The following is a 143,835-nucleotide window of genomic DNA, read 5'->3' on the forward strand; positions in this document are numbered from 1 at the left end:
ATACTGTATATATCATTTATACAGTATGCTGTTTGTATTTTGGCTCCTCTCATGAAACGTCGTTTTCTGCCCTTTCAAAATAGATGAGGCTTTCAAAGTAACCGTTAAGTAGTGATTACGATCCGGCCGGGTGGCTCAGCGGGAGAGCCAAGCGGCTCGCAATTGGAAGGTCGTGACCTCAAATCCTGGTTGGTGGGGGGGGTTGACTCGGCCTTTCATCCCTCGGGTCGATACAAATGACCCCCCTCCCCCCCACGGTGTTGGGAGGTCAACAACCAACAACGGTGGTTGTCCGACAGAGACACTGGCCCGCACCTCCCATTAGCACGGTTGACTATGTACGACGCGAAAGAAGTTCAACATCCATACGACCACCATCATAAGAACATGGAATCGCCAGCACTGACTCAGGGCTATAACCGAGAGATGAACACCGATGCCTTAATGCTCATTTGGGCAGAAAACCACTTTACCTTTTGGCTGTTGCATAGTTCTGCTCGTAAAGGACAGTAGAGAACAACTTTTAGAAATGAGCATGATATAAGTTAACCTGAAATGATAACATTTACGTTGTTCAATGTTTACTATCCCAAGTTAACAACAATTGGCATTAACAGCTGACTTGAAAGCAATAGTTCGTAAGACGTACTGTGTTTTAAATTAATTGCGTGAGTATTGGATTCATTTTAACTCATTGACTTCTGGATTTATAGGCAGATTTTTGCAAAATCAAATGAGCAATGTGAATGTGCCTTAAGTTATTTCTATTATCAAAGACAAAATAATTTTGTTTGCAATGAGTTGGGTTGCCGTGATATAATGTTTCACAACACGATACGATAGAATTAGAATGTTCACGACATGACAATTATCGCGATATCAGCTTCCCATAATTTTGCGATTGTTTAACATCTTTTTCGCCTTTAAGTAGGATTCAAGATTTACCGAAAAAGTTTTTTAACTGCAATTCACTCAACCAAGCTGTCATCGGTCTTGTAATCTCTGTGCATCAGCTCAACCTCCTGTAAGTCACCATGCAGCTTCGAGTCCCTCTTCCTCCCCATGCTCATCTCCCCTGACCTTTTGCTCACATTTTTTCCATTCCCTTTCCATCCTTGTCATCTCATGTCCCAGTATGTATCTTCTCTCATTCCCTCTCCCGGGATCCGTTGTCTCTTCCCATTCGTCATATCCGTGACTCTCTTCCCGTGGAGTGCCGCCATGGGTGCAACGGTTGCTCGCCTCTGCAACTTTATAATCTACGATGCGGACAACGCGCCCACCGTCGGTTACAAAATATAAACGAATAATAACTACGAAAGCAATGTCAACTTCCACCGATATTCAAAGCGCTGATTTGATGAGGTTATCATCGCCTTCAATTATTGTTACTCGATAAACATTGTCCTGGACATTAAGTGCGTGAGAAGAACGATAATCGCGATAACACGATAGTTTTGCGAAACGTACGGCGAGTTTTTTCCCCACGGACATCGCCAATATCGCGGCAATCCTGGCGACGAGACCGATTTGCGTTTCCGAGTTACGCGACATTGGGGCATTGTGTGCGTCCTCTGTTCCGTGTTGACATTTATCAAAGGCAAGAACATACCGGATTTATGTTATATGCTGCTGATATAATTGTTTACAATTGAAACGTGTATCAATTCTGTCTATTGGCACATTTGTGTTGGATAACTATAAGCTGATCCTTATTAAAACCGTTGAACCTGTGTGTTTGGTGTAACGTACTCATGCATCGATACATTTATCTAAAAAAAAGGTCATTAAACAATTGTGGACATTAGCACGGTTATTGTTTTACGGCAGATTTGCATTGTTATTTTTGTACAACTTTTATTCTGAATGAGCATAACCGTGTCGTTGTGAATACTCATGGATACATTGTGGATGTTGTTTTGTAGCACAGTATTGTATCGTTTCATCTTGTTTGACCGAAAAAGGAAACGGTTAATAAAACTTGAACGGCGCATACCACTGGCAGAATACTTGGGTCGAGAATGCTTATTTTTCAAACTGGAATTAAAATACCAAACTCACGTAAAATGTTTGTTAAAAAATAAATATAAACTATTCAAACTGCAAGACTGGAGATCTGCTCAATGTGTGTGTGCGCGTGTGTGAAGCGGTGGTGCAACGGGTCGGGTGCTGCTGTACGAACCCTGGGTCCCCACTTCAATTCCTGCTCATGGCCACCAGCAGCAGTGAGGGATTTTCTGAACCAGTCCTGGGCCTCCACTAAGTCAACTCAGCCTGAAATCGGTACCTAGTGCGGTGTGTAAACATCGACGCTGGGGAAGCTCAGGCAGTTTGGCGTGGTGCTGGATACCCGCCACCTCGTGTGCCGTGCCGGCCTTCAGGGGTGCTCGCTAACAGCACTTGCCCCCAAACAAGTGTGTTGAGGCTATACGGGGAGCCTTTGTTTTGTGTATGGTAACCTGGGTTTCATGCCTGCCCATGAACTGGTGGCAAATGGTATTCGATCGGAGCTTGGGCCTCCTGCACCTCCGGTTGGCTATGTATGGTGCGGACGAAATTTCTACAAACAAATAAAACAGGTAAAAGTGCAGCCCTGCAATTACATGCTGACGTCCACTGCTGGCAGAATGACCTCCCCACGATTGAAGTCGAGAGAGCCCCCTCTCGAGTATATTTTGGCCTACTCTTCCATGCTGGCCTGACGTCTCGGAGGAGGTGGGCATACCCACGTGTTACCCCACCACACGCGACCTGCCGATCGACCGAACTGCGGCGTGTCCATTCGTGCAGCTGGGGAAGAGGTCAGGGGTCAGAGGTTTTAAGAAAACGTGCATCGTTGTTTCAGCTGCCGCGCCGGGAGGTCGAACCGCCGACCTCTGGGTTGCCTTCTAACTTCGGTAGCAACCCTGGGTAGACTTGGCCGACAACGAGTACCCAGTCTGACGTCGTCAACATTCAGAGCTGGTGAGACAAAGGTGGACGAGCATTGGTGGTTCTGCCCCACCGCCACTCGATGCTCGCGAAACATTTCACCCCGGCAGACTGCCAGGCACCTTCTTTGTCTTTTGTATATTAAATGTCATTACCATACGTGAATGCGAGTGACAGCTTGTCGAAATACAATACTCTACTGTCTTGTGTACAGGTTCCCCGGGTATAATGAAACAACCGGTTATTTTTTTCCAGTATAATTGGAGCTGTGTTAGGTGCTGAGTTCTAGAGGACTATTTGATGTTATGATTTACCTACTACATGCATGATAGAACATGTAGGTTAGAATGAGAAAAATCCCAACTGTAAGGGAATGTAAGCGGAGTTTGGGCAGTGAACGTCGCTTAGAAGGGGATTGTGGGCAGATAGTCAGGAATAGCAGCAGAGCTGTCAACCCACAGGGTTTACCCGTATTCTTGTACAGGGGAATTGAGTTTTCAGGTCCATACGCCATACAGCCATTTTAATACGGGCAAAAAGTTTTTTTTTATTGTCAATTTGTTTGTGTTTGTCCCTTGTGATGGGACTTGGTAGGATGAACGTTGAGATGTACAAGGGGCACTGGGTGACCAATAAAGTCTAAATTGGTCTGTAAGAAGGTAGGGGCACTACCGATAAGGGGGTGACAGCTATGGAATAGTAACCGAGTGGCAGAGCCACGGAACCGATCGCGTCCCAAGGTGACGTCCACGCAGGAGACGGAGCGTTGAAATCGGCTCGTGCGTGGGCGCTGGGTGGATTGTCACATCGCACGAGCGTTTTGGGGGAGGCCGGCAGGCCGTCATCCAGCAGTGGATTGAATCATGTGCGGCACATTCGGAATGGACCACTCTTTTAATTATGTCCTCGTGCAGCCGCAAGGGAGTCAAGTGTGGTTTTGTGAAAGTCCTTCTGTGCTGCGCAGTGCATCGATGCACGTGTGGGGGCGTCAATGGGCTGTGGGGTGTCCTGGGATCCCCCGGACCCCGCCCCTCGGTTGGGAGGTGTATAAAAGGCGTACCTCTCTACAGGCTCGGGGCCAGTTGAAGACAGAAGCAGAAGAGCAGCTAGATAGGACCCTGAGACCCCCAGCCCCGCTATGCTTATCAGGGACTCTGTGCGGCTCAGTGGTGAGACCCTGGGAAGCCCCGGCCCGACGTCCTTGTAAGGGCCGGGTCCAGCGGGTCCGTGGTCGGAACTCGCACCCTGGCGAGGGCGAGCTAGAATAGCCTCCCCCTAGGCACCCGTAGCCGGAGGAGCCTGAGTGTCGTCCTGTGTCAGGGGGAGTCAGCCTGAGGCAGTGCCTCCCCAGACAGCGGTGTAGGAGGACCGTAGCCCTGAGTGTTCGGGGGCTGCACCGCCGAGCGTCGTGTTCATAAAGAGTGTTGCCTCCAAGAACCGTCTCCGACGCCTCCCGCATCCACCCCACTACACACGTGTGTACACGCACACGCAGCGTGCGATACTGAGTCGGGCCTGTAGGTGGCTGGCAGGGTTATTGAGTCACCTGACCTGTACACCAGTCACGTGGTTAATGGCCACTCGGTTGAGGATTGCTGTGTGTGACACACGTGCTGTCGAATTTTACAGATTACCACGATAAATGTGTTTGCCCTCCATTTGGATCACCTGCCCACGTCCTTCATTTGGAGTATACAACACATGGCGACATGGCTGACGACGTTTTGAGAAGAACAGCTCCCATGAGGCTGAGTCACAAAAGGTAGTTCAAGGTGACTTAAATAAATGCAAGGGGTAGGGATGTGGCCTTGAATGTATATGCCCTTCATGCCTCCCAAGACATCTGCCGAGTATTGTTTTACGGGAACATAATCTGTAAACACAGCGAGGCGCTATAGATTATTCAAGAGCAGAGTGTCTATTGGAGGCGGTGTGTGTGTGTGTGTGCGTGCACCTTGGCACATTTCTTATGAATGGGACAAATGTGTGGGTGTTTTAGTTGGCTCCCTGCAGCCAGCTTGCCGAGGCTCGTCTGTGCGGCCGCGTTGTCCGGCGTCTCTGTTCTTCCAGTTTCGTGTTTGCGGCGGTAGACGACTCGGCAGCGCTCCCCTGCCGCTGACACGTCGTCACCTCGTGCGCAGGAACCGGTCGACGGCTATTTATACACCCCGTGCCCTCTCTCGCTGTGCGACACTTAGCATTACGACACCTTTCATAGAACACACAAATGTTGTTTTTTCCATTACAGTATTGCCTATCACCAGCATCATGGGCAGGTGAATTCGCCACCTGTCCCTTTTTTCCCAGGACGAAATCTGTCGGTGCTGCTCGGACCGTGAAACATGACTTTTGTTTTCAGTTGCGTACTAAAGTAAATAAAATACACCATTGAGGACAATGTGTTAACAAGCAGCTCTCCCCTTCTCCAGTATTGTGCGATATAATTGTTCCCACTGTAGTCCAGTTTTGTTTTAACCCAATCGGAAAGTGAACCTATGGAGCATCACTGACCATTTGTTTCCCAAATGAAGCGAGGATGGCATCAGGGCAATGTCTGTGATGGAAGGATCTGGACATTTGACGACACTGAGCATTACACACGAGGGGAATTGTTCACAAGGGACCTTGTGCGTCACTAGACACCGAGGCAGATGTAAGCACAACAGCGATTACAGTGGCAGACATGGTGCTGGTGGTGGTCGTATTGATGGTGGAAATGATGGTGGTGCTGTTGATAATGGCAATAATTGTGCTGGTGTTATGGCAGTGATGGTGGTGGTGGTTATTGATGATGGCAATAATGATGGTGGTGTTGATGGTGGTGCTGAGGGTGAAGGTGTTGGGAATATTGGTAGTAATGTTGGCGGGTTGGTTGATGTTTTTTGATGACGATAATTATGCTTGCAAGTGGTGTTGCTGATAATGTTTGATGGTGGTGGTGATGGTGGTGGTGCTGATAATGGTAGGTCGTGTTAGGTCGTGATAGCACTTGATAATGGTGATGTTTGTGGTGATTATATACATTAAAGATTATGTTAGTGATTGTTGCAGTAATTATGGATTGATGATTATACATTATTGATGATTGATGGATGATGTTCAATGATGACGATTATTTATTATGATTAATAATGATGGTAATACAATGTTGACTTAAAGCTTTCGTGACTGCAGGGACTCATATGCTTTGGTTCTTTCGGTAATTATTTTATTATGTTTTATTTTTATTGTTTTATTATTTCCCTTCTACGTGACTTTACCGAAAGAACCAAGAAGATTAATCGCTGCAGTCACGCAAGCTTTAAATCGAAATTATTTCGGTAAAGTCACGTAGATAGAAGAAAAGATAATAACAATAAAATAATAAAAGTACTAAATGAAAATCTACGTCACTTTTACCGAAAGACCCAAAGACTACTCCGGTAACACGATAATGCTTAACACTGACTGACGATGACGACGATGCTGTCAGTGGAAAACACTCCACGTGGAGCACAGGGCGACGATTGGCTCGAGAGCGGTGGCACTGCATTGCGCTCGTGCTGAATCAGCAGACGTCGCATCACTGCGCCTGTCACCCCCCCCACCCCCCACGTGGCCGCCGCGCAGAGCGAGCACGTGGCTCTGCAGAGCCGGGAGGAGGCAGAAGGGGGCAGCACGCGTGCGCTGTGTCAACCTCTCCTCACATCCCCGGCATTCGCACACAGCCGTCGTTGTTCAGACCAAGGTTGCCACTTGTCCAGGTTTGGCCAGGATAATTAGTGATAGTGCATAGGTGTGATGGACATCGGCTGACTGAGAGGAATACGTCTAGGGTTTGGTCTGTGGAAGAAGGATGTCTGAGGCCAAGCTCTGGATCTGAGGCCCCAACAGCCAAAGAAAGGGTTGCTGCATCACACGGAGATTGACCCTGCTTTAGACTCCCACTTTGAGAGGAAATCTGTAATGTTATTCCCTCCTATGTCTGAATTTTCTCCCATTTCCACTCACGTGCCAAAATCGCAAAGCATGACCCTTCTGCAAATGAGTGTTGAGGCCTTCATGTGTGAATGAAATGCTGCCTTGTTGTGTGTGTGACAGGTAAAGTGGCCAAGTTGACGGATAAATTGGCCCAGAAATCGCTGTGGTTTGAGGCATTCGTCCGCCAAAGAGCTTTTTTGAGAACAAAAAATCGTAAATATAATTGTTTTCATCATTTGTCAATATTCCACTGCTCGAATTAAAGCCTCCCCCCACGTCGCGTTGGTCACGCTGTGAGTTATTCGACCAGACTTCACTGCGCTGGGTAGTGCCATTGAGTGAAAGCTGGCAGACCCAGACCAGGCCCGGTTTGGCGCAGGAGCTTTAGGTGCTGCAGCCCAACAGCCTTGGCATGTAAGTGTTCTCCCCCCTCCCCCCAGCACCGCTTAGTGGCTTAAATGCAATACTGAAGCACTGTGATGAATCCCATCGTGTACTAATGTGGTAATTATTGCCATTTCATCACAATGTGTATTACGATCAAGCAGTGTCCGGCATTAAAATCGCTCGCTCGTTTTTAACGCTGGTTTATCGCTACGAGTGGTATACATCACGTGTTCAAGCCGGCACTGGCATGGCCGTGCTAAATAACCATGGGGTGTTTGGCATTGGGCACGGCTGGTGGTGATGAAACAGTTAGAGCAAGGAATTGATTATACACAGAGGGGCTCCCCCCCCCTCAACAAAACCAACAACATTGGGGCCCCATCCAACTTAATCGGCCCTGCTGATACCGCCTGCCACTAACGCGAGCAATGGCCTGGACTCGAACTCGCGCTCTTTCAGATGCGCTTCTGCGGCCGTTTTGTTCGATGGCTTCGCCAAAAGTCGCTGCGAAGATCGAAGTTCGCGTGGTGGTTTTTGCTCCTTGGCGAGACCAGCGACGTGTTTGTGGTTCATTCGTGGCGAGCACTTTGCGTGTGCAATGAGTGCTGCCTTCAAATGCATTCGTCGCACTTTCTTACAGCGGACTACGCGAATTGCAGTCTCGTGCCAACAGCACCGCTCATTCACGAGCACCGTTCTCTGGACTGAAACGAGAATGTGAATTGTCTGCAGCGTCTTCTTGATGACGTCTCAAGAAAAGAGACACGTGGGAAATATGTGGAGGGGAATTGATACGGACACGTGCCCTGAGTCGTGTCACCACCACGGGATCTTTGTTTGCCAGTTCCCAACTACAGTGTGTAGTTGATGCAGTGCTTGGTTCCTTGAGAAAGGTTTCTATTTGGTGTGGGAACATGTTAACACCTGCTGTTTTATTGCCAGGAAGGCGACAACCTATTCCTATTTTTCACGTGTGCCACGAGTCGTGCGTTATCGCAAGCGATGACGTGACAGCGACTAATACACATTTGAAAAACTTTTCCGTAACGTCTCATTCCGGTACGTATGCAACAAAAATAATACGTTCAAGAAAATAACTTAACTTCATAGCATTGCTACGTTATGGCAAAAACCGCGTTTTAATCGTCGGATGTATGAACACCATTATATTTTTCTCTATTTGCTCACCGATTTTGATTTTAATTCAGACCCCTCTAGAAAACAAATCTCAACCCCCTCTTGCGAGCGGACGGGACCCGCTCTTGACCAGCTGCTGCGGGAGTCGAGGGTGCACCTGCCGCCCACCATCAACTCGAGGCCCCTTCGCACCCCGCATGCAATCAGGATGTCGCGAGTCAAGCGTCGACCTGTGGGCACTTCTCGTGAAACCCCAGCGAAGTGTCAAGTGGACGCGTCCATCACAAGCAGAGGACGCCTTCCAGTCCACACACGCGTCAGTCAGCTACGCTGAAAATGCCCACGAGATTCGGGATTCAATCACCAAAGGACATTTTATTTAAAAGGGTTTATAATCGCCACGTTGTTACCTACTTAAAGCAAGTCTAGCTTTAAGATGCGTGTTGTGTGCATGCTTTATTAATACAATGGTTAATTGATATTGCTCCAGTGAAATAAACTCATCTACAATTACAAGCGAAAATCCAGTTTTATTACTCTATTACTTATCGTAAATATATCTTATCAAAGATTTAAAAGACCACTGCAAAAAATCCGAAGCTATTATTCATCCAATCACATAGCTACCAATAGTAATTTATTTAAAACAATTCCCGTGTCTGTATCCATGACCAAGAGTAAAAATTTAATAGGACAATATCGAACGCGTTCAGTCAAAGGCAATTAGCTCATGAAATCCGTGCACTTCTCTGGCGATAGCCGCGGATGGCTTCTTTCATTCGCTGTCATTTCACGGTGACTTTTTATTCGCACAAGGACGATGTGATAGAGATGCTTCCACGGTAAAACGTTTCGGTGTTTTTTTCTGTGAAGAAATGTGAAACGCCTAACTTTGCCATTACAGTCATTGCAAAAAAAAATCCTCTTTGTGAAAATAAATCCGCTTACAGCAATGGGAATAACTCTCCTGCGTGTAATAACATCAACATTTCCCACTCTAAAAATGTTAAATATTGGTTTGACTGTTCTTGACTGTCATTCTGTGTCGAGCAAATGTAAATTAAAGTTATTTCAGAGGTAGCTCTCTGGTGTCTGCTTCCTTAGGCTGCTCTCGAATACGGAGGCTTTGCACGGCTCTGCAAAAGATCCCATTATGCAGATAATTGGAGAGGTGGGTAATGGGGCCACGGATCAGAGGACTTCCATTGTATGTTACACAGCGACAGTGATCCCCTGGTGTCGCCCTACTTCCACTGTTGGAGTAAGTCCTGTTAGCGAACACTAATGAAGGCCGGCACAGCACACGAGAGGGTGGTGTGGCAAACACCACGCCCGGCTGCCTTTGTCTCCCCACTGCTGATGTGTACACACCCGCACTCGGTACTAATACATTGCGGAGTCGACCGAGCAGAGGGGCAGTCCAAAATCGGATGCTTACCACCAATGCTAGCAATGACCGGGGAATCAAATTGAGGTGGTCAGATTAGTAGCGTAGTGCGGCACTCACTCTTGAGGGTGAGTTGTTACACACAGTGACACACAGTGACACACAGTGACAACAACTCACTCATGAATGGCTCGCCCCCCCCACTGGCCCAGTAGTTGGAGAGCCCTCTCCAAGCCATTAGGCCTAATGGCTTCAAGGGCCCTCGCCTGGGTGAGTGGGCTTCCTGATGGGCCCCGGGTTCCGGGGAGCCCCCCGCTACTGGGCATTCAGCCATTGGCCCAAATGGAGCAAGAGAAGGGGGGGCCCTGCCCAGTACCCAGTGCCAACTGGGCACTCGCCTATTGGACAACTCCGTCACCCCCCCCCCCCCGCTCCCCCCGATCGGGCCACCAACTCATCCCAACGGAGACCTAACGAAGGGGCGCTATATATTGAAGCCGGTACATCGTTCAAGCTCCCTCGGATCAACAAAGCACACACGGCGCTGAAACGTGCAACCACGCGTACATCGCAACACGCAGACCACACGCCACACGTGTACACACACGCACACGCACTCGGGCTTTGAAGTTTTTTCCCAGGCAGACATGAAGGTCCAGGTTCTGTGCGCGGTGCTCACGCTCGCCGTGGTGGCGACAGCTCAAGAAGCCAAGAAAGTCCAAGTGACGAAGACGCTGAGCAGCGGCTGGGGCGACTCCATCAACTGGGTGCAGACGTACGAGGAAGGGCTCAAGAAGTCCATGACGGACAGGAAGCCCCTCATGGTCATCTTCTGGCTGGAGGAGTGTCCCTACTCCACAGGTGAACGCGGCGACGAGCTGGGCGACAGCTCAGGAGCCCCAAGCAGTTGAAGGGGCCCCCGAATTGACGGACGAAATTGAGTTTTTATTGATTGAAATATGTCGGCTCATATTGAGCGCCGAATCAACGTGGCAAGCTGAATGACGTAGAAACCGCCCCTTGATCTCGTGCGTCTGTCTCCTGTCTGCATCTTCTCACGCTGCGGCATGCGTCTCTACGTCTACACTTCTCTCTTATCTCTCACCACGTCTGTACCTCGCCTCGATCTCTTCTCACGTCTCACTCGGATCGTATAAAGAGAACGAAGGGGTTCCGCCCAAATGTGATTTTTGCTCGGGGCCACCCGATGGGTTGGCACCGCCACTGTGACCGTGCACCAGCAATGGGCAGCTGCCACACCTGGAGATCCGTTTGACTTCTTTCACACCGTACGTAGCCAACCATGCTAATCGGATTTGCGGGGAGAGGACAACAAACTGAAAGACATCCCAGGTTGTCCTTGCAAAAGAGACGCGTGGTGTCAATGCGCTCTCTCCCCTGCTCGTGCATTAAGTAAAACAACATCTATGGATGTGTCGTGGGGCGTCTGTGATTGTGGTGGTGAGCTCACGTTGACCGCGCTGCCAGCCTCGGCGTGGGATGCACGGGGAAGCTCGCGCCGAGCGTTGCTAGCGGGTGCCGTGTGACTGTCACCAGCTCTGAGAGACACATTCACTAATGGTAGCCGTGTGACTGTTACCAGCTCTGAGAGCCACATTCGCTCAGGACAAAGACCTCCAGCAGCTGGCGCAGAACGACTTTGTCATGCTGAACCTGCAGGTACGCTCACAACCACCACCACCACACTCACCACCACCCTCACCACCACGCTGACCACACTCGCCACCACCACGCTCACCACCACCACGCTCACAATCACGCTGAACACCAGAGTCACCACCACCACGCTGACCACCACACTCACCACCACACTCGCCACCACCACGCTCACAACCACCACCACGCTCACAATCACGCTGACCACCACACTCACCACCACACTCACCACCACACTCACCACCACCACGCTCACAACCACGCTGACCACCACCACCACCACGCTCACCATCACCCTCACTACTATGTTCATCATCACCACCACGCTCACCATCCTCACGACGCTCACCACCACAGTCACCACCACACTCTCCACCATTCTGCTCACCGTCAAAGTGCTCGGCACCACTCTCACCACCACCACCACGCTCACCATCACGCTCACCACACACCACCACCGCACTCACTACCACCACCGCACTCACCACCACCACCGCACTCACCACCACACTCACTACCACCACCGCACTCACCACCACCACCATGCTTAGCACCACGTGTGGTCCTGGCCCCTAAGGGAGCGAGCCCAGAGCGAACAATATTTGTGCACCCCCCTCCCCCCTCCGTGTGCCGTGTCGCCCTTCACAGGTGCTGGCTGACAGCACTTCCCCCAACAGCCTGCTGAAGGCTATACGGGGGATCTTTGTCGTTGTGCGATGCAGGCACATTAAGACAGCATGATGATAATTCGCTGTCACTTGGGGTACATGTGTATAACATGTGTATAACATGTGTATACCATGTGTATAACATGTGTATAACATGTGTATAACATGTGTATCTGTGTGTGTGTGCTCGATCCCAACAGACTGAGACAACAGACAAGAACATGGCTCCAGACGGCTACTACTACCCCAGGATCATGTTCGTCGGTAAGTGCACACGATGCACTCATATCGCATTCCACGTTGCCGCACTAGCATCATTGGGGAATGCCGTCCGTGAGAATTGTCCTTGAGAATGTCCCGGGGCTTGTCATGCGCCGCCCACCATTCAACGCCGCAGGCAATCATCTGACCGATAGGTGGCAGCCATCTCAAGCCAGAGGACGAGAGGACTCTAGCCGCCCGTTTCAAAGACCAATGTGGGCTGGGTTGTGGCCCATTGAACACGCATATAAAGGATTTATAGTGAATAACTTTGTTTTTACGGGTTAAATTTTTCATCTTCCACGTGTGTGTGCAAATGGGGATTCATGCGTGAGGAGTCATTTTAGTTTTCGTTGTTTACAACTAAACGAATATGGCTATGAGGTGGCTCAGTTGGTTGGGGTTCTTCGAGTGAGTTTGTGGTTCGAGCCCAGCAGCAGCCCTGGTTAATACTACGGACGCATTTGCCGTAAAAAAATACTGCTGCAGTCGATCCAAGTGAATGACACTACCACTGCTACTGACACTGCCACTGCTGCTGGCGCTTTTGCCAATGAGACGACACTGACACCGCTTCGAGTGTTATGTACGTACGCTTGACTTCTTTGGCACCGTACGTAGCCAACCGTGCTGATCGGAGGTGCGGGGGAAGGACAAGAAACTAAACACAAAAGGCAGTTCTAAATAAATTAGTTTGTAATCTAGATTATTTAAAAGTGCATAGCTCCAGTGGCTTCCTAATATCGGATGGAAGAGCGTTCCAGACGGCCGCAGAAGCGCATCTGAAGGCGCCGCGTGATGATGCAGTGACCGTCTTCGTTCGATGGCTTTGCCATTACGAATGTGACTGGCACCAACACCGCTGCTAAGCACTGTCGCTAATGCCGCCGGCACTGCTGCTGCTTCTGCTGCTTCTGCTGCTTCTGCTGCTGCTGCTTCTGCTGCTGCTGCTGCTTCTGCTGCTGCTTCTGCTGCTGCTGCTATCGCCACGCAGACCCGGGCCGCAAGGTGCGAGCGGACGTGACGGGGCGCTACTCCAACCACCTGTACGCGTACCAGGCCGGGGACGAGGCCGTGCTGCTCGACTCCATGAAGCGCGTACTGAAGCTCGCCAAGGACGAGCTGTGAGCCGCAGGCCCGCGAGCGAGAACACCCGAAACCCTCTCTCCTGCGGCGTCACACGCGGCGTGGCGCACACACACACACGCGCACGCACGCGCACACACACGCACACACACGTACACACACACACGCATGCACAAACACATGCACACACGCGCACGCCAGAGACCAACACACACACTTTTATACAGCCTGGCTTGGGCAGCTGGCGTTGAGTGATATTCGCGAGCACGAGACCCCCCACAGGAGAGCGCATGGGGAGACGCGCCACAAGTTCCACCAACCTCGTGGTGCCACGTGACACCTACACCAGGTGTCACGTGGCACCTGCACCAGGTGCCCGGCAGCAGATTGTGAATCAACAGCGAGGGAGTGAATGGGCGAGCGTGCGCAGTGCATCTGCCCACCCACCGCCTCTTGCGGATCACACGCGCGCACACGAAAAAGAACACACTCAACGCGTTCGTCACTAGCACCGTGGCCCTTATAATGGAGGTATATTATAGGTGACGTTTCGGGCGATGGCCCTTCTTCGGTGCCCGTGTTGAGTTTTTGTTGTTGTTCTGCGATTTGTGCTTTTGCACCGCTGCCAATGCGGAGGGCGTCACCAGATGATCAGCTTCATCACGTGGGTCACGATCAGCGTCGGGTTCAGATGTGGTGGAACTAACGACTCGCCGCTGTCTAAGACCCGATGGGTCAGTGCCACGTGGCGATGACCGCGCTGGTAGCCACTGTGTCGTCACACAAAGATTTCGAAAGCCCCAATTTACATATTGGACAAATTGAGTAGACAACACTTGCGTGTGGACAATGCGATGATGGCCGTGCCGTCCTGTACAGCATTGCCCACCCCCCTACACCCCCCCGACCTGCCGACTCATACAGCCGTCCTGTACCTGCTCACCTACCAACTCACCCCCCTACCTCTTCCCCACCTGCCCATCAACATACCCACCGGCCAAGTTTGTATATTATACACTCCTACATATATACGTAATGTACATATGAACAATTATACCAACAGATATCTACATACATGCATCCCATACTAACATACAGTACATACAAGAATTATACATGCACAATTATTTTCTACGTCACCTTTTTGGGCCATGAATTAAATACCTTTCGCCAGTATTAAAATGTGGCATCGACATAAATTATAATAAAATCGCACATAACGCGTGTACGTTTCGGAGCTGGGTGGGCGATGGAGAGAGGCAGGGAAGGAGTTGGTGAGTGGGGAGACAGATTGCGTGGCTCTGGGAGATTTCAAATTCATTCTGACACCTCGCCTCTCCAACCCCGTCTCACCCATCGCGACCACCGCAGCTTTCTTCCTTCTTCCGTCTCGAACTCAGAGAGCACCCCCATTCAGCCCGCTTCTTTGCGCAATGACAGTCGCTTACATCATCGATGGTAACGAGACCTGACGGTGCTTTGGATGCGCACATCAAGCTGACACTGACTTTAACATCTCCCACTTCTCGCTCGTGTTGTCGTTCTGTTGGCGCAGATCTCATTCGCCGCATCTGGGCACGCAATCTGTGTTGTCGTTTGAATAATAAATTGTGCTGAGCTGCCTGATGAATTTGCCTGCTCATGCGTACACGCATAACATGTGTGTGTGTGTGTCTGTCTCAGCGTGGTGGGGAGCGGTAGTGTAGTGGTTAGTGCGGTGCGCGACGAACCTGGCGTCCCGGGTTCGATTCCCACTCACGGCTAACACCAGTGACGATTATCTGAACCGGTCCTGGGTCTCCCCTAGGTCGACTCAGCCTCAAATGAGTACCTGGTGCGGTGTAGTAAACATCGCCGCTGGGAAGACGAAGGCGACCGAGCGTGGTTGTTGGCCACCCACCCCCCCCCCCCCCCCCCTCGTGTGCTGTGCCGGTCTTCATAGGTGCTCGCACTTGCCCCAACAGTCTGTTGCAGGCTATAGGGGGATCGTTGTCTTTGTCTCAGCGTGGGCATTTAATGCAGCAGTTGGAATCTGGCTGTGAGAAAAGCTCGTGGGATCAGAGGCAGCTGCGTGCCGATGTGTAAAGCGGTGTGTGTGCATCACTTACCCATGAGAGTTTGGATTTTAATCTGAAAGTTATTTTTCACGAAGGTCACGCTTGGAATCCATATTTGCTGCATGAAAGAGAAACAGAATTTACCCAAATAAACCGAAGCACACGTTCATTAGTTTGCATCTGACCACCATGGTATGAATAAAACCGCACTAAATACTGCGAAGAATTTCAAAAAATGTATTTTAGCATGTAAGGCCCACCGAGCTGTATCGCGCTCTTTTTCAGGAGCTAAATGAAGTGGGCTATCACGTGGACATTTATAGCTGCCAAATACTCTAAACGCGTGTTTCTAAATGTGGAGCGGAAACCCCGGATGATCCAGAGACAAATCCACGCGGCCACAGAGAGAGAGACACGCAAACTCCAAATATACAGCAGCAGGCGTCAGGGTCGGGATCGAACCCACGACCTCCTGCACACCAGGTGAGGTAGTTAACATCTCCTAGCCACCGTGGCGCTTCCACACTGGTGAGATGTCTGGGAGTACCCACACTTTACCCCACCACACGTCAGAGGTCGAGAGTGGGGGGAGGGGGGGATTAATAATTCCTGCCCGATTATTTCAGCTGCCGCACCGGGAGGTCAAATCGAACCGACGACCTCGTAGAACCAGTCCAGTTGCTGACCACTGCACAGTGTCAGCAGCCCGGTGACTCAGTGCTATCAATGGCACGTCTCAAACCCGGAATGCAATGACATTGACGAACAAAAACCGTGGCTAATGTTTATTCCTCAAATGGCACAAGGGAAGTAAAACGAGGAAAGATTAAAATCAAGATATATGCATCGAATATTTATATATATGCGTGTGTGCGTGTGTCGGGTTCACATCTGACTTTGCATCTTGAACTCAGCCTGGTCTGTGCGTTGTCTGTAGCGTCAGCGCAGCACGGGGCTGACCACGTGGGCCCTGCTGGGCTGGAGCGCCCTTCGGTACCACCCGAGGTGACGACCCGATGGGAGCCAATTAAAGTGACACGATGCTACGAGAGACTCAGTTGAGAAGCTTATTGCGTCCATCCTGACAGTGTCAATAATTGCAGTCTCTGGCCAAATCAGGGCGCATTGTGAGGCTAAGTGGGGCTTGTGCACCGGGCATTGTTGGATGGGTGACCGCTGTGCATAGCAGGTGTTATAGGCTGCGCGGCTCCGTGGCAGTCAGTCGAGGGGAGAGTGACGCTAAACCTGTGTGGGTCTGCACTGCTGCGTGTCCACGTCGAATGCCCTCCTCTGGCACCACCCCGCACCGAGCAGCGTGGTGAAGTACGGCTCGATAACCCCCCACCTCGCGGACGGTGTCGTGAGAGCCCCACCCAGCAGTGGGTCGACACGAGCGCTGTGCACTCACAAAGCAAAGGGCACCGCTCAAGCATTGACGACTCGAGTGGTAGCGGACCGGCGGGATATCTGGCGCTGTGTGTGTCCACGTGCGAGTCACGGACTCCACGTGCGAGTCATGGACTCCACGTGCGAGTCACGGACTCCACGTGCGAACATTCCACTTGAAGCGATATCATCGAAAGGGAACCCCGCGTCACCAGCTGATGACGCTGCGTGTGTGATTGTCTTACAGCTAACAGAGAAGGAGCGTAAACACGACGGCGATGCCTGCTTCTAGGCAGAGGAATACAACGAGGTGAACAGAAGTGACAACGTGGCTGTCACACGGAAGTAAAACGCACCCTAAGAGAGTCGTAGCGAGGGTTCAGTCGGGCACCCTCCAGCTACCACGGATTGCGAGGATGGAGCGCCGCGCGTCATCGCTGCACATGAGCTGCACCACGTGGCGACGTGCGCGCTCCACGTCGACGGCGAAGCGACACCCGCACGCGACTTTCCAAGAGGGTGCTGGTTGTACAGCTGAGCAGCATTCCCAGTAAGGTGCAGATGGAAATGCTGCATTGACGCCAGGGTGCATGCGTATGGCTGAACATACAATCATACAACGCAGTGCAAATTAAATTGTATGATTGTTTGGGGGAGGGGGGTTATTTCTCGTCTAATTGCAACGGTGTCTCTCGACGCATTGCGTCTCCCAGCGGATGAGAACACAGAGAACGCGCAGTTGATTTAAATTAAACAGAGGCACCGCTGTGTTCGACTAATTTACCAAAAGGCATGGGGGCTGTGAGCGATCGGAAGGTTTCCTTGGCAAACGCGTTTTTTGTGTGGAAGTTTTCATTGCAAAAGGGACACAAACTGTGGGCCACGTGGTCTCTGCTGAATGTCAACGTCGAGGTCGAGGCTCGCTCTCGCCAGGCCAGAACGTAGACTGGGACAGAACAATGTCCCTGCTGCAAACAGCAGCCAGGCAAGTGGTTAGGAGGTCAAACGCAGAGAATAAAAAGAGTGGCTGACGGAGATAATTCCCAGAGGTGATCAAGGCGAGAAAGAGCGATACGCATTCAGCAGAGAGGGGCCACACTTCATAGCCTAGCTAGAGCTCACGCCACCATAGCAGGGACCTTTATCTAGCAGTGGATCGAGAATGGCGGGCCACAATGATCACAACAATGACGTTCCTAGTGTGGCGCAGCAGCGTCAGCATGGAATGGTTCTTCAGCAGTACACAAAGTCGGCTCATGGGAGCTGGGTTGCCACCTCTCTGGATTTACCCAGGAACATTCATTATCTTGTCGAGAAATCCTTCCCGGGTGTGTAACAGTGCCCCACTCAAGACAACGCAGTAAGGTACCCGGAGTTCTCCCCTCGTCCAGTATTGTCAACTATTCATCACTCTTCTCGCGATGGGCCTCCGGTTATTTTGTTGTTGAACCGTAGAGGTGGCAACCCCAGCTTTGCGGTCATGGCGGTAGTTCCACCGCAGCGAGAGTGGAAGATTGTTCCGAGCGCATGCCACTGTTGTAGAGCAACTGCAGGCGGCGGTCACCGCTCTCAGACAAAACCACTCTCGCGTTCTTCCGCATCAATGTTTAATGCCACAGCAAAGCGCTCAGGTAATATATAGGTAGCGTACATTCAGGTTTTTTTTTCTTTAAAATATAACTATCGATTCTATAAATAATTGCTTATGTGTTTTTTCTTCTTTTATTTATCTCTTTCCGGCAATAGTGATAGTATATATATGCATTGATTAAGGAATGCGCAAGCTGCGTTTCAGCAGCGTCAAGAAGCGTGTGGCCCAGAGGACGCCCGTGACCTCGCGTGGCCTCGCGTGGCCCCACGTGACCTCATGTGGCCTCACGTGACCTCAAGTGGCCTCACGTGGCCTCACGTGACCTCACGTGGCCTCACGTGACCTCGCGTGACCTCACGTGGCCCCACGTGACCTCGCGTGACCTCGCGTGACCTCACGTGGCCTCACGTGGCCTCACGTGATCTCACGTGGCCTCACGTGACCTCACGTGACCTCACGTGGCCCCACGTGGCCTCACGTGGCTAAGAGTTGCCGCGGCACCGCCACGCTGCGATGGACGCTACGTACCACACAAGATCCACCGTAGTTGCACCCCGCACACTTTGTTTTTGCTAAATATCGTTATATCGCGATTATCAGCGCTCCCGATTTTTGTGTGTGGTTACATTTGTCGATTTCCTGAACAATTGTGAAATATAATAAAATTACCCTCAATTATCAAACTTTTTAAATAGAAATATAACTATCCATTACATTTTCCATTAAATAATAGCTTTGCAACATATTTTTTTTTAGGAATTGGCAGATTGGCGATCGTATAACATCGCTGTCGATTTGTTTTCCTTAGTTCCTCGAATTGTTTAAGTAATTTTGTGTAACCGCCTGCTAGATTATAGGACTAATTCGGGCAGGCTAATATTGAGTTAACTACCGTTAACGAACCCTACAGTGATCTTGAGTTGTACCTTAACTACAACACACTACAAAAGCAGAGCAGCGATAGTAATGGTGAAACACAACCACAAGCTTATGGGAAGCTGATATCGCAATGATGATGATCGCCGCATCGCCAATTTGACGTCGCATCGGACCTCGCGGCAACGCCCGCGTCTGGTGTTGGGTGCCGAGCCCCTCCCCCCTCCCCCCGGGCCCCTCCCCCCTCCCCCCGGGCCCCCGGCGCGCGCCTCTCTCGGGCGCCGCTCAGAGTCAGCGGCCGCACCCGGGGGGGGGGGGGGGGTCACTTCAGCCGCAGCGTTACGGGGCGGAGGTCCAGAACATAGATTTGCCCCCCCCCCCCCCCCCCCCCATTACCACAGCTCCCATCACTTCCCCATTGACAGCCGGTCGTGAAAACGGCTGTCAAGGGGGCAGAAGAGAAACTGGCACTATTTGTTAAAGTATTCTACCAGGTAAGGCCCACTGAGATATGCGGCTCTTTTTCAGAAGTGACCCGGCTAACACAAATGACAGCTCAACGAAGTGGCTTGCCATGACGTGGGAATTTATAGCAGCCAAATACTCTGAACGCGCCATGTTCATTCTAAATGTGGAGGGGGGGAACCGGAGGGAAATCCACGCGACCACGGGAAGAGAGACAAGCAAACTCCAAATACACGGGCGTCAGGGTTGGGATAGAACCCACGACCTCCTGTATACCAGGCGAGGGAGTTAACATCTCATCGCGACCGTGGCGGAGGGCGGATGGGCGGGCGGCGGTGCTCAGAAGGGCCCTGGACAATATTGGGCGAGAGATGAATCCCTGCGGCGACCGGTGCTTGTGCAGAGACCAACACCGCCCTGCCGAGCGAGCTCCGTGCCGGCGGCGCCGTCATCCGCGCCGCTTCAGCTGCAGGAGCTTGTGCGCGATCGTTTCCAGCTCCATCTGCATGCCCTCCAGCTCGTCCCTCTGCGCACAGGGAGGCGACGCATTTTGACTTGGACGGCCACAACAACGACCGCAACGCCATGGCGACGCCTCCGCATTGAACTTCACCCGTGTTGAGGGCTTTGTCTGCCAGACACAGCTCTGTGTCGTCTCATCCACCACGACACTGTGATTCACCACCACCACCACACAGTGATTCACCACCACCACCACACTGTGATCCACCACCACCACCACACTGTGATTCACCACCACACAGTGATCCACCACCACCACCACACTGTGATTCACCACCACACTGTGATCCACCACCACCACCACCACACTGTGATTCACCACCACCACCACACTGTGATCCACCACCACCACCACACAGTGATTCACCACCACCACACAGTGATTCACCACCACCACACTCACTGTGATTCACCACCACCACACAGTGATTCACCACCACCACACTGTGATTCACCACCACCACACAGTGATTCACCACCACCACCACACTGTGATTCACCACCACCACCACACTGCAGGGCACGACACTTCTCGTTTCGCTTCTAATCTCGCACTGCTCGGCTTTGGAATTCCCTCCCGAGTTCTTGCAACAATAACCTTGCTCAATTCAACATACACTGTAGTCATCATTAACTACTGCGCCTCCAGTGGTGCTGTTTGTTGCGGGAAGTCTAGTCCCTGGGGCCTTTTCGCCTGTGCTCAGAAACTGAGACAAAGAAACAAACTCAATGGACAAAACAAAGATGCCTCGCAGCCTTGCACAAGCTGGTGGTGCTATTCGCGTGCACCTCTGAACGGCGGCACGACGCAAGGGGGGGAGGGGGGGATGCTGTGACCAGATCTACGCGCAGTCCCCCATGTGAAGTTTATGATGATGATGATGATGATAAAAGCCATTTCAATGAGCTGTCACGTGTGGCCAGGTCAGCTATGAAAAATAGCTTCGAGCTCAGTGGGCTTAACCTGATAAATAAAAGAGGTTGTGAGTATAGTATAGTTTTAATGTGTTCATCATTTCTGGATTAATCCTAAAAAATACGCCTAGATACGACATTTCGGATGGTAAATAAGTTTTGTTTCGTATTAATCTGAGAGTTTTGCATCACCACAAATCACAAATGGGCATTTCCCCACCAAATTGTGGCATCGGGTGACGTCACTTTTGTTTCCACGAAAATCCCCTCAAAATATGAAATTGTCCTTAAAAATACGAAATCGGAGGCTTTTTTCACACGAAACTCCTCTATGTAGGAAGAGTCGTGGGCAAGCGTCACATTTGAGATGTGGCTACAACACCGACCCTTGCTAATGCCCGCTGAGGACATTGAATTCCCAATTTGCACCAGTACACTCTATTACATCTCCAAAGAGATGTACGAATTCCTATACTAATCCAATAAAGTTAAGCCCAAATATGCTATTTTGGCAAGAGAACATGAAATGTAAATCACGTGCCACCTCGATACGAACTCAGATGGCGCAAATTTGCACAGTGCGGCACGTGCAAGCGTCAATTAAGTTAACTGACCTCTGCAATTCCTTCCCGGCTGACATCGTCCTCATGCCGAGAGCTTCTTCCACTCATCTTCTCTCCATCATCTCCATCGTCATCTGCATCGGAGCCTTGCTTCGCCTCGCCCTCCTCCTCCTCCTCATCATCATCGTCGCCGTCGTTGTCTGCATGGTCGTCATGGCGATGCTGTTCCTCGGGGGAGCGACGGGAAGGCTCCGAGGAGGCGTGCGGCTGAGTCGAGGAGACGCGGAGCCCCGAGTGGAATCTGGCCACGGCCCTCGCGATCATCTTCCCGGCTCGCTGCCTCCGCTCCGCCGAGTCGAACTGCGTGGTCCTCTCGTCGCTCGGACTCTCGGCCATTCGCTTGTCCAGCGCCTGGCCTCCGGCATCGTCGTCGTCGTCGTCGTCATCGCCGCCTTCAGCTTCGCTGTCGAGGTCGAGCTTGCGACGGATGTCGTCCGCCGCGTCGTCATCGTCCTCGTCGTGCGGCTTCATCTTCATCAGCTGGCGCTCCACGTCCTCCGTGGCCTGCCGCACGGCGTCGCTCGCCTCCCGGTGCCGGGGCCGGGACTGCCCCGCGGACGTCGCCGCCCTCGGTGGCTCGACGCCTTCAGACGCGTTGGCTTCTCTGTCTTCATCATCATCATCGTTATCATCATCATCATCGTTCTCATCGTCGTCGTCGTCATCGTCTGCTTTGCCGTGGTTGTGTTCTTCGTCGCCGTGGCTCGAGTCCACGTGCCCTGTGCTGTGTTTGCTGGACTTGCCGTCCATTGCGCTCTCCCCCACGCCCCTGCCAGCCTCGTGCGAGGCCGAGCCCTTGCCGCTCGGTGCCGAGTGGACGGTGTCGCGCTTGGGTGCCGACTCCTGCTTTGTGTCGTCATCTTCATCGTCATCGGCATCAGGAGCATCGTCAACATCATCGTCGTCATCATCGTCGTCGTCATCATCGTCGTCATGTTTACCCTCGCCATGGGCTGCAGCTTCATCGCCTTGCTTCCCGTTCATTGACGAATCGTCTTCCTCGACGCTCACCTTGTCTGTCTTCGTGCTGCTATCTTCGTCGTCGCCAACCTTGCTGCGATGGTGTCCTTCTGAGACCAACTTCAGGCGCTGCTCCATCGCCGCTTTCTCCTCGTGTGCGTGCTCGCTGCGTTTGGTTTGGTCATCTTCTTGCGGCTTGGAATCTTCCTCTGAAGACGCCTTCCTCTTCTCCACCTCTTCACCATCCTGGCGAGTGCCCTCGTGATGCAGCAAGCCAGCTATCCTCTTATCTGCAACCAAGTCATCACCAGGTTACACGTCATCACTGAGCAGATCCAGGTGAGGTCAATGCCAAGAGCACGATGCCATCTATGGGGCACAGCATGTCAAGTAAACTGCTTGGCCCAACCAATGCCCCGAGCTCTATTTAATATTGTTAGGTTCCCAAAATTCTCACATTCAATGTCCAATGTCCAGTATCTCGCATCTCAATCCTTGCATCTCTTCCCGTCTGTTACATTGTCACGATGAAATGGCCCCTGGCCTCTGCCTAATTCACGGTGTCCACATCCCATGTCATCGGCCCTGACGTTTCGTGACCTGTCAAGTTTCACAATTCCCATACCTTGCTTGCTATCCAATGATCTGTGCAATGATAACAATGCCCTGGATTTGCCTACGAAAGCCTTGCTGAATCTTAAAACCCTTCTGTTCAAGGGGGTCCTGCATTGGCACATTTTGCCCAGTTCTATCAACCAGTATTTGGCACATGGGAGGAACCCAGAGCAAATCGGTTAATCAATTGCCGTACTCCCATCTCTTGGCCATTTCACAACCCAACCCTACAGCACTTGGCGTTTCCAGGCAGTCCACCATCATAGCACTTAGCAGGCACAAATTGCTTAGCTTCCAAGATATGATGAGAGATTGAGTGCATGTGTATGGTTATTCTATACACAATACTGCAGCAACATCCATTGTGCTACGTATTCCGATGCTCCCAAGTATATTGTCCATACCCTTAGGTTTTCCCTTGCATACACGAAAGCTTCAAATCTATATTGTCCATGCTTTTAACCCACATTGAGCAGCGTGGTGAATTCTGGTCAAATCACCTAAACACAATATTCAGGGTATGGGAAGACCCTTACCAGGCAGCGGGGTCACAAAGGCCCTTACATGTAAACGTCTCACTCATCATTGCCCACGTGCCGTGATTAGTGATCCTTTCCCAGTGCCACGTGCCCCATTGTCAACTTCCCATAGCCCCCATCAGGTGTCCCGTGCCCCACGCCCCGTGGTCCATGCCTTCTCTCAGCAGCCGAAGACAGCGGTCGCTGGGAGCTCGAGGCGTGGCTTCTGAGAGAGCACCTGACAGAGCCTCAACCATGCAGGTCATCACCTGGGCACGAAGAGAAAGACGAAGGTTCCCCCTATACAGCGCCGTAGACTGTTGAGGACATGCGCATGCAGAGCGAACAACGATGATGAGGGAGTCGAGGTGAATGTGGCGTCGTGACTTATATGCTCTGGGTGGCTCAGGCGGCAAACAAGAAGCGAGTGAACTGCGCTTGCACCACGAAGAGCCTCGGTTGGAATCCAGGTTTCAGCCACCTCTGATTAGAATGAGCACTTAAGGGTGCTGAGTTTATAGTTTCAGTCCAGTCACCAAATAACCCAGAATTATGTTAAATGTGACTGATTTCAATTAAAATGTTTAATGATAAAGCATCTAAATATAGCATTCTCTTTTTAAACTCTGACACTTTTTTTTTATAAAAATAGCACAACGTCAATGTTATTTGGAAAATATCAGTGGGGTTTACACTGTTTAGCGAAGGCAAAAAGAGACCGAGTGTTACACTGTAGTTTATTATTCCAGTGTCTCAGTAAATCGTGGGGGGCCCTACCTTGTCGCTGATGGTGTCGATGTTGCTTGGTGCAGGGAAGGCGAACGCTGGTGGGGAACAATGCGCAGCCTTGCGTCATGAATGAGCAGCGACACCGCAGGCAACACTGAGGCATTGCTACCACGACATTGAAAAGGTCACTCTTTCATCCTCACAATAATACTGATTAATAGCCCCTTCTCAATCCACGCCGTGCTGGTCACGTGGGCGGTATTTGACCGCTACTTCATCAACACGCTGGTCAACGCAGATTGTATGTTGAACCTCTTTCGCACCGTACACAGCCAACCGTGATAATCGGAGATGGGAGGGGGGGTAAAGGGAAGGTGGGAGAGGGGGTTGGAGAGGTGGGGAGGGGAGAGGCGGGAGGGCTGGAGGGGCGGCCTGCGGGGTGCAGAATGGCTCAGGAATGGTTCAGATCTCACTGCGCCGATCCGATCGTGTGCGAGCTTGACCAGGAATGGAACTCATGCGGCCGAGTTCATAGGGCAGACTGCCCCACCCCCGTGCCCCCCTCCCCTGTGCCCCCCACCCTCGTGTCCCCCACCCCCGTGCCCCACCCCCGTGTCCCCCACCCCCGTGTCCCCCACCCCCGTGCCCCCCCCCCCGTGTCCCCCACCCCCGTAACGCCGCGGGAGACAATCGCTGCTCTGCACGCGCACGGCGAGTTCGGGAATCGAGAGGTTCACATAACGCCGAGCTTTCTACATCTGTTCAAGTCTAATGTTTCACAACTCGTGATCAAACGTAAATAAACTGAATGGAAGCCGGAGGACGTGGAGCCGGAATGACAAACGCGATGGAGCTCTCGCCGAGGCGAGGGCGGGCGAGGTGCGCACGCCGCAAGGTCGCCGCGTTGGCACGAGCCGCGAGTTATCAAACGAGGATCGGGCCCCAGGCGCTAGCGGCAGTCGCTCTGCAACGAGGACGAAGCACACAAGGGCTTAAGCACTTACTCTTGTCAACATCGCATATAGAATGCCTGTGTGTGTGTGTGCGCGCGTGTGTGTGCGCGCGTTTGTGCGTGTGTGTGTGCGTGTGTGTATGTGTGTGTGTGCGCGTGTGTGTGTGCGTGTGTGTATGCGTGTGTGCGCGTGTATGTGCGTGTGTGCGTGCGTGTGTGTGTGTGCATGTGTGTGCGTGTGTGCGTGTGTGTGCGCGTGTGTGCGCGTGTATGTGCGCGTGTGCGCGTGTGTGCGCGTGTGTGCGCGCGTGTGTGTGCATGTGTGTGCGTGTGTGCGTGTGTGTGCGCGTGTGTGCGCGTGTATGTGCGCGTGTGTGTGTGTGCATGTGTGTGAGTGTGTGCGTGTGTGTGCGCGTGTGTGTGTGTGTGGTCTGGTGGTGGCGCTGAGCGTCACTTGCACCAGCAGTCTGCTAAGGCTATACGGGGGATCTTTGTTTGGTGGCATAGCGGTTAGCGCACGGCGCTACAAACCCGGCGACCCACGTTTGATTCCCGATCTCGGCCAACACTGGTAGAGCGTGCCAGCAGAACCTGTACTGGGTCTCTACGCGGTCGACTCAGTCTTACGCGAGTACCCTGGTGTGAGCCGTAGACATCGGTACTGGACCCACACCAACCCCCCTTGTGCGCCGTGCCGGCTTTCATAGGTGCTCGCAAACACAACTTTCCCCAGACAGTCTACACAGGCGACACGGGCGATCGTCGTCGACTGTTCGCGTGCAGTCTCATTGGCGATCACGGAGGGGCACGCGCTGTCCGTGGTGCTGAAACCTGCGAGCGTTTAACATTGGAGGCACGCGCTTGGGTGCGGATTAAATTACAGCGGCACCGTGAGATACACCTCTCTTGAACCTCTTTGCTTATGCTAAATATAACGCCAGGTATCAGATAGACAAGAGATAAAGCATTAGCATTTACGCAATGTAACATAATAGCACACACACACACATTTGCACGTACGTACGTATGACAAGTCCATACATAACCAAATTCACCCAAGTTTAAGTTGCACAGATTGCCAGACCGAGTGCTGTTAGCGAGCACCAATTAAGCTCAGAACGGCACAAGAGTTGGGTGGCGATCTAGCGAGGTGTGTGTCACACGAAGGCTCGTGCTACCACCAGGGCTTCTTCATGTCAACCTGGTTCTATCGGGGCCTGGTAACAAGGAGCATTTACTCAGCGACCGGCACACCACATCGAGTGTACCTATATGGCTGTGGCTATTGGTCAACGCGCTCCCTCCGAGTCTACCAGCGACCCGTGGGGGTGGTTACACATTCAACGAGAAATCAAGCTTTGGATACGGACGGTTACATAACACATGCGGATTCTTGAAATCATTTAATACTCGCGCATTGCATGCATGCATGTGCTGGTTGACCAAAAAAATGAATCTGCCTTGCCGACGATGCTCCAATTTCACCCCGGCCCACCGTCGTGAATGAGAGCGCTCGTATCTTACCCGGCGAGGCACAAGCGAACAGAGCCAGCCAGAGCCACACACGCAGTCGGTCGTGACACGGCCGTCTGCTCCCGAAGCGAGCCATGCCTCCTCCTCCTCCTCCGACTCCTCCGTCCCCAGGCACGCCGGGGTGCATCACGCACGGGCGTCAGAGTAGCAACAACGACACGACGAGCCGACCCACGGCTGCCGCTGTGCAGTGAGTGAGTGTGTGAGTGCGTGTGTGTGAGAGTGTGTGTGTGTGCGTGTGTGTGTGCGCGTAGCTACGACTTGCGCTTGGGTGGAGGTTACATGGAGACGGGGTGAAGGCGGCGGGATGACGGCGATGCGGTGATGGCGTGCCTGCTGATGGTGGTGGCGATGAGTGGAGCGCAGCAAACCTCCGCGATCCAGCTTCGCGCTTATATGAGCGAGCACGCGGTCACGTGGCCGCACAGGAGGCGCGTGGCGGGCTGCGAGGGGGTGCTGGGTATGGGGGAGACGTGGAGGGTGGTGGTTGTGGTGAGGGCTGGGAGGAGGAGAGGGGGGGGGGCGCCAATGACAGGACAGCAGCGGGGAATCTACGAGCTGCAACGCGGCCCCCGACTTCGTTTCATACGACCCGAGGTCACACGAGGCCTACCACTTACATACCGCTCGTAAATGAGATAAATCTAAAACTAAACTATTTTTTATTCTACCAGATAAGGCCCACTGAGCTATACAGATCTTTTTCAGAAGTGACCTGGCCACAATGATCGCTCAACGAAGTGGCTTATCATCTGGAAATGCTTTACGACCAAATACCTTTAACGCGTGTTTCTAAATGTGGACGTAAAAACCGGAGGACCCGGAGAAAAATCCACGCAACCAAAGGCAGAGTATGCAAACTTCAAATATACAGCAGCAGGCGTCAGGGTCAGGATCGAACCCACAACCTCCTGTATACCAGGTGAGGTAGTTAACATCTCCTAGCCACCGTGGCTACAATCAGTCACTGCAAGCAACCTATCCGCACTACTCGGATACTAGCGGGACAAATTCTTCGAGCTGGCTACACTTTCGAAGTTTGGCACGCTCAAGTTACTAATGTCGCTGCGAAGGCCCCTTGCAATGACAGGAGGTGGCTCAGCGCGTGCATCAATGTGTGGCCCGCACGAGGGTGTTTTCGAATCGGCCCTCCATAATAGAAGGGTGCCCACCCCGGTGATAAGGTCATGGTTGTGGGAACACGAGGAAGAGCAAGGTGGGGGAAAGCTGCACCCTCCAACTTTTAAACAGGAGCTAAGCATGTTCATCCAACTCGATATATCTTATAATAAAGGTTTTTTGGTGAGATCGCGTAAGTATAAATGTGTCGTAACCCTCCTCCATCCGACACAGCCAGTAAGGTTTGTCACGTGACCAACCTTACTGGCTGTGTCGGGTGGTGGAGGGTTCGGACACATTTATACTTACACGATCTAACCCACAAACCTTTATGAATAATATTGATCGAGAAAGCCTACTACGTGTTAAACTCAACATATTTTAGTACCCCCCTCCCCGCCCTTCCTGGGCTACTAGACATGAAAGTGCCGCATGTTGAACTTCTTTCGAACCGCACGTGGCCAAACGCGCTCAGCGGTTGGCGACATGGCGCCCCCCATAACAGCCCCCAAATGACACTGCGCACTGGATTAGAGGCAATAAATGAATAAATATGCACGGTGTCTATGCATGCATCAATTTATTAATTTCCAAACATATGTGTAGCCAACAAGACATCGACACTGCGCATGTTTAGCCCTGCATGTATATTACAGCGCACATGCGTTTATTGTAGTCTGGGCTAATCGAAGCTATTTCATTACAAAGCAGTGGAAAATACATTACATCAATTCATTACGAGCAAAAGGACGCTTCCTGCAAATTCACATCATTGTAACAACCGTAAAATTAATATAATCGTAAAATTATCATCATTATCGGCCACGACTGAGATATGCAGAGCTTGCTTCACTTGGAACACGTTATCTAAAATTGTCGCATTTATGCAATAAAAGAGCTTGCAGCGGTATTATCTTCTGCCGGCACAAAACCGAACAACGCTGGAGAGTGTGTGGGCGGTGCACGACAGCATTTCAATCACGCTCCACTTGTTCACCCGATGAAGCAATTAGACATCCATCAGGGTCACCCGGCCTCTTCCACCAGTGCCCGGCTCTCACGGTAAATCGAGGTGCGTGTTTTGTATCGGTCACGAAATGAGGCCGTGACCCGCCTGCCCCGTGGCATTATCGGCTTCCCGTGGTCGGCGACCTGGGTCAGCACCGAGCTCGGAGCATCCGAGGAATCCCAGCGCAGGTGACGTCCGCCGAGGTGGGGGCCGCAATGTGGAGGTATGCACGAAGATTTAAATTCACACTCGCGTTGAAATCTAACTACATAGGGCACCTAAAACAACCTTCTACACACTTTATGGAAATACATTTTCATCGTCATCATTATCAATTTTGTACAAATGTAATGTGTAAATAAGTTCATTAACTATTTAAAAATACATCAAAACTATTAAAATACACTATGATGATTAAAAATGGTCGTTTCACCACAGTATTCTTTGTTCAAAGGATTCTACCATTTGACTCGGCATTACTGACTCTGCCATGTGCACTGGGCAATGTGCAGCAGTGGCGCAGTGTTTGTCGAACTTGCGACCTGATTTCCGGGCAAACAACTCCCCATGACTCACATGGGCGAGTCCATCCAGCAGCTACTATACAAAGCTGCTGTAAATATTAAAATACAATAACTTTATTTCATTAGTGCTGTATATTTAGTACGTTTCCATTGTATTATCTCGGTCTCTGATGAATTGCACTGCTCGTCTCAATGGTTCTCACCTGGTTGTAAAGAAACACTGCCGACAGCTGTGTACCTATCTCCCACGTCTCTTCAGCCCTGCTAGGTAAAAGCCATACATACGAACAGGACTACCCATAGGCTGACTCAGCTGCTGCCAACCTCACTCAATTGTGATACTCCAACGTCATCACATCATCTGCGCTTGCAGCCACCCCCTTTGTGTGCATTTCCTTTTCCACCTCGGCTGCTTAGTCTCATCTATGGGGAACTTGACAGTTACAAGCAGGCCACGGTGGCTAGGAGATGTTAACTACCTCGCCAGGTATACAGGAGGTCGTGGGTTCTATCGCAACCCTGACGCCTGCTGTATATTTGGAGTTTGCTTGTCTCTCTACCCGTGGTCGAGTGGATTTCCCTCCAGGTCCTCTGTTTTTTTCCCCTCCACATTTAGAAACATGCGTTTAGAGTATATGGCTGCTATACATTTCCACGTCATAAGCCACTTCGTTGAGTTATCACTTGTGGCCAGGTCGCATCTGAAAAAGAAGCTATATAGCTCAGTGGGCCTCGCCTGGTGAAATAAAAATACTTCAGTTTTTACATTTTCTGCTCACCCGGTCCTTAATCCCGTGTGCCATGGGACGCGTCGCTCTACTCCCCATCCCCGCTCCCCCGCGAGGCCAAGACCCCCAGCACCCAGTCTACGACGGGGCCTGCCAGGCCGGGCACGGCGCGGTCGCGCGACCCCGGTGTCGTGAAGGCGCCACAGCCGTGCGCTCGCAGGACGAGGCTCGCCATGGCGACGGAGCGCAGCGCGTACGGACGATCTCCTGTCGAGGCGAGGGCGGCCGCAGCTCCCAGCAACGCCGAGCGCACCCGCGCGGCCTCCGCCGGTGCCGTCTCGGCCCAGGGGCAGGCGTGGATGGGGTACGGCCCTTCCTCCATGGCGGGCCACGGCAGCTGCTCTCCCAGCTGCCGCGGGGTCCGACGCTGCCGCTGTGGGCGCTGGGGTGCCTGCGGATCGTCTTGCTGGCGTCGACACTCTTGCACCTCTTCCCTGCCGTTCTCAGCGACGGACCGGTAGAATCGTTCCATCTTCGCTCTCAAGGTGGCTTCGGCCTGGGCATCGTCGTCAGCTCTGCCGGCAGTGGCTCTGCCATCGTCGTCGAAGCCGAGGACCCCGCCGTTGTCGCTCGGGGTGGGCGGACTCGCTACGACGACGCTGTCTTTCCACGAGCACGCGACGCTGGGCTGAGATCGCTCGGATTCATCTGCATCGCGGACACATTGCACAAAACACGGTAAAGGCGCAGCCCTTCAATTGCTCGCTCACGCCACCGCTGGCGGAAGGGCCTCCACTCGAGGCAGCTCTAGTGAACATCTCCAGATGTCTTTGGAGAGGTGTGAGTAGCCACACTTTACCCCACCACCAAGGACCGGCAAAAGCAATAACTGCGGTGTACCCATTTATACTGCTGGGCGCACAGAGGCGGTCGAGTTTAATAAAAACGTGCATCGTCGTTTCAACTCAAGTGCCGGGAGGTCGAAGCGAACCGGCGTCCTCGGGATTTGCAAGTCCCGTGCGCTCACCACGATATGACTGCGGCGGCGTCCTGCCACAATTACAGCTGTTGTCATGGAGGGCTTGTCAATAGGTTCATTAACGCTGTTGTCACGAAAAACAATTAGCAGCTTCATGATTATCACAATCACACAAATGTCATCAGTATTACCACCTACAAATAACACAACCATAATAATCATCAATCAAATATGTCTATATTTATAAAATATGATAAATGTGCACTCCAACATCTAAATCACTGAAAATTGAAACCCCGATAATTTAAACAATGTTCACAACAACAACACAGAGGTATGTTTTTGGCACGGAAGTCCACATCTTATTTGTAAACAGGTAATTCACTCGCTACATATACAATACAGCTGAGTTTTTCACAAAATCTAGACAGACCAACAATGTTAGCTCAAACCTGCCGTCACGTCTCAGTTATCTCCTCTTGTACATGTGGTTAATGTTCCAGTTTTCTCGTTTTTTGCCACACAAAACAATAATTCCCAATTAGGCGAAACATCCAAATCACTTAACCTGGATCTAACATTGCAACATCAACCCCTACTGCTGCAGAACCACTGCAGACTACGTAGGACCTTGCGCCTTCGTGGTGTGCAACCGTCAGCTATGACAGTGGTCCAAGAACCAAATGTACTCAAAATTGTATTTGGTGCGAAAGCAGGTCTCTCTTGAAGATAAAATTCAATCAAACCTTTCAAGAGACTACAACATCGCCGCTCTCTATATGGCACAAATAAGAACACGTTACTCTACCTGGTAATCCTTTAATCAAAAAATACAATGCAGGTGCAAGGTCAATCCCAAAAAAACCATAGCGTGCCTAATGACCCACAAAGAGGCGAGCGTACACTTCGCCACCAGAGTCAACAACGAGACATTCACTCTCGAGCCCCGCTAGATGAAGGGGAAGCCCGAGTAGCTGGCAACGGACAGGTGGGTCACGGCCGCCTCGAGCCGGGGGGGGGGGGGACATGTGGAAAGCTCTAAAGGATTTATTTGGCCGACGGTCCGCAAACACGGCCGGCAGTCCGCCTATGAATGGTGGAGCTCAGCGCTCGTTCCATTGCTCCACCGTTTGTAATCGTTGCACATACTCGTTCCTTTCCGCATGTCCGTTTCATGGGGAAATGGGCCTTGAGGCGGATTCCCATGAAACGGAGGCCAACACGGCGTTTGTCCGGTTTGATGGCAACGATGTTGTTAAGCTGAATCCTGTACGAAGCACGTGGGAGGCACAGCGAGGAAATGCGGCGATGCTACGAGTTCGTGAGTTCGTATCCAGGCGCCAAGTGGATTATTGCATCGTAGGATTGTGAAAGGTGGCGGCCGCTTTGGTAGGCGTTATTCCAGCAGTGGATAGACCATGGCTCACAATAATGATGATGATGATAAAACACACGCGAATACTTCACTCTGTACCCATTTGATGTTGGAACAGCTTACCAAGATAACAACTGTGATCTTGAAAGTAAATCAATAGTAAAGTAAACCAATTGTGTAATGCAGTGCTAGCCGTCTGACAACGCTGTTGGGGTATCCTAGTCTATCTCTCGACTTTCCTTTGTTGGCGGTAATGAATGACTCCTGCCGGCTCCCCTCAGTGCATTAGGTTATTATGGTGGTTTCTCAAATAAGGTAAGGTGTGATGAGATTGCGTTCAGATGATGATGATGAAAACAAACATCGTCTTTCTATCAATAATAGCGTTATGATGATGATGATTAGAGAGCCTTAAGATAGTCAGACATGTCAAGCTGACCACGTAGCGTTGTTCTGTTGAGCGGTGCCGGTAAATGTGCGCAGGGAACTGGAACGCGACGGCGCCACGCAGCACAACGACTGCCGACCAGGGCACAACGGGATCGTCGTCATTATGGCAACACTGCACCATCATGTCGATTAACATATACACTTGTACCGCTGTACAAAGTGTATATGTTCACCAGCATTAGCCAATGTGAATCATTAAGTTAGTCGTGCGAGCGAACCTATTAATATATAAAAAATTTTAAGTAAATGCACATTCACATTACAGACAATTATGAAAAGCCGTGGTGAGTCACCTCTTGCGATTTAATTTACACCTGAGATAATGTCACTCAGAAAGATCTCACAAAACACGACAGTATTAAGATTATAATTAGATTGACGAGTGAATGGTACACATTCATTTATGCATGCGTGACAAACACAAAGGCACAGATCCCCTGTATAGCCCTCAGAGGCTGTTGGGGCAAGTGCTGTTAGCCAGAATGGCACACAAGGGGGCAGCGTGGCCGTGCCGCATGCCTTCATCTCACAGTGGCGATGCGCACACACCGTGCTGGGTATTCATTTGAGGCCGAGTCTACCTAGAAGAGGCTCAGGACGAGTTCAGATAGTCGCCGTTGATGCTGACCATGAGTGGGACTGCATTGGGTCAACAACAACACCTCCGCTCCGCACATGGCAAGCAAGACAATGCTACACGCAAATATATATATTGCACTAATATGAAGATAAATGATGTTAACCGTCATGTTATTCCATTACCATGAAAAAGTCCGAAGTTGTTCATGTTAGCGTGGGAAGCCAATAGCCCGTCAGCTGATGGAAGACAAAATATTTGTTTATATGGAGAGAACGGAATTCTTATTATATTTTCCACAGCAATGCGTAATAAGTTTGTGTAGGACAGTGCTATTGTGTTTAACAAGGTCCCATATTCGATATGAAATGTTCTTACCAATAACATCGAGTAATTCAGCAATGTATTAATAAGGCCAACTGCTGATGAGACCCAGAATGTGAAACCCGGTCCAGTCTGTTTCAACAAATACTGCTTCATACGAGCTCACCCCCTGTAAATGAGACTATCCTGGGCTGTTGGGTTCCCACCTGGTTAAACAAAATAAACTAAGATTGGTTTGGAAATCCAATGGAGTGATGGGGTAAACATGTTTTACCTACATGTGCAGAGAGAGAACTCTATATACACACACACACATGCTCCACAGCAAAGCACAATAAGTTTGTGTGCATATCGCCAAGAGGATGCAGAGCGCACAAAGGGATGGACTGGGCGTGAACTTTTGTCCCCCGCCAGATGTCCACGCTGCTACGTGCCAGGCGCACACAAAATAACATTTTCATTCCGCACAGCGTGCCCATAATCTGAGATTAACGCGAGCCCGTTAGTTCCCCCGTCTACACGCGGCACGTACTCAGCCGACCTCGTGTGCGGCATGCTCGTGGGGCTGGTGCCGTGGTGGCGACGGAAAGGGTTGTAATCCAACACCGTGGAGTGGGCCAGGGGTTGGTGAGTCACACAGATGTTGTTGCCTAACTCCCTTCCCGTGGGAGTCGAGGTCGTCAAACCCTGACTGGCCAGGCAGTACAGCAAGTGGACTAAACTCCATCAGTTTCCATCTGTAAGGGGGATAGAGTGTGTGTACCCCATCGTACGAGAGGGTTTTCTCTGGGCACTCCAATTTCCTCCCACATGTATAAAGAGCGATACGTGGTAGGATTATTCACACAACAAAGCGACTTGTACTATAATTATGGTGCAACGTGAAAGTCTTGGCACCTCGCAGCAGCAGCAGCAGGACCCTGGGTCGATGTGAACCACGCAGTGTGGCCACGAGGACTCATGGAGCACCGCTTTCGTAGACAGGGTTAGTGGATCACGCCGAGATCACCGTGCGTGTGAAACCTGCTTGCACGACTATGATACAGCCAATAGATGACAGTGCATCGAGTACACTACTGCACCATCAGTACAGATTCTCCAGTGATAATATGCATGAGTTTTATCCGTATACTTAATTTCCTTGTAAGGTAAGACCTTTACAAGAGGGTATTTTTGCCTGCTCATCCACGTGGCCAGACATCTTGGGAGACTGCCCGTGCACGAGGCTGCGTGGATTCAACATCCCGCAGCAGCAGCAGGAGCAGCAGCAGCAGGAGGAGCAGCAGCAGGAGGAGGAGTCCGCTGTTGTCACCGTCACGCAGGACGACCGCACGCTGTCATGCAGAGGCCACGAGAAAGTGACGCAGGGCGAGCGACGAGGGTGACTGTGAGGGCGAGGGTGGGGGCGGGGGCGAGGGTGGGGGCAAGGGTGAGGGTGGGGGCGGGGGTGGGGGCGGGGGTAAGGGCGGGGGTGAGGGTGGGGGCGAGGGTGGGGGCGAGGATGGGGGCGAGGGTGGGGGCGAGGGCGGGGGTGAGGGCGGGGGGTGAGGGTGGAGGTGGGGGCGAGGGTGGGGGGTTGGGGGTGAGGGTGGGGGTGAGGGCGAGGGTGGGGGGTTGGGGGCGAGGGTGGGGGGGGCACCACGTGCAGCAGGCCGGTCTGCTCGCGTGAGTCCAGCAGCAGGGCAGGGGGATAATCGAGTGGCGGGAGCTGCACAGGCCCCATTACCTGCCCCCTATCCCATTACCTGCCCCATATCGCATTACCAGACGGCATCTGCTGAGAAGTCGCCCGCGTGCTCAGCGTCGCTCGCTAATTCAATCACGCCCAGACAACAGAACGCGACCTGCTCACTAACTGCATTCAATTCACTGCGTGCACACGTTGTGTGCGCGTTACTAATATAACGATACATCCATTTGTTGGATAAAATCTGTTATTTTAGCTTGGGATTATTTACGCGGCTCTAATTAGCACGGTTGACGAGACACCATGAAGAAGAAGTTCAACGTGCACGTGTTGTGGGTTCAACTGAGTAGCAGACGCACTTCTTGGAGGCAACACATTTCTTCAAGCCAACACACGGGGTAGTACCCCTGAACAAGATGACAACCTATGGTGGTGGACCACCAGGCCAACTGCACTAATTACACTGGAGTAGCTACGACGGACCGGACCCTGGCCTGGGTCCGGGTCCACGTGTTGGAGACTCTGTAGGACGTAGAACGTAGATTCTTCAGGATGAACAACAGCAGCCGGTCCCTCTGGGGGACCCGGCTTCTATCCTCCGCGGCGGGGCTGGCCCCGCCCTTAGCCACGCCCACCTTCCAGAACCCTCGAGACGGTTCTCCACCCTGACACGTGACCACCCCGAACCCCCACCTGGGGGCCCCGTGTAGACTTTACCAGTCACGTGTCCTTCGGGGTCAACCAGAGTGCCACGGCCCTTAGTAACCCCATTCCCATGGCAGGCACTCTCACACCCCATCCTGTAGGGGTCGGCACTGCACGCAGGGCGCGGTGCCGCTCAGCACCGTCGGACAGCGCTCACCGAGCCCCTCTAGTGCCGGCACCACACAGTGGCATCCGCGCTGCCACTACATATACATACATTATGCAAGTGATATTCCGTGAAAAATGTAATGTTTTCTCCATTATTTCACGCCGATTGTGCCATTGGCGTCATGTGATGAGATTAAGTTTCCTTTGCAGATCTCTGGCAAAGCCGTGCGAAAAGCCTTCATGTTTGAGATCGGCCCACGGAAGTGGATGTCACAGAGCAGCCTCCGAGATCCCTTGAAGCGACCTCTGGTGCACACACAGCAGAGGGCAGCACTTCTCACTTGCTCAGCAACTTGCAATCTCATCTGACATTTTGGTGGAGTGGTCGTGCAGTGGTTAGCACACCGCGCCATGAACCAGGCAACCCGAGTTTGCTTCTCACCAACTAGTACCTGATCGGCGTGGTTAATGTATGGCTAAGTGTGGTTAAGCATGGTTAAACATGGTTAAATATGGTTAAATATAAGTATGATACAGCAATTGTGCTGTGACTGTTCCACCTGAAGACGGAAGCTTGTGTTGCATCCGAAACGTGATTTATTATTTTATTTCTATTATTTTATCTTTTATTTATTTTTTATTTTTTACCTACGTGACTTTACCGAAAAACCTAAGAGTTAGTATGGATAAGTATGGTTAATATGGTTAAGTATGGTTATGCATGGTTAAATATGGTTAAGCATGGTTAAATATGGTTAAGTATGGTTAAGCAAACACCATGGACAAGAAAGCATGTAGAGGCCTTCATCCAGAAGCAGATTAACAAAAAGGGCTGGAATGTGACATTTAGGCTAATGCGCAAATACAATATGTTTAATGGAGATATAAAAAAAAATATCGAATTAATCAAATTTCAACCCTGGCACGGTGTGCATAATGAGTGAGCGCTTTGTGCCTTCAATCCCTCAGGTTTTCTCGGACCTCTAATTTTCCTGTAGACCAATGAAAGTTGTAAAAGCTGGGCTGTAATTCCCAGGGAATTTCTAGAAAATACAATGATTCTTGGTACATTTTCGGGATTGACTTGGCAGTGTTACTGTACAACGTGTGGCTACGGCGACTCAAAGCGGCCGTATCCCAAGGCAGGTGAATCCACTCCTGGCTGTCATCACGTCCTGGGAACGCACGCCCACACACCGCTCAGGCTCGAGCTGTGCGGCTGACAGCAGAACGCTCCTGCAAGTGCCTTTTGTAGTCGTGAGGCTTAAAAGGATGTTTATATATAGACACACCGGCGTCCCATTTAGCCTTAAAGACCATGGGGGTGAGTGCTCTTTCCGGGCACATATCAAGGCGGTCACGGCACATGAAGGAGGCTTCATCAGCAGCTTTTATGCCCGGCCACTCGTGCCTCTTCAGTATAGAATGGGGGACATCACAATGCTCCACGTGCTCATTTTGAGAAAAATGGAGATGTACAGGCAAGCCTTGCAGTGGCTTTTGTCTCGCCATCGAACAAAGACGGACACTGCATCGCTTGCTTCCTGAGGCGCTTCTGCGCCATGTGGAACGCTCCTCCGATATCAGGAAGCCACTGGAGCAATGCACTTTTAAATCGAGATTGAAAAGGAATTTCTTTAGAACTGATTTTGTGTTTAGTTTGTGGTCCTTCCCCCGCACCTCCGATGAGTGAGGTTGGCTACGTACGGTGTGAAAGAAGTTCAACATACAGACAACTTCCACACACGCAGTGCACACATCATCACAAGCCAGAATGAATGCGACACCACTGAGCTGACATCATTGCTCCATCTCTGCCATGGTCATCCTCTCAGGCATATCCCGCCTTTGGCTGCCATTCTGTCACCAGTCTCGTCTGTCGGGCATCATCCCCTCTGGCGATTCGTCCACGCCAGGTCCGCTTCACTTTCCTCAACGTTCAATGACTTGTTCTCAGATCCATGCGTTCCTCTGTCTCTCTGTACAATTCCAAATCATGCACCTTTCATGTATTTTTTTCCATAGTAATTGTCATACTTCATTATGGGAACCTCATTTGCCAGTAAAAATATGATAATTGGTTCTTTACCCTTCTATCTGGCAACAAAACTGACACCTTTTTACAAGGAGTCATGTTTGCATAGACCGCAATACCTGCAGTCATAATACAAACAAACGACACAACTCTGATAATGTGCACTGTCCTTAAAGTTGATTGATCCACACCCGAGACAGCTTTCCTTAGAGCCTAGTCTCATATGGGTTGGACCAGATGACGCCATAGTGTAGATGCTTGCCCCGAGCTCTCATACTCTGATGGTGCATTGTCTTTGAGTTGTGTGCCTTTTGGCGTCATCTGGTCCAACCCATGTGAGACTAGGCTCTAAGGAAAGCTGTCTCGGGTGTGGATCAATCAACTTCAAGGACAGTGCACATTATCAGAGTTATGTTCTTTTGTTTGTATTATGACTGCAGGTATTGCGGTCTATGCAAACATGACTCCTTGTAAAAAGGTGTCAGTTTTGTTGCCAGATAGAAGGGTAAAGAACCAATTGTCATACTTCATGTTTATAATCCATGTCAAAGTAAATCATGTGTGCTGGAGATTGAAAGATTGTTCCATCGAGGATTTCTCAAATGATATATCTAATATCAATGTACTTTGACATGTGAAAAGAGAGGACAGCTAAACAACAATTACATCAAGTAACAAAATGAATATATCAGAAGAGGAGTCAGGATCTCACCATCCTATTCGCAGTCACAATATAAGATGGATTTCCAAGATGGGTAATATAAAGGAATAAATATAAACGTAATATTATCCATGGTAGATCTGCATTAAGCACGTACATATACACAATCTTGTACAATTACACGATCTTGTACAATCCTCACAAGCAACCGGAGAGTTTACTTAATGTCATTCCTTTATATCGCTATAGTTGTGTAAACATATCTTCACGGAAGGAAAATCCTCAAGCAGTGGCTGACGAAACTGGGCTTGATGTAGTGGAATGGTTTAAATGAGCCTCAAGCAAAAATCCTCCACACGACAACAAAAATAACTCTCTTGCTAAAGAGACGCCGGCAAGCCAAGACTTGTTGATCATCTCAAGCAGCGACCGGCGCTTGAAAACGAAAAGTTAGAACTTGTACTTCTCCACGTTCATGTGTATGGCACCATTGTCAATTCAGTGCTGGATGAGGGCATCTCCGCGTCGTGCACATCATGGGGGTTATTTGGTCAAGACAACGAGCACAGACATCGGAGAATAGGACAGTACAACAGCACCCCGCAATAGCCTACAACGCACATTTCAATGCTTTGGTTAAATGTGTACTTCTACATTGATATGTAAATTAAACTAACCTCAAACTATTTTTTTATTTTACAAGGCATGGCCCACTGAGCTATTTAGCTCTTTTTCAGTAGCGACCCGGCCACAAATGATAGCTCAATAAAGTGGCTGATCATGTGCAAATGTAAAGCAGCTAAATACTCTAAACACATGTTTATAAATGTGGAGGGGAAAAACTGGAGGGCCCGTGGAAAAATCCACGCGACTATGTGGAGAGAGACACGCAAACTCCAAATATACAGCAGCAGGCGCCAGGGTCGGGATCGAATACACGACCTCCTGCATACTAGGCGAGGCAGTTAACATCTCGCCACTGTGGCTGCCATACCATTAATACCACGGGAATTTTTCACCGCTAGGTTAATTATGAGTTGCAATGTGTGCAGGTTATATCGATATGAAGGCTTTTGTTACCGGTACTGCAGAAGGGTAGCTGAGTATCGGAAGGAAAGAGGTCACACGTGGATGGCAGTGAAAGCTTTGGGCTTTCTTGGGAGACCATGGAGACTTGAAAATGTTTCCCTGCATCATAAAAACAAGTACACACACACACAATGACTGAGACAATGTTCGCCGGCAAGGAGAGGGTGTTATAGTAGTCATCCAACTACACACGTAGATGCACACGTACAGTACGTTTTGATCTCCTGTTGGATGATGGCCTCTGCCCACCCTGTGGGGCGTGACGGATATTCGAACATACTTCAGCGTGCTGGTCAGTGCAGGTTGTAAAGGTGGAGGGAGAGGAGTGGAAGTTGCCGTGCTGTTTTCTACTGCCCACAATTCCTACTGCGCCGGTCTTTTGTGCATGATGGGTACCCATCCATGCATTGTCCAGGCTCACGCCTGCTTAGCTTGTCATAGTGGGCGTGTTAAGGTTGATTTGGTCATAGGCTGTCACGATGGACTGAAACTGAGATACCCATCCACTTCATGGTCAGGTTGTTAGATCAAAACAACACATACAACTTCACATTCAGGGAACAACATCTCAACGTGTGCTTAATTTGAAAATAGCCACAGTGTTTATATTTTAAGAAATAGCATGCTTTTGATGTGTTTGTGTCGATTTTTTTACACAGGACTGGAGAGTGTGCTTTTTCAATGTGCAAAGTAGCAACGGTTATTTATTTCAGTTAATTATAAAAGTGCCAATCAAAAATGTTGCAATACATTTGCTACGAAATCAATATTTCCAGTTCGCCCCATTTGCCTGCCGCTTTCATTTAAAATCATCAACAGCAATCCCACAATTTGTTAAGCGGATCGACTCGCGTATTCAAATGCCCAGCTTTGCCCAGCTCAGTCTAAGAGTGCACACCGCTCATCCCATCGCATTAGCACATCACTCCTTGCCTCTCCAAGCCCCGGGCAACTGCAATGCTTTGTCACATGCATAAATCACAAAATGCACTCGAAAAATACTCTCGAAATTTCTTCACGAGTTCAGCAAAAGTCAAAGACGTTAACATTTTCACCACAATTAAATCCCCCCCCCCCCACCAGCATCACTGCATAAGTGTATATTTACTTCTCGTAATATTTATTTATATTTATTAATTACTACATTGTTTTGGGTTGCATTGGTATGAAGTCTTACAGAAGAGAAAACGTTTACCATCTCAGTTAGCGCGCTTGCTAAGCCAACAGGATTGTAAATTAAGAAACTGCTTCAAAACGATTGTCACGTAAATCAGGACAATGATTGGATGAGTTTATCACACACTACACCAATGCTGACATATCTATAATAACCCCTTTTAGACGAAACTGAGAACATCTGTCACAAAAATAATAATTTTTCATAATCGGGCTTGGAGAATATAATATACAATTCATGCATATGTAACACCATCCTATGCATTGTTGCCATACTCTACACAACATCACATGCATTTGAGTGGTTGGCCACGTTTTGTATTGGCAGTGTTTTTAACACGTGAGGAGACCGATACTGCTGTTCCCACACGTGGGCTTAAGAAAATAACCCCAATCCCTAAGCATAAACCCAAACCCTTATCTCTAACGCTAAACACCTACCTAGCCTTAACCCATAACCCTGAACTCTAGCCCCAAAACCACTAAGGAGGGTTGCCACCTGCCCAGGTTCGACCGAGGCAGTCCAGGATTGGGCATCTGCGTTCGGATTGGCAGGAATTGATTTGCACCGAAATCTGGTCCCAGCATTCTGGTGAACTTTATTACAGTGCACTGCACAGTTCTGATATACATCGGTTGATTGAGAAATATGTTTAGGTAGTGGAAAAGGTGGCAATGCTGCCATTACTCGAACCCAGGGGTCGGCAACCAAAACAAGAGACCTTTTTTCCCAATTCAGTAAAATAAAATCCGCAATGTGTATGAATACGAGATGGTGTTCCTTAATAAATAATGTCACTAAACAAGTCCTTAAACAGCCGCATGTGGCTCCATAGCCGCAGGGTGCCGATCCCTGCCCCTAACCCTTCATGGCAACACCAACATCCATATCCGTGAACGCCTAACCTGCAACACAAAATAAACAAGCAGTTCACCTTCACATGTCATGAAAAGCTAAAGAAGCAGGAATTGGAAAGGGCCGCTAGTGGTTGAGTGCAACCCACCGGCTGTGGTTGGACAAATTCTTTTGTTGTAAATGTTTGGATAGAAATCTGTTTGGAGAGTAGTGCCAGACTGTTTCTTCCCTTGCACCTGGAGGGACTGCAGTCACACTCGCATGTGAGCATCATGACGTGTACGCGTGTACCGGCCCTTCAACGCGATACACCTATTCAATATTGATCTCCTGGGTTGGGTGGCAGAGGAGAGTGCACCGGCTATAATTCCATCATGCATTAATAACAAGTGACGCAGCTCATGACCTTCACAAAGTTCTCAATTTCAAATAGGTTTTTTTTTTAATGAATGAGACTTCCTCTGCATTTCAAGCATTGGCTGGTGCGCTCAAATTCGCAGAGGATGACACATTTAGTAGCAAAGCATTGCGTATTAAGATAGGAAGATTTTTTTTTTAATACAGCCAATCAGCACAGGCCTAAAGGCTTAAAACGTTACGCGGCCTGTAACAGCACTATCAGATGTGTAATAAGTAAGAGTTAAAACGTGTATTGAATCGAGCAGTGTTATAAGAGTTTGGGAAATGAGAAATGACGTTCATAAATCAGGTTCTAAGATCAAGCCAAGACCAATATTTCAGTACATCATGTTACATTTACCGAGTACTGAAAAATGAATTGACGAATGTGCTTCTATTACGGGACTGAACTGTAATGAATACGCCGACGTGATTAAAGTCCAGGGTGGCATCATGTGACAATGGGCCTGGCTGTCAGTATGCTTGCCACTGGGGCAATTGACGAGGAAACCAGTTCGATTGCAGATCATTCCCACAGAATCTAAGATACCTCCTGGACATCTGTTAAAATACCTGCACGGCTCATCAGATTCCTCTCGTGAAAATATTCGGATTCTGAACTGTAAAGTGTCAGTGTTAAAATCTGTGATGTCACCCCTTGTAAGAGCGTGCTAAATATGTGATTTCATGACTGGTATCGTTATAACAAGACGTCTATAAATGGAATGCGAACGCAACGTTGTTACCACTAACACTCAAACATTTGCCACAGCGACGATAACGCACGAAACGTCACACGCCCGATTCTTGAAACATATCTTGACACTCATGACACGTGGCGTCGACTCACGCATGCAAGCGGAAATATTGTTGGATTCCTAAATGTTGTGTGTGATCGTTTCCAGCGAAAGGTGCAGCCACCAAACATTCTACAATCTACGTGAACTCTCAGGTGATAATATTTCAATAACGGCCCTGCATTGTCATCTGAATTGAAAGGTAGTCAGTCAGTCAATCATTACATGCCTGGTCACAATGACCACACCATATACCGTACCATGAGATACTCGTAAAACTTCCCTAAACATTATGTATGGTAACGCCAATACAATTATTTTAAGTATATTTATTTAGCACCGTAGTAGAGTATCATATAGGGTGGTCTTGTGACCCACACTTAATTGACTCGTAAAAATGTGTTCCCTTAGCATATTCATCTCTGTTTAACACGTTCCTTCGGAGTGGGCAGGTAGGAACTTGGTTGGACAGCGCATTCGTGCACGACAGACAGACACATAATCCCTGGTGGGCAGTGTGGAACCTGTTGTTCCTACCTGTATGTATACAAGATAACTTGACTTTAGGTAGCCAGGCAGACAGCCCCCTGAACTATCGCCCCCCCCCCTCCCTTAGGCACCTCCCCCCTTAGGCCCCTCCCCTGACCCCCTTTCCCTTAGGCCCCTCCCCTGACCCCCCCCCCCCCCCATATCCTCAGGCCCCTCCCCTGACCCCCCTTCCCTTAGGCCCCTCCCCTGACCCCCCTTCTGTTAGGCCCCTCCCCTGAGCACCCCCCCCCCCCATATCCTTAGGCCCCTCCCCTGACCCCCCCTCCCTCAGGCCCCTCCGCTGACCCCACCCCCTCAGGCCCGTCCCCTGAACCCCCCCCCCCCTCAGGCCCCTCTCCTGACTCCCCCCTTCCTTAGGCCCCTCCCCTGACCCTCCTCCCTTAGGCACCTCGCCCTCTCCGTACCCGGCACTAGGTCTCCACCAATCAAAGAGCTGTTTGTAAGGTCTCCACCAATCAAAGAGCTGTGTGCATTATATATTTATTTATGCACGACAGACAGACAGACAATCAGACAGACAGCTAAATAATCCCTGGTGGGCAGTGTGGAACATTGTTCCTCCCTGTAAAATACACCTTTAACAATAGTAAGTTTTAGAGAGTTCAATGGGGATCACAAGAAGAGAGACAGAGACGAGAGACTGAGACGAGAGACTGACTGAGAGACTGAGATAAGAGACTGACTGAGAGACTGACTGAGAGACTTACTGAGTGACTGAGACACTGACTGAGAGACTGATATGAGAGACTGACTGAGAGACTGAGATGAGAGACTGACTGAGAGACTGACTGAGTGAGTGACTGAGAGACTGATATGAGAGACTGAGTGAGAGACTGACTGACTGAGAGACTGATATGAGAGACTGACTGAGAGACTGACTGAGAGACTGACTGACTGAGAGACGGACTGAGTGAGTGACTGAGAGACTGACTGAGAGACTGACTGAGAGACTGACTAACTGAGAGACTGAGACACTGACTGAGACACTGAGACACTAAAGAGACACTGACTGAGAGACTGAGACACTGAGACACTGACTGAGAGACTGACTGAGACACTGAGAGACTAAGAGACTGACTGAGACACTGAGAGACTGACTGAGAGACTGACTGAGTGAGTGGGTGACTGACTGAGAGACCAGAGACTGCCTGAGAAACTGAGACACTGACTGAAAGACTGAGACACTGAGAGACTGACTGAGAGACTGACTGAGTGAGTGGGTGACTGACTGAGAGACCAGAGACTGCCTGAGAAACTGAGACACTGACTGAGACACTGAGTGCCTGACTGAGACACTGAGACACTGAGTGAGTGAGACACTGACCGTGCTCGGCGAGGCGGTCCGTCACTCGACCACTCCGGGCTGCAACTCCCCGCGCTCGCCGCATTTTTAGTTCCGGCTCAAGCGCGCGGAGTCTCCGGGTTCCGCCATCGACTCGCCGCTACGAAGCCGCGGGGGGGCCTTCGCGTCGTGGATGTTGTCGACTTTCTCTCCAACACGACGCCGCTTCACTGAATTAGCAACCCTCTGGCACCTTCTGTATCCGTGACGAACCCTGCTACTAATCGGCTGTGTCGGGTGGTGGCGGGTTTAACGACACATTTATATATTTAGGCGATCTTACGGGTGACGCTGCTGGCGATAGCCCCCTGCGAGTTCAACTCGCCACGATAAACATTCAAACTCCCGCTGCCCTCGATGTGTTCACCACTGTAACTAACGTGCGTCACTCAGGGCGGGTGTTCGTAGTGACACAAGGACACGGCGCCTCACCACGTCGCCGCTGCGGCCGTCTGGAACGCTCTGCAAAGCCACTGGAGCTGTGCACTTTTAAATCGTCGTCGTCTACGTTGACAAACTCATTCCTTTAGGACTGATTAAAAAGTGTGTTTATTTTGGTGTCCTTCCCCCACACCTCCAATTAGCACGGTGGGCGACGTACGGTGCGAAAGAAGTTCAACATACAGCGTGCACGTGCAGTGTGATGCTTTATTAGACTGTGCTGCATTCTTTAACCACAACTATCTTATACTTTAACTACAAATATCTTTACATCTTACGTACTGTACTACCAATGTTTACTTAACAACCAGCCGTGCATAGCGCATGTCTAGTGCGGTATTCACGGTGCGTATGCTGCGCTAGGGTTAGATACAGTCGGTGAACCGGTAACCGTTTTCAGCACCTATCACCGGTGAATGAAAGTAACGAACCGGTAACCGCTTCGAAGTTGAGTTTCAGTCATGGATGCACTCACTTGAGTGCGGCACGCACCGGCGTACAAACCGCACGGCGGCGTGAGGTCTGTGCAAGCCGATTGTGAAGAGAACGCCGTTCAAGTTGACACCATAGACGTCTCCCTCTGTGCGGTCAACCGATCACCGGTTCTTTATCTCATGAGGTTAACAGTGACGGTAACAAAACATCAACAAAGCCGAGCACTGTATGGCATTGGAGTTTCAAAAATCCACATTTTCAACGCTAGTTTATATACAGTCAACTGCGATAAAGCATTTGATCCTCAAAACACAAATCCATTCTTTACACAAACCGTACAGTGTTTTCAATCGATGCTGAACCCAGCATAAAACATTCGGGACATCCAAGATGCATGGACACAGTCCAGTAATAGCCAGGCGAGCAGACATCCCGACATTGATGTCGCCTTTCGCATGCGTAGTGGTCTTGTAACGTCCAGGGCGGTGTGCTGAGAACCTCCTGGTCGAACACATCCCTCTGGGGGTTGTCGTGGTCGTCTGGATGAGCTGGATGATTCATGCGTGGGTTGTCACACACATACATGGGTCTCCACGGGCTGACGGGGCTGGCCCGGGTGAGATGCACTCCGAGCCTAGAAGCTGTGTCAGGATCTTTGACCTTGAACTTTAGAGACACACGGTGACATGTGGGTGAGCGTCTTGTTACCACAATCTGTGGAGTGCACGCCAGGGTTATTATGTGGTTATAGTGATAGGTTTTTACCCTTTCAACTGGTACAAAAACTGACACATTTATACAAGGCATCATGTTTGCAATAACCACAACACAAGCAGTCAAAATGCAAACAAAAAGAAACAACTTTGATAATGATACTGATATGCACTGTCCTGAAAGTTGATTGGTCCACAACCGAGACAGCTTTCTTAGAGCCTAGTCTCCATTGGTGTTGGACCAGATGACGCAAAAAAGGAGGTCTCATAGTGTTATTATGTGGTTGTCGCGTTAGATTCCCAATCGGGAGAAAATGTTGAACTGCTCCTCCCTCCCTTAGGTCGACTCAGCCCAAAGTAAATGAGTACCTGGTGCCGTGTGTAAGTCGACATCAGCGCTGCTGGGACAAAATCTGGCCCAGTCGTGGGGCCGGCCACACCAACCCTTGTGCGTGTTGTGTTGTCATTCAGCGGCGCTTCCTAACAGCACGTGCACAACAGTTTATGAAGGTAATAGTGTGGGATCTTTGTCGAGAAACAATCCCAGTGTATACCTGATTATTTGATTTTTTTTTGATAGATTGATATTTGTACAACCTGCCATATTTCGGATTTATTTCATTAAAATCATTTTTTTGAACACCGCTTAGTTTCTATTTTAAGTGTTAAAGTGTAGGCTTTTATCGTTTTGGTGACTTGATTATGATGAATGCAAGTGATAAATAATTGTGATGGAGGCGGGCGTGACAGTGTAGCGGTTATCAAATCATGCTACACTACAGGATATCTGTGTTTGATTCCTGCCCATGTAAAAGTGGCATCTAAACCTGATCTGGGCCTTTGGGTTAATAAGCACAATGTAGAGCTACAGGTGAGAGAGAGCATCGTCAGAAGTTCTGGCCACATGATCACTTCATGTGCCATGCCAAGTCTTTCCAGATGTATTAACTACTTGCTAACAGAAGTGACAGAATGGCAGTCACTCCATCACAATTGACATGTCTGAGGACCTCCACTGGGGAGATGGAGCGATGAAATCTGCTCGTGTTTCGGTGCTAGGTGGATGGTCACATTGTGGGGAGCGGTAGTGTAGTGGTTATGGTGCTGCGCTATGAACCTGGCGACCTGAGTTCGATTACCGCTCACGGACAAGACCAGTGACGAGTATCTGAACCGGTCGTGGCCCTCCCCTAGGCCGACTCAGCCTCAAGTAAGTACCTGGTGCGCTGGGAGACAAAGACGGTCGGGCTTGATTTTAGCCACCCACCCCCTCGTGTGTGCCGTGCCGGCCTTTAATAGGTGCTCGCTAACAGCACTTGTCCCAACAGTCTGTTAAGGACATACGGACGATCTTTGTCTTTGTGACATCCCCAAACTTTGAGAGAAAGCAGCGCCTTGGGGAGATCCTAGTCCAGCAGTGGATTGATCATGGCTGATGGTGATGAACGGCAAGTGCTGAATAGGAGACCTGTGTGTGTGTGTGCGTGATAGCGAAACCGAGACACGTGTTTTCTTCCACAGTAATGCTGCATTTGCTGCAGAAAAAGGAGACACCGGGCTGGGATGATTGATGTGATGCTGCTGCTGCTACGACTGCCCAGCAGCGCTTCTCTCCGCGTGCATTTCAAGAATTGAAAGGTCAACCGGCAGGACGCCTCATCCCCATTAGAAGAGGCGTCGTGTGGCCGAAGCCGTTCATCCCACACTGCTGATATTTAAATAACCCGCATCCCATCCCAGGCAGAGAGGGACACGTGGCCACTTGCCCACAGAAGCTGTATATAATGTATACAGCATATAGATACACACACACACAAGGGTAAGCCGCATCCCTGCAAATTGATTGCTCACGTCAATGCTGGCGAAAGTCTGCCCACTCGAGGGAGCTCTGAGGAGAAGCCCATCGAGAGGGTTTCTCGGTCTCCACTTTCACACCGGCCTGGCATCTCGGACGAGCTGGGAGTGCCCACAGTTTAGCCCACATCATGTGACCTGCCTTTTGACTCTAATGCTCTCAATTTATACTGCTTGGTGGACACCGGCAGGATGGATTTAAGAAGCCTGCACCATTGTTTCATCTGCTCCTTGTTACGATTTAGCCGCGTGTCTGCAGTGTTCAGAATTCCCCCGCCATCTGGCAATGCGTACGCAGTGTTCACACGCGATCGGCATGCCGTGTCGTCTTGCGAGATAGGATGGCGGGAAAGTCCCAGTGCTGCACACGGACCGCGTCCTGCCCCAATGGGCACAAGTGATGCGTCCCTGCCACGGCATCACGATTTAGGTGCTGCACGGTGTTTCTGCATTCACAGTTATGGGTTTTCACGGCGCTGCCACGCGCCGTAGTCCTGCATACATCCTTGTTCACGTTCTAATCATGGATGCATTGTGTAATGGAAGTTTTCATCGATCTACCAGGCCTTCATTTAAATGTCATAGGCTCACAGCTATTTCAAGCAGGACACATCACACGGATTAGTGTATTGATCTACGTATGTACACTACGGTGCAGGGTATGCTGCCGTTTTGCAATGTTAGCACAGCGGACTTGCACTCCAGGAGCCACTGGTTCAGTCTCCTGGCAAGTGAGTAGAAATGGGCATTGTTTTGTTTTAATCTCCACGCGGGATAATGTGGGCATTCTCATCCTACATCTTCACAGACGTTTCACCACTGTGGAAGAGAAGGCCAAATACCCTCCAGAGAGGCTCTCTCGAGCGCTCTCTCTCTCTCTCTGATGGAGGCCCTTCTGCCAGCAGTGGCATGAGAAGGCAACTGCAGAGGTGCACCTTTAATCAACGCAGCTTTCTATTTACGCGTGCTACTAATGGGTAACTCTTCATATGTCAATGTAAGCGCCTTAGACTAACGCGCTATATAAATCGATGTAAGTTAAAATGCATTCTCATCAAGCTCCATGGTGTAAAGTGCAGTCTACAACTCGTGTCTATTCTCTCTTTCTGGTCACTGTCTATTGAAGAAGGGTCATTGCCACAATGTCGCCTAATATACATGTTTCATTTCAAGGCCACATTGTTATTGACGAACGTGTTGAGTTTTTGTTGTTATATGTGCTTATGCACCAGTGACAATGTAGTATCACCAAATAAGTTACAAATCATGGATGCTCGGATATATGTGGAGCTTCCTGGAGACTGCTTCAAATGATCCCTAGTTCTGGATGAGCACAGATAATCGAACAGGTTTAGCACTTCCAGGAGACGACTTCTGGACAGCGATTCCACAGATAAGCAAGGATAATATAAATAATTGTGCCGCTTCAATATTATACTTATGTGCAGATAAGTGTGGTCATTATTCATATCGAGGTTGTGTTCTGCCTGTCACATCTTACTATTCCAACACAGTTGTCTTCCTTCTCATCAAACCCAAGCGCCCTGTTCAACATATCCCTCGACAACTCGTACAATGCCCTGAACCCCACCCCCCCACAGTTGTCTACGATTTGCCCAATCCAAACCCAAACATCTTGCCCAATTTTATATTTAAACAAAACGTTTTTTTTATTTTACCAGGCAAGGCCTACTGAGCTATGGAGCTCTTTTTCACAAGCGACCTGGCTACAAATGATCGCTCAACGAAGTGGCTTATCATGTGGAAATGTATAGCAGCCAAATACTCGAAACGCACGGGGAGAACACGTAAACTCAAATATAAAGGCGTCAGGGTCGGGATCGAACCTGCGACTTCCTGTATACCAGGTGAGGAAGTTAACATTTAGCCACCGATTGTCCGACGTACACCCAGAACTGAGGTATATCCCAGATCCACCATTTCCATACCCCGATCGGTGAGACCCTCATGCTCGTCTTCATCACATCCGAACTCGATGACGGCAACTCTCTCCACGATGGTCTCTGAAATAAATGATGTCTAACAGATCACCAATTCTTAGGCTCCACAAAAACACTAACAATAGTCCTGACTGTGTGCTTCAGAGTGCCACGGTATGGCACTGCCAACAACGACGTCATACATGTCCTCTACTGTGCCGACATGTAGAGGACTCTTTTGCTGGGTGGATTTCGGGCCATGTTTTGGCCACGATAATCACGTGGAGCTTCATAAATACGGTAAAACCTAACGCACTCTGACTAACTTATTAACTCGGGGATGACATTTGCAGACCCTTACAGTCATACCCACTCACATTTTGTTACAAAGTTCTAAAATCCACTGAAGTCTAATTGGAAAAAAATCCAAAACAGGAGAAAAATGTGGATGCGGCACCTTCTCACAGATGGAAGCTTGACGAGGGAAGATCTGGAAGGATGTTCGGAAAGAAGCTAAGAGGCAGAGAAGGACGATGACACTTGAAGGAAGGAGAGAGACCGGGCCACGTAGAGAAATCAAGAAAGCTCAAGATCGGACAGGATGGATGGAGTTTGAGCCAAATATCTCCCGTTCAATAGACGACCAAACAAGAGACAAGTTATTGCCCTGCCTTCTTCTTTACATACAGGCTTCAACACCAAGCATGTAACTCAAAATGAGCTGGGTCTGGGTAGAAAGCGCCGATCACAAAACGGAGGGGGACACAAAATCCGCGAACAGCAGCAGCATTCCGAGTTCGGCGTGGCAGGGCTGAGTGAAGGGGCGGGGGAGGGGGGGGGGATAATTGGGCTCGCATTTAATTCGTATCCACTCAAAGCTGGACTGGAAATTAAGTGGACTGTAGAAAGCTGGACAGGTCTCTCGACGGCTTGGCAACATACATGAGTAAATTGTCAACGTGACATTCTTGTGCACACATCACGCACTGGCTGTCGACTGTAAAGATCCCGTGCTGCTTTAATGAAACACCAGGTGTGACGCGGCGTGCTTCTTGTTTTTGTTGCACTCTTCATGGCTCACCCATGCAACAATAAACGTACAAAGGATTACGGGGGGTTCATGCGGGCTTCACGAGACGAACCACGTGCTCCCTGAGGCCACGGGCCAAGCAAAACATTAAACGATGGCCACAGCTTCTCAAAAAACGTCACCAAGTGCTCACCATCGGGGAATCTGCGTAGGAACAGGTTAACTCGTTCTTGAATATGTAGTAGAGCAGTACCTGGGGCGCTCTCTGTGTGTGTACACATCAGCAGCGTTGACACAAAGGCAGCTGAGCATGCTGCTGCAGTCTGAGACGGGGGTCGTCAACCTGCGGTGACTTGAAATTGGAAAAACAAATTGACTCTTGTTGTTTTGTGTTTGCCGACTGCTGACCATGGGAAGTGCAGTTCGCCATGGGCAGAGGTCAGCAGACCTGCGGATGCGGTGGCTCTTTGAGGACCGCTTGGCGACGTTGTGTTTTCAGGACCATCGCCTCGTGTTCACGTGGCACTGTGGCTATTGGAATATTGAATTGTTTTCCCGAATTCGAAAAATAAAACGTCTCATTGTTTTGGTTGCAGATCCCTGGTGTGAGAGTGCCTGCTGCTTCAATCTTTCAGACTGAAGCAGCGGATCGATGACCTCTGACAGTAGATATATAGACACGCGCACACTGCAGTCGCAAACATCAATACAGTACAGCATTTTGAAACACAACCGTTATACACGCGAATGAGCTGGTGATGCTGCTGCGTTTGCAGTCGTGCACAAATAAAACGCTCAAAACGTTTGTCAATAACACTCCTCGAAAATGATACGAATATATATTTGCTGATGTTCCGGGCAATGGGCCTTCTGCATGACAGAGAAGCCAGACAGATCGAGTAGATAAGAGTTGGAGACTGCACTTACCCCATAGTGCAGAGATAATAATTAAATGAAACACGTTTTCTAAAGAACAGTTCTACATTTGCATATGAATAGTTACCTATTAGTAGCTATTAGGTAACAACCCCTTCAATTAATTATCAAACGTATTACTCAATACACGTATTTGTATTATAAGTACAATTATGAGATGTTACCGGCACATTGCATTATGGGTGGACCTGTTGTCATGATATGTGAACCACATGTAAGTTAATATTGAGCCCTCTGCCAATCCACTGCTGGATGAAGCCCTCCCCATGCCGTATGGGTCATGGTCGTTATATAACCATATATTTCACCACGATGATCAGTGCTGATTGATCAGGGTGGGAGGAACCTGGCAGCATAGAAGTACAGTACAGCTGTGAATTTTGCTGCACTGCCCACTGATGCCCACAGCCTATGGCGATTTGGTAATTAAATATAAATGTGTGTCGACGAACGCGTCTTGGTGATATCCGTGCCTCTGGTCACGCGCGTGACCTTAGATGCACTTTGGACCGAAGTCATGGCAGGGCACGTGCCCGATCACGTGCTTCCGTGGGACTTGAGTGACAAGGAGGCCAGCGGTGCACAAGGCCAGGGGTGTCACCTGTCTGAGTGTGATGCAGACAATCTGGCATCTGTGTTCGGTGGCAGGAATTGATTTGCATCGAGATCTGTTAACTGCACGGTGTTGAACTTCAATGCAGTAAACTGCAGTTTTCATAGACGTGGGCGGACTGAGTTGTGATCGGCCTCGTGTTGACTGAGAAACATGTCCGGGTTTGGTTTGTAGAAGGAGTTTAAGACCCGAACCGAAGCAGAGAATGTGGGATCTAATCTTACTCTACTAATATTAATGGACGAGACACTGTAGGCAATGACCCAGCTACAATAATAGTACTGTGTTATACTTAGAAGCACAGGATGTAAGTGCCGCAATAAATGTTAACCAATTAAAGCTTTTGTTATGTAAACATATATCCAGAATGTAGCCAGTGCTGTCCATTAGTTCAGGTCAAGTCTTGAATTGAGACCAGGATGTCCCGCTGGTTCTCAACCTCAGGACGAGATGTTTGCGCGACGATGAATCTCGACGAGGTGAGACAAAACCAGAGCGCACGTGGTCACGACAAACGAGCCGTGGTCCCGCAGTTCTATGCCCACCTCGGCGAGGTTCGCAATGGTGGCAACCTCTCGGATGTTCCCATGAATCCGCCTGCCAGCCTCCCCTGGCTGCCTCCGAGGTACACAGGCAGGGCATTGCTGGTCACGTGGTGCGCGTGCGTCCTGAGAGCGTCCGCGTGGGCTGGAGCACGTGGGTGTAGAGCGCAGTGTGTCTAACACTCATTACCTGGCGATGCTGCTGCTGCTGCGCTGGCAGTTGTGTAATAGCAGCACAAACAACAACGACAAGAACAAAACACTCAACACGTATTTTTTTCAATAACACTGCCTTAAAATGAAATAGATATAATTGGTGATGTCCCAAGCCCTTCTGCAGAAGAGATCGAGTGGAGACTGCACTTTATACCATGGTGCCCAGATTATAATTATATTTGAAACATTTTGTGGTTAAGTTTTTATATTGGCATAGTTAGCTTTGTGTCATCATTGAGTAACATACAAACCCTTCAATAATCAAAGAAAACTGTATTACTAACTAAACGCATTCGTATTACAAGTAAAATAATAAATTGTGACCTGGCACATACCATTATGGGTGAATCTGTTGTGATGTCAATGAAACGCATATCGTCTAATGTTGAGATCTCTATCAATCCACTGCTAATAAAGCCCTCCCCGTGCCGTGTGGGGGTCATGGTGGTTATATGACCATACTTCACCACGATGGTCAGTGCTGAATGATCAAGGCAGGAGGAACGTGGTCGTGTTTGTGTGTGATGTTTTACGGGGGCCATGGTGTCAATGTCTTCTTCCAGGTTCAGAAACTGTGGATAGAGCACACACACACACCGAACGGTGAGATCTTCATCAATCCATTGCTCACTTACATTTATTAATGCTCAATGGGATTCTCAAGATGCCACGTTATATATATATCTACATATATATTTGTTTAAGGGAAAGCGCTTGCAGGCAATTCGTCTGGGTTGGATTTTCCAGATCTACTCTTTGCTAATGGTGCCATAGGATCTTAAACCCACCAACACCTTCTCGTCAGCCATGGTCAATCCACTCCTGGATGAAAACCTCGCAAAGCCTCCAAGGCCGACTCGTGCAACCACGGCCACGGGATCTTCTTGAGTAGCCACTTATGAGGTGTGTTTAGCTGCACTTAATGAAATGCGCAATATACTCTGACATTCCATTTGTTATCAGCCCAGAACTGTGATCAGTTATTTACTCCGAAGTCGGAAAAAACTAGACGTTACCTATGAATGATGTGTAACAATAAAATGTAAATGAGCAAAGAAAGCAATGTTATAAAGTATACCACTGTGTATAATTAGCGTCATCTTTTGAACAAATGAAATACGTGAGCAGGTGAGAGCACATTTAGACATTGTTTTTTTGCAAGTGAAACCCGGATAAATGAGGCCTTTGATGAATTGCCGTTTCCCCTTCCACGGTGATGTATTTCATTTCCCCCACGGGACAGCAACGTGAAACATCGATAGTTTTCCATTATCAAAATACACTGGACTCAAAAGAAGCAACTACATTATAAAGCTGCCTTCATTAGAACATAAAAAAGCAATCACTAGGGGATTGCCACGACCCACTCAGACTGTTTCACATCAGGGATATTTACTGCGCTTGGAATGCGGCCCCGTGGTTCAGCGGCAGAGCGAGAGACTCGCAAGCGAGAAGGTCGTAAGTTCAAATCCTGGTTGAGGCGTTGAATGAGCTCATCATGTCTCTGGGGTCGATAAATTGAGTACCACTATGAAGGTAAGTCGACGGTGGTTGTCATGTGGTTGGGCTCCTCCCCACTATAGGAATGTATGTATGTTCAACTTCTTCTGACCTGACCCTATACTGGACATCTGTGAAAAAGAGTTTTATGGCTGTAAAAATACAATGATCACTGCCTCAATGCGCATCTGACTTGTTTCTTTACTGTCGTCGGTTACACAGTGAATATTTGAGCCGCGTGGGTGGTTTGAGTTCGCTTCTATCCCCCCACAGCCTCACCATGAGTTCAAGGTCCGTCATTGTGTCAGCAGCTTTGCTCTCATATTTATACGCCAGGTGCCGGCAATCCATTCCAGCTCCTTTGAGAACAGACACAGGTGAGGCTACGCACTGCACAGGTCCACCTCACTGGCACGTACATCAACGGTGGGCTCTTCTTGGCCCATGAGTTGTCTAAGGAAGTAACTTGTCAGATTTGGAGGTCGTACGATTCAGATTGGACGTGGGTACAAACCTACGTTTTCTGTTTTAGTTTCATAAAGTGGTTTTGTTTTCTCACGTGAACACATTGGACGTACCAGGGCAGTGTCTGTGATGCAATTGGAATCGTTATGAAAGCGACTCCGCGTCGCGGCGTTTGTGTTGAGCGCAGGGCAACATGAAGTGCACGCTGCTGCTGGCTGCGGTGGCTCTGCTGGGCGCGGGTGTCCACGCATTCACCTTCCAGATGCCAGAGGATGGAGCCGACACGTGGGTCGTGCTGGTGGCCGGCTCCAACGGCTACTACAACTACCGCCACCAGGTAGCCTCCTCTCTGCAACGTAGCCCAGTGCCAGGGCCCCCTCCGGCCTGTGACGTAACAATCCACTCAAGCGTCTACGCACGAGCCAATCTCGTCGCTCCATCTCCACGGTGGACGTCATCTTGGGAACTCTCTTTTTGTAGTTTTTTTTCTCTCCCTTTGGCTGCCGCCAGGCAGCCTTGTTCTCGCCCATGGGCCGTCGTCCCTTCTAGCTGTCACGCGTCCTGCCCAAGCCCAGTCACTTTTCTTCATCGTTGAAACTTCGTCTCTTCACCTGCGTACGCTCTCCAATGCGCGTGTTCCCTTCTGTCTCCCAGCACGCTTGCGAGCACGCAAATTTCTCTCTGTTTATTTACTTCCTTCAGAGCTGTTGTTCGATCCTCTTCATCAGTGTCCACATTAAGTGATGATCTTTGCTGGTTTGATTGGTTTCTGGGTCGAGCCTGGTTGCATCATACGTAGTGGATCTTACACGTACATTATGAGCCTCTTCCTACTTTGTGCAACAATAATAATAATAGTAGAGACGTGGCTAGGTGACTATTGGCACTTCATGCCACAGCTTTACCAGCCGGCCGCCCGTCCGCGTGCCAGGCTCAGACTCGCCGCGCTTGCGAGTTGAGCCGCCGCTCTCAGGCCCTCACCGTCTGCCATTGTCTCTGTGTCGCGCCAGGCGGACGCGTGCCACGCGTACCAGATCGTGCACAAGGCAGGAGTGCCCGACGAGAGGGTCATCGTCATGATGTACGACGACATCGCGGACAGCGACGAGTGAGTGACAACCCCGGCGCGCGCTGACTCAACAGCCACTCGCGGACACCGAATCTCATTGTCGCCAACACTCATCAACCCCGATTGACACCAGGGCTACAACTGCTGCTACCATCACCTTCACAACCCCAGCTCCACCACCCACTCACACCTTGCCCTTTCATGTCTCCTACCCTTTCTGTCGCTAACCCACGTACCCTCCACCATATTCTACCCACCCCACCCTCTCCACAGAAATCCAACCAAGGGCATCATCATCAATAAGCCCAAGGGGCCTGATGTTTACAGTGGAGTTCCCAAGGACTACATTGGAGAAGTGAGTGCTTTTGTTCTGTATATACCTCTGGCTGTCCATGCTATAATTTGTTATAGAAAGCGCTGTTAGTTATCTATTGTCAAGGCCCACACAACACAGACTGGACCGTCTGGTTATCCACATTGTGTTGTCGGCCACCACACTCAAGGTCAAAACAACTTCTCAAATTGCTCTTTCTTCGCACTGCTCCACTTTGGGATTCCCTCCCCCCGTCATCTCTTTCCCCAAGTTTGTGCCCTCGCTCTTAGCCTCGCTCTTAGTCTCGCTCGAGAAACGTTATCGCCTCTCAGCTATTGTGCCCTCAACAGCGTCGCTGTGCCGTATGCCTTACATGGTGCACATTTTGCCAAATTTGAAAAATGACACGCAAATCACCCGATTGCAATCTGCACGGCAAAATCGTTGCCCCCTACTGAGAAAACTTTGGCAGGACCCTCCTGCAAAAGTGTCATGAGACTCGGTGAGGATCTCCCGGGTAAACAAGCGTAGTAACAGTTCCTATGTAAATCGTTGCCTTGGAATGGTGTCTTGTTGTTGACCAGGGCTGGGATAAGCTTGCGTCCCGCTCGTCTCACGTGAGGGGTTAGAACCGCCCGTTGGGAGATTCCCAAATGTCTCGCTCGCTGGAGACAATGAGACCGAGCACCCGATATTTTGATTTGATTCGAATTGATTTTAAATGCCAAGCCTGAGAAAATGACTTAAATTAGCCACTTGTTTTTGATCGTGTTTTACCTCAACATTTGGGTTTAACTGGATTTTATACACATATATAAATAAACATACATTAAATAACAAAAACAATTAAAGCAAATGTTCAGTAGAGTACTGCCCCAATGTCCCACACAGAGCAGCCGCGCGCGAAAGATATTTATAAACTCTTACTCGCCTGGCCTCGCTTGGCCTTGTTCGCTTATTAAACAGAGATCGCCACATTAAAATTTAAGGTCAATTCTGCCTACGGCGAGCGCCTAACCTCCCGCTGCTGCAGCGCGTTCCATCAATGACTGTCACGACTGGCACAGGTAATAAATAACAACACAGCCTCTGCAGGCAACATTGCCTCTCCTCTGAGAAGTGGACCATTTATTATCACTTTGGAACAACATTTCAAGGGCAGGCACAGGAAGTAACCATTGCTCTCATATGCAGAGTGGGTGGAGAAAGTGCTGCCTCTACTTTGTGTGGGCCAGAGGTCACTTGAAGGTGATCTGAGAAGTAGCTCTTGAGATATCCACTTCCCAGGGTCATCCTTAGTGCTGTTGACCATACTTCTCCACGCTGGTCAGTGCCGGTGGGTGAAGGGGGGAAGCCCAGGACCGCTTCAGATATCACTCGCCACCAACATCAGCCATGGCTAGGAATCGAACTCAGATCGCCGGGTTCGCAGCGCGGTGTGCTAACCACAGCACCATCACTCCACAAATAAATGTTACATTAGCAACAATTTGCCGAGCAAGTAAGGAGCGCCGCCTTCTACTCTGTGTGGACCAAAGGTCACTTGAAGGTGATCAGTGGTAGCTCTGTGATATCCACGTCCGTGAGCCGCTCTCCGGCGCCAAGGGCTGGCTGCACTGCACTGTGTTCGTCTGGTGGCGGGATGCCCATAGCACAACCGGCATGAAATTGTGGAAACGAAAAAACATGTATCGGTACAGAACAATGTTTCAGGACAGTCCTGCCTCATGGGCTGTTTGACCAATTTCAAAAATCGTTGTTTCTGAACGAGTTCTGTTGAAATCCACCAACCCTGCCTGGCCGCTGAGCACTGCTGCTGTTCCTTACCCTGGCTTGGCCGCGTTGCGCTCGCGCAGAACGTCACTCCCCAGGTGTTCCTGTCGGTGCTGAAAGGGGACGAGGCGGGTGTGCAGGGCAAGGGCTCTGGCAAGGTGCTCAAGAGGCGAGTGCACAGCGCCCGCTCTTCACGTGATGGACGATGCGTTGAGATGTCTTCGTTTTCTGCAGACACGCACACACATTTTGACTTAGACACAAAGACAAATCTCCCCCGTATAGCCTTAACAGACCTTTGGGCAAGTGCTGTTAGTGAGCAACGATTAAGGCCGGCACGGCACGCCAGGGGGTGGGTGGGCAGCACCACTCCCGGCTGCCTTCGTCTCCATAGTGGCGATGCTTACACACTGCACCCGGTACTCATTTGAGGCTGAGTTGACATAGGGGAGGCCCTGGACCGGTTAAGATAATCGTCACTGGTGTTCGTGGTGACCGTGAACGGGAATCGAACTCGGGTCGCAGGGTTCGTATCACGGTGCGCGCTAACCGCTGCACCACCGCTCCCCACACGGACACAGGACACATTCGTTGTATATACAAATTGTGAATCCTCATTAATTTTTTTTTCATGTCGCCCGCAGTGGCCCCAACGACCACGTGTTCGTGTATTTCACCGACCACGGAGCTCCGGGAATCATCGCCTTCCCCAGCGACGAGGTAGCGGCTCATCGATGAAGAGCGCGTCGAATGGTTGCACGCCGCTTCACGGCGGCGGCGACTCTGTCCTGTCACGCACGTTGCGTTTGTATGGAGTCATCAGCTCGGATGCCCCTTGATGGCTGAGTGTCGATGGTTAGAAGCTACTGGTAGATCATCTCTTACTCTGTCCCATCCTGTCCTCCATGCTCCGAATCTCTCACATGTCCACCTGCCCACATGTCCACCTGCTCGCCTGGCTGACACTCGCTGGTTCTCAGGGTCGTGCTTCCATTCATGATGAACACGACAGCGAACCCATTCCGCGAGCCGAGCGACTGTTGCGTGTGGCGTCCCGCCGTGATGTTGCGTGTGTCCCGCCGTGATGTTGGTGATGCACGGCCGCTCAGATAGTTCCTAACGGCGATTCTCCCCACCGTCTCCATCAGCTGAGTGTGGACGACCTGAACAAGACGATCCAGTACATGTACGACAACAAGATGTACTCCAAGGTGAGCCTTGCACACAACTGTGTTTTACAACTCTACGTTTAACGTATTTTGCGACCTTAAAATGGGAAATACATAATAGGCGATGACCCTTCTGTAGAAGGGGCTATCATAACATATAGAAGATACAGATTATAATAAGACATTTTGAATGATTACATTTATCTAAACTCATTATCGCTGCATTCATTTAAACTGTCAACGGGAGTATTTGGCGCGTTATCTGGTCGCACTGCGCGTTGTTCGGCACGTTGTCCGACGTTTCGCCCCGCGTGCTGGCAGCTTCTTCGGGAACTGAATGTCTGCGTGTCTGGTAGCTGCTTGAACCTAGAAACAAACGCATCAGACTGCGAGCACAGCACGGCTGTGGGAAGTCACGCGGGGGCGTGAGGCTCTGCTCGGTGTCGTGACGAGGCCGACGTGTCCCCTGCTGCAGATGGTGATTTACATCGAGGCGTGCGAGTCCGGATCCATGATGGAGAACCTCCCCGCTAACATTAATGGTGACCGCCACGAACACCTCCCCCTCGTTCACAATCGTTGAAAAATTCTCGTCCCGTGCGCATCGAGGAGGTGTCGTACCCTGGCCCACCAGGAGAACGCGGTAGAACAAACACGCCGACCTCCCCCGGTTCCGTCTGAATGGGATAGGGCAGTGGTCTTCACTCATTTTCAGCGGGGCAGCCACTGTCGCCGATTAGACATCACCAGCGTGAGGGCCGCTACACTATTTGGAACCATTGTGGGGTTGACAGCAGCACGATGATGACGATGATGACGGGGGGTGTTGTCACTCTTTGTGCATTGTCGGGGGCCGCCAGTGCAATGAAGAACACTCGGATATAGAGCGTTTCCCCCTCGCACGCCTGGGCTTTCCCAGGGTGCTTCCGTCTCACCGTGTCGCTGCCTTCCCGCTCGTTTGGTTCCTCGCACCTCTGAGTCGTTCTCTCGCCACGGGAGTGAGCGCGTTGAAACTATTATTCGGCGTTTGTCAAAGGCAACTGAGTATAAGCTCGCGTGGATACCCTCACACGGAGAGAGCCAGAGACACAGCGCTGCCCAATGGACGATTGAAGCCCGGAGATAAATCCCTCGTGGGATCGCCGAATCCCTTCATCTACAGGCGCGTGGGGCCCTCTCATGGGCCGGCGCAAACTGCAGGCGTGCGGAGACGCAGAGAGGCCGTATACTGAGGCACACAGACCCGCAGAGAAACCCACAGATTCTCAGAGGCACCGATATCCTCGTTCATTATCACGAGCGAAGGGATTGTTGGTTATTCACTGTGTTGCAGTTACAAATCGAATTTGGCTGTGATGGCAGATGACGGTGACTAGGAGATGTTAACTACCTCGCCTGGTATGCAGGAGGTCGGGCGATCGACCCTGACGCCTGCTGTACACTTGGAGTTTGCGTGTCTCTCTCCCCGTGGTCACGTGGATTCTTCTCCCGGCTCCTCCGGTTTTTCCCCCTCCACATTTAGAATGAACGCGCGTTTAGAATATTTGGCTGCGACAAATTTCCACGTGACGAGAAGCCACTTGGTTGAGCTTTCATTTGTGATGGCCAGGCCGCTTCTGAAAAAAGGGGCTGTACAGCTGAGTGGTGCCTTACCTGGCAAAATGAAACTAAATTAGGAAACGAAACGGTACAAATGTTCTCACCCACGTCCCACCGCAGTCTACGCCACGACCGCTGCCAATAGCGAGGAGTCGTCGTACGCCTGCTACTACGACGACGAGAGGCAGACCTACCTGGGAGACGTGTACAGCGTCAACTGGATGGAGCACAGTGACCAGGTTCCCGCTCACCACCCACTCACCCCGCTCACCACCCACTCACCCCGCTCACCACCCACTCATCTCGCTCACCACCCACTCATCTCGCTCACCACCAACTCACCCCGCTCACCACCCACTCACCCCGCTCACCACCCACTCATCTCGCTCACCACCCACTCATCTCACTCACCACCTACTCATCTCACTCACCACCCACTAATCCCACTCACCACCCACTCACCCCACTCACCACCCACTCATCTCGCTCACCACCCACTCACCCCGCTCACCACCCACTCATCCCACTCACCATCCACTCACCACCCACTCATCCCACTAACTATTCACTCATCCCACTCACCACCCACTCATCCCACTCACCACCCACTCACCACCCACTCACCCCACTCACCACCCACTCATCCCACTCACCATCCACTCACCACCCACTCATCCCACTAACTATTCACTCATCCCACTCACCACCCCCTCATCCCACTCACCACCCACTCACCACCCACTCACCCCGCTCACCAGCCACTCACCCCACTCACCACCCACTCATCCCACTCACCACCCACTTCCCCGTTGTAGCCTTGACAGGCTGCAGGGTAAAGTGCTGTTAGCGAGTAGCACCTATGAAGGCAAGCACGGCACACGAGGGAGTGGGTGGCCAGCACCACGTCCGACCGCCTTTGTCTCCCTAGTGGCGATGTTTACGACCACACCAGGTACTCATTTGAGGCTTAGTCGACTTAGGGGATCCCCAGGACCGGTACACAGAAACGAACTCGGGTCGCCGGGTTTTATTACGCAGCTCGCTAACCGACCCCCGCACCTCCGATTGGCGCGGTTGGCTCATCGGAGGTGCGCAAAAAGTTCAACAGACAGCATTCCCTTGCCATTCGCGGGGGTTAGGTTCCTGAAAACTCACGTGATTGCCAAAACCCTCGAGGTATTGGAGTATATACGTACAATACCCCCATACATACGTTCACTGCCGTGTACGTATTGCTATTGTTGTGTTGATGGTGATATTAGACTAATTTGAAACAATATGCGAACCCACTAAAACAAGTTCATTTTGAAGGGTCACTGGCTGCTAAATAAAAAAGGGAAAACTTTAATGCCACGAAAACAATATCTGCAATTTTTTTAATGAAAAATATAATATACTGATGATACAATGATGGTGGTGATTAACGATGACGATGGTGCCTTGCAGGCGGACCTGACCAAAGTGAATCTGAACGAGCAGTACGAGGTCGTGAAGAAGAACACCAACACCAGCCACGTCATGGAGTTCGGTGACAAGGTACGGCGCCGAGTTGCCTCCCCCGATAAGTAAGACCAGGGAAGAGTCCAGATTTGTACCGTACGTAGCCAACCGTGCCCATCGCAGGTGCGGGGGAAGGACAAACTAAAAGCAAAAAATAAGTTCTAAAGAAATTCGTTTTCAATTTAGGCTTGCATCGAAATCCGCGAGAGCGCCGATGCTGTTGGTGGGAAAGTTGTAATGGAATGTTTGATTGCGTGCAAAATGCCAAAATCCTGTTGTTGAAACTGTCGACTTTATGCAAGCCTATCGGCGAGAGTTGTCGGTGGACTCTTCATTTCATCACTTTGACGCGGCTGAAAGCAAAATCGGGATGAAATTGGGTCAACAGACACAAACACAGCACGCCACGAGACGAGAAAGAAGAATCCAACCCGTTACAGGCAGCCGCAATCCGACAATCGTCGCTGTTTCCGCGCAAAGATTTCCATGCCGATGCGCAAGCGCGAAAAAAACAACGACGGCAACCCCCAAGTAGCGACACGTGCTTCTTTGTCTATCGCCCCGCCCCTCACCCCCCACGTGACCCCGACGTCACAGTCCATCTCCAAGCTGATGCTCATCGAGTTCCAGGGACAGAAGCAGCAGCGCTCGCCGCGTGCGCTGCCCCCGGCGGCGGCGGGCGGCACGTGGCCGCCTCGCGACGCCGTGGCCAGCCCCGACGTGGTGCTCGCCACGCTCTCGCGCAGGCTGCAGCAGCTGCAGCAGCACGCCGACGGCGACGCGCAGCAGACGCGGCTGCTGCAAGAGATCGACGCGCAGATGCAGGTCCGGTCGCACACGCACGCGCGCACACGCACACGGCACACACACGCACGTGCACACACACACGTGCACACACATCACGCGCACACACACGTGCACATACACACGTGCACACACACACACGTGCACACACACACGTGCACACACACACACACGTGCACACACACACACGCACGCGCGCTCCAGCTGTGTCCCCTGAACGCCTACCCACTCACTTGCATACGGACCTACTCGCCGACCAATGCGCCTACATTGGTAAGGGGAGGAAAGTGTGAGATGAGTGTGTGTTGAGTGGTGGGTGAGCGACCGGAGCGGGGTGGTGGTGGTTGGTGGTGGTGGGGGAGGGGGAGCAGCTGACGTCCGTCGTTGTGCAGGCGAGGCGTCTGATCCGCGAGTCGGTGGAGCTCATCGTGGAGCTGTCGACCGCCACGGCGGAGCAGGCGAGCGCCGTGCTCAGCGGCTCCCCGCGGCCGCGTCTCACGCAGCACGCGTGCTACCGCGCCGCCACGCGCCACTTCAAGACGCGCTGCTTCAACTGGAACACGCCGCTGGTACGGAGACGTCCCGTGAGCCGTGAAGCTCTCTCTCACTCACAGGTGGCAGTCGGGGCGGGTCAGAAAGGCAAACGATGCAGAGCATGGCGGGAGGCCGCTGCGATGGTTATTTCCCTCCGACGCGATGTTTGTTTCCCACGGCGAGCGAAGTGAAACGTCGGACACCATGTCAAACAATTCACAGTGCAACTCAAAATGTATCAACCCTAGGAGACACAAAACTCCATACCCACGCGGTTAGCAAAGTGGTATGCCGAGGGACAGCCGTGGATACATAAATACGGCGGATGTGGCTAAACTTGGTTGGCAAGGGATTGCTGCAGCTTTGCGATTCATTTGTAGCGCTGCAGCACAGCGACGTTGACTTGTTGATCTACTTCCCGTGCGCGATGCGAAGTCGCTTGAGATTAACAGCGCCTGCGATGAAACCCCTCCTTGTGGCGCGCAGTACGAGCACGCCCTGCGCTACGTCTACACCTTGCTGGGCATGTGCGAAGAGCGCATCCCCCTCGCCAGGTGAGTGAAGGGGGCAAATCACGGATCCGCGTGAAGAGGAAATCAGCGTTCGATGTTTGGCCGAAGGGTTACCCAGTCTAGATTTGCAGCTTTCGTGACTGCAAGAATTCATACACTTAGGTTTTTTCGGTAAAGTCACGTAGGTAAAAAAGTAAATAATAAAAATAAATAATAAAATATTATAAATTATTGAAATAAAATAATAAATCACGACGTTTCGGAGGCAACACAAGCTTCCGTCTTCAGGTGGAACCGTCACAGCACAATTGCTGTATCAAGTAAAGAGTCAGTCTGCCTGTACGTGCACGAGACTCCAGCGTGATCCATGCGTGAGACTCCAACAGAGGTGGTGGATCTGGACATTTCCCAAACGAAGGGGTGGAGGGCTGTCCTGAAATGTAAGGCGTTTTAAATAGGGGCACGCATTATATATGAACGTAGTGCGTTTCTGTTCCTGGTAAACATCACTGCAATGTCATTTGTTTGGGTCTCAAGGGGTGCGTGGGTGGGACGACTGCCCCAGTTGCTCCCCCCCGCCACGGCCCTTGGATCTGCCACTGGACTCAATGAGGCTATCGCACAGCCCTCTGCAGTGCTCGCACGTCACACCGCATGGAGTTCGATGGCCGACGTTTCGCTCCATGTGCTAATTGAGGAAGTGGAATGAGTAGCTCACTTTCTCCCTTGATTGAGCTGCTCGGTTGCGGTTCAGTTCCATGAAGAAGCTCCCAGCACGCGGAGCGAAACGTCTGACATTGTGACGAACAACGCGCGTTACTAGTCGAGAACGCCACGGACAACTGTACAGCACAACCACAAACACTTACGCGGTAGGATTCATCGTTTTAAAGAAATCATCTCCACACCATGAGTGGTGTTGCTGCAACCATTCTCCCAGTCTTTCACAGCAGGTTCGAGATGAGAGGGAATGCGAAGGGCAAAATTTACTCATTCACACCTTTGGGTTCACATCATTATCAGCCTTTAATAATCCACTGCTGGATGGAGTCTTCCCCCGAGCCATCATCATCATCATATTTCATGAACCTGCAATGTGACATTCCACATAGCGGCTGCATGCGAGCTGACGTCATTTCTCCATCTCCTCAGCAGACATACTCTCGGTTGCTTCCAATCCGACCACTTTTCAAATATTAATTCAGGCTCTGACATTTCATATCGCGGACGAGCCCCCCAGAAAGTGTCACAACTTTAATTAACATTTTAAAAATGACTGCTTCATTTTCCACCCCATAACCAGAATCATTGTTGGTTTAAGTAATAATTTTACTTACAATTTTAACACGCATTTAATCACATCCTGCCCAAGCCAACCTTACTGTTCTATCACGGTTAGAATGACGTCCTTAATCTGCCATATTTTCTCTGATTCCATTTCAACTCCCACAGTACTTGGCGTTTAATGGACCTTAATGTTTTGATGAAGATGTGAACATAGTTGGCAGCGGGGTGGTGGTTTGTAAAGTATGACTCGGTGTGTGTTTCATGGGGGGGGGGGGCACAGAAGTCGAGGAGAATGAACGTGTCGTTCTTGTCTGCCCCTCTGCAGCATGCTGCGGGCCATGGACAAGGTGTGCAACGCTGTGGCCTAGCGACGTCGCCCTCCGTGCCAGAGTCGCCGCAAGCGGCGGCAGCAGCAGCAGCAGCACCACCACGTGTCCGAAGAAAAATAAAGTGCACACCGCCCTCATTACTACACTGACGAAATGAGCGCAACGTGATTGTTTTGTAATTTGCAAGTGTATTTTTTTTTAAAACATTATCAATAAAAAATTAGATTTGAGGATGTGTTCGTTGTACTTAAGCGTATGACCGCAGCGTTCCATCGTATGCACTTGCGTGGAGGCCACTATTGACTCTGGTACTGCTGTAGATACTTTTAAAATATATCACTATTTTTGTGCTCTCTGTGCCACTTCGTGGGACAAATCACCTTCGCACAAATCTCACAGAGCAGTGGCAACGAGGATGTCAGCAAGAGCTTTTCACAGAACCTTGGAAAAAACCCTCTTAAGTTGCCTTTTATACATTTTTTTATTTCTTAGAATTGAAATTTAGCCAAGGTGAAAACCCAACCTTTAGTGATTTTGTTTATGCAGACAGAGGTGATCGGGCTGAGATCATCAATCCACTCCACTTGAGACCCCAGTTTAATTACAGGCGTCTGCCCGGATTCCAATTCAGTTTATCCACCGTGCCACCTCCTCTGATTGAGCACGGTTGGCTACATACGGTGCGAAAGAAGTTCAACACACATACATACAGCTCAGCGCTCTGACCTCTGAACCACCCGGCCACCTCTGAGCTCTAAACCATTCTCGGCCTCTCTCACTCCCAACTCACAAACATTCACGAACGTGCATGAAGCAGCGTGTGGGTGCACCGCGGTAAAACAACCCCTCTTACTGATATGGCGTCAGGAGACCTTCACGCAGATGCAGCTTGACAAAGAGCTGACATGTACAATCATTGTCAATGAAATGAAAGAAAGATGGTAAGGTTAACTCAAAGTTGCAATATCGTTGCCACTCAAAGGTATATTGGCTAAGGGCAGTGATTCCCCCAATAGGTCCCCGCATCTCGGATTACAGAGCTGATGGCTGTAGCTTAGCAACCCAAGGGCCTGTCACTGTGAGGGACCCACACGCTTTGTCCATTCTGAGTTTATAATTACCAGAACCAATACAGGCACTCCTCTACTTACGAATGAGTTAGGTTCCAGTGGTCTGTTCGTAAGTCCAACTTTAATCGTGTCAATTCCAAACGTTGTACGGCATGTACACTAAACACGGAGAATGGTTTTAAAAGTCGTATAATCTCCTGTCGATGTAGATGCCACTGGTTCTTTACGTTCTACAGATGTAGATGCCACTGGTTCTTCACGTTCTACAGATGTAGATGCCACTGGTTCTTCACGTTCTACAGATGTAGATGCCACTGGTTCTTCACGTTCTGTAGATGTAAATACGCACTACAATGACAATAGTTTAAAGCGATTGAAGCATGTTTTATATTGGGGGAGGGGGGGGCAGAGCTTTGTGACGTCATATTTGAGGGGGGTCTGACTTTTTATGACGCCGTGTGACGAGGGAGGGGGGGTCAAAAATCGTCCAAAATCGCGTGACGTCATTTATGGACGGCCCCTAATCCACCTTCGTGCGAGCAGAGTCGTCATTGTGGTGAGATGCCAGCAGCGGTGTGAGCAGGCAGATGACAGGAACAACACACGCACGCACACACGCACCTGCTGTTCGATACCGGGGAAGCGAAATCCACGTCAGTGTCCAGTGTCAATGCCCCACGTCTCCGTCAGTGTCAATGCCCCACGTCTCCGTCAGTGGCAATGCCCCCACGTCTCCGTCAGTGGCAATGCCCCCACGTCTCCGTCAGTGGCAATGCCCCCACGTCTCCGTCAGTGGCAATGCCCCCACGTCTCCGTCAGTGTCAATGCCCCCACGTCAGTGTCCAGTGTCAATGCCCCCACGTCTCCGTCAGCCACCGTCGTCACCGCGCACCCCCCAGATTGGTGAAGTATGGCGCGACAACCCCCACGACGCGCGCAGCACGGGGAGGCGCTCATCCGGCCAGTGGACCGACACATTCAGTCAAATGTTTTCCTGCTTTCATTACCCCCCCACCCCCACTTTGCTCAAGAAGGTCTCACAAGTGATGTCACCACATCTACGCCTCTACTTAAGGAACGATACAGGAGGATTTTTACACAAATCTGGCTGTCGCCTGATGAAGCCAGTTGTAATTACTGGCGAAACGTCGTACTCAGATGGTAAATGTTGTGGCTTGGCTCTCCAATACATCGGTGCTGCTGTACTAGTATAATATACTATACACTACACACTACACTACACAATACACTATACACGTGTGCTGTACTAGTGACGAATTGGCACGTTCTGTTTACGTGACAACCCTTACTAGTTGGCTGTGTCGGGTGGTGGCGGGTTTAACGACACATTTATTTACGTGATTCAACCCCAAAAAAGCCCATCATGGACATTCCCAATCAGCTTCGAGGCATCCACTTTGTCGCAATCGGTGTCCACAAGGGGGCGATGCAGCCTCAGGAACAAAACGATTGGCGACATCAAAATCAGCTCTGGGGGTGCGGCAGCCGGCCCAGTGGGTAGCCCAACACTGCGACTGGACACAAACCTCGTGGTGGTTGTCAAGGGGGCCCCAGCTCGTAGCTGTGGCCACCGGGGCTGGGTGGTGGTGGTGGCGAGGCACCCCCCTGTCCCTCGCTCGTGACGCCGCTGGTTTGCGACTGGCACTGGAAGTTGCTGACACGGAACGCCGAGTGCCAGAATCAGGCGCAGCTACGAAACGTCTCGCTCGCAGCGCTGCCGGTGGAAGCGCTGCCACTCGAGGGAGCCCTGGAGAGGCGACTACCCACACTCCACCCCGCCCACACTCCACCCCGCCCACACTCCACCCCGCCCACACTCCACCCCACCCACGCTGTACCCCACCACGCTGTACCCCACCACACTTTACCCCACCCACGCTTTACCCCACCCACGCTGTACCCCACCACGCTGTACCCCACCACACTTTACCCCACCAGTGTACCCCACCACACCTTATCCCACCACACTCTACCCCGCCACACGCAACGTGATTAAGCAGCGACTCTGTGTGGGATATCCTTTCACTTGACACTGATGGGTGGACAGAGACGACGGGATGTGGTTTATGAAAACCGCTTCATTGTCCAGTGCGCTAACCCATCACACCACTGCAACGACCTCAAAGACTTCCATTTATTCAGGGAATACATTGAAGTCTACACGTACAGCCTTACTAATTCGACACACAACCTAACAGGCATCACAGACAAGTAATCATGCTCGGTTTATTGAATACAAAGTTAAATCACGGTTTGTTATTACATACTCAAAGTGAACGAAGCTGGTTTTGTTCAGTCAATAAGAGGTATTTTAGTAAAAATATATTTCGTGAGGACACATCAGCATTATATAATTTAAAGTCAATACATGTATAATCCACTGCGTTCTTCCAAAACACCAGAAGCGTTGTGGATGGATTTTATCTTTGACTTGATGGCACGTCATTAGTAATCATTACACAAATATGTTTGCACAGCTGTACAGGAACCTAGAATCAACACAACGCAAGAACACATTCGTATAAATAATGTAGCTGCACCCAGTTAGAGTTTAGTGTATTAAAACTCGACTACAATGCCTGTGTTGCCGATTTGTGTTCAACGCCACTGTTTGAGACGAGGCTCTCAAGAAAGCCGTCACTGGTGTGGACCAATCAGTTTCAAAGACAACGCATCATCATCTACTATCAGAGCATGTCTTCTGTTTGCATGTTCAACACAAGTACATGTGGTTAATGCAGACATGATTCCTTGATAAAGGTTTCAGTTTGGTGTTTTAACATCTTAACACAACTGTTTTATTGCCATACAAGGTAACACCTATTCTTATATGTGGGTTAAATATTGTTACATTTCGTCATTTACCGCAAGTGCTCAACAAGAGGAAAATAGCGACGATTGCGATCCACGAAAGAAAATTGAATCTCATTCGACGCACGCATCTCCAAAGGACAAAAAAAACGAGCCATCCCCTATTCCTCTTGTGCATCAGATAAAGAGAGTATTACGCGCACAAGTTTTTACGCTGGAAAAAATAGATATCTCAGTGTGGCAAAGAAGTTGTCAATAACAGTGCATTGCAGTGACTGCACAATCTGTACAAAGTGTCAATATGAGCACCCAGTCATTACTTCAGTTGGAGACACGCTTGGAGTCTTAACTCGTGTTTGTCATTACATTCTCGTCAACAATAAACGAGCAACACTTTCCCCAAACCGATCTCACGCCTCAATACACCTCAGTAGTGATGTAAGCTTGTTGACGGTTCACCCGGTCAAACGGTATAAATTGGCACGCAACAAAACACACGCATCTGTAAACGGTTCGAAACACCATTCCGTGGATTAAACACACACGTAAAGTCACAGCAAATACGATATCTAAATGTCTGCCAATCTATGACATTAATGTGGCAATCAGGAGTCGGTTGCCTTACAGACCGTGACAAATCGGTGCTTTCAATGCAAATGCATTGAAGGATGCGCAGAGCTGACAGAGAGATGAGAATGTGAGCGAGGCACTTGCAACGCTCGCTTCAGAAAGAGGGAGCAGTACTCTTGGTCGTAAACACATGTCATGCCCTGTCGAGACCACGCACGTTCATGGAACACAGATTACTCGTAAAGTTTCCAAGTGTTGCTCAGATCCTCCGTCTTTGTACCAAATGCCACGTGATTTTTCATTAGTGTCAAAAATTCAGAGCTCCGTTGACAAAAAAAACAACAACCCATAAGCGAATCTGACAGCACCATGAATTGTCTCCCTCTCATCACGACTCAACTGATCGTCCTGCGCTGAACCGAGCTGGCTGGCATCACGAGCGGGGCAACCGCCTGTGTGCGGGAGACAGGAGCCAGAGTAGAGGTTGGCGACCTGTGTCAAGTTGCATTGTGACCCCCTGGCACGAGTGGGGGTTCCCTCCAGGCACTCCAAGTCTCCTCCAACATGACGCAGAACATCCAAAGTGGGACCCTCATAACACGCGCCTTGAGAATCTGCGAGGCCGTTCTTCCTGTGTAAATAACTCCCGTGTTGCATTATAAAACATGCACGTGTGCGTGTTAAACCTATTCCGCACCGTACGTTAGCCAACCGTGCTAATCGGAGGTGCGAAACATGCTGCCATGGGATAGTTGCTGCCAAGATGTCCACGTGACATGTTGACATTCACAACGGCGACGTCTCGACAGAGTGCTACGCTGGAAGTCAACGCCGCGTGTGTGCTGTGCCATTGCCCAGTAGCGCTGTGTTTACGTGAGGGCATCGCTCGGCACCAGACCCTCCGTGAGCACAGCTGACCTGCTCCTGACTGAATTCTGTTTTACTTGAACTCACTGGTGGCGCTCGTCACAAGTTGAATCAAAGCAAAAACCCGAGGGCCTCAGGCAGCATCCACTATCAGCTCGAATTCATATCCTAATCAACATTAAAAACCTAAATCTTCACTTAAAGCTATCGTGACTGCAGGAATTCATATTCTTTGGGGCTTTCGGTAAAGTCACGTAGATAGGTTGAAAAAAAATAACAAAAACTACGACGTTTCGATCATGGTCGTCATCAGGAGGAAAAAAACGACGATCGCATGTGCTGCGATCGAAACGTCGTAGTTTTTTGTTATTTTCTTTCAACCTATCCACGTGACTTCACCGAAAGACCCAAAGAATATGAAAAGCCATCTAACATAAAAAGGGTTAATGTATCTCTCGCCTTGCTGTTGTCTGCGTCTCTTTCATCTTGCGCCTTCTTTGATGTCTACAACTCTGTTCCGTGTGCATCTTTCTATACTATAATCTCACGACATCTCTATCTACTCTCCACATCTCTTCTAACACCTCCACTCGGAGTTGATAAATAATCAGTGTTCTGCATCGGGCCCCCCAACCGACCAGCAGCAGCACCACCACTGCTTGTTCACCTCCACATCAAGTTGTTGAGGTACCACGCTCCCCGTCACCACTTTGCTGGGGCGGTGAGCCCAATCCCCAACCCCCGTCTCTCATCCCGGGAGCCGCAGAGTTCGGGACTGAGGTCCGTCGAGTTTCTGTAGCCCCCCTCCCTGCGTGGCGCTCTGTGCTCTGTACCGGGCTCTTATTGAAATGCAATAAAAACATCAAAAAGTAAAATCCTCGCTTAAGTCACGACTCTTCAACTTCACCTACATTCCTGCTTTGCCTTCCTTTATCATAATCTTTACTCAGGCCAGAGGAATCCTATGAGCTATGAAGCTCTTTTTCACAGATGACCAGTGGGACATTATGTTCACCTCGACTTGCGGAATGAACTCGAGTCCTTAAAAGAGACGGACTCTTGTGTTAAAATGAGCTCCACTCCGTCTCTTGTTATAAACAACAAAAGAGGGCATTTGTTCAGAACACAATCACAAGTGCATGCACAGCTACGGTTGTGCTTTTGCACAATCGGCAATGCATTGGGACGGGCACGCACACGCACACGGAACACACAAGACGTCTGCGCTCACGCGCGTGGACGCGGCGACTTGGCAATGGCGCAGGCCTGGAAATACGGCGGGGAAGTGCAACAGTGATGATGGCGAGCGACACACCACGTGTCACGGCTGTTTGTTCTGCGGACGCTGCCACGAGCGTACACAGCAGCAGCAGCAGCACGCTCATTGCGTCCCGTGGCTGAGTCTTTGTTGGGTTCAGGTTGGGTTTAGAGTATCTGGCTGCTATAAATTTCCACGCGATAAGCCACTCCTTTAGGCTATCGTACGTGGCCAGTTCGCTTCTGAAACAGAGCTGCAAAGTGTGCTCAAGTCGCGCCTTACCTGGTAAAATAAAATAACGTTTCGTCTGAGTATCTGTTCAGGTTGGGTTCAGGTTTGCTGACGGCAGCCGCTGGGATGTACGCCACGCTCGTGCGCAGGGGGCGACGGGCGGTCACGGGGAGCCATGGTCCACGGGCACATAGCCGGGCACCGGCCCGTCCAACGCCCGCTCGGGCCCATCGTCAAGGCTGCAGAGCTGTCAGGGACACGCAGCTCCATGGCTCGGTGCAACAAGCACGCCTCGGTGCAACAAGCACGCCTCGGTGAAGGTGCAGCGCTGCAATATGTTGCTCACACTGCTGCTGGTGCAATGGCCTCCTACCAGATGGAGGTCTCTAGACAGGAGGGCGGGGGGTGCCCACACTTCACCCCACTGATGGCAAACCGCTGTTCGACTAACTGTGGTGGACACGTTTATACTGCTGGGCACGGTGGGGGTGGGGGGGGATTTAAGAAGCTTGCGCCGCTGTTGCAAGTGCCGCGCCGGGAGATCCAATTGAGCCGGCCACCTCTGGATTGAAAGTCCAGCGGTCTCAAAATGACACCGCAGGTGCAATCTCGTCGATACATTACAAATGTAAACGGCGCATGCATACTACCCCTGAAGAATGTGTCGCCATTTCACGTATAACTTGACAACTCAAATGAGTTCATGGATGACCTCCGATACACCAAAATCAACAAAATCCCTTCTCCACAGCGCAAGCTTGTTCTTTGAGAGCCAGTAGCATGACCGTGTGGTGCAGGTGACACGTTGAATGAAGTTGAATGAGGCGATTGCTGTGTTGTGGTGGCTTGCTGCAGACACGAGTTGAAAGACAGATGAGCTGCAATAGTTTCCCATTTGTCCAACTAACATTGAGTTACTGAGACAGATTCGTTCCTTTGATTGCTCGCCAGATTAGCCACTTCACGCGCAAGACAGACAATACAAATTATACGGTTAAATCAAAATAAAGAATCGTTATTCATCCATCGAATTGTGGCTCTGAATTATTGTAACTCATCACATTTGGTGGTGGTGGTGGTGGTGGGTGGGGGATGATTAGGGGTGAGTCTTGGCGAGTGAGAACCCACCTGGGCCGTCCCTCTCTCGAGGTTCGCCTTCAGCCTGCGCAGGTCCGCCTTGATGAGGCCTGGGGAAGACAACCAAGCGGGTGATGACACGAGCACGAGAAACACCGCGACTCAGCACCTCGCGTGCGAACACGCAGCGCTGTGAAGCAGCAAAGCCGCAGTGATGTACACCGCCAGCCAATAAGTCTATCCTAACCTACCAATCGCAACCCAATCAACGAGCCGTCAAACAGCTGTCATTGCTGAACTGGTTCACGTGCTGTGACTGCGTCGTGACTGTGTCGACGAGGTCATCTACTCAAGGACCTGGATCAGGAAGCACTTTCACTCGAGATCGGAGCTCTTGTTAACAACCTGATGATGCTGTATTTTGTTTCTGCGTAATATTAAAGATACGAGTTTTTTTGTCGCGCCCAGCAGTGGTAAGGCGGTGATGTTCGTGTGTGTGTGTAGATGATGTACCTGTGTGTGTGTAGGGACGTAGTTGTGTGTGTGTGTAGATGACGTACCTGTGTATGTGTGTGTGTAGAGGACGTAGTTGTGTGTGTGTGTGTAGATGATGTACCTGTGTGTGTGTGTGTAGAGGACGTAGTTGTGCGTGTGTGTGTGTAGATGACGTACCTGTGTATGTGTGTGTGTAGAGGACGTAGTTGTGTGTGTGTGTGTAGATGATGTACCTGTGTGTGTGTGTGTAGATGATGTACCTGTGTGTGTGTGTGTGTAGAGGACGTACCTGTGAGCATAGTGCCCAGCAGGAGGCTGCAGCAAATGAAAATGTTGCCAACGAGCGGTGAGAAGTGTTTAGTGAGTTGTCCCTGCACCACCGTGAAGATCAAGCCAAACAGCTGTGAACAAAAAGCAAAATTATAGAACATTTTCATACACGTAATGAATGAATCATTTTTGATTGTTGTGAAAGCCCTCCACCACCCAACGCAACCCAACAAATTGGGATGTGGCATGAAGTGCCCCTGTCTTTGTTATGATATCTTGTTTGTTGTTTGTGCCTATTGTTTTGGTGCCATTTGTGATTATGTTATTTTATTATGTTTTATTTTTTATTATTTTATTACTTCCCTTCTACGTGACTTTACCGAAAGAACCAAGAAGATGAATCTCTGCAGTCACGAAAGCTTTAAATCGAAATGTAATTGGGATGGGGTTTGCTTTCACTTGTACACCACGTGACCATGAATATTGTTGGGCTACGTCATGTGCTGGCAGACTTCATGACAAATATCTGGCCAGTTCACTGCGTGGCCTAACCCCAAAGATCAACTACGAGTCTTAATGTTGGCTGTGCAAGCCGGCGCGTCAGGTTAACTCGAATGTCTCCTCCGAGTGCCACGGAGTGGTCCGTGTGGTCTCTGCTCCTTCGCGTGGGGTTCTGCAGACGTCGTGAAGCCTTTACGGACGAGGTCGGTACCTGAGCAGCTGCATTGAGAAGCCCAGACGATGTCCCCTCTGACTCCGGGTAGGTCAGCTCAGCCGCAAACTCAAAGCCCAGTGGGATGTAGCCCGTCATGAAAAACCTTAGAGAGGAGGACGCACGCACGGCCCGTTTGAATGACTGTGCCACATATTAATCCTGACGGCAAAATTCCGAGCTTCGTGCTGTCATACGCAGCGATTCTATCCACGTACACAAGAGTTCCTCACACACGTAACACCATCCAATCAGCGAATGGCAAAACATCCCAAGAAAAACCCTCCATGAAGTGAGACTTGAGACCAAAATTGAGCCTTTCATGGGTATTTACACAAGTAGTGCATTGCAATCACATTCGAATTTCAAGAGTACTTTCTCGAACATCAGCCATGACTAACACGTGCAATAAAGCAGGCAATAAACGCGTGAACGATGGAAGAACTTGCAGTGACTGGGCAACTCACCCGAGCACCCCAGCGGTCACGAAGACCACCCAGAGGTGTCCGAGGTTCAGCGTGAACGTGAAGATGATCATCCCGGTGAAGGACAGGCAGTACACCGCAAACGTCGTCTGCCTGTGCAACGCATCACAAACAAGTTCAAGGGACCCCGTTTCATCCACATCTATGGATGTTGAACTTCTTTCGCACTGTACTGTAGTCCCCTGCCCAAGGACAAGGCTTCGGCTCAAACTCCAATTTCAACACACGCACGCTGCCCCGCTTAAAGTCATCAAACGGCATTTTGCTAATTTACTCTCACCGCACATCGAACAGTCATCTTCACGACGCTACGCACAGTTCTCGCTTAAACCCACTATCATCTCACGTACAGTTTTGTAACTATTGTAAGGCGCTTTATACATCTATATCAGATAAGATCCCTATTTTTCTCTTTCCAAAAATCCTTCTTTCAGAAGCTTACTTAATTAAATTGTCAGCTCTGAGAATATTCCCCCCAATTAACATATTTTGCTATTCTAGAGTTACGACTTCTCTCCTCCTGAGCCTGCTCTAGAACTCCCTCTTTGCTCTTTCTCTCCATCAAACTGATGTTTTTTTGTATCCGCCACCATAACCAACATCGTTCCAATCTTTATTTTGTCTTCCTTTCCTGATCAGAGTCCAAGTGCACGTTGCATAGAACACTGTAATACACTCCACGCAGTGGACACAAGTTGTTGCTTGCTGGCTAATCGGGTTGGATGGCCGCAAGTGAGCACTGAACAATACTGATGCCTCCATCAGCAGCAGCAGCATCATCAACCTTTGTCAATCCACTGCTGGATAACGACCTTTCCGTGCCGTTGCCCTTCTAAGCGATCCTACGAAGCCACGATCCAACTACGGATGCCTCCATGAGTATGCATATACCGTCAAGCAGACGCGCACAATTGTAATGTTTAATTTGCATCCTATTCGCTCGCGAAGCTTCCTATCCCCGGCTCGCGGCGTTACGCGCACGGGGACACTCACTTGAACTTCTTGGTGCGATCAAGCCAAACGCCGCACAGCAGAGAGCCCAGCACCCCGGCCACAACGATGGTCAGCCCCACGCGACCGGCGTTCACCTCTTGGCCCTGAAACGCACGCCGCACAAGATAAAGACAAAGACGACCACGGCCCGGCATAGCCATCGGGGCCGCGGGGGCAAGTGCCGTTCCCATGAAGGCCGGCACGGCATACCAGGGAGTGGGTGGTGTGGTTAACACCACGCCTCGGCCGTCCTTTTCTTCCTCGCACCGATGTGTATACACTACACCAGGTACTCATTTGAGGCTGAGTCAACCTAGAGGAGGTTCGGGACCGGTTCAGATATTCGCGACTGACATTAGGCGGCTCGCTGGGTTCGTAGCGCAGCACGCTAGACACTCTGCTGCCACTCCCCTTGGCACACACGTGAGCTTGATCACATTCCAGAGATGAATTCTGCTAGCGGAATCATCCAATAAGGCCAACGCAGCTCATGGTGGGAGGTGTAATCAGCACCGCACTAGACCTACTTTCCTATAATGCCAGTGCCGGTGGTGACATTGCACCAGGTGAATTAGTACAGTCAGATGCAGTGTAATTTCAAGCTACTGCTGATATCCAAGTAGCGATGTTGACGGCCGCTGGCTTGGAGTTCTTGTGAAGCGGAGCAGCACCTGGTAGTGGTGGATGAACATCGGGTTGAGCAGCGTGGACACGGAGTAGAAGGAGCCAGTGTTAATGCCTGCAACATGAAACAACAGAGGCAATCACTCTGCACGATAAGTATGATTAATAATGATGATGACGTAATAATGATGGTCATAATAACGATAAGGTCATCATAGATTGTATTGATGTCATTAATAATGAAGGGGATAATTATCATAATGAAGCACTGATGATCATCAAGATGATAAGATCATGTAATTGATCATCATAATGATCATGATAACAATGGGGTCACCATCAATTATATTAATGCAATTGAAAAGGATGGGGATAATAATGATGATGATGATAACACTGATGATGATGACGACGATGATAACAAAGGCCTGACCATGACGTGTAAGAGGCTCTGACCATATGTGATGATGAGAAGCACAAAGGCTTTGTTGGTAAGCAGCCGTCGGATCGATTGCCAGTACGAGTAATCGCTCCGTCTGGTCTGCCTGCGCATGGCCTGCGCATGGCTCGGTGCCACGGGGGGCTCCTCCCTGAACACTGGGCACACACGCAGACGACACACGCAGGGATTTCGTGAGAAGCAGATGCAGACCCATCGATGAGTGACCCGTCCATTAAGAATGGCAGAGTGCACAAGCAGTTAAGCGTGACCAGAATCACAACCGTGTCTGCCCTTGATATCTGCAATGCTGATGACACACCATGCCAGGTGACCGTTTAAGGCTGGGCCAACCTGGGTGTAGCCCACGACAGTTTCAGGAAGCATTTGCCACTGATGATGCGCATGGCCAGCAATGACTCCAGGTCACCGGGACTCCTGCACAGGTGCACTAACCACTCACTTCACAACTACTTGCACACGCAAACATAAAAGCAAGACAAAGATCCCCCATGTAGCCTTAACAGACTGTTGAGGCAAGTGCTGCCAGCGAGTAGCACCTATGACGGCCGGCACGGCACGCTCTGGGGTGGGTGGCCAGCACCAAGCCCGACCGCCTTTGTCTCCCCAGTGGCGATGTTTACACATCGCACCGGGTACTCATTTGAGGCTGAGTCGACACGAAGAGAGGCCCAGGACAGGGTTCACATAATCGTCCCTGGTGTTGGCCGTGAAACGGGATCGATCTCGGGTCACCGGGTTCATCGCACAGAGTGCTAACCGCGACACGAACGCTTCCCACACACACACAGAGCACACGTGGTGTTGACGGAGTCGTGCTTCCCTCATGATTCCCGTGGCACCGGTCAAGTTCTGGGCCACTACCCAACAACAACACCAGTGGCAATTGGTATAAGAACACGGAGTGTGACTCAGCCGAAAATGTGGAACTTGTGAGGTGCAATCTGCATCGATGATGAAGACAAAGCAGGTTAGGCATCATGTAGTGACCAGACCACCCCCCATTATGAACATAATGATCACGTATTTTTAGAGCACTGCTTCTATGCACTGCTGGATGAAGGTCTCCAAATGCCGTGTCAATCGTGGAAGTCGCTTGACCACACTTCACTACGATGGTCAGTAAGGGTTTGGTGAAGGCGCCATGCAGGAACGGTCCGGATGTCACCTTTGTGGCGAGGAAGAAAGCCCGAGACACAGCACGATGGAGAAAACCACTCACGGCAGCGGACAATGTGGGGACACGTCGACGGAAGAGACGGCAAAAATAACCGAGTTGGGAGACGCTGAGTAGATACTCGGCGCTGTGTCCTCCGGAGAAGTGGGCGACTCCACAAGAGATGGGGGCACCAGAGAGCTTTGTGGCAACGGCAACGGCCACAACGCTCCGTTTCAAAGTGTTATTCCCAAGAGCGTTTGCGTGCCCGGTGCCACCCCCGTACCGAGCAGCACGATGACGAAGAGCGCGGTGGCGATGGCCGCCGTGCCGAAGAACATGACGCGGATGTGGTAGCTCAACACCTCCTTGTCGTCCGAGGCGGGCACCAGCATGGGCGGCAGGAGGAACCCCACGGCCACGCCGAGCTGCCGAGGCGACGTGGGAGGTGTTACTCGACGGCACGCTCACTCCCGCCGAGTCAACATCCATCGAGTCCGGCACCACTGGTTTTGTTTCTCATCATCATCGTCGTCGTCGTCATTGTCGTTGTCCTCAGTTAATGAACACACAGGCCCAAAAGAGATAAACATAAGGGCTGTTCTCCAAAGTATTCTCGGGTTGTAGCGCATGCTGTACAGTACGGTGGTTGTTGGCGATGGCTGTGAATACAGTTCTGGATGAAGGTCCCACGAAAACTACGTAAAAAAAAACAATCAACGTATGGATGGCTCGTAAGAATATTTATCCTGGAGAAATCCGATGAGCTATGAAGGGTGGAAGCATTCTGGGCGGAAGCATAGGCATCGAATGTGATTCCTGCAAGAATTGCCCAACAATTCTATTCAACACTCTGCTTGCAAAAGCCAACACCGGCAAACACTTGGCTTCTCACCATTCCCATTTTAATGTCTGGCTGTGAGATCACATTGGCTGGAATTTGTATGCCACACTTGTAAGCATAATCCTCATGACAAACCATTAACAAAGGCCAATGCCAGTTTCTAATAATTCGTTATTCATTACATTTCTCGGTAAAATCACACCAGACAGACGTCGATTAATACAGAATTATCAGCACTACCGCCTACGCAGTGATTTGCGCCATTATCTAGAGAGCATGATACTTATCAACTCCCTTAATTAAAACAAAATCCAAACCATTCACTGGTCACGAGACCAATTTCTCGGGTGGGTGGAAGGGGGGGAGTCTTGATTTGCAACGTTCTGCCAGATGTTTTTCTCTTGGCACAATAAAAACCTTCTCTTCTCCGACTGTTACATGTGCTGCGTGTTGTTTTTGTTTCGTGTAGGAGGAAAATGTAGGGCCTGCAGAATGGACGTGCATATGAGGGCATAACGCTCATCTCCACGCGAACAAGTAAACAATAGTTCTACTAACTCTGCGTACGTGGGGGGGGGGGGCGGTAGTGCAGTGGTCAGCGCACTGCGCTACGAACTCGTCCACCCGAGTTCGATTCCCGCTCACGGCCAACACCAGTGACGATTATCCAAACTGATCCTGGGCCTCCCCTAGGTCGACTCAGCTTAAAATGAGCACCTGGTGCGATGTGGAAACATCGCCACTAGGGAGACAAAGGCGGCCGGGCGTGGTCTTAGCCACCCGCCCCCTCTTGTGCTGTGCTGGCCTTCATAGGTACTCGCTAACAGCACTTGCGCCAACAGTCTGTAAGGGCTATATGGGGGATCTTTGTCTTTGTGTGCTCAGTGCGATACAGCTGATAATACCGATGTCACCAAGCACCACACATCGCTAACTGTAACTTGATTTTATAGAGCACCATCTGCACCTCCGATTTGCACGGTTGCCTACGTACGATGCACAAGAAGTGTAACATACACATGCGGGGCCTCATAGTGCTTAACGTAAAATAGCCCAACTCGTAGCGAACTCTTAACAAATAAAACCCTCAATGTTGTCGTCCAACGGCACACGTGGTGAACAGAGGTGATACCCCCCCCGCCCCATAGCTATTTTCGTGTGATCCGATCATGTTAAGTAAGTCGAACCGATAACCGGGGGAGTAATCGATTACTTAAATAAATCGGTAATAGCCCGGCTGGATTTGATTTTTTTATTTAAAGCTTTCGTGACTGCAGGGATTCATATTATCGGTTCTTTCGGTAAAGTCACGTAGAAGGGAAAATATAAAATAACTGTTTTTTTATATCATTTTATTATTTCCCTTCCACGTGACTTTACCCAAAGAACCAAGAATATGAAGCCCGGCTGGAGTTTATAGTTTTCTCCGCGAAAGGATATTTGATCGACGACAGAGTCACGTGGAGCCTGCAACATCAGCTCCTGTGCAGCGCGGCCACAGCAATAAGACCTTTAGGTTGTGAAAGAGAAAAAAGCCCAGCAGGCGCTGTCGTAAGTGTCATGTTGACCACAACGGAATTACAGGACTCTTGCAACTGGGGTCACTAAGCATGCAGACAATGTCCATAATGAATAACCCGAGGTCAACCTCCGGGTCAACGTGTTTTAGGTTAAAACAACAAGTCGCTGATAGGCAAGCGGGCAGAGGGATGGGCGGAAAGTTGACTGAAAACATTCATATCTGCTTCATCATGTGGCTCACTGCAAATGGCAAGCTAAGGGCTCGGCTAGGGTTAGCTTGCATGAGGCTCAGTGGGACAAACGTTGCCTTTGTGTGTTGTACGATGTGTGTGATGAATACGGATGTGTGTCCGTTGTATTTACAAAGCAGAGAGTGCTCTAAGAGTGTACAAATTCACACATAAAATATCAATCTTCATATGCATATATGCAATAATATACATCAAGGAATTGTGCTGGCAGTAGTGCAGTGGTGTCTGGGTGTCTCACGGTATCCATAAGGGGCAACCCCCCATGGCGCAGCACTGAGCAACCACTTTGCAGAGCATGGATTCACATTCAGGATGCCACCCACAATTAACAAGACCCTCATGCACACAGCCTGGGACTAAACCCACCGGAATGCCCTCAATCTCGTTGGATCTTGGAAGGATTGAGCCTGCTTCGTGACTGGATGGGTGATCACCACACACACACAGCAGTTTCACGCATGTGGGGCGACGTGGTGGGTCTATAGAGGGCGCTAGAACATTATTCCATTCTATATTTCTGCCCTTCCACGTCTGTGTTCCCAGCCATCAACCATGCAGCCAGCACTGACCAGCGTGGCGAAAAATGGTCAAATAACTCGCACTGCTCGCAAGGTGTGCGCAGACCCTAATTCTGCGGTTGATTGCAAAAAGGACTGTATTCATGTGCACACATTGAACTTCTAAAGAATATAGACAAGGCGAGAACACCAAAACTCTAGATTCCGACATCTAAAGAAATCGGGGGCATTTTCGGGTGATTTTGGTGAAAGCCGGTAATCACACCGTGTGAGGGCACAAGCGCATAGGTGGTGACCCGACGTGCCAATATCAACAAAAAACACATGGTGGATTGGCAACGTCTCCCAGCTGAGAACTCGCCTGGTTGCCGAAGACTCCAATGGAGCAGGCGGTGGAGACCTCCCCGGAGCCGAACCAGACGGAGGCGATGCGAGACGGGAGGCCCAGGATGAAGACCTGGGCGATGGCGCACGTGAGCTGGCCGAACACGGTGACGCCGAACAGATGGGGCTTCACGCTGGCCGTCTTCACCCACGCGCCCACGCAGTTGAGGAACGAGCCGAGCAGCGCCACGAGGCGCAGGCCGCGGGTGTCAAGCAGCCACGCGGACGGGAAGATGAGCGGGATGTAGCACAGCATGTAGACCATGGACAGCCAGTCGACGTCCGTGGTGCTCACGTCGTAGTAGCTGCCGGGACGACGTTGCAACGACAGGGACGTCGATCAACGACATCAACATTATCATAAACTAATCTAAAAACGTAACTATTTTTATTTTACCAGGAAAGGCCCACTGGGCTATGTAGCTCTTTTTCAGAAGCGACCTGGCCACAGATAACAACTCAACGTAGTGGCTTATTGCGTGAAAATATAGAGCAGACAGATACTCTTAAACGCACGTTGATTTTAAATGTGGAGGGAAAAACCGGAGGACCCGGAGAAAAATCCACGCGACCACGGGGAGAGAGACACGCAAACTCCAGATATACAGGTGTCAGGGTCGGGATCGAACCCACAACCTACGTGTACCAGACGTTGTGGTTAACATCTCGCTCCCGTGGTGCCCGTCATCAGCCCCGTAGCGTCGGAGGGGGTACAGGAGGCTGAGCAACCCTTCCCTGCTAATAGCTCAGCCCTCGCGTTTCAAGTCTTCCAATTAACCTGAGTAACCTGGTTAATGCTTTGGCCAACATTGCTCATGTTGAGACTTTGATCTTTAGATGACAGTCGAATACCAATCAAGCACATCAAAGGGGCCACAGAAATTAGCATGTGAGCCGCTCGTTCAATAACCCATTGCCAGTTGAATTACGCAAAAGTGTGTGCCCATTCGGTGCCAAACATTCACGGGGTGCCACACAGTAAGCAGGATGCACGTCTGTTGTGCCTTGTCAGCCTGATGCTGACTTTGAGGCAATGCATTTTTTGTTGCATGAAACATGAATCCCTCGGTATGAGCTGGAGACTACAGTGAGTGGAAGCGCACTTAGTAGAAACTCCCAGGCTCTCCAGTTACATAAAACATAACAAATCAACTTCCAGCCTTCTATTATAAAATAAAACTTTCAAGGGTTTATTTATTTATTGGACACACGGGGTGGGATAGCAGTTGCCTTCCAGGAAACCTGATAAAACTTTCAAACTGCTTCACATTGTGACACGCTGGAGACCAAACGGCAGGCTGACATCAATGGGAAAGTCACGTGCCACGCTGTTAATGTCCCATCCTGTGTTGTGATGTCAGCGCGGCGCGGTCAGATTCAAGTCTTTACCCTTGGCTAGTTGCACTGGTTAGATCAACAGGGGGTCACTGCGTGAATGTTGAGACAAATCAGGTGGCTGACCCGAGACACACATGCCTACGTGCGGTGTGAAAACAGTTCAACGTATATCAGAATCTGTATTTATACTGGAGGAATCCGATGAGCATAAAAGCTCTTTTTTTACATGCATCCAATAGTTTTCACAGATACATACATTGCACCTACAAATCGCACCACTCCAAGGAGTCAAACATATGCAACAAATTGTGGTTAGCCCAAATAGAATGTCGCCTATAGTGCTGGATAATTAATTATTATAAACTACTGTAAAATAATACAATTGTAGGACCCATTGTGAATGCACTGCTGTCCAATGTTGCAGGATACATAATCTGTGACAGGATGTTGATGCAGCATTGTGGCATCCCAGCATGCTGCTATTATATATTTCCAGGGCAGCATTTAAATATAGAATCAAGGCAGCAGCACTGCTGTATAGTACTTCAGTACTGTATGTACGGTACGTTTTTTTGTGTGTGCAGAGTATGGAATGGACGAGACGTTCCGACACCCCTGTCTTATAAAGCTATTATGGACCCATGAAGGCGAACCAATCTTGCACGTATAACGTATACACCACGGTGTTAATTGCACTACGGTTTGAGGAGGAGGCTGCCAGTAATGTGAGCCATTGTTACACGAGGACACAATGTGTTGTCATGTTATCATCGGTCATGGTGTAAACAAAAACAACATTCTCAATTGCTTAGCTCTCAAATTATTGTAAAAAATAAATATAGATATTAAATAATCCACTTGCCAGAGGAACTGTAAAGGGTGGTCCAGATGTATCGTGACTCCATTTAATTCTGGACAAATTAATATTTTTTTACGTAATATTTATTTAATACAGAAATGAATAAGCAAAGGAACACATGTCAGGAGTCGATTAATTGGGGGTCACCTGACATCTGGACCACCCTGAACATACATGCTACTGTGAACGTTCTCATTTGCAAAGTAGAAAAATCACTCGGCTGGAATGAAAGAGGGAGCTGCGATGATTCACAACGATGACGACGACGACGAGTCATTCCTCACCGCCGCTGGGATAAAGAGGTGCAGCAGCGGCAAGGTTGATGCACGAATGAGGCATTACAACATCGATGGCCATTGTGCATGACTTAGGCTGGACAGAGAGAGACAGCGTGGCTCTAACGATGAGTATTGGCAGGTGACAATCGGCCGGGGTAATTGAGGTGCGTGGAATTCACAGACAGGATTGGATGGGGCGCATCGCGAGAGGCAGCAGCTTGCTAGAGGGGATGCTGAGGGCGGATGGAGGGAAAGTAGTCGATTGGGGAACAGGCCATAACTGTCTAGATAGCAAGAGAGATATAAATAAATGTACAGCCGTTTGTCAATCCACCCATGGATGACGGCCACTCCATCTCGGTCATGAGGGTTGTCTGGATATACTTTTACCACGCTGGTGAGGGCCGGGTGGTGAAGGGAGGGCCGCTTCAGATGCCACGAGCCACTGATGTTAACCTCGGCAGGGAATTGAACTGGGGTCGTTGGCTTCACAGAACCGTGCGAAAGCCACTTCGTTACCGTTCCACAGATGCAGGAGTGCAAACACGGGCAGGATTAAAGTTGGAAGGGGAGATCACCATAAGGAAGTGGCAGAATTATAGACAACGCACTTAAAAGTGGAAATAGCCCAGAGGCTGAACAGCAAATGAAACCGGAGCCAGCCAACAGGCTAAGCAGAGGGAGGCCATCACTGCAAATCTTGAAAACAGTACTGTGTGGTGCTGATGGTCGCCACCTGCGTGTGAATCACCCCTGGTAACAAACTAAAGTGCAGTACAGCAAGTAGAATGGGGTTTACACCTGGCAGGGTCTGACCCGGACACTTCAGGAATTGTCACGTGTTCGGGTGACAAGCAACTGTGTGTGTACCACGATCTGGTACGGGTATTGAGTTGAACTTCATTGCAGTATCGTAGACAGTGCTGCTCCTGATCCTCACGCGGCTCTTCCAGGACTGCTTCGCGACGTTGTTTATTAAGGATCATCGTCTAGTATGCACGTGGCATTGCGGCTCTTGAAATATTGAGAGGGGTTTTTTTTTACCAAATTCGAAAATATGTCTCTTCTTGTTATTTTGGTTGCCGATCCCTGCCCTAGGCTGACTAAATATGTCTGGGTTTGTTCTGTGGTTAAAGGTGGCGACTCTAATCAGTAGCGTTCTACATGAACTCTGTGTCGACTTGGCATGCGTGCCACAGGCACAACGCCTTTGTACCTACTCTTTCCAAGCACAAGTGACGTCTGTCAATTAGTGAATCAATGACTCGTATTTAGCCCATTGAGAGGAACGTGTATTTGGCACGGGGTAGCGGTAGCCGGCTGGCTGCATTAGCATGCAGAGACACAAGCCGTAGAACAGTGATCTTCACTGATTTTCAGAGGGGGGGCACTTTCGCCGATAAGACATCGCCAGCGTGAGGGCCGCCACAACATTTGAAACTATTGGGGGGGTTTGACAGCAGCACGATGATGATGATGATGGGGGTGTTTTCACTCTTTCTGTATTGTCGGGGGCCGCACTAAAGGAATGAAGAACACTGCCATAGAATTCCCCTGGTTCTTGAAAGGGTGAGTTCCTGCCATGGCACAAGGGGCAGCACACTGGACTTGCAAAGCAGCAGTGGTAGCCGGTTCGTTCTGCTGGCGTGGCATGTTCATTTCTTAGACCTAGGCCTCGGCAAGGTAAGGTAATTTACCCTTTTTACCGGGTAAAAGGGTAAAGGTAAAGGTGTCGACATGCCAAGGGGTAAGGTACATGGTAGGGGTAAAGGTAGCTCGGAAGAATTATCCGGTAGGGTAAAGGTAGCGCTAAGTATTACCCGGTAAATACGGTGCCTTGTTTACCGCTAGAAGCTCCGTGGCGCAGTCCGTGGCCTCCATTTAACAAGTAATATTATAAAAAAAACTTTTTTAAAAACACTCTTTTATGAAATGTACTAGTAATGGCAGAACTCCACGACTCCAGGAAGTGGCCCCGAGGCTTGCCACAACGTAAGGGGCCGTGGCCAATTACAGCCAACGGCAGTTGACCGTGGACAATTAGACCCAAGCCGAAACATAACGTGTAAAAAAGAATGTTAAAAAATATGTTGAATTGTTTTATGATAGCATATAGTGTTGTTATCAGGAAGACATAAGTATACGAAGTTTGCAGTCGATACCATATTGGGAAGTGGGTTAAAATTGAGTTACAAGATTTGAGGATACAATGACAACAACAACAGTGAGTTTAAAGAAAGCGTGTAAAATTGGAATCATCGAGAGTATTCTATATGAATAAAGCGCTCTACCTAACATTTACCGTTATAAAACCTTGTTGATGTGTAGTTCCCTAGTAATTACCCTGTAATCGGTAATTTGTATGGGGTAAGGGTAAAAGGTAGGGTAAAGGTAGGCTCATTGCTTTTTACCTTTTACCTTACCTGCTAAAGGGTAAAAGGTAGGGTAAAGTGATTGTATTGTGGTAAGGTAAAAGGTAAGGTAAAGGTAGGCTCGTTGTTTTTACATTTTAACTTTTACCTTACCTTGCCGAGGCCTAATTCGACCACCCCAGCACCTTGGCCACCCAATAATATAAATGGATCGGAAAGTCGGCATGGAAGAGTAGGCCAAATACCCTCTAGACGGGATGTCGAGAGCTCCGTATAATGGAGGCTCTTCCGCCAACAGTAGTGTGTGCAAGCAGTTGCAGGGCCGTACCTTTATCTTTTTAAATCCTTTATATTAAGTTAACTTGCTTGCTTGCGCGCTTACGACCGTGCACATCTTTCGGTCGTTTTTTAACCCACTTCCCGTGATCCAATCGAGCTGACATTTTGCACACAGACTCGTTGTGCGTGACAATTTATTTTCGTGAAATTTTTTTTCCAAAATTTTCCACTTTTTAGGAAAAAAAAAATTTCATATTTAATTTAAAATACCAATGTGATAAAAATGAAACTCTTACTCAAGAAAAACAAATGAATACTAAAATAAAACCGATGCCACGCATATAAAGGATTTATAGTGAAAAACTTTGTTTTTACGGGTTAATTTTTAAAAGCCTACAGCTCAGGATAAGTTGAGCGGGAAAACTGTTAGAAGTTGATTCATATTTTCAACTGGAATGAAATACGAGCTATATGTTACCAGCACCAGTGGGTGACTTCATGCAACTTAAATTGTGTTGATGAATTGAGAGAACATGAGCACTCATCTTGGTTTGTACAAGTGACATTATATACACACTCAGACCTCGCTTAGGGCTCAAGATGCGTTCCTGGAGAGGTGAGCGCTAATCGAATCGGCGCTAAGAGGGGTCGTCATACCGTTGTACTCATGGGGATGCATTCCCTACCGCGTTATTTCTTACGTATGAGCAATATAAGAACGTTTAATTGGGGTATCGGTAATATAACTACCAATAATACAGGTGGTAAACATTAGCCTACATACACAGTACGTCGGCTGATGTTTATCATCTGAATGTTGGCGAGTCGTGCTACGAAGCCGGCACGGCACACGAGGAGGTGGGTGGCCAGCACCACGCCCGGCCGCCTTTGTCTCCCCAGTGCCAATGTTTACACACCGCACCAGGTACTCATTTGAGGCTGAGTTGACCTAGGGGAGACCCAGGACCAGTTCAGATAATCGTCTCTGGGGTGTTGGTAGTGGTCGTGAGCGGTACAGTAATCAAATTCGGGTCACCGGGTTCATTGTGCAGCGCGCGCCAACCGCTGCACCACCGCTCTCTACTGGCGCTCACGCAGACACACACATCGTGTGTGTCTGTGTGTGTGTCTGCGTGTGCACACATCGTCTGTGTGTGTGCACACATCGTGTGTGTGTCTGCGTGTGTGTGTCTGTGTGTGCACACATCGTGTCTGTGTGTGTGTCTGTGTGTGCACACATCGTGTCTGTGTGTGCACACATCGTGTGTGTCTGTGAGTACACATCGCGTGTGTGTCTGTGTGATTACACATCGTGTCTGTGTGTGTCTGTGTGTGCACACATCGTGTGTGTCTGTGTGTGTGCACACATCGTGTGTGTCTGTGTGTGCACACATGGTGTCTGTGTGTGCACACATCGTGTGTGTGTCTGTGAGTACACATCGTGTGTGTGTGTCTGTGTGATTACACATCGTGTCTGTGTGTGCACACATCGTGTGTGTGTGAGCACACATCGTGTGGAATTGTAGGAACTAACCGACTTACTATTCACCATTCATAGGCAGTGCGTTAACGCTTAAATTAAATGCTCTTGATCACGATGGCCAGAACGACCCAACCCACACCACGTGGTGGTGGTGGTGGTGGCATCTACCAACGCACACCACGTGGTCGTGATGGTGGCATCTACCAACGCACACCACGTGGTGGTGGTGGTGGCATCTACCAACGCACACCACGTGGTCGTGATGGTGGCATCTACCAACGCACACCACGTGGTCGTGATGGTGGCATCTACCAACGCACACCACGTGGTGTGCGTTGTGGTGGCATGTACCAATCCACACCACGTGGTGGTGATGGTGGTGGCATCTACCAACCCACACCACGTGGTGGTAGTGGCATCTACCAACGCACACCACGTGGTGGTGGTGGCGGCATCTACCAACGCACACCACGTGGTGTGCGTTGTGGTGGCATTTACCAACCCACACCACGTGGTGGTGGTGGCATCTACCAACCCACACCACGTGGTGTGCGTTGTGGCATCTACCGCAGGCGGACACGTACGAGACACCCGACCTGTAGGGTCGAGTTCTCCCCGCATCGTCACAACTCCGATCCCCCACGACGTGGACCAGCGCGGTGAAGTATGGCCACAGCCCTCCCGCCCGCCCGCCGCTCACCCGGCGAAGATGTTGTTGATGATGCCGTACTGGATCCACTGGAAGGCGCTGGTGAGCGAGTAGGCGCTGAACACGAAGACGATGACCCAGCGACGGCGGAACAGGCGCGTCTCCACGACACCCGCCGACTCGTCGGGGCTGGGCGAGGGGTGACAGCGATCCGAGTCCCCGGCGGCACCACCATCAACACCACCATCACCATCAACACCATAACCACCACCATCATAAGCAGCAGCAGCAGCAGTGGTAGCCGCGGCTCCTTCGACACCATCGCTGGATGGCGCCTTTTGTTTCATTCTCCCGACTATGCTGCCGCCGCCGCAAGGCTGACTGTGTGTGTGTGTCTGTGATGTCTGTGTGTGTGTGTGATGTTGACTGTGTGTGTGTGTCTGTGATGTCTGTGTGTGTGTGATGTTGACTGTGTGTGTGTTTCTGTGATGTCTGTGTGTGTGTGGTGTTGACTGTGTGTGTGTGTCTGTGATGTCTGTGTGTGTGTGATGTTGACTGTGTGTGTGTGTCTGTGATGTCTGTGTGTGTGTGATGTTGACTGTGTGTGTGTGTCTGTGATGTTTGTGTGTGTGATGTTGACTGTGTGTGTCTGTGATGTCTGTGTGTGTGTGGTGATGGCTCACTGTGTGTGAGTGATGTTGGCTGACTGTGTGTGTCTGTGTGTGTGTGATGTTGGCTGTGTGTGTCTGTGTGTGATGTTGGCTGAATGACTGTGTGTGTGATGTTGGCTGTCTGTGTGGTGTTGGCTGACTCTGTGTGTGTCTGTGTGTGATGTTGGCTGTCTGTGTGTGTGTGATGTTGATGGTGGTGGGGGTGATGGCTGTCACACACAGCAGCTGTGTCCTGCCAAGCGGCCTCGCTATTTCACTTTCACCCTGTTGCTTATTTTAAGGAATTGCACTCCACGCTGGCAGCGGCACGCTTACAAATGTAAATTACAATTAAAAGGTCGTCGTATTATAATTATCGCTTACGGCACTGTCGGATTAAATACCGCGTGGACTTCCGTTATTGACTGGAGGCGTCTGTTGATTCACGTGGCAGCTGCAATAGTCGCAAACCTCCGAGTCACTCGTCAATAATAAATGATGTTGGCACTTTTGAGAGAGCTCTCACTCCGAGTGAGGGACGTCCTCTTCTCGTTCGTTCGTTCACGCGATGATGGTGTGGAGAGTGATGGGAGCGGTTTTCGCAATTGCCCGTGTCAACATCCACACACACACACGGCCGCTTTATCTGAGCCCACAAGCTTTGCTCGAGTAATAATCTCTAAATCATTATTGTTACCAGCAGCAGAAAACGCGTAGCGTGCAGTTGTCCATAGTCCGAACCACGTGTTCCGCCCGCCGATACAGACCACCACCACCACCACCCCAATATAGCGATAATGAAACACGATGTACACTCTTCGATAACTTTATACTGTTTATAAACGGTTCATGAAACCCTTGGCCTACGTATGACAGGATCGATCCGCAGACGACGTCTGAATGTAGAACACTAACTCCTAACAGACTTGCTCTGTGGTTTAAAATAATTACATCATTACCATTGTGTTTAAACAGGGGCACAGAGGCGTGCATTCAGGCACACATCCCCGCGTGATTCTATACAAGAGAAGCCGTGGCCAGGCAGCTGACACTGTGCCAGATGACCAAATACCACACGATGCAGCCCTACCCCCGAGGCACACACACCCACAGCCACCAACCACGAGCTCTTATCATCACCGCAATCCGTCAACCCCTGCCCGGCCAGCGCGCACGTGTCCCGCGTGCGCGTCACTCTCCACGTGGTTCGCAGTTCGTCGTCTGACTGACTTGCGATGATCCGTTGGGTGGGTCCGGGGCGTTCTTGGCACATCCTGATCGTGAGGATATGCTGCTTCCCGTTGCACATTGTGTGTGTTTATTATATACACTTCTGTAACCGTCATCATACAGTGTATGAAGAAGTTCTTTATTGCATTGCCCCAGGGGAAGACTTTTATTTTACTTCCAAACTTGTTTTGTTGGAAGATTGTGCTGAATGTATCTTGAACTTCTTTCGCGCCGTACGTAGCCAACCGTGCAAATCTGAGGTGCGAGAGAAGGACAATACACGCAACACAAGCAGTTCTATACAAATTAGTTTTCAATCTGCATGATTTAAATGTGCACAGCTCCAGTGGCTTCCTAACATCGCAACGAAGAGCGTTCCAGAAGCAGTGGCCGTCTGATGGTTCGCCAAAAGCCGCTGCGAGGATGACGGAGGTCGCGTGATGGTTCACGCTCCTTGGCGAGACGAGCGAGGGCACTGTGTTCGTTTTGGTGACAGGTGGAATATGAAGTGGTGAATGAAAACACGTGCACATTGAGAATACACAAAGTAGTGTCGCTGTGAAGCAGTCACCCACGTGCTGTGCTGGCCCTCAAAATGATTATTTTTTATTAATTTTAATTTCATTTTTTACGTACGCGACTTTACCGAAAGAACTGAGAGTACTCAAAAGGACTGCCCCGCACGGGTTTGATGTGCCGAGAAAGCTACGGTGCTCCCTTCATTCTAGACGTGAAGTTCTCGTGACTCTGCTGCTCCCATCACCCGCTTCAGAACAGCAGCTCGTCGCTGCGCCCACACCTCCATGGCATGTGGAGAATCGATGACAACCCGTGATGCGACCGCGGCCAACCGAACCAGCAACTCCGCATCCTCCGCCCGCTCTCCGGCGCGGACTGAGCGGTGTTAGTCGCGGCGGCTGCTCCCAAAGCTATCGCATGGCTCGCAGACTCAAAGTTGGACGTGTGCTTTGCCATACGCTAGACCAGGGGTCGGCAACCTGCGGCTCCGGAGCCGCATGCGGCTCTTTTGAACCTTGACCGCGGCTCCGGGGCGGATGCTAGCGAGGGGAGGAGGCGCACTGTGACACCTGCTCTGGCGTTGCCGCTGCTGACAGGTCGCCGCTCCGCTCCACACTGCCCGCCCGGTGACAGGCAATAACGTTGCCGTTGCTTTGTCACATGTTTGGAAGAAGTAAAAACCTTCCTGGGCAGCAAAGAGCTCACCTTTGCTGAGCTGGAACAGCCAGAGTGGCTGGAAAAATTACATTTTATGGTAGACATGACAGCACATCTAAACACGCTAAATACAACCCTGCAGGGGAAAGGAGGCACAGCCCTGCACATGCTGGAGGAGGTTTTGGCATTCGAGCGCAAGTTGACAGTGTTTGTCAAAGATTTACAGAGAGGTACACTGTCTCACTTTCCCTCTTTGAGAGAGTTCAAACAAAGTCATGATACGATAAATTTGGAATATTTCAAGTCTGCAATCACCACAATGCAAAGTTCGTTTGGGAAACGATTCTGTGAGTTCAGAATGGAAAAAACGACATTATCCTTCCCTGTCACTCCCCTGGCGATCGATCCATCCCTATTGAATATGACTGCATTTGCAGGTGTAAGTCAACCTGATCTTGAGATGGAACTGGCCGATATAGCCGACAAAGATATATGGGTGTCCAAGTTCAAATGCTTGACCGCTACTCTTGAGGATGTTGCCCGTCAGAAGGCCATTCTGGCTCAGAATCATAAATGGAGTGATATTGAAAACCTTCCCAAACAGGACAAACTTGTATTCGAAACATGGAATGCCATCCCCAACACTTCTATAAACATGAAAAAGTATGCATTTGGAGTCCTGTCGATCTTCGGCTCCACATATGTATGTGAGCAGGTCTTCTCCAACATGAACTATATTAAAAACAAACATCGATCACGCCTCACAGATGACAGCTTGCAAGCCTGTGTGAAAATGAAGGTGACGTCTTACAGCCCTGATGTGCAGACACTGTGCACTGAGGTTCAGGAGCAAAAATCCCATTAACCAGGTTATTTAGCTATTAATTTGCAAAAATATATTTTACATTGTTAAGTGAAAAAGTCATTTTTTTATTCAGATTGACAGCTGACTGCACGATCCTATATATATAGCAATAAGGTAAGAAACAATATATGCAGTGTTATATTTGTTTTAAATGTTGCAATGGTTTTGCGGCTCCCAGTTTATTTTTTCCTTCGGAAACGGGTCCAAGTGGCTCTTTATGTCTTAAAGGTTGCAGACCCCTGCGCTAGACGATAAGAAAGCGAATGAATGATCTCAACACCCCAGTAGGCATGCGAAGTTGTGTTGTCGTCGTTCCCAATTCTGGGTTGCAGAATCTCAAGGCGTGCACCACGATTCCTGGGCACTTAAAATAATACTTGTCTTTCAATCTAGACGTTTCAAAATCCTGTAATTATACCCATCCGTGCAATAACCTACTGAGACACCAATGTTACCTAAATATGAAGTGAAAATATATTGTATGTGAATTATTGTACATTGGCATAACAATTTTTATACTGTACATTTCATTTTCATGCTGTACTGAATGTAATACAAACTGAATGAATCTTTTACACTCTGGGATTGGCACAAATTGCGGTAGGCGTGCGTCCGTGAAAAAGAGGAATTGCATCAACACCCTCCCTACCACAGCGTCACATGCCCGAGTACTGTCATCCGCATGAAATCACATGCATGTACGTTCACCCACTCACGGGGCTATCACGAGGCCTTTAAGTAAAGACAAAACGCAGTAGAAAGATGCCCCATTTCAGTCTTCTAGGCATTTGAGACACGCGCTGTTAGTAAGAACACATTAAGGCTGGAAAATCACACAAGGAGGTGATGACGATGTTGGCCAAACCACGTAAAATCCTCATTTTACACCACGTTCACCTAGGGGAGGCCCAAGCCAAGTTCACGTTCCATCTTCCAAAACTTGTCGAACAGTGCGGTGACCACTAAGACACGACTCTGTGCAACTCAAACTCTTGCACGGTGCCTTGCGTGTGACTCAGATGTCCATCGGTTAAATGCACTCTTCCTGGATTTGAAGCTTTCGTGACTGCAGGAATCCATACTCTTTGGTTCTTTCGTTAAAGTCACGTAGGTAGAAAATAAAATAGATCACGACGTTTCGATCGCAACACAAGCGACCATCATCAGGTGGGACAATCACGTTTCCCTGCTGTGACTTTACCGAAAGAACCAAATAGTATAAACGTACTCTTGTCAAGAACATCCGGTAATCAGCAGAATTTGTTTAACAGGCTGACTGCTTTCGTAAACAAATTCTGCTTGATAATATTATTCTACTAAACTAATAGGCAGATGGACTCAAATATATATGAGTTCTGCGTGTTCTGTGCCGCCCACAGCAAGCAGCGTGTTAAATTTAGCACTCCGTGGAGACCGTTAACGGGGCAGTTCTGACCCAGTGGCTACCATCACAGCATTTACAATAACACGGAAGTTGGCTTCTTCAAAACTGGATGTATTCATACAGATGGGGTCATGTAATGTAAAATTGTGTATTTAACACAATTTCTGGTGCCATGTACTGTGACATATGCATCAGTACAAAGTACTTTCCTGATGATAGCCCTCTTACAAGATGCAATTCATAACTTTTGGCTTATTTTGATATAAAATGTGTTCATTGTATCCTATTACTAAGAACAGCAAGAATGTGTGTCCCGCGCGTGACGTCACTCCACATGAGCCACCCCCCCCCCTCATTAATAATCATGAGCAGGTGACGTCACTCCACATGAGCCACCCCCCCCCCTCATTAATAATCATGAGCAGGTGACGTCCTCCAAATGGACACCCCCCTCCATTAATAATAATTAGCGGGTAACGTCACTCCACATGGGGGGCGAGGCGCCTCCTCCCCCATCCTCAGCGTCAACTTACAACCCTCACTACAAAGGCAAAACCCTCACGTCACGTGGTCTCCGTAAGACATCGAAGTAAAAAGGACGTCATGATGAACAAGGGATTATAACCTTTACATGAAATAAGTCTGTGTCACCGCGCCCTTACAAATTGCACACGAATTGATGCAATGAATATCACGTCGCGGTCTGTCTTTTCGCTTGCAAGTTTCAGATTTAGTGCAATACACCCATCCTTGGACGGGCTATAGGCTAGTATTCATTATTTATACAAACTATAAAGTGTACATGTTTATTTTCTTTCTGATTAGGTTATGTTTTGGAAGGAGATCGATTATTTTATTTTACCAATGCCTGTCAGTACGTCCGCTGCGGAGGTAGAGCAATGAAATCAGCTCGTGTGCTGGCGTCTGGTGGATTGTGACGTTGCTTGGGGGGCCTTCATCCAGCAGTGGATACTCTGGCTGCTGATGAGGATTGAATTTATCAACAATTTTGAAATCACACAAAATTGCATTTATTCAAACAAAAAAGCTAAATGTAAACCCCGTAGACGATGATGTGTAATCTTATTTGAGTAACTCGCAGGCCATTTTTGTATGTGGATGCTGATGCCGGTGCACGAATGACGTAAACGGGATCTTTTAACGACTGCTGTGAAGCAGCCAAGGCGTGAGCAAGCAATTGCAGGGCTGCACCCTTACCTACCCAAATAACCAAGGGAATGGTGCAGAAATGTAACGTCTTATGGAATTCCACATGTTAGCTCCTGTAAAGTAGCGCAGTATGGATGAGTGCATTTGCAACATTATTCATCGGTCGCACAACGCAAATGTACAGAGCCGGCAGAAACTGAATGGCGTGCAAATGTTGTCGTCTAAAAATACTCGCAGTTGCTCAACCCCGGGCAAGCTCGATAAGCGGCATCATTGCGCCATTTGATTGGACCAGTCAGATAACCGACGCGGACAGAAAGTGGGGGCCCGCTTTCACTGGGCTCGAGTTACAACAGGATCCCAAAACAAATGTGGCCATAATTTTCGTATGGGAAATCAACTCTGCAGGCTGGCCAAATAAGAAGGTCTGAGCAAACAACACACTCACAAGAAAGCGCAAGTCAGGGTCAGATTCGAATTGTTTCCATGTGCAGTCCCTTCCATTTACTGGATTACTCCGCAGACGAACGTACCTGGCTCAACCAGCCCAAAGTAAATTGTATATTCGTTACTCTCCATTAACACCAGCCATATGCAGAAGGCGACTGTTTTAAAACCACTAATGCCAAACATTCCATTGTTACATATCTTGGATATTTCAATTCTAGTTGTCAATGTGATATATTAATTATGAAAATGAAAGTGAAAAGGAACAAAACTTTAAACATTGGCACGTTGTTTGGAATTATGCATTATCATATTATGACCTAAATTTCCAAATTTTCTATAGAACTTAGAAGTACTGCACTGTATTGCATTTCAACCATTTTAAATCAGTACAGTACTATATTATTGGGTCTGTCGGTGAAGTCACGTAGATAGGTTGAAATAAAATAACAAAAAACTACGACGTTTCGATCACAACACAAGCTTGATGACGACCGCTTGTGTTGTGATCGAAACGTCGTAGTTTTTCGTTATTTTTTTTCAACCTATCTACGTGACTTTACCGAAAGACCCAAGAATGTGAATTCCTGCAGTCACGAAATCTTCAAGTCAAGATTCAGTACAATACTGTAGATTTTGGGGGGAGCCTCTCAAAACCCGACGCCCTGGCCTGCAGCCGATAACGCCCCTGTAGAAATGGCTCCATAAGCAGTGGGCAAAACCGTCAATCATCCTGTCTGGTGGTTGTTCCTTCTCGGCATTACCTACTGCATCGAACTCCCTCTACTTGGCAATCCGTATCGATAATGTCGTGTGACCCGTGGCGCCTAGGCAACACGCGCACAATGTCTCGGGTCAGAGTCCCTCTTTGGCTTCTCGAACATAAATGTACAGGGTGGTCCAGATGTCTTGTGACCTCCATTTAATTCTCTAACACATCTTTTTTTAAAGTTAAGTTTCTTTAAAACAAATGGCACATTAATTGGGGGTCACACAAGACACCCTGAGCACCCTGCACAAAACGACGCGCAGTCCACCCCTGGACGAACCACCCCCAGGCCTCCCCGGGGCCGTCACGTCTCCACCACACACGCCACGTGGCTTTCCGTGTTCGTTTCACCGTCAGAGCAACTACTCCCAAACGGAAAAAAAGTGCAACACGCCAATGCTAACTTGACATGCGCATGTCTAACATACGTAAGTGTATCCTTTAATATTCACTCTACTTCGAATTATCTCACTAAGCCTCGTGGTCGTTGCAGTCCCTCACCCCCACACGTCCAGCACACACCACCCTCTCACCTCCCCCTACACCACCACCTCTCTTTGTATAGTTTTACTGTTTTTAATTGAATCGGGAAAGGCCCACGAAGCTATGTAGCTTTTTTTCAGAAGCAAGCTGGCCACAAATGATAACTCAATGAAGTGGCTTATCACGTGGACATGTACAGCGGCACAATGCTCAAAACGCGTGATGTTGATTCTAAAGGTGGAGGAAAAAACAGGAGGACCCGGAGAAAACTCCACGCGACCACAGGGAGAGACACCGCACACTCCACAGATACAGCAGCAGGCGTCAAGGTTCGGGACCGAACCCACGACCTCCTGTATACCAGGCGAGGTAGTCAACATCTCCTAGCCACCGGGGCGCCCCTATTCCAACCTGACCCCCCCAAACCGACTCGAACTACACCAACCCTTCACCCCCATGCACCACATGACTCACTCTTCACTTCCCTTCAATCACTACATAATTACCATCACCTTGTTCAAAACACCAACGTCCCTGTTTAAATCCAAACATCAGCCTTCACTTACGCCTTTTGGGGGAAAACCCCCCAGCACAAAGCATCACCTTCCCGAGTGGCAGACTCATCATAACCTTGATGAGTCTGCCACGTGGCTAGACTGCAGCAGGGCAATGGAGTGATTGAGATACAGATCGCAAATCTGTATCCTTACATTGAAACTCAGGATCGCATGTTGCGATAGAAGCAACTGACGTGTTAGAATGTAGCCTGTGTATTTGTAATTCCTATTTCATTGCATCTGAGTTGCCGAACACAGGCTCAAAATGACCAGCTCCCAGCAACAAACAGCAGAATTAAAGTTGTAAGAGATAACAGTTAATGTCTTTAATCGAGTAGGGTTCAAAGAGCAAGAGACGATGAGAGGGATATCCAAAATCGAGCGGCGCGAGGTTACGAATGAGAGAGAGAGAGAAGTGTTGTGGGACCTACAGTGTGGCAGAGGTCGCAACCGGGTACCCGATACCAGTACCCTACCCGATACCCGGCTACCCGTACCCGGCCGGGTACGGGTTTCCGTTTGCGACCCTGGTGCGGCCGGGACGGGTAAGGAATCAAAACCCGTTTGCAACCTCTGCAGTGTGGTGGTTGAACACAGGTATGGATGAGACGAAAGTCCGGTCGAGTGGTGTTCATTGCAGAGTAACCACGGTCGTAGTGATGGAAAAGTGACGAGGCCCTGAGTATATTCATATTGAGTCCTCGTTTAGGAAACGGTTACCAACACTGCCTAACTTGATCACCATCATCCCATGTAATGACATATTGTGATACCATTGCACCCTTAAAACAAGTCCCATTGCCTTTCACATTCGTCTCTGCAATGCAGGCGTGTCTCGCTTAACGAGCGAGATACGTTCCGCGAAATTGTCTTGGTAAGTGAAAACTCGTTAAACGATCGTCGTTTCCCACAGACTCGTCCTACGTTAAAATCGAATCTACATATCAGCCCCAAATGTTTTATCTTGAACAACTTTTATTGACATGAGAAATACGAATTAAAAGTTTTTTTGTTTTAATATATACAACTTCAAATTGAACACTTGTCGCGCATGAAGAAGCACGGTGCTTGCAGTTGGCTGTCTTCAGCGCCTGCAATTAATTAGCGACTCACACCCACCCACCACAGGGCCACCACGCGGCCCCCTCCCCACCCGCTCCCCCACACGACAAACACACGCGGGCACGCAGCGCAGCACAGCTGGTAAACAAACGGCTGGTAAACAAACAGCTGGTAAACAAACAGCTGGTAAACAAACAGCTGGTAAACAAACAGCTGCGGGCTGCCGGGCGCCCCACTGCCGTCACGTGACGCATTCGATCGATGTGAACGTTTTTCTCGTTTTGCGAACGAATCGGTGTAAGTTGGCATTGCTCGGGATGGCGAATTGTCGTCGAAAGAACGTTCGTTGAAGCGAGAGCCGCCTCGATAGTCAATTACAGTATGCAGCGTCTTGGCAGCTTTTGAGCTCGTAGCACTCTCAATGGCGAATGTAACTTTTAGATATGTATCTATACAAAAAACCCAGCGAGTATACACAGTATGCCAAAACATTTTACCGAGGCAGCAGCAAAACTTACCACGCATTTGTTGTTCTCGACTGCAACCTGGTGTTCCGAGTCCACATCGATGACAGGCAGCCGCCTCCTCTGCACACTCAGCTGCCCAGCAGCCGTGGTGGAACACGACACACCCTGGTGTCCAGACCGTGAAACTCGATGTGAATGGTTGAGATGGAAATACACTTTTCAAACAACAAGATTTCATAAAAACAATCTTTAATGTGAAAAATCTCATTTTCAAAAATAAAAAAGCATTATGGAATGATCGACTCCTCTGGCAATTCGACTTGCATCTGAACTTCAAGCGGAAACAAAGACAAACGTTTTCATGATCATCAACTTCGGTAAAGAGGCAGAGAAAATGGGGCTCCAAGAAATCCGATGGAGGAGAGAAATACGTATGAAAGGAAAAACATCAACATTTATCGTCGACACCCTGTTCATGTATAAATATTGACTCCCAATACTATTTGAAGTTTATTCGGTGCCCAACACCAACTAAACATCACTCCACCTACTGCAGAAAGTACCGTATGGAAATGCAGAGTAGCACACTACACCATAAACGTGATCAATATTGTCATTAGCCACACACGACATCAAACAACTAACACTCGTTTATAGGCTGCGTCTACTAATGCACATAAAGGTGGGGTGGGAGATTTAGGTGGACACATGAATGACATGAAGTATCCCGTTCTCGTCACCCAGTTGCAAAAACACAAGAGTTGGAAACAGAAGCGCGCATATGAGTGGGGGAAAAAGTGAATGGGTTAAATCTGAAAGGTGACGCAGGGTGTGTAATTAATTAATTGATACCTTACTGATTTCTAATGACCCTCTTTTCAACAGGTAATTTGAAATTTGTGGAAGGGGTGACTCCATACATGTCAATGACTGGGCTCTAAGAAAAGCTGTCTCGGGTGTGGACCAATCAATTTCAAGGACAATGCATACATTATTAGAGTTGTTTTTTTGTTTGCATTTTGACCGCCAGTATTGTGGTTAATGCAAACATGATCCCTTGTAAAAAAGGTGTCAGTTTTGTTGCCAGATAAAAGGGTAAAAAATCTATTACTAAGACATGTAAAGGCTTTGAAATAAAACTATCTTTTCTACAATTTTACCCGATTATTTTGGTGAGGTATTTATGAATGTAGTATTGTTATTGACACTAATGGGTACAATGTGGCCAAGCTTGGGCTAACGAAATACCTTCCGACATGCGAACACGTGGCACACAGCGCTGGAACATAAAGACACGTGGGACACCACACTTCGAGTGTGAAATCTCGCAAATAAAACCTTCTCGAGTGTGCACCAACAAAATATGAAACGTGGAGCAAGTGGTGTTCTAGAAGCAAAGGAATGGTCGTAGTGGAATTCTGGAACACGACCACACGATGGTTCTGTAAGAAGAAAGCGACAGCAACAGGGAGGCGATTGATGATTGATTCTAGAATGAGGACTGTTCCAGAACACACGGCCGCGGCATCGCAACCCACAACTCATTAGGGGGCGACACGGCACGCTCCAGAGTGGACGGTGGTCTCAAATATCAGGACGGGTTACGGGCTGCAGCGCGCGAGAACGAGATGGACGAGGCAGGGACGCGTGAGGCGCGCGTCACAGGAGGCACGGGAGGCTCTGCTTGCATTCGACCAACCACGAGAGAATCTGGAATGGCCCTTCCTCGCATCACCGTCACCATCACTGTCACCATCACCGTCACCATCACTGTCACCCGCGTGTCCACGCGCAGCCAAGCGGCGTCCGGCTGAAGTCAAAACAAATCCGCGATTTGCCTACCACGTGTCCGTTCGTTCGGTGGTGCTCATCGCGCAGTCCGAACTCAGTGGTGTAAACTCCACGTTCCTATGGCGGGGGACAAGGCTGCCTTCCCACAAAGTGGTACTGATTTGATCAACCCGAGGAGTTCTGGGTGAACCCTCCATCCCACACAACGCGCTCTCATCACACCTCGCTAACGTGTCCCGGTGTCTGCGCAGGCAGTCGTCTTATCAGAGTACTGCGCAGAGCACTCCACGGGGTCGTCGTGTTGTACTGCACTCACTCGTGTGTTCAGTGAGGCGGGTCTATCCAGAGGACAATCAAAGCGGCACGAGGTGTAGAGACCGATTCAAATCTCTTCACCAACCCCCATTCCCCAGCGCGTTACAATCACGCGTAGCCACATTGGCGCATCAGCCGCTCGGTTTAAATACCGCACAGGCTCGTGAAGACCCCGGCAGACGAGCACTGTCTGGTGGTGGTGGTGGAGGGGGTGGTGGTGGTGGGGGTGGTGGTGGAGGGGGTGGTGGTGGAGGGGGTGGTGGAGGGGGTGGGGGTGGTGGAGGGGGTGGTGGTGGAGGGGATGGTGGTGGTGGGGGTGGTGGATGGTGGACGGGGTGGTGGTGGTGGAGGGGGTGATGGTGTTGGAGGGGGTGATGGTGGTGATGGTGGTGGTAGTGGAGGGGGGGGGGGGTGGTGGGAGTGGAGGGGGTGGTGGGGGTGGGGGTGGAGGGGGTGGTGGTGGAGGGGGTGGTGGAGGGGGTGGGGGTGGTGGTGGTGGAGGGGGGTGGTGGTGGGGGTGGTAGTGGTGGTAGTGGAGGGGGTAGTGGTGGTGGTGGTGGAGGGGGGTGGTGGTGGAGGGGGTGGTGGTGGTGGAGGGGGGTGGTGGTGGAGGGGGTGGTGGAGGGGGTGGGGGTGGTGGAGGGGGTGGGGGTGGTGGTGGTGGAGGGGGTGGTGGTGGTGGTGGAGGGGGTGGTGGTGGAGGGGGGTGGTGGTGGTGGGGGTGGTGGTGGAGGGGGTGGTGGTGGTGGGGGTGGTGGTGGTGGACGGGGTGGTGGTGGTGGAGGGGGTGATGGTGTTGGAGGGGGTGATGGTGGTGATGGTGGTGGTAGTGGAGGGGGGGGGGGGTGGGAGTGGAGGGGGTGATGGTGGTGGTAGTGGTGGGGGTGGTGGTGGTGGAGGGGGGTGATGGTGGTGGAGGGGGTAGTGGTGGTGGTGGTGGGGGTGATCGTGGTGGAGGGGGGGGGTGCACGGCGGTGTGCCGGCTCGCCCCGCGGCGTGTGGCGTGCGGGTTCGCCACGAGTCTGTGTCGGGAGGTTTGCGCTCAGCTCTCTGAAGGCAGAGGGCGATGGAGCGATACGAATGCCTTTTATGAGAGTGGCGGTGGTTCCACTCAAGTCTGTCAACGGAATATCTCATTATTATGATGATACTCTGCTCATCCTGCAATGGATCCACAGCGGCTGATGATTAATCCAGCAGTAGACGACAATGTCTGATAATCATGATACATTATTAAACCAGTGGCTTGACAATGAATGGCGATGATTATGATACCCTTTTGACTAGCAGTGGCTCTACAGCGGCTGCATAATTATGATGACGCCTTAATACTGATATGAACCTCCTGGTTACACCAGCCCACAGGGGATTAGTGTGTCCGTCCGTCGTGCAGGGAGGGGCTGGGTGGGGGGTAGGGGTCGGCACGGTTTGAACCGACTCAAACTGGTTTCAAATTGAGCAATCCAAACCAAACCAGCGACGACTGAACCAAACCAAACCAAAACCAAACCAAACTAAGCTAAACCAAACCTCTTAAGTTGGCTTGAACCAAACTAGTTTGAGCCGGTTCCACCCTGTCCGAGCCAAACCGAGTCGGTTTTCGTAGCCCCAAACCAAACCGAACCAGTTCAAACAGAGCCAAACCAAACCGATTTGGTTCGGTTCAAACCGCGGTTTGGTGGTTTGAGCCAAACCGTGCCGACCCCTAGTGGGGGGTGAGGGGCTGGATGGGGAGGGGCTGGATGGGGAGGGGCTGGATGGGGAGGGGCTGGATGGGGAGGGGCTGGATGGGGAGGGGCTGGATGGGGAGGGGCTGGATTGGGAGGGGAGGGTGGGGGGTGGGAGGGGCTGGGCTGGGCTGGGTGGGGAGGGGCTGGTCACCCCGTGGTGCCCTTATAAAACTCAACGTTTAACCTACTCACGCCGGCTTGTCCCCGCCCTCACAGTCGGCCATATTTGCGGAATACACCACGCCGCCGCTGACCCTGGCCATTAACCGAGCAACCCAACGTTCCTACCAGCTCCCTCCACAGGAATGTGTTTAGCAGGAGATACGGGCTGATGATGATCACGATGACACAATTAACTCAGCGATAATTCGAGGATGACGATGATTGATGATTGTAACAGTTGCATCGCCAACGAGCTATACAATGCCCCTCCCCCATCTAACACGAACGCACGTGCGTGATTGAAATGACCACCGCCTGATCCCACGTCTACAGCCCTCCTCCATACGTCTCCAACGTTGAAACAACCTGCTCTTACCGCCGACGATTGACGATGAGTGCAGTAACAACTCAAGCTGGTTATTTGAGAGGCGACCCAGGTAAAATGTCGAGAATGAGTGGTGGGATGGGGGGTTGCTCTCTCCCCTTCTCTTTGTGTGCAGCAGCAGCTGTAGCTCCACCACCAGCCGGCACCACGTGTGGGTCTGCATCTTCCGGTAGAGCGCTTCCCTGTTTTTTTCCATCATCACGATCCATGGAGGCAGACAGCCCACTTCCCTCTGTATCGTAGTGCCAATAAGCTCAAGTAGTTTGTGCATCTGCCTGGCACCAATCTCTTATGTCATCTTCAAGCCATTCTCTGCAAGGTCGTCTTCTCTGGGTCCTTACATTTTTCCGAACAAGACACTTTTAATTTGCCTGTTGTTCACCATCCTACACATTTGTCCAGATGGTGCCAGTCTCCTTCTCGTCACTGCCTGCATCATCGTGTCTTCTTCTATGTGCAGCCTGTTTTCTTCTCCGTATTTTTATTTATGTATTATTGCCATTACCACTTGCCACCGCTTCACGAAGATCTGGAACTGTTCGTCAGTTCGTCTAACCACATTCCTGGTGGCCCAAGAGCTAGAGGTGACGGATGAATTGATTTGGTGATGCTGCTGCCTGTTGGGTTTTAAGTTTGACGCCATCGCCTGCGTGACAACACGCAGCACACGCTCAACTCTCAAGTCCTTATTGATAATTTAAGTAACACAATTAGTTAATTTATTTTCTTTTAACCGAAAAAACCAAAGAGTAACACAATTGGTAATCGGGTAATACTGATTTTTCTGTCTCTCCACAAACGAAAGAGAGAGATCTTTTATAATGTGTTCTACCTACTTGACTTTACCGAAAGAACCGAAGAAAAACCGAGACAAGGCACCATCAGGGCAGTTTTAGCTCGGGGTGAGCAGCTACAAGGGGCCTGTTTGTCAGTATTTTAAAAAGACTTTGATACTGGCAAGAAGGTCACAATTTTTTAAAAATCCTAGCAGCACGACGTGCATCATCGCCCCATGCAGAGACTTTGACAGTGCCGTGGAAAGTACGAGACAGTCGTTTTTGTTTCATTTGGATATTTGTCTGCGTTTATTCGTGTGCCTATTTCACATAGTAACATTTTGTAAACACACAAAAAACACATACGCAACACCTAGAAACATGGTATGCAAGAATGTGCAGAATCTTCTTGGTTCTTTCGGTAAAGTCATGTAGAAGGGAAATAATAAAATAATAAAAATAAAACATAATAAAATACAATTATCACGACGTTTCGGCCACAACGCAAGCAGCCGTCCTCAGGTGGAGAACAGGTCTGTCGAGAAGACAGTGTCTGTCTTCTCGATAGACCTGTTGTTTTAGTTTTTATTATTTTATTATTTCCCTTCTACGTGACTTTACCGAAAGAACCAAGAAGATGAATCCCTGTTCTCACGAAAGCTTTAAATCGAAATTTAAAATGCAGAATGTGCAATAATTATCTTTTAAAATATTGTAGTGATTATCCTGCGTTTTTTTTTATCTGGTGCCCCCGAAGACGCTGGATAATCGATGACTACTGTGTTCGCATTGTACTCCTTCAATGGAATTTTCAAGGATTTGAATAATTTTCACATTTCATTTTTACAACTGTTACGAACCTCAGCAAGACACAATGGAGGTAATATCCACGATGTATTTATTTAATGGTGACATTTTATATCTATCTTTTATTATATATTTTGTATCTACAGATAACTCTTTGATTAGAAAATATAAGTAAAAAAAATTGCGTCTATTTAAATCCTGCGAGATCGGCGTGTATTGGACCGGGTCCAGTATCTTGCACAACGCCCATGGCTCATGGTTGGACGACGCGCTAGTATCAGCATTCACTTTGGTAACACGAGAATTGGCAGTACCATTCGTAAAGTAGGGGTAATTTGTGACAAGTATTATCGATAAGACATTAAGGCGATATTAAACAGCGGTGTGGTCGTTTAAAATATTTCTTATTAATCAAATTAACTGAAATGTACTTTCATACACCTTGTTTCTAACCTTACTTGAGATCATTTAACAAATCCAGTTCATCGCGTTAGCCCTCTGGAGGGTGACGGGATGGTTGTGCCCGCGGCTCCATATAAAAGGCTCAGTGTAGAGGAAACCGAAGACGCGGAGCAGTGACGGTGCAGAACAGACGTTTCGGCCTCAACCACCTCCACAGCAGCCATGCCGCTCAAAATACACATCGTTTATTGGTAAGCGGCATTCGTGGCCTGCCATCTCGTCGTGTTGCACATGGGCTTGAGACACATTTCGTTGGTATGTTGGTACAGTACCGTAGTTGCGAACCCGCATACTTCATGCCCTCAACAACATCCTGGTCTAAGGAGTCGTGTTTTTTATGGTCGTGTAGCTGGCATTAGGCACATGAAAGGAGGGTTTTGTTGGACAAAGCTTCCTATTGAGGTTTGTTTTAAATGTGTGTGTATATATAACTGCATTTATTTTCTGTTACAGACCTAATGTGCTGTGTTAAGTCCATACATTTATATTTCGTGATTGTGTATATGTATTTAGAGTATGATTCTGAGTCAGTCGTGATGTATGTTTGAACCAGGTTTAGGAGTCAATTGAGAATTTAAAGTAAGATAAAGTATGTACACTGCAGTATTGTAAGTGCATGACGATATCGACAAGCCATTGAAAACCACGCTATGACTTCATGTCGGCGCTTGTGGCTATACATTACAGAGTATAACAATTACACAGTACCCTGTATCGTATTGTAACCATTCAACAATAAGTGTACGTGTATGGGGGAAGTTATATAACATGTACGTTGATATACAGCATTGTGTGAATGAAATTCATTTCTTAAAGCACCATTGCAATTTGATGTGTCACACACTGGTCATTTTTGACAGGTCACTAACCCAATGTTGTTGTTACAGTGGCGCCTGAGGGTACCGAAGTCGGGTAAATGACGCACCTTCCCCTGTCGATGACAATGCCAAATATTTCAGTTGAATTTATAAACGAGACGACACCTTGCCAGATAATGATCACATTCGCCAAGATCGGATTGTGCCATGGGCGTGGCTGCTATGACCACAACCCCACGCTACAGCCAGCCACAACCCCACGCTACATCCTTGTGTGTACCTGGCCACAGGGGGTCACGACCTTCTTTGAGCAAAATGCAAAGTCATACACCAGTGACGCACCTGCGTGTTTGCCTGTCCACGAGTGGATCTGCACTGCCCCCCTGTACAAACATTCAACGCTTTTTATTATTGGTCCAAAGTGGGCATTTTAAGTCCATACAGTAGAGGGAATACTACTGACACAAGCACACTATGTACGTAAGCACACCTTGATTTGATACCAAGTGTGGGTTTAGTGTCTTGGCTTCTACGCTATGTTTAAGAGTTTGAGCTATAACACAATACTAACGTTGCCAAAGTAGAGCAAACCAGCAGCATTAACCAAAAAAATAGGGGCTAATCAAGCTGGGAAGTTTTCTATTCCCAGCTTGATTAGCCCCATTTTTTAACAAAGTTAAACCTAAGTAAAATTTAGCAGCCTTATAGTTTACTGCAGTATACTGAAAGGCAACCAGTTTGTCAGCTTAATACTGCATCTTGTTTAGTTATCTGCCCTTTTTTAACCACTTATCGCCTACACACGGTGCCTTCCCCTAATCCCCTGCAGCATAACAAAAGGAGGCTTAACTTAACCCTTCCCCACGGCCCATCCTGGCTCCTCCCCCCCTTCACCTGCATATAATATCGTGTCTCTTAGAGTTCTCCCCACTTGATACAGTAATTTTGCTGTGACGATGCCACCTGAAGACGGAAGCTTGTGTTGCCTCCGAAACGTCGTGGTTTAATTTATTTTTCTTTTATTTTTTACCTACGTGACGTTACCGAAAAAAATCAGAGTATGAACTTAAGTTTGCATTACCAAGAGCACACTTGTAAAATTACGATAATTTTATACGAGCAATATGCCATGGTACAGTACGTTGAAATATTCCAAAGGGAAAATTATACACTGAGATGACGGTTAAAAGTATGGTTAACATTCTATGATTCTGTTGTTTCCAAGGTCATAACTTTGGGCAACCATAATAATGCTTGTTTGTGCCCATTGTGGGCGTTATCTGAACTGGTTCTTGTGCTCGTCCGTTTTGTTAACAAATAAAAAACATTAAAAAATCCCAACATGTCTTGCCAACAATTACCCCTTCCTTGATGTGTAATGCAGAACCCTGGAGGCATAAACAGGCTGTGTGCTTTGAATTGGCTCTCGAAGGAAAAAAACAATTACGGACCTTTTTTTTAAATCGAAAAATTACGGACCTGTTTATGATGCAAACTGGATAATCTCTATCAAGTTGGCTTATAAGGAAGTGGGCCCATTTTTTTTATTTCAACTTGACTCATTTATTTTAATTCGCACATCTCCGTTTAGACTTCATGTTACTGGACAACACCACTCCTCAACAGTGATTGGATTGTTGCGAATCGTTTGTATTGTTTCATGCTTTTCCGTCTAATTTGTACAATGTTATAAACTCCATTAACTTAAATCTAACCATGTTTTCATGAACCAAAATCAGATCCTTAGATAAAATGGAGGTTTCGTGAGCCTTAATCGATTAAATGAATGCATCCCTCCATCGCCCGCCCCCCCCACCACTGAACATTATTGCTGCATATTCGCTTGTCATCATAATCGATACATGAGTTGCAAGTGACGCGAGCACATTGTTGCATGCGGATAATTTAAACCACAGCTGACATCAATTATTGTTGTTGGATGTCATCGCATGCTGAACATGTATTTGATTTTTTTTCTGCAGTTTCACCGCCTCAAGGATGAACTTGAAACCGAGTTCCCTGGAGAGCTGGAGATTGTGAGTATGAGTTAGAGCGTTTGTAGCTTTTGTGTTTTCGTACACATTTTATAATGGTGCCATTTGTACATGTTTATATACCGTAGTCGAGTTAAAGTAATGACATTTCAATATGTATTGTAGCACGACTGACTTTGTTAGATTTTGGAGGATTCATTTTATTGTCCGATGCAATTACATATTGAGCGTCACACTATGCAAGTTCATTGCCTTATACCTTCAGGTTTACCTTGCAAAATATACTTTTAAGACGCGATCGGCTCTTGCCTACCTATATAGATGGCAATGGTTTGATACATTCAACTAATATTCTAATAAATATGTATAAAGACTATTCCCATAGAAACAGTATGACAATGGCACAATTATATTCTTGGTTCTTTCGGTAAAGTCACGTAGAAGGGAAATAATAAAAATAAAACAATAAAATGATCACGTTTCGATTGCAACACAGGCAATCATCATCAGGTGTGAAAACCACAGCAAGAACATTTTCTGTGAGAATTTTATTGTTTTATTTTTATTATTTTATTGTTTCCCTTCTACGTGACTTTACCGAAAGAACCAAGAATATGAATCCCTGCAGTCACGAAAGCTTTAAATCGAAATGGCACAATTGTTATAATTCATAAACAGACTTCTATAACGCAACTCTTCACGTACAGGCACTCCTCTATACGGAATGGCTTTGTTTCTGACGAGTCCGTGAAGCGAAATTGCGTATTTGGATACTTGCTTCCCCATTGACTTCCATTTATATGATTGGAGATGAGTTCCTGCGGAAAACAATTCGGCCCCAAGATGTAATAAAATCACACTTAAGAACGCAGCAAACATTTAAGCACATTCTGTGGAAAATCTATTTCATGATAAAATACTAAAACTCAAAACAAGTCCCAAAATAAAAAATACTGTACGGTACTTGCCACCAACTGTGGTGATCACTGTGTGAGGTGGTGGTACACGCCTCGTACTGATGATCAACACATTTAGATCACATTACGCCTGTGTTGGCGTCTGCAGTGGCATCCAGTATCACATAGGACTCATTTTAAATCATTTTTGCAAACTTACAAAGCATTGAACCACCTTTCCTCAGCCTACCTTAGAGACACGCTACGTCCATTTGTCTCAAGGTCTGCAAGATATGGGGATGCAGATATCTGCATTACCAGGTCGAGGCTTCCGTCTATTTGTGACCAAGCTTTTTCCCATGTAGCCCAGACTCTGGCACTCTCTTTCACGAGCTGTTAGGATCTCGGAGTCTGTGGAAATTTATTAAAACACGTCTTAAAACTTATTTATACAATTCTGTTTACGTAACTATTTCATTTAGCATTTATTTTATTATGTTGTAGTTTCATGAGGTATTTTGATGCTGAGTGTTTTCTGCTGTCTTGTATGGTGCTTTGAGATCCTCGATTGAGATACACTTTATAATTTGAACTCTTATTGAAGGACCGAACCAATACTCCGTTTCAGTTTTCAGTTTCATTTATTTGGTAGAGCCCTGTGAGCCATTCGGCTCTTGAATCGGGTGCAACCGCAACAAACAAAAAACATGAAAAAGAAAACATCTTAAAGTGACTATGTGATTATGTGCAAACAGAAAAATCCAGGAAAAAAACAGTACAAAAATCTTCTAGAAAAAGCACCAACGCTGTGTGCAAAAATCCCAGTGGGATGCAAGTCAAACAACAACAACCACAAGACAACTTAGATTAAAGCCATCATTCTAACTCCATACCACAACAAACAAACATGGCCAAACCAAAAAAATACTAGCCAAGCTTGGGTGGCCACCTGGGGCATCATGCAATCCAAGCTAAGACAAACGACAGACAGCATTGTTCGATTTTTTCGATCCAAAAAAAATATAATTTAGACATTCAAAATCCGGTTAATGTTAATTTCACGTAAAGTATATCGAATTAATTCCCTAATATCTAAGTTGCGTTTTGCCAAATTCCACGTATTGAGTTTCCATATAATGAGACATGTCTATTCTGGATTTGTCTGGGCACTCGCATGCTGAAATACACTGCTTTATTCTGATAGTCAGATTGAAGTAGAAACCTAGTATTAGACTACAAGGGATACGATCAATACAGTACATCACATTGTAGCATTGCATAATGTTAAAATTGGCATCAGTATGCATCTAGATTTCAAAAGTACATCGGTGTTGGACAACTGCGTGAAATGCTCTTAGGTTCTTTCGGTAAAGTCACGTAGGTAAAAATAATAATAAAATAATAAATGAAAATAACTAAATTGCGTGAAAACTGCTCTGTTGGAACAGACTGGTGAGGGGACCCCGACACAGACTGGCTTCCTGGAGGTGCAGATTGTGGGAGGGAAACTTCTCCACTCCAAGGCCGTGAGTGTCTTTACTGGGCACAGCTCCGAGCATAACATTGCACATTGATTCGTATGTATGTTGAACTTCTACTACTGTTGAACTTCTTTCACACCGTATGTAGCCAACCGTGCTAATCGGAGATGTGGGGGAAGGACAAACTAAACACAAAAAGCAGTTCTAAAGAAATTTGTTTTAAATTTAGAAATGTAAAATGCAGGTGGATATTCTTGCTATGTCAGAGGCTTTCACCTCCACGTCCATATTGACTACTTTGACGTGTATATGGCTGTAAGGGTGGCAACGTTCCATTTTTAAGGGGTTGGAATCCTATCCCCTGCTCTGTTGTCGGTGACAGCAATAGTACCCCTCTGCTGAAAAACACACCAATGACACTGCCATATATATTTCAGAATGTTATGCTACTCACACTTAACCCACAAATGAACATATTGAAAAATACTTATAATGAATTGTTCAGAATTGGGAACTGAATGACATTGCATTTTAATGTAAAACAATTATTGCATGAATAGGTCTTTGCCTCACACCTCCGATTAACAGTTGGCTACATCCACACATACAGCTGTATAGACTTGCTGTGATCTTACATATTAACGTGTCTGTGTTGTAGATCACTGTTATTACACGCTTGTTTTAACTCACTGTCTGTTGTTGTATCCTCAAATCTTGTTACTCAATTTTAACCAACTTCGCAATGTGGTATCGACTGCAAACTTGGTATACTTATGTTATACTAATTACAATACTATATTCTATAAAAAAATAGTATTTTTAAACATTCATTTTTATATGTTATGTTTCGGCTTGGGTCCAATTGTCCACGCTCAACTGACGTTGGCTGTAAACGTTATGGCAAGCTTCGGGGAGTCGTGGAGTTCTGCCATTACCAGTACGGTACATTTCATTAAAGCGTGTTTTTTTAAAAGTATTTTTAAATGACTTATTTTGTACAGATATGGAGTACCTGATTTGAGCGTTATCAGTCTCAGATGTGCTTTGGCGGTTAAGATATAAAATTACAAGAATACACGAGACATTGTGTTGATGGATGCAGTTGTGTATAGCTGGAAGGAGAAGAAAAATTCGTTGCAGCTTGCCAAAACTGCCTATGGCAGTGTTTACATGTTCAGAAACCTGCTTCACTTGGTGTGTCAGACACGTTTTCTGAGTCGTGAATACAACTCCGCTATTCTTATGATTATGCATCTATACCAGTATAATTAAACGACATGTTGCATTGCAGAACGGCGATGGGTTTGTAGACTCGGATGAGAAGCTACAAAAGATCTTCAGTGGAGTGGAGAAAGCCCTCGAAAAGAAGTAGCCAGAATGTGTTGAAGCAGAAGCATGCTTTGCTTCTTAACAGAGGTAAAGGCTTGTCTGTGTCGCTGGTTGTCTGTGTCGCTGGTTGTCTGTGTCGCTGGTTGTCTGTGTCGCTGGTTGTCTGTGTCGCTGGTTGTCTGTGTCGCTGGTTGTCTGTGTCGCTGGTTGTCTGTGTCGCTGGTTGTCTGTGTCGCTGGTTGTCTGTGTCGCTGGTTGTCTGTGTCGCTGGTTGTCTGTGTCGCTGGTTCTAAAGAAATGTATTGATGTTATAATAATGTATGATTCAAAGCTAGCACATTTATAGTAAGAAGTCAGTCAGCATGTGTAAAACTATTTATTATTTTATTATTTCCCTTCTACGCGACTTTATCGAAAGAACCAAGAATATGAATCCCTGCAGTCACGAAAGCTTAAGATCAAAAAGCTCCATAAATCTTTAAAAAATCTAGATTTTAGTTTTAACCACTGCCTGCTCTTGCTCTCCAGTGCCTTAATCGTCATAAAAATGGGTTTCATACATTGCTGTCGTGATAATGTCGTCTTGTTTTGTGGCCCCCTTTGGTGACAGCTTTAACAGGACTTGTGGTCGTTTCACCGTGAGCCGGCGTCGGATGAAGGAGATGGCGGAAAAGCTTCGGCCTAGTCGTCTCCCGAGGGCTCTTAGCGCCCTGCCACGATGAACAAACCACTAAGGAGTTAAACTCTTGTCAATAGTCTCCTCTGCATACACATCTATAACTTTGTTGCAACTGGGGAGGAGACACTGGTGTTTTTTTGTTATTGGTTTAAATTTCACTAGGGGGTGGGTATGTTGCCAATGGTATCGTTTAATTCACGCAGACTTTACTTCTAAAATTGGTCATCAATAAACCCGTCATCTCGATAGAATGCATTGCATCAGAAGCAATACTTTGTTGTGTTTACTGTTCTAAAGTATGTGCTTTTTTTAGTTTTCAATTGTTGGGCTTAACACTGTTAACTGTTCCTTCTAAAAAGCAAATAACTGAAAACACGCATTGCAGGGGTTTAACTTTGGCTAATCATTGTCCCAAACTAAGGAAGTTTTGTAATGGCATGCATACATGTCCTAATTGGTATTGGCAGGAAACCCAATGCATTCTGAGTCTTGAATACATATAAACATTAAGCAGTTTCATAAAACCATTCGGGACTGGGCCAGTCTGAAATTTGACAACTTTTATTTGAGCATATATTGCCCCATTTTATATCAACGTTGATTAGCCAAAACCAATTTCAAGTATGCTGCTGCAGTGGATGAGTCGTCGTGCAGTGCATTGCACACCGCTAAAAATAATCGGACACGCTTGGTTCCCGATTACAACGGAGCCATTTAAATTAGCAGTGTCGTCTACTGTATTACACTGTACTCGGCAGGGATTTTGTCTTAACACCTATGTATAGACACCTTATACATACGCAGCTTCTGAATACACTCCACACCTCAAATGTTTTCGATAGGTACGTTTTGCAAATATTGCCCTGTGGAATATTTATGAAATATGTAGTGCTCAATAAAATTCCTTAAATTATGATAAATGAAATTGTGGCTTTTTGAGACGAGTTGAGAGATTGTTTTGAACATTGTGATTCGTGTTCGTTTTCTAATTCAATCTCAAGTTGTTTAAAGTATCCAAGACCAAATAAAACATGGTTAACTAACTGTAGACTTTGCATGTTGTAGAATTCATCAGGGAATAAATATGGATTGGTGACATGGATATTAACCATGCAAATGCATACATTTATTTAAATGCATTGTAATACTATACATTTCCTCAACGATACAAACATTTCAAAGTATAGCATTCCTTTGAAGATAACACAATTATCCCATGGTCGCAATTATCTTAAACAATTGACGCTGCATCAAAAACAAATGTAATCTCTTAAAATCTCGTTACATAACTACTCGTGGTGAGAATGTGCAAATGTTACCCCCCCCCCCAACTTCTATTCTGCTTTATCCACTCGCACGGTCCCTCTAGCGCACATCCCGGACAAAATCCAGAGACGGATGCTCTGCTGCTGCAAGAACACCAATTAACACTAAAACCACCACGGCTAAATATGCCGAGTCTGGGTCGTCAAAGTGGAATCCTGCATGGCACAGTGCATCGGGGCAACAATTAAAATGCAAAGGACAATTTTCCACAACACGTGCGCCACAATGGAATTCACTTGCTAGCCAGTCCAGTGTTCCAGTCCCAGATGACGCCTGTGGTTCCTCGCTCTGGAGGACACACACACGAGTTGGAGGACACACACACACGAGTTGCCAGGGCATAGCAAAAAAGCACAAAGGCCCCAAGGGTGCAATGGCACGGCTCGTGCAGAGAAAAGGCCCTGGGTGCACAATAAATGCAACGGTTCAAGAGTATACGTGTCGGTGATGTTACACTGTCAGCCACTCTGTCAACCTAAAAAATAAGTAATATTTAAAAAAACTTGTTTAAAAAAACGCTTTTATTAAATGTACTAGTAATGGAATAACTCCACGACTCCAGAAAGTGGCCCCGAAGCTTGCCATAACGTAGGGGACCTTGGCCAATTACAACCAACCTCAGTTCGGTCTACACTGGTTTAGCTTAACATATCTCCCCGAGCCCTCCGGCTCATCCCCTTTTATACCAAACCCCCCGCTGAGGGGTGGGGCCCCGGGGGATCCCAGCTCCGAGTCAGCCCCCCAGGCTGCCCGATGCGGACGTCGCTGGGAGCACCTGCCCGTGCACCGACATAGCCACGCCCACTGTTTCTTTCCCATCTGATCCCATTGTATACAGCCCCTCCGTAACACCCCTACATAAGTATACCAAGTTTACAGTCGATACCACATTGGGAAGTGGGTTAAAATTGAGTTACAAGATTTGAGGATACAACAACGACAACAGAGTGAGCTAAATGAAAGCGTGTAATAATAGCACGTTTTAGGTAACCACTGGTCAAGTTAAGGAGAAAAAAAGCCAGCCTGAAATAGAAAATTGTGAACACAATACAAATATAAGTCGGCACAGTCCAGGTATCCCTCGATTTACGAAAGGGATGCGTTCATTAAAAAAACACGCATGAAATGAAATGTGGATTTTCCCATTAAGACTAAAAATTAAGATATTGTTTCGTCATTAAATCTCTACTCACCTAAACACATACACCTGTATTACTTTTGACAAGATAAAGAACATATTGAGACTACTTAATCAATTTAAAGCAAAACTAATTAACCTTTTCAAAAGATCTGCTGCACGTTGGAATGACTGGCGTTGCCGTTGCGCTGTAGGGATACCGTGACAGTCGTCAATCAGAATCTTTATTTATTTAGACTGGAGAAGGAATCCGATGAGCAATGAAGCTCTTTGTCACATACGTCCAATCGCGGATTGATGACACGTGTCCGGGTGAAACTTCGTGAACGCGGAAATTCGATTTCGCGTTAATCGAAACGTGCCCGCAAGTTGTCAATTTCCGTTTACGCGAAATTTCGTTCGTAAATCGAGGAATACCTGTACTGTACATGCAAAGGACAACGTATAAAACAAACCCGTGTTATTGATTATGTACGTTTCATTCTACAAATATAATAAGAACCTTTCTCTTAAAACATATGCAACTATATTTTTAAACAGAAATAAAGACATTCAAAATCCCCTATAATTAAACGATAGAGTACTTGCTATATGTATATATTTCCACGTCCCAACATTTTAATTATCTATCTCGAAGAGACCAATTGTTTTGCGTATGTAAACAAAAAAAATGCACACAAAAATAAAATGTAATAAACAAAAAAAAGCATTACAGTACACCCAACCAGCATGGGAATCTCTCAATAAATCCCATACAAGGAATAAGTAATTTAAACAAAGCAACGAGTCACCACCACAATAATGTCTCGTGGAAAATCCCATAAAAGAAATGACTAATTTAAACAAAACAACGAGTCACCACCACTGGAATGTCTCATGATAAATCCCATAAAAGAAATGACTAATTTAAACAAAACAATGAGTCACCACCACCACAATAAAGTCTCATGATAAATCCCATACAAGAATAACTAATTTAAACAAAGCAACGAGTCACCACCACTGGAATGTCTCATGATAAATCCCATAAAAGCAATGACTAATGTAAACAAAGCAACGAGCCACCACAAATAACATCAACAATAATGACATCTGAGCCCGGCTGGGCACCGATTTCAAAACTTTCCCGAATCCGTTTCTGGAAACGCGGGGACCGTTGGTGACGTCACGCGGTGGGCGGGGCGACGCCGCCGCCATTTCGCCGCGGGAAGAAGAAGCAGCAGCACAGGCAGCAGCAGCAGTAGCAGCGACCGGACTCACCTCCTCTCCCAGCCGCCTTCCGTCTCCCACGTCGCCCGGTAAGTACGAACAAACATACTCACCGCCTCTTCTATCGGACGCGCGCGTGTTTTTATTCGTCGCGTCGTTCTTGTAAGCGTGGTTATTCATCGCGGCGGCCGTCCTTGTTTCGTCGGGGCCCCCTTTGTGTTATCTCTCGTCAGGCCGTCGTTTTTGTTAGCCCTCCTCGCTTTGGCCGCTTCTCTTAAACGTCAAGTTTCTATCGCTTACTTGCTCAAGTTCGCTCGCCGTGCGAGTGAGAATCGGCCTTTCTCGCTGGCGGTGTTTTTTGGCGGGGTGGCGGGGGGGGTAAACGAGCGGATTAACTCGACGTTTGTTCGCGACGAGTACAACGTCGCGGCGGAGCGATGAGGCGCGAGGGCTTTTTCAAGAAAAGCGGCGGCGCTGGGGCGAAAAAAACCCCGCGCGAAATTGTCCGCCATGTCCCCCTGCGCGGTGACGTCATCGCGCAGGCCCCTCCCCCACAACCGCGCGTGACATCATCGCGCAGGCCCCTCCCCCCCTCCCACCGCGCGTGACGTCGTCGCGCAGAGCCCGGGTCGCCGTTCGCCTGTTGGGCGTGACGCAATCGCGCAGCGGCGGAGGCGCGCGGTGGTACCGGCGGTGACGTCATCGCGCTTCCGCGACGCGGTGACGTCACGCGGGCTTTTGTTTATGGTTGTGTTGCGGTAGAAGGCGGCGGGAGAGGCCTTTTGTTTTAGCATCGGCTGTTGATTAATAAGATCGCGATTGTAGTTGGAATCTACGGGGATTAAAATACTCGAGTTTGTTTTTCCTCCGACGGAGACCTAGGTAATAAGCTACGGAATAACAAACGGAAATCCGAATTGAAGCGTTTGAAAACAATGCAATACATGCATTTAATGATGAAATAATGTAGCGTAATTAACGTGTATGTCTTTTAACTTAGAGGGGAAAAAAACACGGATTGTCTCACTTGTGTGTCCCGATTTTAAAGACGACTGGGAAGGAGGAGGAGGATACAATTGCATCACTCTTGAACGTCTATCGAGTCGTGTTAGATGATGCTACATGGTCGAGATTCATGCTCGTTTCGGTTTAACAGCGGGCTTCTTAAACGTCGTTATAGGCTTCAAATTCCAACCCCTCGGTTGAAAAGGAACCCCCGTTGTGTTGTGAATGATATATAAGCTTGCACACCTATTACTTATTAACAAATGGATATTTCACCAAGGCAGTAAAATGTCTATCTCGCGTATGAACACGGACATGTTTGTTTTTTATGCCTTTGTTTCCCTTTTGAAACGGTCCATGTTGATAGCAGTCGATGTACGGGCCCGTGGAACTTGGTGTTATCAAGCCGTGAATAACTAAAATACTCGGAGTAATAGTCGCACTACGACAGCCTTAAGACGTTTTTTGAGTGTTTTTTTTTACATTATATCATTTGAATTGCAGTACAGCAACGTGGTGCTAAGCCAACAATTGCTACTGAATAAGAGTGTTAGGTTTACTGTATCAGGACATGAGCCGATGGAATGGGTATTTCACGAACTTGATGAAAAATACTTAAAATGGCCTTTCATTGCTTGACGTTGAAACTGGGTTTTATTTGAACACTACGAGCTGGAATTTAGCCAAATGAAGTGTGAATACAAACGTGTTGTCCTTGGTGGTGTGACAGCCTACGGCACCTGAGAAACCAGTTTGGCTCGTAGCAGCAGTGGTCCATCGTACTTTGTTTAGAAAATAACAAAAACATTCTGTTTGTCTATCGAGTCAAAGAATAGGTGGTGCATTCTGGTAGGTATTCAAAGCCAGACTGCTGGGATATAGCTTAAGAAAACACATGTACAGAGGCCTTCTTTACACAGCCACCTGGAGTAGTCAGAGCCATCCAGTACAATTTATTAACTTGATTCCCTTCAAAACAGAGACATAACTCCAAACTGCACGAGCTCTAACCACCTACGTTTGTGTGTGCGGAACATAACCACTTGTGTTGGCTACCCCTACTCCCTCGTACATCATAAACCGCCCTTTCTAGATGTTAATCGGAATTACCTCAACAGTCTGTGTGAAAGTCTAAAGGGGGGAGGAGGAGGAGGAGGAATCGTGTATCGTTGTGTGCACTCCTTTGCAGACCGTCGATACCGAAGAAATGGCTCGTACCAAGCAGACAGCGCGTAAGTCAACGGGAGGCAAGGCCCCTCGCAAGCAGCTCGCCACCAAGGCCGCCCGCAAGAGCGCGCCGTCCACGGGTGGCGTGAAGAAGCCCCATCGCTACCGGCCGGGCACGGTGGCTCTGCGTGAGATCCGTCGCTACCAGAAGTCGACGGAGCTGCTGATCCGCAAGCTGCCCTTCCAGCGCCTGGTTCGCGAGATCGCCCAGGACTTCAAGACCGACCTGCGTTTCCAGAGTGCCGCCATCGGCGCCCTGCAGGTAACGTGTCGTTGGCAACCTTTGGGAGTGGCATAGTTCAGAGTACCGTAGGATTTGGTGGGTGCACAGTCAGTCTGACTCGAATCTGTTTTTGGATATTTAGATTTACAGTTAAGTAAACATTTTTTGATTTAAAGCTTTCGTGACTGCAGGGATTAATATTCTTGGTTTTTTCGGTCACGTAGAAGGGAAATAATAAAATAATTGTTGTGACATTTTATTATTTCCCTTCTATGTGACCATTACCGAAAGAACCATGAATATAAACATTTTTTGCTTGATGAGATTTTTTTTTATTTTGACAACTCTTATGCAGGGTGTAAGTGGCTACTTTATTGAACTTATACAATGAATAAGTTAATGGAAATGTCCGAGACAGAATGATCTTTGTTTTTGCTGACTAATTTTAATAGTTGCAAACACTTTCATGTATATTTGCATTTTTATTAAGTAGAGGTATTGGTGCAGTTAAGTGAGTTTTCTCCATTATTTTCCATGCTTCAGGCAACTACATTGCATTACATTTGATTATTGTTTGTGCACATAATTGAAACGTTTCATTTGGCCAGACTCTATGCTTGGGGCACTTAACAGAAAACATGTTAATGGTGGCTACAGTTAACAAAGCATTAAAATAATGTTAGCTATTCGCTAAATTTTGGATGATTCATACCATAACTTGCAATGTAGGCGTGAAGCATTCGTGACAGTTATAGAATGCTTTATCAATACACCTGAGAGGCGACATGGATTTTAAAGCATAACCCTTGTGAATGTATATTTATAACAAGTGCCATAATTAATATAGTACTCCGTTTAAAAGCTCCTAGACCCTAGGGTTCAATTTAAACACGAGTGTGACGCGAAGTGCCTCGGTATCCCAGAGTACCCCAATATGTGGCGCTGCTCACATTTTAAATGTACATCTGCGATTGAATCCATGTGGGCATTAAGCCGGCTTAATTTAAATATAACCCTGCTAATTAATCGGTGTGGGTCATTTCTGTGTGTGGGGGCGGTTGCAGGAGGCAAGCGAGGCCTACCTGGTGGGGCTGTTTGAGGACACCAATCTGTGCGCCATCCACGCCAAGCGCGTCACCATCATGCCCAAGGACATCCAGCTGGCGCGACGCATCCGTGGCGAGCGTGCCTGATCGCCGTGCCCTGTCCATGTCAGAGGGCCCCTCTATACTCCGGTTTTTTATAGAGGCCCATTAGAGGCAAGGGAACAACAAAAAAGTATAGCGCCTTGTGAACTTTTAATGATTCTTGTTTTGGACAAGTACACTTGGATGTTCGATGTTGGAGGCCTCCCAACAATCGATTAAATATAAATGAACTAGAAACGCAATGCTTTATTGTTAATGTCTTTAACGCAAAGTGTGCACAATGATTAATGTGCAATTGGTGTGGAGGCTTGCACAATGTCTGTTGGGCACACGTGGTGTGTAGAGAATTTGGAAAAGCCTAATGATAATAACATTGGCGTCTATGAAACCGGACTTTAGAGCAGCCCTGGCTGATCCCCGAAGCCAACGGGACCAGATAAAGGTGCATAAACATTGTCGCCACGTCTAAACGTAGTGTGGGATAGACTAGAAAGTAAAAGGGTTGTCTTAGAGTAATTAACAGTCCTTGTTTTGTTACTGTTTTTTGTTCATTTTTTAGAGGTGCTTGTCTCTGTGATGATTCAATAGAACCTGGTTGTGAAGGTCAGTCGATACTTTGGGAGTCTATGTTCAGCCTTGAAAATCTTAATAAGGAAGAATGAACGGCTACATTTGTAATTGCTGTGCTGTACGTTAACGAGTGGTGGTGGTGGTGGCTGTGGTAAGCTAAGTTTGTAGTTGACCTCTTCGTTCTATCCAACTGTGTTGTCAGGACTTCCAGGTTTTACACTCTTTTCAGTCTAAACACAGTATTTGTACACGGTATTGTATTTTTATAACTTTCACTGAAAAAACAGGTAAAATTTTTGAAATTGTTTTGTATTATCTCCGTCTTTGCTCCAGTGCTAGCTGTGTGTGAGCGTCACACGTACTCAGTTCTTTCCCCCTTTGTGGTTTTATTACTTTAAGACTTTGACCATTAAATGTTGGGAAGTTATCCAATATATCTTTTGTGTTTGTTTACATACATTCACACTCGCAACAGTTGACATTTTTCATGACAGTGATTGCATGCAACAAGCGTCATGTTTTGCAGTTGGAGCTTTCCTGTATTTTATTTAAACTGCTGGCCTTTGCTCCTATTACAATAAACTTGCTTATACAATATGTGTGCGACCTCGTGGCATTGAATATTTTTTTAAACATTTAATTTGCATATTTGAAAAAAAATTAGTTGCATTGGCATCTTTGGAATACATTTCGGGACATTAATTTATTTTGCCACTGAGTGAAGGACAAGGTGTATTAATTGCAGCAGAAGACGACAGAAAACCAAATGCTTTGATGTGATATTGAATTTCGACGCCTTTTCTAAAACAATTTTACCCGTTTAAGTCCAACTGATGAAGCAAAATACAGCCTTCGTTTCCACGAATAATTGTAAGTGACAGCACAAAGCGCTTGCATAGAAACGAGAAAAAACTCAAAATGGTGGACGTGCGATTGTACAGGGAGGTGGGTTCATGGTGTTTGGTAGGATCCCGACAACCCCCGATTCTTGTATTTGCTGTTTCCCTCTACTGGGGCCCATGTGTACTGCAGTCTTGAGGTGCAGCATTCAGCAGGTCACCCCCTCGTTGCAGTTGTGGAAGAGTGCAACAATTTCACCAATTTCAGTTGACAATAGCTGACGTCTAGTTTTAATGGTCACAACAATATGCCGGAATAACAATCATACTTGTGCTTGATTACCCAGGATATCCTCGCCGTGTCTTAAGACTTTTAGGAGGGTCCTGCCAAGATTTTTCAATAGGGGGACGATTTTGCTACGTGTTTTAATCTCAGTTTTGTAACGGTACATTTTCAACATTCGTAAGTTTCACCAAAATCAGTTGCATCTTTTTAAATAGTTTTTTTAGTGACAGGAGCTGCATTTTTACCATGAAAATCATAACTGATAATGGAAATCAGACGTTGCATAAGTGGCGTAAACGTGTTGCATTAATCAAATAGTGTGTGAGGAATTTTCAGTGTTATAATAAGGACGTGGGTGTGTTGAGCGGACACATTGCAAGATAAATCGTGATCAGCATGGCTCTTTCAGTGGGAGAGTTAAATACTCGAGAGACCACTTATAATCACTTGCCTGCAGCCAAATTACCACAATCATGGATATGATTCTGGATATCCCCAGGTGGACGGCGTTAATTAATTGCCCCCTTTATAACAGCAGATAATTGCAGCAATCTAGTATCTTACTATAGCTACAAGCTATTGCAGTTGAGCAGTGCGCCGTTAAGTATACACCATACATTCGCTAAAGGTTGAACATAAGTATGCACTCATGTGTTATGCATTAGGAGCTTTCAACTTCCTGCAGGTTTTGCTCGCATAAAGGGCAAGGATGGAGATGTTCAATCTCGGCTTCGTTTGCTTAATAGATTTGCAGACACTCATTGAATACATAAATGCAGTTTAGTAGATGGCCTTTAGAAACATGTCACAGCTAAATGGGACCAAACGCCGAAAGGGAGAATTGGGTAACAACATGCAGCCAAACTTAATTTGGGATTGGAATTGAGCGATATAAACACCCGAGGTACGATTTGACACAGGACGTAAAGGAAACGCTTTAAACGAAAGGAGTATTGTGGTAAAAGTTGCGGTGAACGCTGCATTTAAGGAATGTTTAATTACAGGGTGATCTATTTCCAGATACCCCCACCAAAATAGGGCGAGAGTTGAAGAGTGAGCAAACTATACGAATGGCTCTAGAGCTCCCTCTAGTGGATTTCCTTCCGCCTGCAGTAACAACTGCAGGGCTGCACCTTTACCAATTTTATACAATTGTAGATTTTGCGATACAATTAGTTAAACATTTCCCATTTGTAGTTGGCCATGCCCCCCCACCGTTCCAGTCCCTGACGACCACATTTAGATAAGCCCCTCCCCCCTCCCCTTAACTTGTATTTAATAGCTTGTCTCTTGGATTTCTCCTCACTTGATACAGTAAATTTAGCTGTGACGGTCCCACCTGAAGACGGAGACTTGTGTTGCCTCCGAAACGTGATTTAATTGATTTATTTTCATTCATTTTTATTTTTTTACCGACGTGACTTTACCGAAAAAACCTAAGAGTACCCATTCATGCTACCACCTGCCTTCCGTGCCTCTCTGTTCAATAATAGCTGATGATTTAAAAATGTATTCAACCACCTGTTATCATTTGTGATTTTTCATTTTGGAATATAGAAATCTTTGCCCGCCTTTTTTCGAAAACGTGTCAGATTCCTTTAAAAAGTGACAAGACTCAGGATTTTCTGGGTAAACTATATAAAATAATATTTTGCATCATTCGAATGCTTAGCTGCCGTTTTTGTTGCCTAGCATTCACCCTGATGGCATCTGTCCCTATGCGGAAGAAGGTAATAGCAGTATCGGCCTGCAAGTGGGCATTGGGATACGTGTTACGATTAAAAGAGGGTCAAATCTAAAGCAGTAGGGTATCTATACATGGATCGTCCTGTTTGTTTTGGTTGACTACAATTCTAGTAATTCGACGCTAGAGGGGTGTAGAGTCCAAGCAACTTCAGACCTCACGTGCAATTCACGTGACTGCATCTCACAGGGTGATAGAGCTCAGTTATTGACTGGGTACAGGAGGAGGACTTCCAATCATATAGTAATTCGTTTTTATCCAGAGTCAGAGTATATTAGTGTGTTCGATTGGCTCATAGTATTATTACTAACTAGGGCTGGGACGATTAGTTGATTTAGAAGTGTATTTTTTTTAACCAGGTGAGAACGCGAGAGATGGTGAGTCGGCTCATTTGCAAGTGACCCGGGGCACCAAGTTGACAAAAGTAAAACAAAATACAGCCACGAAGCAAAGAGAGATCAGCACAAAAACAACCGTTTCGCGTGGCGACATGGAAAACAGCGCACACACTAATTAAAACAAGCCTTCTTTTCAGCGCAAATCAGCTTCATTAAGTCGATTGATCAGCTAAATGTTACAATCCATGACAACATTTTTTTTCATGGTGGATTCCCCGTGACCTTTACATTTTTTTGATTTGCTTTGACATCCTGCCGACTGAAGGTGGGAAACCCCCTACTAAGCCGCACACAACACATGATGCGGATGATGGTGCTGATGACTTCATCAAGCACCACCCATCACCTATTTAGTGCCACGTGTGGGAGCAGAGATCGATTGAGTGGTAACTCCGTTAATCGGTGGAGTAATTTATAACAGTACTTGAATAATCGGATTAACCAAGCTCTAACTACAAACTTTAGGGTGCTTAGCAATGTCTTATCAGCCCTAGAGGGCAAAACGATTTTACGCGTTGTTCTCAGACTTTAAAGCACTCAAATCTAATTTTTTCAGGGAACATGGCTTTCATGAAAAATTCCACGTGAAATATGAAGCTGTCAAAATGGGTTTCATCCCATGTGATTTGAACAACGAAGGTTTGGCAGTGGCCCAACGCACTGTAAATGAACTGTTTAAAATATGAAGTCTTACTTATTGTACTGTTGCAGTGATGCACTTAATCACAGCGGTTAAAGTCAACCACCCTGCAATGTACAAGGTGCTCCAGATGTCTTGTGACCCCCAATTAATTGACACCTAACATGTATATCCATTGCATATTTACTTCTGTTTAAAAATAAACAATAGCTTAAAACATATATCCAGTTTCAGAGAATTAAATGGGGGTCGCGAGACATCTGGACCACCCCGTACAATGCAGCACTCACCACGTTTGAGTGTTGTGAGAAAATCCCGCGTGTTCTACCGATTCACTTCCACGTGTTCTACCGATTCACTCCCACAGAACCCGAGCCGACCCACGGGACAACACAACCGTGGACGAGCGGATTTAAGAAACTCGCCCATTCTCTCCACACTGCCGCGCCGGGCGATCCCCTGAAATCAGAGCGCGCTCGCCGCTGACACCACGGCGCAGAGCGGAGACAGACATCCAACGAGCACGGCCGTGGATGTCGCGGCCCCAGCCCGGCCTCCCGTGCGTGAGAGAGGAGCCCCCAGAATGTGTCGCTGGCGCGGAGCCCAGTTCGGACCTTTAATCTGCGCCTCACGGCGGAGTGGAGGCTTGCTGTCGGCTCGTGTGCCTAATTTTCTCGCCCGTCTTCGGGATTGCGGCAATGCGTCACGGATATCATCGTTTTCATTCGCCACAGCCACGGTCAATCCGCTGCTGGATGAAGGCCTCTGCAATCCGCAGCCATTTCTTGCAATATAGCTGCGATGTAACACTCCAATTAGTGCCAACACACGGAGCTGATTTTATCGCTCCACATGCCCCGTTGGATGCCCTCTCAAATGAAACGGCGTTACGTTCATCATCAACATCCACGGATTAATTCACTGCTGGATAAAGGCTTCCCAAAGCCACCACCATCTCTCAAGGTCCTTTGATGTAATAATCCACATTGCATCTGTGCGCGTTCCAATCAAGAGAATAGCCACTGAGGAGATGGAGCGATGAAGTCAGATATACACAGTGCATTGCCCACCACCACCACCGCCCCCACAACTCCCCAATGCATGGCAGGAGGCTCCTGGTGAGTCTGCAGTAAATTAGCGGAGACGAAGCAGAAAAATCAATCCCGATTCCTGAATACGGTGCCCTGTGCTGTGGCAATATTTACAACTCGTTAATTAAAAGTGTGCTATTTATACATAGTGAATGCACCGAGTGACAGACCATATATATGCTGGAGGAAAACCCGTCTCATGATGGGAAAAGTCAGCTCGAATGGCAACCGAGCAGTTAATTAAGAAAGCAGGTTAATCTGCTGCTTGACTGGAATAAGCTATGCCAGCATGTGGAAAATGTTTTGCTTTAATCTGAACTTGCATTCTTGTAGGTGCATTTATAATCCTCAACATTCAATGGTCACCTGATTACATTGTCCTTCATAATATTTGAGTGGTGAACCTGATTACAGTGAAATCAACATTGTCTTTAATTAGTTATGTCCATACTTATTATGAATACATTAATAATTATCAAAATTCTAGGGTGAACCAATTGAATTGCTCTTCATGACCATTGGAAGGATATCACGTTTGCAATGAAATCAAAACTGTCATTATTCGATCATCTCTGTAGGATTCGACACTTGCACACGCATTCTATGAATTGGTAACAATAATTATATTATCTCAGCCTTTTCTCAATCCACTTTTGTATGAAGGCCCTCCCCATGCCGTATTGTTCATGGCAGTGTCTTTGTCCACTCCCCACTCCGCTGGTAAAGGGCGTGCTGGTGCCCAGGACCGGTCCAGCTACCACTCGCCACTAACGTGAGCTGCGTCGAGAGCCCATCGCTCCACCCCACACGGATTTGCGACTAAACTAAACATGTACATTAGCAGGTAAGGACCACTGAGCTACACAGTTCTTTTTAAGAAGCGACCTGGCCGCAAATTATAGCCAAACGAAGTGGCTTATCATGTGGAAATGTATAGCAGCCAAATACTCCAAACGCACACGACCGTGGGGAGAACACGCAAATTCCAAATACACAGCAGGCGTCCGGGTCGGGATCGAACCCACGCCCTCCTGTATACCAGGCGAGGTAGTCAACATCTCATTCATGCAGATTTTAATTTTGCCCAATCGCGGTCACGAAGTTGTAACGTGCAAGCCCCCTAATTCAGTCCAAAGCTAGTCGCCGCCACAGAGAAGGCATTAAGGTTATTGCACTAAATTAATTAAGAGCCGCCGAATGGGGATAGTGCTGGAACACACTCTCCCGTCTACCTCATTATGCAAGGCTCCCGGGTTCACAAACACCCCCTGGGATGGATTTCCAATGCGACTGCGGCGGGCGTCAAGAAGCCGCGAATCGAGAGACAAATGGCTCCCACCGCGTTCGTCTCCGCGGCACACGCACTCGAGGGAGCGTGCCAGGCACGCACGCAGCAGACACACATCTCCTTTCTCTGGAACTGACCCGTTATTAACAGCACATCGCCTTCTCTAAATGCTCTGCTACAAAAAAAAATATGTAAACCCCAGACGTGCTTATTATTTTATTATTGTTGTTGTTGTTGTATATAGCACATGTCTGAGGATGTTGTAGTCAATACACTAAATGTCACGATAACCCAATAATTTATTGGCATGTCACATCAATAGTTCTTTACTTACCCCGGCTAGCTTCACGCGAGTCTCAAGACTCTCGGAGTCGGTTACCGATAAGTGAGTGTGGCTAATAGTGTTGTTTAGGAGCACCGATTAATGTCGACGAGCAGAATCCCAGTAAACGCCGCATATTTACTCACATCCCCATTTGCCTTGATCGACGCGTGGCTGAGCACCGTTCGTGAAATGTTCACGTAGTTTTGCCGCAGTGTGCGGTGTGTATATGTTCAGGGGGAAAAAAGAAGAACACAACACGTTTTATTATTATTATTTATTAGGTTTTATTTTGGCATGGATAAAAACACACCGGAAAAACAACACTAAAGAGACCTGGTTACACCATAGAGACCTGGTTACACCATAGAGATGTGATTACAGGAAAATAAAACCACGAAAGAAACAGTCCCAAAAAGCTGTGTACCAGGTCAAGTTCCAATTGGGAAGGTCGTTCATCAACACGGAGCAAGCAGCACAACGAATAGAAGACGGCTGATAGAACGCATCGCCTACCAAACAGAAAGGTACTCTTTGTCGGCAAAGTGCACACCCTGGGCAGGGCCATAACAGACTCTGAAGGCGCTTGCCACTCACCGCTGCGTGGGTGGCACGGCAAGCAATCCAAGTCGTGCAGCTGCGACTGCAGCAGCTCAGTGCTCGAACCAATGCACCACCAATCCGCAACAGCGACAAGGGCCTCCACGCACACCAATGTTGTCGGACTCGCCTATTCAAGATGTACAAAGGCACGGAGCTGCCTTTGAATTTTATTGAACAAAATTGAACATCATTAGTGCACAGGACCGCAGAGACGACAGCTCGAGGAGACGGCTTGCAAGTTTAAGGCCTGCACGGCGTACGGGGCAGGCGCTATGATAAATAATGTACACTCGTGTGTACACACACACACTCACTCGGGTTGTGGGAGACGCTATTGAAGTGATTCTGATTAAACAAACCCGTTCCGCTCATTGACACGTCACCTCCTCTGTGTTACACATTACTTGTGTTACTACGTTACTGTACGGTACTGTTATAACATCACTTGCACAGCGATCTTCTCAGATGTGCACAGCCTGATTACAACAGCTTCGGTGCAGTGTCTCCCGTGTAACTATACAGGGCCCATCCATGTGTAATGACATGATGACACCTGCCGGTTGGAAAAGGGAAGCACGGGTACAGGCACCACTAAAACATCATCCAATCCCAAAGGGAGAGGTATCTGGGCCAAAGGTAAGGGGCGGGGTTAGCCGAGATACTCCAGGAACCCGCTGGAAGGTTCCACGAGAGGGCGTGGCTGGAGGCGGAGCCTAGCCGCGCCTGCGGCTATATAAGCGGAGGCGGACTCGTGGTCGGTGTGGGGAGCCTTGGGTCCGGACTGCGTCGCTGCTTGCCGTCATCTCTCTCCGTTGTTCGGCCACGTGGCGGATCTCCTGCAGAGTTCCACCGCCCTTACCGGCACGCCGTCAGCCGGCGGCTAGGCCGGGAGTGGACGGGTGGAACCACGCCGGATGATCGACCGTGTGTGTAGTCTGTAAGGACGCTAACATCTAAAGTGTGTACTCGGAAAAGGAAGAAGATAGAGTTGGCCTGTGTTGTGCCCGTGTGTGAAATAAAGAAGAGTACCCTCGATACGACGTGTCGCGGAAGTCACTCTTTACACATGAAGAGATTCACCACCGATATCAATTACCTCGGCTTAAATATCCATTGAAAATCAATGTCTTGCTCAAATGAGTCGAAGCATCGATGATGGGTCTTCTGTTAACAGCCCTGAGCCAGTGGTGGATATTTCGCGTTTCTTTGGCGGAGGTGAGTTTATGCGAAAGCATAGTCACTGTTGACTTTCTCGCAACGTGGTGTCAATTGTATCGACCCAAGAAGGGTGATGGGCTGAGTCAACCTCCTCAACCAGGATTTGAACTCGCGACCTCCCGATTGCAAGCCGTGCTGAGCCACATGGCCGCAGACTTGAACGTTGAAAGAAAAGCAGAGTGGCTACGTTGGACAAAGGGTAGCAGGAAAATGGGTTCAATGGTTCAATAAGTATGTTGAGGTTTGTTGTGGGATGTGTAGACGGTTTGAATTAAAACGTTGTTCTCTCTATAATTTATCCACATTGTTTTATCGGTGTGTTTGTAATTGGAACTTCCTGTATATCTCATGAAAATCGAATAGCCAGTTTTTTTTCTTCTTCTTTCTTTCAGTGTTGCAGTAAATAAAATTGTTATATCACTCTTGACCCAATTCATACACTCGCATTTTATTGCTCCTACAATGCAATAAAAAAAGGTTGTGGAGCAATGGGGCAGTGAATTTGCCCACCACGCTATTAAACTGACCGCTTGCATTATGTCTGACCACGGCTAATATCAGTGGCAAGAGATTGCCAACCGCACCAGGGCCTCCCCCCCCCCTCGTTCTAACAAGCATTGGCCAATGTTGATGAATTATGATCAGGTTCATCCAGCAGTGGATTGACAAGGGGCTGTGCGGCATTCGTTCGAAATTAATGCATTCTCTTGCACTTGATATCTCCCTCGTATTTTTACTCGATCTAATTTGCAACAAATGTGGACGGAGTTTGATGTCTCTCCAGACTCCGATTGATGAAACCTCATTAGCAATTAGGCATACGTTCATGCATACGTGTGTATGAGCATTCAGAGGCAAAAAACAATGATATGTCTTCAGAAATAAATGAAAGCAACTTAACAAGAACCATAGCAACACAGAGTAATCCACACCAACACATGCGCATTGCCTCATTAATTGAGCACGCGAATGCACACCCAGGTGCAATTATTAACATTTAGCTCTTCGGCAATTACGGTGCCACGGTGATTAGCGACTCACAGCATAGAGCACACTTGTACGGCGAGACACACACAGAAATAACGAGCACACGACTTGAACGCACGCCTTTACGAAACATCTGCCTTTGATGTGTGGTACACGTTTGCGGAACCACAGATGGATTTATTACCCAGCGACTTGCATGCACGTAGAGGGAACATCAACTCCCGTGACATTTCACAATTGTTGAAGGGGACATGAATTCACTGCACAACTCTGAAGTGGGGGTGTCTGGCGGGTGGTAGGGAACGGTGGGAATTCTGTGTCTGTATTACGTTGTTATACAGCTACCCCCTAATAGCCGCTTCGGCAGAGATCGGATTTGTGGAGGGATATCTTTAAAGTGCGACTGCTACAGAGCCGTGATGGCATTGGTGATGGCGGCCACGCACGAGGATCAAAAAACAAATCATTGTTTTGCTGCCTTTTATGTTCTTGCGGCACGCGTGGTGGCCAGGAGACTGGGATTTCGAGTGTTTTCTTCCCTCGTGTGCGTGGGGCCTTCTGTTGTCCCGTCGTGTCCCCCATGAATGGCATTGGCCGAACATTCCAATGTGCAGGACCCCGCTGAAGGAGCTTGAAGACTCAGTGAAGCTTTGTTGAATGATAATAGCCATCCACTTAATTATTTATTTGATACTCATCCCCTCTATAGGCCCATGTTATCTGCTAACCTTGCCTTCCCTAAACGTTCTTTGTATTAGCACTGACAATGTTGCCTCTGTAGCCAACTTTAAGCAATACTAAACGCTTGGTTATACTCTTATATAAGCGCACAACTTCATCTGTCTGTGATGAACGCCGCACTCTCCATCGCTGCAAACCTACGCGCCCCCTGCATGGACGACGGAGGCGCAGGGACAGACGTTCGATCACGTTGGGATCGATCTGCAGACGGCAATCTTCTCGCACGGCCAGCAGCTCCGTGTCGCCTTATCTCGACCCCGCAATCCCTAACAGGTAAAAGTCCGCATCGAACCGATCCCCCAAGCAAGGCCACCCACTTAACGACGAGAGAAAATTCACACGAAATGTCATTTTCAATGAAGTCTTCCAGATGTAAAATAATATAAGCTTTAAATGAAGAAATAAAATTATCTAATTAAAAACATAATAAATTCAAAGATGTTTCATTTTAAAACTTCAAAACGGAGCATCGGGTGCCTGCGTGAATGCGTCGTTCGTGTGCAATGTTTTTCGTGACTTTCCTGGCACCAGGCCGTAAATAATTCTAAATGAAGATTTATAAACGAAAGTCCATGATGCTGACGAAAGTAAAATAGGATATACATTCGCTGTTTTGGCTGTCTGTCTGAGCAATGTAGTGCATTGTCTTCATTGTACTTCTGTGTGTGTATGTCATTAAGATCAACGAACTTCATGATTCACTACATAATAGCAGTGGATTGGTGTTAGATGCATACACAATCAAGGTCAATACACTACTTCTTCTTCTCCTTCCACGCGTGTGTCCCACGTCACGTGGGGTGTGCCCCTGTCCTCGCCAACCCTCACCACGCTGCCCTGTCCCCCTGCGCCATCTCTCTTCACCAACCTTCACCACGCTGCCCTGTCCTCCTGCGCCATCTCTCTCCGCCAACCCACTCCACGCTGCCCTGTCCTCCTGCGCCATCTCTCTCCGCCAACCCTCACCACGCTGCCCTGTCCCCCTGCGCCATCTCTCTCCGCCAACCCTCACCACGCTGCCCTGTCCTCCTGCGCCATCTCTCTCCGCCAACCTTCACCACGCTGCCCTGTCCTCCTGCGCCATCTCTCTCCGCCAACCCTCACCACGCTGCCCTGTCCTCCTGCGCCATCTCTCTCCGCCAACCCTCACCACGCTGCCCTGTCCTCCGGCCCCATCTCTCTCCACCAACCTTCACCACGCTGCCCTGTCCTGCGCCATCTCTCTCCGCCAACCCTCACCACCATCTCTCGTCAGCCATCCATCCCTCGTTCTTGTTCTCATCTCTCCTTCTAGTGACCCATCAGCACCACGCCGTGGCACCCAGGTGCTTAAACTCAAGGCCAATACACGACATGATCGTTTCCTTTTATTTTCGTAACAGTTGAGTAGCTGATGTCACTACCGCATAAGTTTGTGCAAATATCCCGTGTGGCTCTCCCATGTGTTTTCGGGTCTCGCCGCGTGTTGTTTGGCGCGATGTCCTACGTTTTGCTCCACATCCAGAGACCTTCTTCAGGACTTGAACTGATTGAAAACGACATCACAATACGTGATATTATCACGTTAACCTCTTATTCCGCCGCACTATATAACCACAGTATTAACTCTACAAGATTGTGCCGCACAATGGCAATCGGTTTTGATTCAAACATTTATGTACAGGTCAATATAGATTTCATCCCTGTGTTGTGTACACTCAGAAAGACTGCAAGTACGCCACTGAAACATTAATAGCTGATCAAAATACTGAGAAATTGCTGTGATACAAAATTGGATACCTATTTTCTTGACAGACAGCAGCTCCGGGTCACTGGGTTTATTGGTAATTGTGCAACAGAGCAGGATAAGGCAGGTTTGTATTTTTGGAACTCACCAGCAAGCTGAAATATGTCACTTTATTTGGTGAATTTATGTCTGTTTGCCAAACACAAAAATGATGTATAGCTCAGTGTGAAAGATCGATTTTTTTTAATCAAAATGATTGTAAAAAAATATAGTAATCAAAAGCTTTGAGTCAAGATTTAATCAAGGAGGGTTGTTGACTCATTAATTCCTCGTGGAGACCTGGATTCGTCATATCAGCAAACTGGCATCTGTTTAACCGTGTCATTCCCTGACTTTAGTTATTGGTCTTAATTATAATGTAAGTTTTTATTGGTTATCAATTACATAGACATCCATCGACGAGATCGAGAAACAAAGTGAGTTGCTGGTTCGATATTGCATCGCTTGTGGATTCCTTCATCCAGCAGTGGATTGACCACGGCTGATGATGACATTGCTTTGTTAATTGAAACTAAATGTCTCATATTTTATATATGCTATCAATTGAACCTTATGGCAGGACCCCGTTGTCCCATAAGCCCCCCGTTCTCGCATAAACTGCGTTGCGACGTCATTGTATGTCTGTTGAAGGCGAACGACACGGAAATCTATCACTCTTGACGAGCTCTACACGATGTTGTGTTTATGACTATGGCAATTTTGGCAACGACGGGTGCTCGGTGAAGAACGAGAGGACTGATTTCTGGTGGATCGCGGCGTTTGTGTGCGCGGTGGGACGGAGTCGCCATAAATAAATACATTAATTACGATTTTAACTTCCGTTTATTCGGGACCCCGGGGTCCCGCCAAAAGGTTAAATTGGACATTTACGCTAAGTTTATGTTATACATAGCCCTCTCAGATGCATGTATTGATTTGAAATGCATGATGGAAGCGAAGATTGATTGATTGTTTTGTAAAACGAGCTTTGATCCAAAAGCCATGGCCTGAATCACAAGCAAGGCAACAGTTCCCAAGGAAACGACTGATATCAGCTGTTTGGTTTACGGTTTTACTTTCAAAGAGTTATTTGAAGAGTAAAACATTCCAATATATCTTTTTTTATCAAGTTATAAGTTTAGGTATTGCCCCAACTTTAGTCAGTGACCTTTCTGTGCATTATTGTTTTCTTTTTCTGTACCTCAGCCATGCATTTTATGAGAAATTACCGCGACAAAATTGTCCATTTACTCGTAAGGCTTTAGACAAATATCCTCTGTATAGCCTTAACAGACTTTGGGGGCAAGTGCTGTTAGCGAGCACCTGCGAAGGCCAGCACGGCACACACGTGTGTGGGTGGTCAGCCCCACGCCCGGCCACCTTTGTCTCCCTAGTACTGATGCATTGTGCACATCACACCAAGTACTCGTTGTAGGCTGTGTTGACTTGGGTTGATGCCGAGGCCCCGTTCAGATTGATCATCTTTGGTGTTGGCCGTGAGTGTGAGTCGAACTCATGTCGCCGGGTACATAGAAAGCACAGGGCGCTAACCGCTAAGCCACAGCTCCCTCTTAACTCGTACTGGGAGACACAAGCACGCACCCGTGCAGGCTCAGTCGTGTCAGCAAACGCGAGACATGTATGAGCGAGGCATCTGACGGCTGTGCGCCTCCCTTGACTTTTGAATTCAGTGCTCAATCGATCTTCGCGTCGCAGCCTATGAATACGGCTCAGCGTGCAATAACCCCTACACGTTGTCGAGCCGAATGCAAGGCGGTGTAGGCCCACGTGGGCCCCCATCCATTTTGTTTGCACGCCTCGTCACATTTCGAGCTGTGCGTTTTTCCATTGAGAATTGCGCTAAAAAGCGTGTGTTCGTCAATACGTCAATTAAGATTCAAGTTCACAGACACCGGACTCCCGGGGCTTTATCCAAGTTTTCATACATTTGGAGATCCATTTTCGTTAATATCAAGTGGGTTTTACATTTACAGTGTATGTTTTATTATCAACAGCTCAGTATACTTTTGTGAGTTCATCAGAACATTGTACAATCCCCCCTCCCCCATGTTTGTGGAAGGTTAGGGCAACATCATGAGTCAGATTTGTCAGTAAGTGGTGGTCAAGGGACTCTGGTCTAGGCTTGTAGGACCCCTGTGAAGTACAACTACCAACGGCAGAGACGGGTCTCTTGTGAAAATGGCACCACAGCAGGATTTCAGTGGGACGCTGCGTAATCATAGCGTCGCAAAAAGAGCCGTTTGTAACCAATGGCAACACAAATATTGGGAGAGCAGTGGCTCACGTCTCATTGCTTCTCTAGCCACCAACCACCACGTCGCGGTCTAACGCAGAAGTTTCCCCAAATTTCTCTGAGCACGCGGGCCACTGCCAACCCTCAAAGAAAGCTGGCACGCAGAGGCACCTCGCACACATGCAGCCAAACAATTTGGCGTTTTGTAAAAATAATTGCGTCTGTGACATTGCCGCAGGCCACTTCCCACGGCCTCGCGGTTAGCCGGTGGAAGGGAGCCTTGGCGAGGTGTGGTGGCATGAACAGCATTGACCTTTGACCCTGACCTTGATTGCATCTGAGACAACAGTCTCTTGTCGCACATGTGGGTGACTCGTGTGTGGTGGGTGTGCGGTCATGGGGCCAAAATGAAAGAGCACATTCAATCTCTCGGCAAGTGAGCCGCGGCGCTTTTATAAACGGTGGAGAGAAGAAAAAAAACACTGCTGATATTTTAATGTAAACTACTACGAACTGATAGCACGGTATTCATGTTTGCACAAAAAAATCCTATTTTTTTAGGTCTTATACACTACTCACAGTCGTCTTAAAAGCTTGAATGATCCCATTCATAGCCAATTTTGAGAATTATTTTCGCCAATTTGCCCACTGTCAGTTGGCAGACGAGTACGCTGCCAAGACCATGGGCTCAGATCCTGCGCAGTCAGGGTGGGTTTGGCCCATCGTGGTTGCGGAGTAAATGAGATTAGCTAACCATAGGGTGGCGACGCCAACCGTGGTTCCCCGTTATAGATAGTGCACCTTGCCGTAGGAATGGGGAATTAGAGCATTTGCTCAAGAAAAAAAAATTAGTGGGCGCACAGTTTGAAAAAGCACACGAGGCGATATTGACCGTGAAATAAATAAATTGCCATCTGAAAAGATGGGGGGAGGGATTGCTTCGGGCTTGTATGCCACAGCGGTTACACAATTTTTGATCGCTAGGAAATAGCGCTCTAAAGATCGCATTTGTTCTTCTTCTTAAAAAAGCACAATTTTATTATTATTTTTAAACATCCCCATTTCTCATTTCTCAAATGCTCAATTTCACAAGGTGGCGTAAAGCCATTTAGAGCTGGCGAGAGAACCACCGGGCTGCCAAACTCTGCCTCAGAAGAGAGGTGTGAACACTGAATTCGAATAATGCCCTGGTGCTACGAGAGTCGGGTGAGAGTCGGGTGAGCGAGGACGGGGGGAGTCGGTGGCGGTAGTGGTGGCGGTGGTGGATGGCGGTGGTGGTGGTGGTGGCGGCGGTGGCGGTGGTGGTGATGGCGGTGGTGGCGGTGGCGGTGGTGGCGGTGGCGGTGGCGGTGGCGGTGGTGGTGGTGGCGGTGGTGGCGGTAGTGGTGGCGGTGGTGGTGGTGGCGGCGGTGGCGGTGGCGGTGGTGGTGGTGGCGGTGGTGGTGGCGGTGGTGGCGGTGGTGGTAGCGGCGGTGGCGGTGGTGGCGGTGGTGGCGGTGGTGGTGGTGGCGGCGGTGGCGGTGGTGGTGATGGCGGTGGTGGCGGTGGCGGTGGTGGTCGCGGTGGTGGTGGTGGCGGCGGTGGTGGTGGTGGCGGTGGTGGTGGTGGCGGTGGTGGCGGTGGTGGTGGCGGTGGTCGTGGTGGCGGCGGTGGCGGTGGTGGCGGTGGTGGCGGTGGCGGTGGTGGTGGCTTGCCGTTGGGGGTGGGAGAGTCAAGACAGGAGGGGGTTGTCGCCAAATGAAACTTTTAAATCATCTCGATTGCGAATTAATTTAGTTAGGACTGCGTTTCGTGTTTAGTTTGTTGTCCTTCCACCACCCCCGCCGCACCTCCGACTAGCACGGTTGGCCACGTGTGGTGCAGAAGAAGTTCAACACGCAGTGCGGACATCACACGCAGTGCGGACATCACACGCAGTGCGGACATCACACGCAGTGCGGACATCACACGCGGCGCGTGCGCTTCTCCACCTTCTCCATGCCCCAAAGAAGGGCCATTCCACACATTGTCACTGCAAGTTGTTTTTATGTTTTTTTTTCAATTGAACACTCAGTGCGTGCTAATGACTGCGATGCCAACCTATGATGTAATTACAGGCAGACCTGACAGGCAAGACTTTTATTGTATGCATGTATGTATGTTCAACTTCATTCGCACCATACTTAGCCAACCGTGCATTTGAGGCTATACAAAAGGACTTAGTTCAATTAGAGTTCGTTCGGAAATTGTTTGCACAGAAGCAAATTGTTTTCAGTTTAGTTGCTTTAATTTGACTACGTTAATGCCGTTTAGTGTAAAGCTTATGACTATTTCTGTGATTATTGTTGAGACGCCACTGATCGTTTGGGCACGTGCCTCGAATGAAAAGAACACCTAACGTGACAAAGCAGTAGGCACACAATCACACGGGAGGGGAAACAGAACGAGGAAAGATTCGCTGGATCGACACGGTGAGGAATGGTTGCGAACATGGAGGGCGACAAGGAAATGAAACCGTGAAGCTGGCGCAAGAACCTCAACTAAACTATTTTTTATTCTACCAGGTAAGACCCACGAAGCTATGAAGCCCTTCTTCAGAAGCGATCCTGCCACAAATGATAGCTCAACAAAGTAGCTTATCGTGTGGCAAGTTACTGCAGCCAAATGCTCTTAACGCGTGATGTTTGAAAATGCGGAGGAAAAACCCGGAGGAGCCGGGGAACAATCCCCGTGACCACCGCGAGAGAGAGAGACACGCAGACTCCAAATTGACAGGAGGCGTCAGGGTCGAGATGGAACCCACGACCTCCTCCATACCAAGCGAGGTAGTTAATATCTCGTCAACGAAGAGGTGAAGAGACGCCATGCATCTCCGTCGTCTCTCGAAGACGACGGCAGGAAACTTAAGCAGAAGAAGATGGGGGTGATATAATTGCACGACTGAAAAGCCATCGTTTACGGTTTTTTACGTCTATTTATTTAGTATTTCCCTCTGTAAGGCAAGGTGCACACGTGGGACACCGTTTCTCATTTGCAGTCTTGGTCTCGGTGGTGACACAAGGTCAATGTCATTATAGATGTGCATGGCAAAGGGGATTATACAAAATCTAGACAAATGCCGGTGGCAACGCAGCAAGAAGTGGCTGGGTGCGATTGCCGACTCGGGCGTCTTTCCTGTGTGCAGTTTCTCTGTTCTCCGCCCCGAGTATTTGGCTGATGTTATGAGTGTCCACGCGATAAGCCACTTAATTGGGTTAACATTTGTGGCCAGGCCGCTTCTAAAGAAGAGCTGTACAGCTCAGTGGGCCTTGCCTGGGAGAATAAAACGCAGTTTGAGTTCATAGTTTGGTCTGCATGAGGTCTCCTCCAGATTCTCCGGTATCCCTTCACAGGCAAAAACATACACACGCAATATAACTGGTACCGGCCAGTTACAATGCGCTAAAATAGTTCTAAAATGTTATAATAATCACCCAATTGGGATCACCCATGGCAGCATCGCCCCCGAGTGTTGGGACTCAGTGAGGCTTTCCTGAGAAGAGAAGCGTAATAGCAATAATAATAATAACAAATATTGAATTGCGAACGAAACATGACATGTTCGGTACAATGTGGAGGCGTTTCAAGCCAAATGCTGCACTTGTGTGCATCGAGGCACGCCGAGGACGACGCTTCTGGGTGTCGTGGTTACGCAAGCGACACCCTCCGCGGTGGCGTTTGACAAGATAATGATGATGCCGGGCTGCGGTGGCAGGGAGGCCAATCCTCTCAGCGCTCATCCATGCCCCTTTACGCAACACGCGAGTGCCAGTCCCGTTTCGTCGCCACGAGAAACGGGAGACGGCTTGCGGCAGCTCCGGTATTGTATTTGGACGTGGAGTCCCAGTCAACACGCACGTGGCTGGAATCGTTGGGCCGACGTTGGTGCCAAAATTCCTCGTTTCCCGAGACAATGGCTATCGGTCGTGGGTGATTTTAACTTATGTGGATTTGGGTCATCGCGCCTGCACACAATGATGAGACACTCAGTGACTTCACACCTCGGATTGATGATGTCATCTCTGCTATGAAGAAGAGTCACTTCCCAAAATGAAATGTTGCCTATTACATACAATAGATACAGTACTTTAATCTTTTAGAGCAGTGTTGTCGATGCATGTATTGAGTTCTTTTGTTATTTGTGCTTATGCACCACTGCTAACTCGGTATCACAGGGTCGGGTTTATGGAACTTCCCATCACCACTCCATTGCCGCATGAGGACCCCACCACGCTGAGCGAGCGGCCTGATGATTATTTTATTCAACCTCACCACGCTGCCCAGTGCGGGCAGAGTGAAGATGGGGAGCACACACGTGGCACCATAGAAAGTACAGTGCAACAATGAAATTTGATTCACTGCCCTCTGCAGTTCACAACATAGTCCAGCCTTGCCACAGCCTATAACAACCTGGCAAGCATGGTGGTCGCCCACCCTAGCACCATCCACCCTCAACCCAGCTTAGATTCTGAGATCTGAAGGGTTGGGGCGGATTCCGGGTGATTTGGTCACAGGCTGCGGCAATGAAACCTGCACAACATAATTTACACGTGGGAATGATGATGCCAGAGGGGTTGTAATTTCAGAGGGACTATAGCAATGGTTAATTGGTTAATTACCCTTGGAAATTAACTGGGGTTTGCTGGAAGACAGCCACTGACTATTTGCAAACTGGCTCATTAGTGAACACCCTGGCAGCAGCCAGCCGCCACAAGTCTTCAGACAAAGGAAAAGGTGCAGCCGTGCATCACCTTGTTCGGACGTCCACGAGAGGGAGCTCTCGAGGGCGCCTCGAGACGTCTCGCAAAAGGTGGGATGGCCCACATTCTCACCCCACTACACGCGACCTCTCGGGCCAAATGATTGCGCCATGTACCCGTTCACAGTACCAGGGGTGCCCGTTTGTTTCCATTGAACCGGCGACCTCTGGATTGCAAGTGCGGTGCGCTCGCCTATTCCGTGCCGCTGTGGCGGCACCTGGAAACCGTTGAGTGGCAGCCCAGAACTCCCTGCTAAAGGCTGCTCGTGCGAGAGCAGCCCTTGCGGCAGCGTGCACCTGCACAGCAACAGTGTATCTAAGATGTGTGTGTGTGTGTGGGGGGGGGGGGGGTCGTGGGGAGATGGTCGTGATTTCACCATCCATCGAGACCCAGAAAATTGGTGTTTTATTGATATTTACCACGGAAGATGCATTGCATGTTTTTTTCTATTATTATTAATGTGCGGCCCTATTTAAAAGGCTTGAAATTGTGGGACCGCTCCAACCCTTGGGACGTTTCTCTCGATCGGGCTTCTGCTGCAGAGGCAATGAGTTTGCTGTCCGGCGGTGATTTACAAATCAGCAAAAACCAAGGGGAGTTGTCAGTCCCATCGGGGACGAGTCAAGGCAAGGGGGGTGTGGAACAGGGAGCATGATTAGTGATTACTCGCTCGCGATGTATTCATAATCTAACATCTTATTGAGTATATTCGTCCGCGGTAGTGTAAACGAGCTATTTATGTTTTTGCACGCGCGCAGCAACGCTTGCGTACGTTGCGATAAGTTCCATTCGTCATCTGTCATTCACGGCACTTTCGATCTGAGTCGTGTTTTCTTTGGGAGGCGTGCGGTGAGAAGGTATCATGGCTCGTTCTGGCCAGAAGGAAATGTTCACCTCTGCCATCGTTGACATGCTGTGTGACGGCTGAGCTTTACTTAAGTATAAAAAAAACCACGGATGTCTAAAATGTTCACAATGCTCATCTTACCGAGTTTCATTTTTTTAACTCCAACAACAATCGCTGCGCAGTTTTTTTTGTTTATTGAGAGTTGAGTTTCGTGTTATATGCCAAGCAAACAATTTAGGGAAATATTTTCAGAGTGAAATCTATTTGGTGGTTAATGCGGCAGCCTAAACCACGGTTGACATTTATCGAAAATTAGTTTGGAGTAAAATTCCGACTGCTCGCTTGTGGTGACGGCTGAGTGGCGCTTGCGCAGCACTGCTACTGGTAGCAGCCAACGTGAACTTAGTAAAGGAAGGTTTTTATAAGTCTGAGTTTGAGTGCATTTTATTTGTTACACGCGTGGCCCCATTGAGCCATTTTGCCAGGAATGTCCGTGGTGCGTGAGCACAGCAGCAGCAACAACAGCAGCAGCAACAACAGCAACAACAACAGCAGCAGCAGCAGAAACAGCAGCAACAACAACAGCAGCAACAGCAACAGCAGCAACAACAGCAGCAGGAACAGCAGCAGCAACAACAGCAGCAACAACAACAACAGCAGCAGCAGCAGCAACAGCAACAGCAGCAGCAACAACAACAGCAGCAGCAGCAACAACAGCAACAGCAGCAACAACAGCAACAGCAGCAACAACAGCAGCAGCAGCAACAACAGCAACAGCAGCAACAACAGCAGCAGCAGCAACAACAGCAACAGCAGCAACAACAGCAGCAGCAGCAACAGCAACAACAATAGCAGCAGCAACAGCAGCAGCAACAACAGCAGCAACAACAACAACAGCAGCAGCAGCAACAACAGCAGCAACAACAACAACAGCAGCAGCAGCAGCAGCAGCAACAGCAACAACAACAGCAACAACAACAGCAGCAGAAACAGCAGCAACAACAGCAGCAACAACAGAAGCAACAACAGAAACAGCAACAACAGCAGCAACAACAACAGCAGCAAACTAAAGACAAAGAAACGCCGATAGCGCCGAGGATGGATAGTCCTTGATAAGCATCGCACGAC

The 143,835-nt window shown here is 48.6% G+C and overlaps 7 protein-coding genes across 11 annotated transcripts; 4 read left to right on the forward strand and 3 right to left on the reverse strand.

The window, feature by feature from the left end:
- Positions 1-10,318: 10,318 nt before the first annotated feature.
- LOC144728766 (anterior gradient protein 2 homolog) lies at positions 10,319-15,124 on the forward strand. Its single transcript, XM_078608404.1, has 4 exons — positions 10,319-10,663; positions 11,406-11,482; positions 12,348-12,411; positions 13,403-15,124. The coding sequence occupies exons 1-4, from the start codon at positions 10,450-10,452 to the stop codon at positions 13,534-13,536; spliced, it is 489 nt and encodes a 162-aa protein (XP_078464530.1). The 5' UTR covers positions 10,319-10,449; the 3' UTR covers positions 13,537-15,124.
- A 4,663-nt stretch (positions 15,125-19,787) lies between these two features.
- Positions 19,788-27,614, reverse strand: LOC144728767 (uncharacterized). 2 transcript variants are annotated; one of them, XM_078608406.1, is made up of 5 exons: positions 27,228-27,614; positions 24,800-24,846; positions 24,198-24,291; positions 21,921-23,179; positions 19,788-20,395 (listed from the first exon to the last, which is right to left on the reverse strand). In XM_078608406.1, exons 1-5 carry the CDS (start codon positions 27,361-27,363, stop codon positions 20,318-20,320), a joined length of 1,614 nt encoding a protein of 537 aa, XP_078464532.1. In that variant the 5' UTR covers positions 27,364-27,614; the 3' UTR covers positions 19,788-20,317. The 2 variants fall into 2 exon arrangements, with proteins under 2 accessions (XP_078464532.1, XP_078464531.1); XM_078608405.1 differs by having other exon boundaries at positions 24,198-24,339.
- A 1,302-nt stretch (positions 27,615-28,916) lies between these two features.
- LOC144728768 (uncharacterized) lies at positions 28,917-46,084 on the reverse strand. 3 transcript variants are annotated; one of them, XM_078608409.1, is made up of 4 exons: positions 40,598-40,679; positions 34,854-35,058; positions 34,183-34,236; positions 28,917-31,324 (listed from the first exon to the last, which is right to left on the reverse strand). In XM_078608409.1, exons 3-4 carry the CDS (start codon positions 34,205-34,207, stop codon positions 30,705-30,707), a joined length of 645 nt encoding a protein of 214 aa, XP_078464535.1. In that variant the 5' UTR covers positions 34,208-34,236; positions 34,854-35,058; positions 40,598-40,679; the 3' UTR covers positions 28,917-30,704. The 3 variants fall into 3 exon arrangements, with proteins under 3 accessions (XP_078464535.1, XP_078464534.1, XP_078464533.1); XM_078608408.1 differs by lacking the exons at positions 34,183-34,236; positions 34,854-35,058 and adding an exon at positions 45,708-46,084 and having other exon boundaries at positions 40,598-40,705; XM_078608407.1 differs by lacking the exons at positions 34,854-35,058; positions 40,598-40,679 and having other exon boundaries at positions 34,183-34,847.
- Positions 46,085-56,568: 10,484 nt separating this feature from the next.
- Positions 56,569-67,529, forward strand: LOC144728769 (legumain-like). Its single transcript, XM_078608410.1, has 13 exons — positions 56,569-56,747; positions 57,421-57,518; positions 57,753-57,834; positions 59,649-59,734; positions 60,210-60,285; positions 60,714-60,776; positions 61,210-61,276; positions 62,454-62,572; positions 63,780-63,869; positions 64,431-64,658; positions 65,030-65,206; positions 65,658-65,725; positions 67,296-67,529. The coding sequence occupies exons 1-13, from the start codon at positions 56,604-56,606 to the stop codon at positions 67,336-67,338; spliced, it is 1,341 nt and encodes a 446-aa protein (XP_078464536.1). The 5' UTR covers positions 56,569-56,603; the 3' UTR covers positions 67,339-67,529.
- Positions 67,530-70,602: 3,073 nt separating this feature from the next.
- Positions 70,603-93,049, reverse strand: LOC144728770 (choline/ethanolamine transporter flvcr2a-like). The gene is made up of 11 exons (XM_078608411.1): positions 91,227-93,049; positions 83,895-84,222; positions 80,686-80,827; positions 79,240-79,380; positions 78,831-78,898; positions 78,160-78,263; positions 77,149-77,259; positions 76,682-76,787; positions 75,989-76,100; positions 75,256-75,314; positions 70,603-74,374 (listed from the first exon to the last, which is right to left on the reverse strand). Exons 1-11 carry the CDS (start codon positions 91,520-91,522, stop codon positions 74,291-74,293), a joined length of 1,551 nt encoding a protein of 516 aa, XP_078464537.1. The 5' UTR covers positions 91,523-93,049; the 3' UTR covers positions 70,603-74,290.
- A 14,600-nt stretch (positions 93,050-107,649) lies between these two features.
- On the forward strand, positions 107,650-115,980 carry LOC144728725 (selenoprotein W-like). Its single transcript, XM_078608332.1, has 6 exons — positions 107,650-107,659; positions 108,762-108,775; positions 110,664-110,717; positions 113,020-113,097; positions 114,344-114,468; positions 114,992-115,980. Exons 1-5 carry the CDS (start codon positions 107,650-107,652, stop codon positions 114,422-114,424), a joined length of 237 nt encoding a protein of 78 aa, XP_078464458.1. The 3' UTR covers positions 114,425-114,468; positions 114,992-115,980.
- Positions 115,981-118,673: 2,693 nt separating this feature from the next.
- LOC144728771 (histone H3.3A) lies at positions 118,674-123,503 on the forward strand. 2 transcript variants are annotated; one of them, XM_078608412.1, is made up of 3 exons: positions 118,674-118,822; positions 120,928-121,227; positions 122,253-123,503. In XM_078608412.1, exons 2-3 carry the CDS (start codon positions 120,946-120,948, stop codon positions 122,379-122,381), a joined length of 411 nt encoding a protein of 136 aa, XP_078464538.1. In that variant the 5' UTR covers positions 118,674-118,822; positions 120,928-120,945; the 3' UTR covers positions 122,382-123,503. The 2 variants fall into 2 exon arrangements, with proteins under 2 accessions (XP_078464538.1, XP_078464539.1); XM_078608413.1 differs by lacking the exon at positions 118,674-118,822 and adding an exon at positions 119,365-119,615.
- Positions 123,504-143,835: the final 20,332 nt, after the last annotated feature.

Source organism: Lampetra planeri, chromosome 30, assembly GCF_965212315.1.
Source record: "Lampetra planeri chromosome 30, kcLamPlan1.2.h2, whole genome shotgun sequence".
NCBI lineage: Eukaryota > Metazoa > Chordata > Hyperoartia > Petromyzontiformes > Petromyzontidae > Lampetra > Lampetra planeri.

Bases quoted from the DNA above. Each gene is read 5' to 3' on its own strand.
- LOC144728770 (XM_078608411.1), bottom strand. From the start codon at position 91,522: ATGAAACAAAAGGCGCCATCCAGCGATGGTGTCGAAGGAGCCGCGGCT. The intron at 75,315-75,988 runs GTACGTCCTCTA...TGTCTTCCCCAG, and splicing joins GCTGGGCACTATGCTCACAG to GCCTCATCAAGGCGGACCTG. The intron at 74,375-75,255 runs GTGGGTTCTCAC...TGTCCCTGACAG, and splicing joins TCGAGAGAGGGACGGCCCAG to CTCTGCAGCCTTGACGATGG.
- LOC144728768 (XM_078608407.1), bottom strand. From the start codon at position 34,477: ATGAAGCAGTATTTGTTGAAACAGACTGGACCGGGTTTCACATTCTGG. The intron at 31,325-34,182 runs GTAATGGAATAA...TCCGCGATGCAG, and splicing joins CAACTTCGGACTTTTTCATG to ATGAATCCGAGCGATCTCAG.
- LOC144728771 (XM_078608412.1), top strand. From the start codon at position 120,946: ATGGCTCGTACCAAGCAGACAGCGCGTAAGTCAACGGGAGGCAAGGCC. The intron at 121,228-122,252 runs GTAACGTGTCGT...GGGCGGTTGCAG, and splicing joins CCGCCATCGGCGCCCTGCAG to GAGGCAAGCGAGGCCTACCT.
- LOC144728769 (XM_078608410.1), top strand. From the start codon at position 56,604: ATGAAGTGCACGCTGCTGCTGGCTGCGGTGGCTCTGCTGGGCGCGGGT. The intron at 59,735-60,209 runs GCGAGTGCACAG...TGTCGCCCGCAG, and splicing joins TCTGGCAAGGTGCTCAAGAG to TGGCCCCAACGACCACGTGT. The intron at 61,277-62,453 runs GTGACCGCCACG...GTCCCACCGCAG, and splicing joins CCTCCCCGCTAACATTAATG to TCTACGCCACGACCGCTGCC.
- LOC144728767 (XM_078608405.1), bottom strand. From the start codon at position 27,363: ATGCACCCCGGCGTGCCTGGGGACGGAGGAGTCGGAGGAGGAGGAGGA. The intron at 24,847-27,227 runs GTAAGATACGAG...GTTCCCCACCAG, and splicing joins GTTCGCTTGTGCCTCGCCGG to CGTTCGCCTTCCCTGCACCA. The intron at 24,340-24,799 runs GTAGGGCCCCCC...TGTCCTCAACAG, and splicing joins TCGACACCATCAGCGACAAG to TCTACGGCGCTGTATAGGGG.
- LOC144728725 (XM_078608332.1), top strand. The intron at 110,718-113,019 runs GTGAGTATGAGT...CTGTTGGAACAG, and splicing joins TCCCTGGAGAGCTGGAGATT to ACTGGTGAGGGGACCCCGAC. The intron at 113,098-114,343 runs GTGAGTGTCTTT...GTTGCATTGCAG, and splicing joins AACTTCTCCACTCCAAGGCC to AACGGCGATGGGTTTGTAGA.
- LOC144728766 (XM_078608404.1), top strand. From the start codon at position 10,450: ATGAAGGTCCAGGTTCTGTGCGCGGTGCTCACGCTCGCCGTGGTGGCG. The intron at 10,664-11,405 runs GTGAACGCGGCG...GACTGTTACCAG, and splicing joins GGAGTGTCCCTACTCCACAG to CTCTGAGAGCCACATTCGCT. The intron at 12,412-13,402 runs GTAAGTGCACAC...ATCGCCACGCAG, and splicing joins CCCCAGGATCATGTTCGTCG to ACCCGGGCCGCAAGGTGCGA.